Source organism: Clavelina lepadiformis, chromosome 1 (assembly GCF_947623445.1).
Source record: "Clavelina lepadiformis chromosome 1, kaClaLepa1.1, whole genome shotgun sequence".
Taxonomy (NCBI): domain Eukaryota; kingdom Metazoa; phylum Chordata; class Ascidiacea; order Aplousobranchia; family Clavelinidae; genus Clavelina; species Clavelina lepadiformis.
In genome coordinates, this window is record NC_135240.1 from 28,371,429 (window position 1) to 28,493,683 (window position 122,255).

At 41.4% G+C, this 122,255-nt stretch overlaps 19 protein-coding genes and 1 long non-coding RNA gene across 28 annotated transcripts; 8 read left to right on the forward strand and 12 right to left on the reverse strand.

Moving 5' to 3' along the window:
• Positions 1–438: 438 nt before the first annotated feature.
• Positions 439–8,367, reverse strand: LOC143466813 (calpain-15-like). 2 transcript variants are annotated; one of them, XM_076964991.1, is made up of 18 exons: positions 7,885–8,367; positions 6,506–7,242; positions 5,306–5,516; positions 5,017–5,138; positions 4,758–4,831; positions 4,239–4,361; positions 4,011–4,118; positions 3,844–3,935; positions 3,366–3,549; positions 3,063–3,213; positions 2,601–2,808; positions 2,305–2,463; positions 2,071–2,235; positions 1,853–1,973; positions 1,652–1,754; positions 1,327–1,481; positions 1,080–1,258; positions 439–939 (listed from the first exon to the last, which is right to left on the reverse strand). In XM_076964991.1, the coding sequence occupies exons 1-18, from the start codon at positions 7,908–7,910 to the stop codon at positions 753–755; spliced, it is 3,105 nt and encodes a 1,034-aa protein (XP_076821106.1). In that variant the 5' UTR covers positions 7,911–8,367; the 3' UTR covers positions 439–752. The 2 variants fall into 2 exon arrangements, with proteins under 2 accessions (XP_076821106.1, XP_076821105.1); XM_076964990.1 differs by lacking the exon at positions 7,885–8,367 and having other exon boundaries at positions 6,506–7,399.
• Positions 8,368–10,073: 1,706 nt separating this feature from the next.
• LOC143470949 (prenylcysteine oxidase 1-like) lies at positions 10,074–13,844 on the forward strand. 2 transcript variants are annotated; one of them, XM_076969354.1, is made up of 10 exons: positions 10,074–10,316; positions 10,522–10,731; positions 10,846–11,026; positions 11,957–12,050; positions 12,140–12,257; positions 12,322–12,499; positions 12,585–12,707; positions 12,772–12,885; positions 13,179–13,349; positions 13,435–13,844. In XM_076969354.1, the coding sequence occupies exons 1-10, from the start codon at positions 10,124–10,126 to the stop codon at positions 13,640–13,642; spliced, it is 1,590 nt and encodes a 529-aa protein (XP_076825469.1). In that variant the 5' UTR covers positions 10,074–10,123; the 3' UTR covers positions 13,643–13,844. The 2 variants fall into 2 exon arrangements, with proteins under 2 accessions (XP_076825469.1, XP_076825393.1); XM_076969278.1 differs by having other exon boundaries at positions 10,077–10,316; positions 13,176–13,349; positions 13,435–13,841.
• A 70-nt stretch (positions 13,845–13,914) lies between these two features.
• LOC143471084 (uncharacterized) lies at positions 13,915–17,378 on the reverse strand. Its single transcript, XM_076969468.1, has 6 exons — positions 16,986–17,378; positions 16,697–16,813; positions 16,349–16,437; positions 16,043–16,210; positions 14,964–15,431; positions 13,915–14,830 (listed from the first exon to the last, which is right to left on the reverse strand). The coding sequence occupies exons 1-6, from the start codon at positions 17,131–17,133 to the stop codon at positions 14,582–14,584; spliced, it is 1,239 nt and encodes a 412-aa protein (XP_076825583.1). The 5' UTR covers positions 17,134–17,378; the 3' UTR covers positions 13,915–14,581.
• Positions 17,379–17,508: 130 nt separating this feature from the next.
• On the reverse strand, positions 17,509–19,758 carry LOC143471164 (uncharacterized). The gene is made up of 6 exons (XM_076969582.1): positions 19,633–19,758; positions 19,422–19,532; positions 18,919–19,007; positions 18,684–18,851; positions 17,939–18,406; positions 17,509–17,729 (listed from the first exon to the last, which is right to left on the reverse strand). The coding sequence occupies exons 1-6, from the start codon at positions 19,649–19,651 to the stop codon at positions 17,559–17,561; spliced, it is 1,026 nt and encodes a 341-aa protein (XP_076825697.1). The 5' UTR covers positions 19,652–19,758; the 3' UTR covers positions 17,509–17,558.
• A 98-nt stretch (positions 19,759–19,856) lies between these two features.
• Positions 19,857–28,222, reverse strand: LOC143470862 (uncharacterized). The gene is made up of 19 exons (XM_076969184.1): positions 27,615–28,222; positions 27,371–27,501; positions 27,006–27,167; positions 26,717–26,803; positions 26,422–26,631; positions 26,025–26,063; positions 25,792–25,916; positions 25,244–25,349; positions 24,296–24,646; positions 24,094–24,187; positions 23,752–23,924; positions 23,449–23,605; positions 23,212–23,365; positions 22,935–23,070; positions 21,893–22,018; positions 21,653–21,741; positions 21,225–21,404; positions 20,701–21,168; positions 19,857–20,510 (listed from the first exon to the last, which is right to left on the reverse strand). Exons 2-19 carry the CDS (start codon positions 27,429–27,431, stop codon positions 20,346–20,348), a joined length of 2,883 nt encoding a protein of 960 aa, XP_076825299.1. The 5' UTR covers positions 27,432–27,501; positions 27,615–28,222; the 3' UTR covers positions 19,857–20,345.
• Positions 28,223–28,945: 723 nt separating this feature from the next.
• LOC143453828 (DDB1- and CUL4-associated factor 10-like) lies at positions 28,946–33,106 on the forward strand. The gene is made up of 7 exons (XM_076954963.1): positions 28,946–29,346; positions 30,026–30,218; positions 30,286–30,404; positions 30,938–31,079; positions 31,727–31,860; positions 32,010–32,154; positions 32,255–33,106. Exons 1-7 carry the CDS (start codon positions 29,135–29,137, stop codon positions 32,729–32,731), a joined length of 1,422 nt encoding a protein of 473 aa, XP_076811078.1. The 5' UTR covers positions 28,946–29,134; the 3' UTR covers positions 32,732–33,106.
• LOC143453812 (putative tRNA (uracil-O(2)-)-methyltransferase) lies at positions 32,768–35,604 on the forward strand. The gene is made up of 7 exons (XM_076954962.1): positions 32,768–33,914; positions 34,025–34,201; positions 34,277–34,455; positions 34,555–34,738; positions 34,845–35,064; positions 35,140–35,270; positions 35,393–35,604. Exons 1-7 carry the CDS (start codon positions 33,051–33,053, stop codon positions 35,585–35,587), a joined length of 1,950 nt encoding a protein of 649 aa, XP_076811077.1. The 5' UTR covers positions 32,768–33,050; the 3' UTR covers positions 35,588–35,604.
• On the reverse strand, positions 35,585–41,976 carry LOC143453796 (uncharacterized). The gene is made up of 20 exons (XM_076954961.1): positions 41,683–41,976; positions 40,696–40,812; positions 40,516–40,617; positions 40,324–40,422; positions 40,097–40,226; positions 39,842–39,945; positions 39,531–39,677; positions 39,223–39,358; positions 39,076–39,132; positions 38,563–38,705; positions 38,286–38,440; positions 38,074–38,221; positions 37,810–37,990; positions 37,480–37,640; positions 37,240–37,374; positions 36,990–37,160; positions 36,756–36,880; positions 36,529–36,688; positions 36,372–36,463; positions 35,585–36,262 (listed from the first exon to the last, which is right to left on the reverse strand). The coding sequence occupies exons 1-20, from the start codon at positions 41,824–41,826 to the stop codon at positions 35,908–35,910; spliced, it is 2,862 nt and encodes a 953-aa protein (XP_076811076.1). The 5' UTR covers positions 41,827–41,976; the 3' UTR covers positions 35,585–35,907.
• A 2,317-nt stretch (positions 41,977–44,293) lies between these two features.
• On the forward strand, positions 44,294–50,080 carry LOC143461296 (uncharacterized). Its single transcript, XM_076959175.1, has 11 exons — positions 44,294–44,433; positions 46,160–46,242; positions 47,158–47,262; positions 47,477–47,570; positions 47,633–47,740; positions 47,820–47,984; positions 48,584–48,715; positions 49,036–49,158; positions 49,225–49,383; positions 49,523–49,667; positions 49,732–50,080. The coding sequence occupies exons 1-11, from the start codon at positions 44,421–44,423 to the stop codon at positions 49,901–49,903; spliced, it is 1,299 nt and encodes a 432-aa protein (XP_076815290.1). The 5' UTR covers positions 44,294–44,420; the 3' UTR covers positions 49,904–50,080.
• Positions 50,081–50,302: 222 nt separating this feature from the next.
• On the reverse strand, positions 50,303–53,111 carry LOC143461287 (histone acetyltransferase KAT7-like). Its single transcript, XM_076959164.1, has 6 exons — positions 52,185–53,111; positions 51,910–52,075; positions 51,600–51,730; positions 51,324–51,498; positions 51,004–51,233; positions 50,303–50,921 (listed from the first exon to the last, which is right to left on the reverse strand). Exons 1-6 carry the CDS (start codon positions 53,012–53,014, stop codon positions 50,525–50,527), a joined length of 1,929 nt encoding a protein of 642 aa, XP_076815279.1. The 5' UTR covers positions 53,015–53,111; the 3' UTR covers positions 50,303–50,524.
• Positions 53,112–55,394: 2,283 nt separating this feature from the next.
• Positions 55,395–56,950, reverse strand: LOC143459684 (uncharacterized). Of its 2 annotated transcripts, none has more exons than XM_076956929.1 (4): positions 56,749–56,950; positions 56,470–56,690; positions 56,154–56,345; positions 55,395–55,810 (listed from the first exon to the last, which is right to left on the reverse strand). In XM_076956929.1, exons 1-4 carry the CDS (start codon positions 56,834–56,836, stop codon positions 55,559–55,561), a joined length of 753 nt encoding a protein of 250 aa, XP_076813044.1. In that variant the 5' UTR covers positions 56,837–56,950; the 3' UTR covers positions 55,395–55,558. The 2 variants fall into 2 exon arrangements, with proteins under 2 accessions (XP_076813044.1, XP_076813035.1); XM_076956920.1 differs by having other exon boundaries at positions 55,395–55,909.
• Positions 56,951–59,632: 2,682 nt separating this feature from the next.
• On the forward strand, positions 59,633–60,970 carry LOC143471131 (uncharacterized). Of its 2 annotated transcripts, XR_013119492.1 has the most exons (4): positions 59,634–59,929; positions 60,006–60,531; positions 60,628–60,663; positions 60,742–60,970. It is a non-coding gene; the product is annotated as an uncharacterized LOC143471131 (long non-coding RNA). The 2 variants fall into 2 exon arrangements; XR_013119491.1 differs by having other exon boundaries at positions 59,633–60,531.
• A 507-nt stretch (positions 60,971–61,477) lies between these two features.
• Positions 61,478–67,832, forward strand: LOC143471119 (sodium-dependent neutral amino acid transporter SLC6A17-like). 2 transcript variants are annotated; one of them, XM_076969491.1, is made up of 12 exons: positions 61,478–61,649; positions 61,741–61,880; positions 63,736–63,979; positions 64,045–64,202; positions 64,390–64,594; positions 64,853–65,055; positions 65,611–65,739; positions 65,819–65,931; positions 66,084–66,240; positions 66,410–66,620; positions 66,683–66,827; positions 67,165–67,832. In XM_076969491.1, the coding sequence occupies exons 3-12, from the start codon at positions 63,751–63,753 to the stop codon at positions 67,541–67,543; spliced, it is 1,929 nt and encodes a 642-aa protein (XP_076825606.1). In that variant the 5' UTR covers positions 61,478–61,649; positions 61,741–61,880; positions 63,736–63,750; the 3' UTR covers positions 67,544–67,832. The 2 variants fall into 2 exon arrangements, with proteins under 2 accessions (XP_076825606.1, XP_076825597.1); XM_076969482.1 differs by having other exon boundaries at positions 61,478–61,880.
• Positions 67,833–68,155: 323 nt separating this feature from the next.
• On the reverse strand, positions 68,156–74,431 carry LOC143471109 (uncharacterized). The gene is made up of 6 exons (XM_076969469.1): positions 74,189–74,431; positions 73,916–74,017; positions 73,597–73,850; positions 71,297–71,583; positions 68,489–71,147; positions 68,156–68,423 (listed from the first exon to the last, which is right to left on the reverse strand). Exons 1-6 carry the CDS (start codon positions 74,296–74,298, stop codon positions 68,308–68,310), a joined length of 3,528 nt encoding a protein of 1,175 aa, XP_076825584.1. The 5' UTR covers positions 74,299–74,431; the 3' UTR covers positions 68,156–68,307.
• Positions 74,432–75,028: 597 nt separating this feature from the next.
• LOC143471125 (malonate--CoA ligase ACSF3, mitochondrial-like) lies at positions 75,029–79,143 on the forward strand. The gene is made up of 11 exons (XM_076969502.1): positions 75,029–75,370; positions 75,478–75,919; positions 76,505–76,710; positions 76,867–77,076; positions 77,139–77,294; positions 77,389–77,545; positions 77,646–77,777; positions 78,088–78,166; positions 78,230–78,375; positions 78,475–78,626; positions 78,797–79,143. The coding sequence occupies exons 2-11, from the start codon at positions 75,709–75,711 to the stop codon at positions 79,025–79,027; spliced, it is 1,680 nt and encodes a 559-aa protein (XP_076825617.1). The 5' UTR covers positions 75,029–75,370; positions 75,478–75,708; the 3' UTR covers positions 79,028–79,143.
• A 1,566-nt stretch (positions 79,144–80,709) lies between these two features.
• Positions 80,710–84,626, forward strand: LOC143464651 (dnaJ homolog subfamily B member 12-like). Of its 2 annotated transcripts, none has more exons than XM_076962556.1 (8): positions 80,710–80,951; positions 82,274–82,442; positions 82,596–82,741; positions 82,809–82,994; positions 83,106–83,188; positions 83,285–83,394; positions 83,545–83,717; positions 83,786–84,626. In XM_076962556.1, exons 1-8 carry the CDS (start codon positions 80,819–80,821, stop codon positions 83,902–83,904), a joined length of 1,119 nt encoding a protein of 372 aa, XP_076818671.1. In that variant the 5' UTR covers positions 80,710–80,818; the 3' UTR covers positions 83,905–84,626. The 2 variants fall into 2 exon arrangements, with proteins under 2 accessions (XP_076818671.1, XP_076818681.1); XM_076962566.1 differs by lacking the exon at positions 80,710–80,951 and adding an exon at positions 80,958–81,086.
• Positions 84,627–84,675: 49 nt separating this feature from the next.
• LOC143464644 (uncharacterized) lies at positions 84,676–88,622 on the reverse strand. The gene is made up of 3 exons (XM_076962544.1): positions 87,884–88,622; positions 86,629–86,863; positions 84,676–85,704 (listed from the first exon to the last, which is right to left on the reverse strand). Exons 1-3 carry the CDS (start codon positions 88,317–88,319, stop codon positions 84,816–84,818), a joined length of 1,560 nt encoding a protein of 519 aa, XP_076818659.1. The 5' UTR covers positions 88,320–88,622; the 3' UTR covers positions 84,676–84,815.
• Positions 88,623–91,298: 2,676 nt separating this feature from the next.
• Positions 91,299–93,802, reverse strand: LOC143470880 (carbohydrate sulfotransferase 11-like). 2 transcript variants are annotated; one of them, XM_076969175.1, is made up of 7 exons: positions 93,075–93,802; positions 92,830–92,942; positions 92,567–92,736; positions 92,353–92,474; positions 92,096–92,290; positions 91,827–91,970; positions 91,299–91,755 (listed from the first exon to the last, which is right to left on the reverse strand). In XM_076969175.1, the coding sequence occupies exons 2-7, from the start codon at positions 92,939–92,941 to the stop codon at positions 91,404–91,406; spliced, it is 1,095 nt and encodes a 364-aa protein (XP_076825290.1). In that variant the 5' UTR covers position 92,942; positions 93,075–93,802; the 3' UTR covers positions 91,299–91,403. The 2 variants fall into 2 exon arrangements, with proteins under 2 accessions (XP_076825290.1, XP_076825284.1); XM_076969169.1 differs by having other exon boundaries at positions 92,830–93,801.
• Positions 93,803–95,828: 2,026 nt separating this feature from the next.
• On the reverse strand, positions 95,829–99,236 carry LOC143470401 (uncharacterized). Its single transcript, XM_076968518.1, has 11 exons — positions 98,447–99,236; positions 98,202–98,389; positions 97,885–98,119; positions 97,651–97,771; positions 97,386–97,576; positions 97,204–97,321; positions 96,957–97,135; positions 96,723–96,893; positions 96,599–96,659; positions 96,317–96,529; positions 95,829–96,193 (listed from the first exon to the last, which is right to left on the reverse strand). Exons 1-11 carry the CDS (start codon positions 98,934–98,936, stop codon positions 95,974–95,976), a joined length of 2,187 nt encoding a protein of 728 aa, XP_076824633.1. The 5' UTR covers positions 98,937–99,236; the 3' UTR covers positions 95,829–95,973.
• A 2,353-nt stretch (positions 99,237–101,589) lies between these two features.
• Positions 101,590–117,381, reverse strand: LOC143470411 (uncharacterized). 2 transcript variants are annotated; one of them, XM_076968528.1, is made up of 17 exons: positions 115,637–117,381; positions 115,149–115,578; positions 112,615–112,705; positions 106,218–106,374; positions 106,055–106,141; positions 105,634–105,886; positions 105,385–105,553; positions 105,101–105,290; positions 104,964–105,019; positions 104,589–104,739; positions 104,372–104,520; positions 104,055–104,162; positions 103,901–103,987; positions 103,732–103,832; positions 103,401–103,667; positions 103,178–103,316; positions 101,590–103,110 (listed from the first exon to the last, which is right to left on the reverse strand). In XM_076968528.1, the coding sequence occupies exons 1-17, from the start codon at positions 117,087–117,089 to the stop codon at positions 101,785–101,787; spliced, it is 5,214 nt and encodes a 1,737-aa protein (XP_076824643.1). In that variant the 5' UTR covers positions 117,090–117,381; the 3' UTR covers positions 101,590–101,784. The 2 variants fall into 2 exon arrangements, with proteins under 2 accessions (XP_076824643.1, XP_076824652.1); XM_076968537.1 differs by lacking the exons at positions 112,615–112,705; positions 115,149–115,578; positions 115,637–117,381 and adding an exon at positions 110,153–112,564.
• Positions 117,382–122,255: the final 4,874 nt, after the last annotated feature.

Consider the following 122,255-nt stretch of genomic DNA (forward strand, 5'->3'; position numbering starts at 1 on the left):
CTAAACTCAACAATGATTTTTAAACCTTTGTTTTTCATTGGAAAGCGGAAAGTTTTGTATTTTACTTCGTCAACAACCATATCGGTGAATTAGCATTTGTTACGCAAACACTGGTTTGTAAATCTGAGAAAACTTCGCCCATGTAAAGTCTAGCGATATAGATCAAGGACCAACTAAAACGAAGGACCCGACTACCAGAGCTGCGCAGCCGAATTTTAACCAGTAGTAAAGTGACAGCAAACCATTGTCACTGAACGTCTACAAAAGCTTTTCAGTTTCTACACGGTTACCCAAACTGACGTCATGTGAAAGACGGGACTTTCCTTTTTGATCACCCGCTTAAAACCATGTTTATTTGTTAAAACCTAGAATCTCTGCCAGTCTAAAGCGTTGGTGTTTTTGCCTTGGATCTCCACAACTTTGATACAACGACACAAGTTTCTAATGCAATGGGTAGCTTTAATGATCAAAAGATTGAAAACATGGCATAGAAAATAATAGGTTGATGCGACTGCATGTTCATGTCAACAGTGCCAGCAGAGGTCAGCAAACACTTGAAAGTAACAAAAGTTGTAAGGACATTGCACAGTGGTTCAAGAGACGAAACTTAACGTGCACAGGTTATGTGATGCGTTCTCACTAAATTCAGGAGTTCAGACTTAGTTAGAAAAGGACAAGCATCGCGATCAGCTTGTAATAAAGATCGCATGACGGAACAATTGCATGCTGAGACACGCAGAAGGTAAAGGTCGCTATAAAGGCCGCGGTTTGTGGAGTCCTTTAACATTGGCGTCCAATTCTGGTTCGTGACTGACTTGACTAGGTGCCCAGTCCCCTAGATTGACATTCCTCTCCAACTTAGCGACGCGATGAGTCAGCTTGTGCTTGATCGTGAATCCGCTGTAAAAATCCAGCTGACTCAGCACCAACACAACTTGCCTGAAGAAAAAATGACGTCATTAACATCCGGTGTCGTCACTAATGTAGTAAAATAAAGAGAAAAATAACTCGATCCTCGGAGGTGTGCTTTGGAGAAGGAGTCGTGTAGTCAGCATGTCAGAGTCAGTGATACAACGAACCTGTGCAACGGCGGAACTGCGTCCTTGGTTTGAAGGCTCCCTCTGGTGGACACAACATTCGACGACTCGCTGCAATCACATTTCACCTGGAACACGTGATCAGGATGTCTGTTCTCGACGACGATAATGAGTCCGGCCCAGCCCCTGGTTAGTTGGTAGCACGCCACGCCCTCGCGGATCTGAAAATCAGCGACATCTTATAATGACGTCACCTTTTATGACACAACAATTTCATCGGAGATCTCACATTGTTCTCTTCTCCACGATTCAGTGCAAGTTGGATGACGGTGTCCGCCAGCAATCCTTCTATTTTGTCACAATACTCGAGCGCGATCGGCTTGCTGCTGTGGAGAGCAAGCACGTACTTCGGAAGGACCGGATCCTCTGAAGGAAACCTCGTCGCTGTTGAAGATTTATGGTTAAACGAAAGCATTCCTCAAAATGCAAACAAAACTAAGTAGCCACAACCCGGTAAATCACATCCACTACAGCAGTAGTTGAGCAGTTAACAATGCAAGCAAGCATCAAACAATAGACTTTCAATAAAGATTAAACTGTATGCAAGTTCCTACCCTGGGCTCCCATGAAGCCGGACAACCAGTGATTGAATGCGAGGCAAATGACCAGATAGTTGCCGGCGTCCAAGAAACAATTGCACGGCAGATGTTTCTTGGTCTGTCATGTTAAGATCGTTGGTTGTGAGAAAGATCGAAGTGAGGTGAGTGAGGCAAACACTTGATTAATTTTCTACGGCAATGTACAAATATCTCTACCTGTCTCCTGCCACAAGCCACCAGTCTGCCCAATGTACAGCTCCTGTTCGTTTCCGACTTATTTGAACGATAGACACATATGCAAGTGTCCACTGGATGGCGATCAGACCCTTCTTGTGTTCTAACCAATTGATTCAACGTTAAGAGCAAAGTTGTTGCAAAGCGCGGTAAGATTGTGATGGAGAGACAAAAACTTTTAACCTGATGAGTCAACCTACCTTGAGACCTGCTGGAAGAGGCTCAATTCCAGCTCGGTACGCTCGAATACCGTCAGGAAAAATCCTCGGAGGGGTTGCGCTGCAGAATTGGGGAATTCTCCTTTCACCCTGACCTCAATCCAGTCATTGCCGTATATTTTGCAGATGTCAACGCAGTCGAAGTATCTGTGACCAGATTGCAATATTAAACATTACATGAAAGTATAAAATATAAAATTGAACACAAATGCTTACTTCATCACGTCTTCCAGCGTCATCCAAAACGTTCCGTCTTGTGACCGATAAGGAAGAAGCCGATTGGTTAGTTCCGGATTTTCCCTCCATTGTTGAGATCCATCCGACCAATCACCTTTCCAGGAATACTGACCCCACGGATTTCTGAGCTGGATCAATCTAGGATGACGACGTGGTGATAAAATGGTTGAACTACGCCAAGCGCAATTTTATTAAAGTTTTAACGACTGTGAATCAAACAAACAGTCGAGAAGTTGTGTCAAGACAAGAACAAGTTCACTTTGAATGAAGCCGACCTCACAACCGATGTGTCCCGCAGATGCTCGTGAGTGACGCGAAGAACGCTGTACGCGTGCCGTGGCCGTAATCCTTTCTCGTGATATTCGGTTTCATTGATGTCCATGTTACCGCTGCCACAAGAGGCGCCCATGAGGAAGCCGGCCTCCATCGAACTGAGAAGTTTTGCCCAAATCATGTCGGGGTCCAACCCCTCCGTGTCACTTCCTGCTTAAACAGGAAGTGGTTTACATCTGGTATTTCGCAGCTTACTTCACACTTTCACAGTATACAGAGCAGTTGATTAATGCAGGAAACAGGCTCCAATAATAACTGAGCCAACACTGAAGAAACAAACTTATCTTTTAATTCACAATTTCAGACAAAAGTTAAAAAAAGAATCACAAAAACCCTCTTTATAATGAACTAATAAACAACATCAGCCGATGTACTTGATCAACTGATAAATTTACCAAACTTACTGCTTTTCTGAAGAGGTACGCTCTCACACGGGGCACCAGTGAGTGTCGCAAGGCCCTCTAGTGATCGACCAGCCTGCAACGCCTCGTAGCATCCGTGCAGCTTGGCCAGAGCTTTTTCTATCAGTGGAACCCACAATTGTTGTCTCCGAGACTAAAAATTGAGATTTTTCATTGGAATTATAATAAGTTCCATATTATTTGTTAACTGCACAAAGTTACTCCAGATCGGTGCAAAAAATTGATTCAACAGTCATTCATTTTAACGAAGATGAACAACAGACTAAGCACTCAAGGGTGAGTCACCTGAGAATAGAGCAGCTTCCCGCGGTCATTGCACGGCAGAAGGTCGTCGACAATGACGGTGTGCCAGACACCAGATTTACACAAACGCACCACGTAGACTCCTTCTTCGTTCGTTTCCTTGGTAACCATGACATGCTTGAGCAGATCTGGTCGTTCTGCGAGCACAGAGAGGCCGCTGAGGAACCTGATGAAGCAAAAATATTGCTGGGTTTGTGAGAATTCAATCTAAGTACGAAGTTTTGAGATAATAAATTTGAACATAACCGTTTGCGACCAGCTGAGGAAACTGAATAATGTTATGTGTCCAGCACCCTTCAAACTTTGGCCAATCCTGCATTAACTACTATATTGGTGCCGCATACTTGTCATTGATGAGTTCGTAATATTAGGTAGGGATACAAATAATAACTCAACTAACATCTTATTAATAAGTTAATCTAGTAATGATCTTTTGTGAAGTTGAACTGTCTTCACCTACCAGCAATTGCCAAGTATTCCTTGCTTTATGTCGGATGGTTGTGGATTGTCTTGAAAAACCTTCCATGGCGACGAATGTTCGCCTGTCATTATCTGAATTTATGAATTTGAAAAACATTTAGTACAGAAGTTGCACAAAGTTATCCTTTATGACGCAACAATCGTCACCTCGCTAGGTCGTAGCCATTGGCAGTTAGACAGAGCCGATGTGCTGGACGGAAAATTTAAAGAACTTTGATGAGGACGAAATTCATCATCAATAAAATCAATGTTATGCTGCAATAAAATACGCTGATATAAAGAAAGAAAGCGTCCGTGTATAGTAGACCAGTGTCAGGTTAAAACAAGACGACGGCACTACGATGCATGCAAGGACGTTGTTATCACAAACTGCACCTCACGACAAATTCTCTTGATGTCTTCAACGGTGCTCATAGCTTCTCTGTAAGCTTCACGACGCTGCTGGTCCATACTTACACTTCCTAGATATCCCTGAGGCTGCAAAGTGCTTTGAAGATTCTAGAAACAGATTGTTCCTGTCACAATATCACAGCTTGCTTCAGTGCATTTCACAATCATACAAACAGGAAAGGATTAACACAAGATATCATTACACGCTCACAGACAGAAGTAACCAAACAGGGAAGACTGACATTTATGATTTTATGCTCAAGCTATTAACATTATACTAATACAATATACATTATGTGTAACATAAATGTATTTATAAATATAATTGCATTAGATTTGGCCACTCACACCACCAGAACACAACAGATTCAATGAAACACAAAATGTGTCAATTTATTATCACAGCATCATATTAATAAAAATGCTTAAATTGAAACTAATTTCCACTCCAATCTAAACGAGCTCCGCAACAAACCTTCATGCAACGTGAAAATAAACACTTACAACAGAGCTTCCTGTGCTGGGCCCCGGTGAAATGTTTTGAAATAAAAGAGCAGGCTGTGAAGAAGGCGCAGGATCTTAACACAAATTTAATTGAGTGTGCATTAACACATAATATAATCATGTTGGGCAAAGCAGACTAGAATAATTAACGTATGTTATTAGGATGATTACAGAAGCAATGACCCATTTCCAACACAACTCTATACACCATTATCCTAATCATGGTATGGCTTATACACAAATAGAATAAAGAACTCACCTTGAGGCTGCGGCATTCTTGGCAAATCTGCTGCAATAAAACCTTGTGGACAGGCAGTGTTGCACGCTTCACATGACCTTGAAGTTGCAGGATTGGCGAGGGTGCAGACGGCACATTCCCAGCTTTGTCAAGTTTAAAAACACTTTGTTATATTGCAATTAAGTCAACGTGAAGACAAATTAAAAGTATGTCCAGTGCAACTGCAACTTGACAACAACAATCATATTGTAAGCTTGTATGTTACTGCACAATTAGCTACAGAAATTTTTGACAATACAAAGAAGCGTACTCCGGCAGGAAAGCTTTGGACTGAGATTCTAATCTAGATGATGTTCGTGTAGCATCACTCGCTGGCTGCATGGAAGAAGAGGCATCAGCGCCATGGGTAGGACTGTCGGGAAATCGCGAAGACATGCAAACACTGCAGTGTATAAACTCATGGTGGTTGGTGACTGTACATTGAACACACTGCCAACTGGTCTGCATGTCAGGGTCATTTTCTGTTCAAAAATACAAAACATACGTTCCATCTAAAACAAAACTTTTGATAGCTTCTGCTACTGGCTGGTAAGATCAAATGGTAAAATTAAGATAATATTAATACAGTAGAATTCGCCTATAGTGACACCTGAAGGGACCGCAGAAAAAGTGTCACTATAAGCGAAGTGTCACTATAGACGAAGTCAAAGTAAAATGGCCGCAGATGACTACAGTAGAACTCGCATATAACGGACCAGTCGGGACCAGCGAAATTCGTCCGTTATATATACAAGGTATTTTACATTGTTTTCCTCAAAGGGACTGGAGAATTAGTCGGTTGTATACGGTTATCCGTTATATACGTGTCCATTATATGCAAGTTCTACTGTACATAGCGATTGTTGAATCAGCTACTTCAGTATGGTACAATACAAAACTATACAATAGGCTACTGTCAGAGCTACTACTTTCTGCAGCTTTCACGACTTCATATCTTTCCTTCAACGAATACGCTCTTCTCTTTAGTGGCATTGTACAAACTTAGAAATTTGTGCTAGATCGACAAACTATACAATGACAATTAACCTGGCTTATGCGGAGAGAACTGAGATCACAACTCACAAAAACAAAAGAAGGGAACTAGCCTAGCAGCCACAGTAGCCTACGCTTTTATTACATCACAATTATGAAGCCTGCTCATGAACCTTTTCTATCATCTTGCTTGCGCATGGATAAAGTATATATTGTTGCATCACAAACTAACGAGTGTCCTTATATGGAAATTTTTGAGCCCAAGGGACAGAAATGTGGTGTCACTCTAAGCAAAGTGTTCTTATACACGAAGTCACTATAGGCGAAGTCATTTCTATGCAAAACATATGGTTTTCAAACGGGACTTTGCAACAGGTGTCATTATAGGCGAAGTGTCAATATAGCCAAAGTCACTATAGGCGAATTCTACTGTATAGAAAAATTGATCAAAATATCACCAAGTCGTCAATGATCAAACCTGTGCCAAAATGGTCATCGACAAGAATAATTTCTTCTTCATTGCCACCATTTGATGTTGCACCGTTGACTTCACTTTGTGCTATGGAGTTGTTGTGCAAGTCTTGGTGGCTGGGAGATATTTGCTCAGGGTCCGGCTGCATACTTGAGAAGAATCTGCTATGATTCATTTCAGAAAAAGTTCCGACAGAATGCTCATTCAAACTGTTATTCTGTTGATTCGATGATGTCATCATTCTTGTTCCATAGAGATCATCGTCACTGTCGGTGTCGACAGAGACTTGGCCGATTCGTTCCATTATTGTCTGGTTGCTGAGGTCTGATGTGTTGGCTGAAGTTGATGAAGTATTAATTTCTTCAGTATTTTGACCAATGCTGTTGTTTATGTTCATATTCTGCGAGGGACAGTCCGTGAAGGGCACGTTGTTGTCATTCGGCAACGAAGGTACCGGCATATCGAGCAGAGAAGTTTCGTTCTCCGTTCTTTTTCTCCTACTTCCACCACTTGGTGGTGTGTTTTGCAATGAATGAGACATATTGTTTCTTCCGTTCCATTGAAAATTGTTGTCGGGAGTAGATGAGGCAGCAAAGTCTCCACTGGGATTATCTTCGAAAGAAATCAAGTTGCCGACCGTCTGTTCATTTTGCGAAGACATCGATACTTGGCCAACCTCAGGCATGGGTAGAGCGGGTATTGTGGGGTAGGTGAAAACCTTTGGGGCTTCACACACCAAACATCTGTTTTGAACATTTGGATTTAGAAAAGTACATTTTGAGCATTCCCATTCGCCAGCAGCATTCATTTTTGCTCAAAAATCCGTTTTAAAATTTTCTTACAAAATTTCTTCTACAACTTATGAAACAATTTTCTACGCAGATCTTGAACCTTATAGCACAGGCTGAAGAAGAGAAACATGAAGGTTTATGATTGGGATTATTTCTAATACTTCCAAAGTTATATACATCAGCAAACTAGCAATGGTTTGCAGCAAGATTACTTTACTGTTAAATATTACAGAATAGTGTTAACATACATCCATAGACCAGGTTGGCTTCGAATGACAATGTATAAAGACATTTAATTACTTTTAGCTAAATTGTCAATATTGCCTGTTAGTTATCAACACATCGTGCATGTTGGTGACTAACGTCTTGCGTCTTTTTGTCATGTCTTTGCACGAAAACATAATCATGAGAACACAATCAATTATGATGTAACCATGTGGTGTTGCACAACAAATCATGTTTAATTTAAACTTTCACAATTGGTGAAATATTCAAGGACCAGACCATAAGTTCGCCGTTTACAAATCCCCGAAACAACACGTCTTAAAATCACATTCAATGCAGCCCAATTACAACAATAACGTGGCACTATACCTGATAATATCGAACACAAGATGCATTTAATTCCATCCAGACACACAGGTCGGTTCCATCTTGATGGTGACACAACGCTTATGTCCTGCCAAACTATCAGCCCAACTTTTGTTTTTTATTAAATGTGTTTAAATTACGTGTTTTTGTGTTAAATTATGTTTTAATAATGTGTTTATAATTTGGGATTGGTGGCCGTGCTGACGCTAATATCTTTTTTACATTCTCTGATTGGTCTGTAATGCATGTTTTTGCCCTCGAGGCCTTATTACATTTTTCCTGTTTAATAGTGGAAATTATTGTCTAATGCTACGAATATGTTTGCGACCACCTGCGTCAGCACAACTTTTTTCGTCCCCATGTTGAAGACGAAAAATAAAGTAAATGAATGAATAAAAATGTAATTGTGAGCCTGCTGTTGAGACTTTCAGGCTAGACATGACTTCTTATAGACCCTTTACGAGTTATGGAAGCCATTTTTTAAACGGCAAGATTTATTCAATTGTTTATACAATGGAAAGCATTAACCCATTTTGAATCTTTTCAAATTTTTTTGAAAGTGATCCAGGCATCGGATTTTAAATATTTCACTACAGCGAGCCGCATACGAATTACTTTACACGATAAAACAATAATGGGAAAAATTTTTCTCACTTGTTTTTTACCGTGGTTTGAATCCTATACGCACTGGATTTGTTCGATATGACGTCATGGTACGTGGTCAAAAAATTAAGAATCATTGGGTCTAGGCTAGTATACAAGCACACAGCCACAAGATGCCTTTATACACTAGACCCCAGCTACATAAACTATGTCGTCATCTGGTTGTGCACTTGTGTACCAGACCTGAATTATTTCCTCATAATTGCTTTTCTAGTTATTACCTCATAATTCCTTCGCACTCAGACCTTCAAGTCGGAGAGAAATACAGGGAGACACTTGTTCTGTCATTTAAGGCCACAATTTACCCAAAGTAAATTCACAAAGACATCCGCGGTTAGCCAAATCACCCAACTTAGTCAACACCTTCAAAAAAACTTGGGAGGCATTCTTTCCACGGTGATTTCCCCGGGCTAGTTTCAAAGCAGAAAGTTTTTGTATAAGAAAAAGCTGCAAACTGGAAAAACATTAACCGCCAGTAGCAAGTGACAAAAATGGTTATTATTGAAATTTTTCAATACTACCAATGCATCAAAATAAAACTTGAGTTGAACGAATTTTTGTATAATGTGACCATTTTACGGCGACATCGCTATGAGTCATTACCCTACAAGTGGTTCGATGAAGCGTATCCTTCCTGTTCAACTCAACTTGCTATGGTGAGTCGCTACTTTCTTGCTAACAGCTCACTACGGTTGTGTTGCTCGCCGCCTTACGCGCAAAGATTGCTGTAAGTTGAAGGCAAACTGCAGTTTTTTAAAACTTGATTACTGCGTGGTAAGTTGATTATTTCAAATTCATAGTTGATAGGTAGTTAGAGGCTTCACTACGGCGTACACCGTAAAAACAGGCTCTTAAAACAGCTGCTGCGAAACAGGTTTGCAACTTACATAGCTTGCAAGTTATCGCATCTGGACAAAGTTTCTGGCTAAAATGTGTATTCATTTAATTAAATAACTAAACTCGTTATTTTTCATTTTTCTCGTGCGGTAATTTAAAGGCGTTGACAACAAAAAGTCGAAATCATTGCCACCATTGATTTTCTTGCAGGCTTGCAGAAGAACTTGGAACTGAATGTAGTGAAACTCGTAGACTTATCCTAAATGTAATTGTTGATTACGCGTTATTGACTGAAAGACACGAAGTAGGTCTTCGTGAATAACACTCAATGTAAAATGGATTCTGTATAACTGGCAAAGCTTAACCCTAATGCATGTAAGAAGGTAGGAAGAAATATCCCAAGTACGTGCTGAAGAAGGCTTTAAAGAAAGATTAGCACCGCCAAAAAGTTGCTTGAAAAATGCTGTGAAATGCATGGCAGTATGTGAGGCTGGACGATGCGCCCATTTCTACTCGCCATAGGTTGTGTTTACCAGCCCTTTGGCTATAATTTGCAAATATATGTGATGTATAGGTAGTATCACTAAGGTACTGTCTCATATGCTTTATGATTGAGACGTGACTTCGCTCACGCCGCTTTGAAACACAAATTGGCGACAATATTAAATGTCACTTTGAGTGCGCATATCCGTCCAAGCTAGCAAACTTCTTCATATTTGCGTAGATTGCTCTTTATAGTTTGATGATGATTGGGAAATGGTTTAAGCTGAAATCGACAAAGGTTGGCGTCATCTCCTTGCTTCTGATTGGCGCTGGCTTCACGCGTTTTAGTGAGGCAGGTAGCACCGATGACGTTGATCTGAAAAGTACAAGTTTCATCGCGTCGCTTAAAAATGACGCAAGAATGAAAGCGCGGCGACCTCCGCAAAGAGTGGGTGAGGGTTTTTATCAGAATTCTACGTCACCAATGTCAATTCTCGTACAAGGTTGAATTTACCCCGAGATTTACGTTGGTTTAAGCTTTGACGTGAATTGAGGATGGATTCAGCTTCTGGTTAAGACCAGATGACGTCTAAAATATAATAAACATCTTAAGACTTCAGTTTTAAATTGATTTCAATCTGACTTCACTCTTTCCAGCCGTGGTGGGCGGAGGTATCGGTGGTTCATCGGCGACTTATTTCTTACGTCATTTATTTGGAAATGACGTCAAAGTGGATTTGTTTGAGCCGAGCGGAAGGTTATGTGGTCGCGTAGCAACGGTTGACGTAGCAGGGCGCAGTTACGAAAGTGGAGGAAGTGTTATTCACGACAAAAACTTCTACGCGAAGGCCATCGCGAAGAATTTTGGTAACAAATAATAAATTCCCTTCCAACTATTAAATAACTGATTCAACTTTCTCGCTTTTCCTGACCGATATATGCTCTTCGCTGCCTCTGGTGGATTGATAATTTTATTACCAGGGCTGAAGGAAGTGAATGACGACACCGGAAATGGAAGATTAGGATTCTTTGATGGGGAGGAGTACGTGCTTGAAACGAGTCCCTGGTATCTTATCACTCTTTTCCGGATGTTGTGGGCTTTTGGACTTGACCTGTTCCGCTTGAAATCGGTTGAGAGCGAATTCATGAACAAGTTTATCGGGTGATGTCTTAATAGTTACCTTGTAGTTTTAAATACAGACGAATTCAGTTAATTTTATGGTTCCACGACATATGGCCGCGGGAAAATGACCGCGAACAAACTCACCGGGGACAACTGAACGTGACGTAAGTTGACCGCGAACAAACTGACTGTGATGTAAATTGACCGCGAACAAACTAACCGGGAACAGACTTACCGGAATGAAAATTGACCGGGAGGTAAATTGACCGTGGGAGTCCTGACGTACAGCTTCAATCTGACAATTTACTTAACTAAAGTGTCCATTGTTATTGCAATGAGTCCATTGTTACTACATGAGATAGGCTACAACGCATTGTTTCATAATCTCATCAAACAACTCGTCTAGACCGGGAAAATGCATGTAACAATAGGAAATCTATGAATAAAGGTGAAAAACCCGTAGGGTCACCCTACACCCTACAAGGGGCCAAAAAACTCTACGAGTGGCAACCTTGACTGCAATACACATACTAAATTACTAAATTGGATAGTGACTAGATAGCGACTAGAATACTAGATAGTGAATTAGAATTTTGACCTTTTGACGGCCAATTTGTCGCCGGTTAATTTGATCGCCGGCCAATTTATCGACGGTTAATTTCATCGCCGGCCAGTTTACGTCACGGTTAATTTGATCGCCGGCCAATTTGTTGCCGGTCAGTTGTCCACTACCAGTTGTCGCCGGTGAGTTTGTTCACGGCCATATGTCGTGATCCCAATTTTATACCGTATAATGGCACAATGATTAAGTCCCAAACCATAGCCAACCATTTGTTAAGACAATACTGCGATTTATCACATAATCCGGTTAAATGCATAGAAACAAAATCGGTTTAACCGAAACCTTTATCGCTGATTCAAGTGACAGAAACAATTGAAGTAAATCTTGAACTCGCATATTTGCATCAGCATCTACAATCTTCACAAACAAGGACAAAGTTTTTCTTCAGTCAAAGACCTTCTGCATGCGACTGGCGGAGATACCTTTGTAAACTCCACGGAGGTAAGTTGGAGCAAATGCAACTCGCACTAAAATAGTAATTTTTAGCGGTTCCTTGCAGGACCCGGTCATAAACATCTAATATAACGCAGATAACGTCATGCGAGTTGTTCAGGGAAAAGGGCATCGGAGACAGAATGATTGATTGGTTGGTCAACGGTGGATTGAGAGCGAACTATGGACAGGATTGTCACGTCAACGGCTTTGTCGGTAAGTGACGTATGAATGACGTCATTGGCTCATAGTACTTGATAACTTCCAGATTTTCCGCTAGGTTGCGTTTCGATGGCCGGAATACAAAGTACTTTATGGGCGGTAGATGGCGGTAACAAGCAGTTGTGTGAAAAACTTGTGGAAAGTTCAAAATGTAACGTTTTGTCTGAAAGAGTTACCACGGTGAGAAAAACTTCAAGTGGTCGCTTCAGCGTTGACACTGAAAACACAACAAACAGGTTTGTCGAGTCGCTTTCATCAACTTCCTTTTCCACTTCAAATCAACGTCTAGCTTATGACGTAGAATATTGTCTTCAACGTCAGATTCTACGATTTAGTAGTCATAGCGACGCCGATCAACCGTGACAAGTCAAAGATTGACGTCAGCGGGGCTTGCGGGGAGGGGGTGGCGGTCCCATCAGCGACAGAAGATAAAAGACATTACCGGTAGGTCAGCTAAAGTGTTGAGTGTTACGTCGAGGTGAAGCTCACACTCACACTGTCATCGCAGTCGGACTGTGGCCACGTTTGTGAAGGGAAAACTCAACCGAACTCTTTTCAACTGCGATTCTCTGCAATCCTGCCCAGAATCTTCCCTCATGACGAATGGAAATTTATTTTACCGGTAGGTGGCGTTGTGGTTACGGTGAGGCTTAACTCTTTGATCATCGTCCAGATTATTTCTCATCTTTTTGGAAGTTGAATTTTTTCATTTTGTTTCAGATAAATTTTTTACATCATCGCATCTTTCAAACTTTTGTCTTCTTTATCTTTAATTTCCATCTCAAGCCAGTTTTGAATGGATTTTTCATCGGTCAACCTTTCTTCGATTTCTGCGTTTCACAAATTGTGGTTGAAAAACTTTTTTATCCCACGTTACCCCGGATCAATAAAACCCGATGCTTTCATTTTCAGGAGCGTGGGACTTCATGTGCCCGTTAACTTCGACCTCAAGAAGGGAGATACGATAGAGACAGGAGTCTACAAAGTATTTTCAACATCTTCGCTCAGCAATGAGCAGATTGCAACCTTGTTTGAAGGTCATAGCGAGGTCAAAGAAGTCGATTGGTTCGCTTACCCCCAATATCAGTGAGTGACGTCATTTGCACAAAATCGCCTGATTTCTGTTCAAACTGTGTAAGATTTTGTCGGCAGTGACTTTTGTTTGTTCCAGGCCACCTGATCGTTTGGAGACATTCGTTCTAAACAGGGAAGGTCTTTATTACGTCAGCCCCGTCGAATGGGCGGCGAGCGCGATTGAAATGTCTCTCATATCGGCCAAGAATGTTGCGCTCCTCGCCTTTAATAATTGGTATGGAATTGAAGAAAATATTTATGCGCGCGGAAAAAATCAAAAAAGCAAAGATAAATCAGAACTTTAATGGAGTAACACCATCTTATAGTTTCCAAATAATTAAGAAACGTTCTGAAATTTTTTGCCTGGACCGAAACTCTATTGGAAACCACGTGAACAACACTTTACATTTTACAACAACAAGTAGTTGCGTGCAAAGACAATCATCGTATATTGTTGCTATTAACTGCAGTTATACTGATGCGTTTGTTGCAGCCCGCCAATGAATCATATGATTGGAGATTTGATTTCTTTAAATAAAATTTCGATTCATTGTAAAATCTGAAATTTGCATTTTAACCAAAACTTGAAACCATGAAACAATTTCAGCTTTTCTGTATAAAACCAATGTTTCGTCATTACACGTCAATCAGCGTTTGAATGATATCGATTCTGCCTTATGTGACGTCATCGTGATGCGTCAAAGTTTAGAGCGTTCTCAGATGAATCCGGAATTGGTTTAAAGTGAGTTGACCTTGATCTTGGTCCATGAACTTGGGCCAGAATCCCGATAATCTGCTGCGTTCTGTTGTTCCTTTGAAATGGCGGGAGTCCAAGTGCGTGACGGTGCAGACTTGATGCATGACAAGGATTGTTGAGTAGCAAGAGAGAGGTCTTTGCGTCTCACTTTAACACAATTTTCCTGTTTTTTCTCCACAATTAACACTCTCTGGTAAATTTTAATAACGACCCGATGACACAACGAGCTCCGAATATTTTCATTGGTTGTGGTGATGTGAAATTTTATAAAAATTATCTTTCAACAGGAAATGGTGACGATCAAACAAACGAGTCTGACGGCGACCTCAGGCCTGATATAATGGTAAAAGAATTAAAAAAAACTCATTAAACAGTTAATTAAGGGCACATCAATACTGGACTATAGAGAAGTTACTTGTCGAGCAAAGATAGGTGAGCACTATCAAAAGTTTTCATGATAAAACCAGATGAAGAGATGAGTGAAATTCTAGAATCGTGCGTTGAAACTAAATGCAAACGTAAGGGCGGTCATCAAAGCTAAATATGGGAGTCGATGAGAGGAAATCGCGGAACCGCGTAGGGCGCGATATTCCATGTGGCGGGAGAGCGACCACGGGAAGTCGGTAAAGAGCCCATCGACACCGATCTCAATGAACACCTCGTATTCTCTGTAGGGGTCCGACCCGTAATCTCGGGCCAAGAACTGATCCTCGTTCCGAAAAGTGTAGGCATGGACCTGATGACGTACATAGACATCTTACAGACTATATTCTATTCCGTAGTTTTATCACTTGTGTGTAATTTAAGATATTATAGCTTCAAAGTAGGAAGGTAGTCTACATATCATTTGAGCTAAAAAACGAAATCACCTCAAGTTGGTAGAAATGAGCTCTGTCTATGAAGTCGCTCGTTTGAATGATTTTCATCGTGTTTGGGTTCACTTGAACGATCGTGTCCTTCGACGTGCCCAAGCCGGAACAAAAGGTCGAGATCTCCGCTAACTTTGTGTTTGTCAGCCCGACCGGAGTAAGATATATCAGCGGCAGTTCTGTTCGACCGGACATGAAGCGTAAACTATCCTCGTCAAATGATTGGACGAAACACGGTGACGTAGCTTCCGTATATCCGTGCCTCTGTAAAGATTCCAACAAAATTTCCTCCATCGTCGTGTTATGAGCGGCCAGGATCGAGTTGAAAAAATCAGGATTTTTTGTTTCCGGGTAAATCCCAATTGTTCTTCCGTTTGTGACGTTTTTCGCCACAGCCACGTATTCGTCGAAGCTCGCCATCGGGAATTCGCCGTTGTAAGTCTGGTCTCGGTAGGATCGATCTTGTTTCTGTGACGTAAGAATTGCTGATAATTTCTTCAAAGCAAATATTACTCTCGAAGCCAGAAAAATTGTGAAGCTTGAAAATATTGATTTTATTGTTTCTGAGGCCTCATGCCTCATGACGGCAATCCACGTTCAGTTCAACTTTATCAAGTTTTCAAAGCTCTGCGGTGTACAGTAGCAGTAAACATAGGTTGCTATCTCGAACATAAGAACCGCAAACAAATCGTCTCGAGTTTGAGTATCCAGCACACTTTCTCATACCGCGATTAAATGAACAGGAATTTAATGGAACGAACATCTCGCTGCGGATTGCACTGGTAAAAAATATTCGAGCTCATTCGAAAACTTAAAAATTTGATGCTTGAGGAAAGGACCTCACTCAGCAAAGCACAACTTTTGAACTAAGCGTGAATAATGACGTCACACACATGCTCACAGCGAAGAAATGCCGCCATTATGTTACATTATTAACTGCGGGGAGTTTAAATAATACAGCCAATAAACTTGTAAGATCGCAGCAACGTAGAGATAACTGAAGACCTTGGTTTGTGTTATATTCTCATATCTACACAATTAAAATTATGACGTAACAAGCATATCGATCACGTAATCACCTTTCTTAAAGTTTTCAGTTCGTCCAGGGTGAAGTCGATTGAGAAATAATCGGTGATTCTCCTGCCGTCGACCCTGTAAGTCTGGACCCGGTCCCGGAATTCAAGGTGTGACGCAACATCGGTCGTGTCGTTGAGCCAGGAGTCGTGAGTGCAAACCAGCAGCAGGTCCTTGACAAAAAGAAAGGAATTAAGTTACAAAGATTAAACAAATCGAGAAATTCAAACCCACAGCGTTTGTCACGATCAAGCAAAGTAAAACAAGACGTCCCAAAACATTATTAGGCTGATGTCTCGCTATGCACCAACCTTGGTGACCGCTAGGTCGCATTCAATGACATCAGCACCTTGTTGTACCGCTAGTTGGTAAGCTTCCACCGTGTGCTCTGGAAGCATACCTAGAGAAGCAATCAAAGCGATTGTATTAAGATGCACAATACTCAGCAACCATTGAGAGCAAGGTACAACGCAGTGATCATGGGAGGTTCGAAACAAGTTTTTCATTTCCTACAGGAAGTTGTCCAGGTCACATCGAAACAACTTAAAGCGAACAACAGTGGTGATACGTCGTGCTGTGATTTGCCCAACGAGGTTGGTGAAATGCATGAACGCATCAGCTCGACAAACACGACCATTGTTTACACAAAGATGACTCACCAGAACTGCCCCGATGCGCGATGTTAAGAGGCCGGTCTGCTGGTAAGCCATCAAGTGACCTCGATAAAGGGCTCAACGCGCTCAAAGAGGCCACACATGTTGCCACGAGTATGAACACTGGAACAAAAAGCGATATTTGCAATGCATCTGATATCAAATTGCTACCTTAAGCTGTACTATTGGTTTGATTCAGAATTTATAATTATTTAACTTTTCAGCCTTTTTAAAAACCTACAACTTTAAAGTAATGGCAAGATCAAGTACCACGGTGAGGTAAAATAAAAGCTACCTGCACTCTTCGCCATTTTGAAGCAATGCTCGACCTTCTCTTTGCCTGGAAATGCCTTGTTTGGTGTTTTCATCGTGTAACGTTTGTTTGCCGTGATGTCGTTATCAAGAAAAAAGAATCGGATAAAGAACGATATAAAAATAGACATCAAATAACTGTTGCACACATTTGAATCGGAACGGAGATTGCCGCCTAGCCCAGATCCTTAATCCAACGGAGTGGAGCCGAGATTAGCTTAATTTGGACAGCATTCGGACAAAGTATGTCTGGCATAAAACTTTCGCATTTTAAGTGGTCTATAGTTGTTGTTATTGGGACCCTTCCAAAACATGCTTTTTCTTCTCCAGCGCGCCCACACCAGCCCGCTTCACAACTTGCAGTTTTAACTTTTCCAAACTGACACCGTTGTACAATCATTACGAATGTGATCACTCATACGTCATCAATGTGATGTGATCTTGTGACGTAAGTCACGTGATCGACATGCCAAACAGTATATTTATCTAATAACAAAGCCTCAATGTGCGCACAATGTTAACTTTATTCTTCGCCAATGCAGAAGTCTTAATGCAATTAGTCATCGCACAAACATCTGGTTTTGAAATAATTGCTCAACGTCCACGGGTAGTCGGTGAAGAATCCATCGACTCCGAGTGGAACAAACTTGTCGTATTCGCGGTATGGGTCGGCACCGTACTGCCAGGCCAGGAACTGACCTTCGTTTTTGAATGTGAAGGAATGAACCTGCGGTGGAATGAAACCGGGTTAAACTTTCAGTCAGGCTGATGGTTAAAATTAGGCGGTGGTAAATACTGGATGATGAATATAGGACGACAGATACTTTATCGTCTTACTTCAAGCCCCGTAGACTAGAAAGGCTTTTATGAGACGATGCTTCTTTTCAATTCGCGTTAAGTTTGTTTTACGCAGTTTTGTAAAATTTCAAAATTTACCTTCAGGTTGTTCGAATGAGCTCTCACCACAAGATCAGTATCTCTGGCGACATCCATCGAGCTGGGATCAACTTCCACAATCAGGTTCTTTTTCACGCCAACACCGTAACAAAATTTTGATAACTCCAACATTTTTCCGTCAGAAATTTCGTCGTTTGTCAAAAACACCAGCGGCAGTTCTGTTCGACAGGACATGAAGCGTAAACTATCCTCGTCAAATGATTGGACGAAACACGGTGACGTAGCTTCCGTATATCCGTGCCTCTGTAAAGATTCCAACAAAATTTCCTCCATCGTCGTGTTATGAGCGGCCAGGATCGGGTTGAAAAATTTGGGAGCTTTCAATTCCGGGTAAATTCCAATTGTTCTCCCGTTTGTGACGTTTTTCGCCACAGCCACGTATTCGTCGAATGTAGCGATGGGGAATTCCCCGTTGTAGGCCTGGTTTCTAAATGAATTTTGTTGGACCTACAAACCAATTCAAGATAAAGAGAGTTAATGAAGCCAACTACAATTTAACCATTAACTATCAGACGTGTCACGTTAAAGGTCGATGGAGCGTAAGAAGGCGACCTGAAAGCAATCGGACTTTGCAATAAGTTACGAGATGTTATTATTAAATTCTCGCACAAGCTTCAAATGACAGCAAATAGATTTGTCTGCTGACGTAGTAGGCCAATACGAGTTGCCAATGCCAATGGAATAAATATTAGAAGATTCCTAACATACTATTTTCTAACAACACCTTTCTAAGAGTTTTAAGTTCTTCCAGAGTGAAGTCGAACGCGAAGTAATCCGTGATGGTGATCCCAAACATCGAAAAAGTCTTCAAACGATCCTGGAATTCCGGATGTGACGCAACATCGGTGGTTCCGTTCAACCAGGGCACGTGCAAGCAGACCAACTGGCGATCCTGGGAAAATAAGTCGGTTAAGCCGAGCAGTGTTATATTTGTGATTCTCTAGGCAGCATCCACCAACCTTGGTGACCGCTAGGTCGCATTCAATGACATCAGCACCTTGTTGTACCGCTAGTTGGTAAGCTTCCACTGTGTGCTCTGGAAGCAGACCTAGGGAAGCACAGGAACAATGCGCTATTAAATAAGTTTCTGAGCTGAAAAAGGAAATGTAAAGCGAAGTGAAGAACCACACAACAGGAAACGAATTTCTGGTTGTTTTAAGCGTTGAAATTCAAAATTTTAACGACGAGTTCTCCAATAACTTTCTTGAAGTAACAACGGTCATCATACAAGACAAATTCAACTACAAGCAAGAATTTAATAAGGCTTTGCTCGTCTCGGCAAACTCTTTCGGAAAACCTGCTGAATCAAATAATCGCTTAGCGTCGTTGTTTTGCTGCGGGCATTTTTTCTCCTACGATAAATATCGAAGTTGAAGGTGAACAGCTTAACTTGGTCAATCTATTCCGCATCGCGAAAGTGCTGAGAGGAAATCCAAGAGAAGTTGCTTTGAAGCTTACTCACCAGAGCTGCCACGGTGGGCGATGATTAGTGGTCGGTTGGTTGGCAAACCATCGATTGGTCGGTTCGGCTTCTGCCATTGCAGGCCGAGCGCGAGCAGAAAGCATCTGGCGACTGAACAGGGACGAGGTTACTCGAGCGTCGTAAATTTTGATGAACATAAATCTAACGTAACAGCATAAAGTTATTTATAACAAGCTGGATTAAACCGAACCTGCTGATTTGAACGTCATCTCTTTCTCCTCTCTGTCTCTTTAGAAATAAAACTTGGAACCGATAACGACCTTGGCAGACAACTGATCAGTAAACTGCTTCAGGCGTAGTACTAACTACTATTGCGTCATAAACGCCACCTCTCCTCACATAATACGACGATAATGACAGAAATAAATGACTTCGATCTTGATTAAAGCAAGCGGATAAAAACATTCAGCCGTGTGCGAGTCAACGTGAATTTATTAGGGGAACGGAACAATTTCTTTTTGTTTATATGATATTCATGGGCAGCGTGGTCCAACTTCTTTTCATCGCGGGCCAAAATCAAAAAAATTTTTTATCTTGCGGGCCAATGTTTTTAAATCAGAACTGAAGAACAATGTGACATTGATATTAGAACTGAAAAAAGTTCTCTTTTTTATTAAAACTGAAATTAGAATAGTTCAAAATTTATCTATTAAATGCTGATCAATGTGACATCTGCGGTCGAGGTTCTTCCTCGACAATAGCGACTATCAAAGCTGACTATCAGTTCACGGGCCAAAAAATCGGTGCTCGCGGGCCAAAGTTGGCCCGCGGGCCTGCAGTTGGACCACGCTGTTCATGGGCAAGCAAACCACGATTAATATTGCAAATATGAACGATCTCGTTTGTACAGAAGATAAACAAATGCTGTGATTTACAATTCAGCTAAATCAAAATCTTAAAATCTCAGAGTGAAGGTTCTCTTTTGAAATAATTGCTCAACGTCCACGGGTAGTCGGTGAAGAATCCATCGACCCTGAGTGGAACAAACTTGTCGTATTCGCGGTATGGGTCGGCACCGTACTGCCAGGCCAGGAACTGAAACTCGTTCTGGAATGTGAAGGAATGAACCTGCGGTGGAATGAAACCGGGTTATGACCAATCTTTACAAAGTGAAACGTTTCATACAGTTTAAAAAATATTTCAACTTTAGGTAAAATTAAGTTGAATTTTTAAGACAAATCACACGATATTAAATTTAATTCAAAATACGAATCTTTTCACAAAATATGCTGAAAATAATATATGGAACAATTCCCACCTTTAAGTTGTTCAAATGAGCTCTCTTGATGAGGTTTGTTGTTCCGATGACGTCATTTGTCTTATGATCAACTTCCACAATCAAACTTTTAAGAACTATCAGACCGTGACAGAACTTCGACAATTCCGCCATTTTTCCGTCAGAATAATTCAGTTTTGTTATTATCATGAGCGGCAGTTCCGTTCGACTGGACACGAAGCGTAAACTATCTTCGTCAAATGATTGGACGAAACACGGTGACGTAGCTTCCGTATATCCGTGCCTCTGTAAAGATTCCAACAAAATTTCCTCCATCGTCGTGTTATGAGCGGCCAGAATCGAGTTGAAAAATTTAGGGACTTTCAATTCCGGGTAAATCCCAATTGTTCTTCCGTTTGTGACGTTTTTCGCCACAGCCACATATTCGTCGAATGTCGCGATGGGGAATTCCCCGTTGTAGGCCTGGTCTCGGTAAGAAAACCTTTGAACCTGCACAAATTACGGCGATTACTTAGTGACGACACCTCAGAACATACCATCACAACCTTTCTCAGCGTTTTGAGCTCGTCGAGGGTGAAATCAACGGTGAAAAAATCGCGAACAATCCGGGTCCCGTCCCAGTCGGGCACCGCGTAAGTTCGAAGCCGGTCCTGGAATTCCGGGCGCGCAGCGACATCTGTTGTAAGATTGAGCCAGGGTTCGTGGGTGCAAACCAGCAGCAGGTCCTGAAAAGTAGAAGCTTGGAGTCAACTCGTCTCATTCAAGGCGAGGTTGGGGGCGGTTTGCAATTTCAAGTAGGTCAAGTACGTCTCCGGCAACGTATCTTCTTAAACGTAGTTTAACATTACAGACGTTTTGTGCCAAAATTCCGGAAAATTTACGGAGACAATTGGATTCATGTTGCTACAGCCTAGTAAATAAATATCACTTGGAAATCGTCATTAAGTGCAAGTATTTCGTCACAATCACTCACTTTTGTCACGGCGAGATCACATTCTATGACGTCAGCTCCTTGATCTATTGCCAGCTGATATGCTGCCACCGTGTGGCCGGGAAGCATTCCTGTAAAAATTTTCAACCGATGTGAAGATTACTTCGCAACTTCCAACCATGCCGGTTTTAATATTGATGACGTCATAAAATATCTCGAGCATAAATGAAGGCACGATATAGAACGTTTATTTAAAAATAACATTATTCATTGTGACGTCACCTGAGCTTCCACGATGTCCAATTATGATTGGTCGGTTTTCTGGCAACCGCTGGTCCTGCCACACCATAGAAATCTGACTGGTCCTGCCAAAGCAAGCGAAGTAGAAGAAGGCAGAGAGTTGGCGACCTGCAGAGAAGATGGAGATGAATTTGGGATGCGCAAAACATTGTGTCAGCCTGGTCGTTCACTTTTAAACTACATTTTACAAAATTTAAGAATCATTTGTTTCAAAAAAGTACAAAACACAGGAACATGAATCTGCCCACTGGTCCTCACCTATAAAAGATGAATCCATTTCAGACTGAGTCATAAGTGCTTTGGGACAAGTTGAAAACCAAAAGTTTTGTGAGAAAATAATCTTTTTATTGAATAGATTTTGACTCAATTAGTACAGAACTATCTAATTGACAAATTGTTAAGAACATTCCATAGAAAAATTAAGAGGAAAGTGCTTTTGATGCAAAACTAATGACGTTGATGAGAGAATAACGATCAGTTGATACGGGCCTGAGCTGAGTAGACAACAACGAAGTAATTTTCAAAATGGAAGAAAAAATGATTTGGTCACGAATTACCAGGCTGACACGTCATAAAAATGGACCACATTGAAGTTGAGAAAAATATCACAACAAAAACATGAACCTGTTTGTTTATGGAAAACCATTTCGATTTGGAAAATACCCATGAACCAAGAAAGGTTTTTTGCATGAAAAATACTGACAAAAACACAAAAATGTCAACAAAAACAACAGTAGAAATTAAATTTCGATTCAGCACATGCATAAAATCAGCAAGAAGAGCACAGTAGCTTTTGAACAAGTAGAAATAAAAATATTGCTTTAAATTAGAAGTAATTGTTATGGCTCCAAGACACCTTAACACAGGAAACTCACAAGATTTCAAGCAAATATGAACACCATGATAGCACAAAACCTTTCACGAGAATTAGAAATCTAAGTTGCATAACGCGACAACTAAGCATCAGGTGAACCACCGGTGTGGTCATCATACGAATGGCATCGGGGAGTGGCTTGCAACTGACCTAGTTCAACCAAGGATGCGAGAGATGAAAGTTGGTGAAGTGCGAACAGCAAAAGCAGCACGAGGATTATCTGCAATATCATCGAATATTGAAACTTTGTGCGGAGCCACCTTGTGTTGACCTCCGCCTGGGCAAGCTATAAAAATAGAAAAAGCTAAATATTGTTTACTGTGCAACTGACATCATATAAATAGCTAGCACAAGGCACGAATGAGAATCATGTCTATCCAAAACAGTGTGTGGATAAATGCGATACATGAAGTCGGCTGAGTGATACCTTGGTTTTAAGCAACGATATTTCCCTCGTCATCTGAGTCACTTCGGTCGATGTAAATGGAGCCTTTTTTGTCACTGGAGGCAGCATAGGCTTCTTAAGAACAGGTGTCACAATTTTCTCGACTTTAGTCGAGCGAATGAATCGGACCCGAAGTCTTTAAAAGGATTTCTCCATGAATTAACTGGTCACTAACGTACAAAGAATTTTCATAAATACTGCCCAAAGCAGGTGATCCACCTGTGAACGAATCGAGAATCCTTGGCTGTATGCTGGCTCCAAAACTCATGGACATCAGCGGCGGCATCGATTTTTTGATAAAGAACAAGAAATCTGTCACTAGAGGCACTCTCCTCATACCCTGGGCTCAGGTTGATGACAACTGTCGTTGTTTCTCCTGAATAATCGTCATCATTGATTTATGTTTCTTGTGAAATAATATGGCGGTTTATGATCAAATAAACGGAAGATAACACAAAAACACAGATTCATTGCTTTATCCTGGAATAAGACAACTTCAAACAAACACAAGATGCCACGTACCTGGTGCCACGACCCCATTGCTGGGCCGGACATGATACCTCTCTGGTGAGTTTGTTTTAAATTTGAACGCAACAAGTTGGTCCTGGTTCGGATTCCTCAACGTCACAATGCTCTGGCATCGACCACTCCCACCATCTCTACGATCTTCCCGGAATGAAAGCTCGGAAATTGGGCTGACGACAGAAATACAAATACTTGCTGATTATGTTTGATACAGATCCTGTCTTGTGTCTGCTTTCTACACTTTTGGATTCTTTCATTAATCATTGTTTTTACTAAATAATTACATTTCTAATTCATGGAGGTAATTCCCTTTATAAAACTAATAAGAACAACTATTACCTCATAAAGAGCAAGGAACCGAGTCTGACTTCACTCGTGACATCCCTCGCAGAAACCTTTGAATCCTGTTGCATATCCATTGAACCATCAAACCCTGTTTCAAAATTTAAATAAAAGTCTGCTTGTGACCACATTGGCAAGCAGCTGGGTCAAAAAACTTCAAAGTTTCCCTGAAGTCAAACCATTTTATATCGTCTTTCACCTGTGAAAGATTTGTAGCTTTCTTCACGATCAATTTCGCTTGTGAATGAAGAATGCCTGGATGGTGTATTCCTCCTCTTGCTCTCGGATTGGTCAAGTGACGCCTTCGAGCTGTTTGTTGTCGAGCTTGTGAGGATGGAATTTGAGGGGGCTCGATCTAACTCTTGCTCCGTTGCTAGGCGACCATTTGGAAGACTTTCTTCATCCTGGGGAGATTGGATGCTGGGGGTTGCTCTGAGATGAGATGTGGAGGCCTCATCTGACTTTGTAAAGATCTCATCTCTTGTGGAGGATACCTTATCACTTGGAGGCATCATTTTATCCTCCTCATTATTCGACACTTCATCATTTTCTGAAACTTTAAAAAATTGTCAATAAATATAATCCATGATATAGTGGTTCCAAACCAGTGGTTCTTAGCCGATGTGAAATCTTGCAAGATCAAATGGAAAGTACTTAACCTACATATCTTTTGTATGCAAAAATCACACTCACGAAAGAAGTTTTGTTGTAAATGAACATATATTATTACGCTACAGCTTACTGTTTAATACACATTTTGCAGTGTAGCCACTACACAATCGCCTCATACACACACAGAGGTGCGACCAACTTACATTTCTATTAATATAAAAAAGATTCAAGTATTATGTATTACTAAAATGCGTAGACTTTGTGTTTGTGCATGGTTCGTATCAGAAATATAATGAATTGATTGCAACAAATTCATTAAATTGAATTGTTTGGTTGTTTACATTCAAGTATGTTTAAAAGTTATTGAAGTCCTAGCCAAAAAACTAATCCAAGGGGGAGAAATTTGGGTTTGGTATTTGGCGTAAATGGGAAAACAGATGAAAAAATTTAGGAACTGCTGGTCGAAGCACTGCTAGAATGTGCCATATATTGCCTATACTGGGTTGATATTAATTATATGGAAATCAGCAGATACCATGAAGAGATTCCATGCTGTTGGTACTAGATTGGGCAGTTTGAGTCGTTTCTTTCAATTGCGGATAATCAGTTGGTCGTAATGGAAAGATGTATTCCCAAGTGTCCTGCAAATATAGATGAGCTCGGTGAAGAACTGCAGACTTGGTCATGCAGCATTAAGTTGTCATTGTAAGGGAACTTCTGTCATCAAGAAACATTTGCTGACTCGATATTTTGCGCTTACACAACACATTTCGTCAGAGCATTCTTGCTAGAATGCCAGGCTGGTATATTCCTTTATGACTTAACAATAATCTGCATTGACCTTCATCACAATGAGTTGATTGTTGATGCAGAAACACAGAAGATTGCAAGACAGGGGCGCCTTGCACTATATCACACAGTGACGAGTGTAACATATTTCAGCCAATGGGATAGCAGGAAACATAGGAAATGTAAAATGACAAACAGATATACAGGAAATGATACGAAAATTCACACAAAGCACACGATAAACAGCTTTCCATCCTTCACACGATGCTTGAGTGCAAGAGACACAAAACCTACCGTGCCACCCATGTATTGTGGAAGTTGGTCCTGGGAAATGTATTCCTTCAATTCTTTGAATTTACAGAAAACTGTTCTTCGCCGTTGCTCTTCAGTCATCCACTGCTTCACGACTTTCCAAATTGCTACAAAATAGCAACATGGTTGATCATTCACATGACCTCATCACGTGAACAACATCATGATGAAGTTGAACGTGAAGGAAATTTAAGCAAACTAAGTTCTCTAATCACCGTTCATGATCCAAGGCATCTCCAGGATGATGATTCTTTCTGAAATAAACAAACAAGCGTCGTTGACACAACTCGCCATTTCACATGCACAGATGAGAACTTGTCAAATAAGGAAAACAATTTAATGTTGTTAAAATCCATCAGAATCATCACAGAAGGTATATTATACAACATAACCTGGAGGAAATGGCCCAATGACAGAACAGCAACCTAATTACATCTTTCAGCAGAAAGCCGCAACAATGTGAACATTTTATGACATAATAAAACCATAATTCAAGGCAAAAACAAAGTTTCTATGATTATTTGAGCATAAACGGCCCAAGTTACACAAACACAAGCGGTTTCAACGTAAGATTGTGTCAATGACAGTAGTGGCATTGTGATGTCAACCTACCAAGCATATCGGGGAAGTAGGTGGTGAAGCATTCCAACAGGAACTTGATCCCACCAAGATCAACATTTGCCATCGATGCTTTGCTCACATCAAGTATGAACGTGACATGTTTTCCTGTCTCGAGTCGCTGCAATCTCTCCATCCATAGACACATAATTGCCTGAACCTGGGTTTTTATCTCTTTGGTTTGCAGTCGGCTTATGAAGTAGACTGAAGCAAATACAAATCACAATGGGTGTGAGTTAAAAGAGAAATACAACTTTTATTTCATGAATTAAAATCAAGACTGACTCACCTACTCGAGTGTCGTCCAATGCCCTGCCATGAACAAACATGATGCCACGTTTCATCAAAGGTTCTCCGATGTCTTCTGCTCTTAAGTCTGTCAACAACCAGGGCAATAATATTCTCATGACAAAATTCATAGCAAGCACTTAGCATTCTGTATAACAGCGCTATATAATGCACAGGCAGACGATGACAGACACATGCAAACTTTTTAGACAAAAAGAAAAGGTTCCTGAGAGCCAGAAAGCATAATTAAGGTAAATGTATGCTCATTCACACAATGCACTTAACACTACCATTAACTCGACGCTCCTTTCTCCACGTCAGAACTTGAGCAGCAAGTTTTGTTGCTTCTTCGATGTTTCCTTTCTTCCAATGGACAAAACACAGAACGTATTTGTCGTCTTCTCGCAACCTCTGCACGTCTCTTTCATCCACATTTGCCTGCAGGTCTGGGTCTAAATAATCCAACGCATATGGTCAGATGTACACATTGTTGTATAATAACCTCGTTCCATATTGGACAAGAGAATATTTACTGATTTATCATCTATTTCTTTTATGTTATTTGCAGCTTTTATCACTACAATGTACATTTCCGACACAAAACCTCATATTCCATTCGTATTTAATTGTACTCAGAGTGCATCTAAGCATCTACCTGTGGACAAGCCTTCAAATCTTTCCCGGAATTCTTCAATTTGTCCTGCTTCCAATGCCATGATGTTATTCTACACTATTTTGAAGTTATGCAAACAAAGTCCAGCAAAGCTTGGAAAGCCGAGGTACGAACTGTATGACAAGATCCGTCAGAATATTAAATGCCAATAAACCTAAAAGTATATCAAGGCCTACATTCTATACCTACACAACATCAGCACATAATATGATGCAGAAAAAATAACCTTTTCGAATATTTTTGCTGAGCGAAGATGTCTAATGGCCGACTTGTACGACTTCAGCTCTTTTCACCAACAGCGATTCTGTCTCTTATATCAGGATCGAATATTGACGAATCATTGTGTCATAATTTCTGACATATTAATTGATAACTCGTTCCAATTCAAGCCTTCAAGTCGGAGTGCAAAAGTAAAAGAGACCTGACAATTAAAGTCTACGCTGTGAATCACTGTTTTCAATCAATCAATCATTTTACTTCTCTTTAAAAGCGCGATGGGGACGAAAACTCCTGCCCTTTGTTACTAACACATGTCAATGAACAGGAAAAGTGACAAAGCCAAAAAGGCTTAAAACATGCTCAAAAATAATTGAGGTAATAATTGCTGGTAACAACTAGCACGACCACTAAACCCATAATTAAATCCATAAAACATAAGTTGAAAAAGCGAAAATTAAGCAAACGAGCAGGTGGTGTGTTCAAGCAATAGGTGAATGAAAATTGCTTCAATGCTGTACATCAGTGGATGCAAGGAAATTTTTATGCACCCTGGCTCGCAAAAAAATATTATCCACAAACGATGGCTCGTTGAAGGCAACATAAACCTGACTAGTTACGAGCGACTTAGAGATCTGGAAAGCGTTGTACAATCAACGCACAATTCGCGAATATAATTACCTATACTTCCCCCACACAGCTCCTGGAAATTTTGCTTTCAGTGCGTCCAATAAATATAATGCCACACTATGCGCCGTGTCAAACTAATAGGTATATACTTATAAAGAATATAGGATGAATGGGGAATTAAGAGCAGAAAATTGTTGCAAAGGCCAACTTTATGCGCCAAACAAATCGGGCGCAGTATGATTTACGAACTTTCCAATTAAATGCTTCTAAAGGCTGGTCAAGTCGCGCATATGCCAACGTTGTCTATCTAGTCTTCACTCTATTTGTAATCGCACTTTCATCTAAGCACTTGCTAAAATTTTCTTGTGACATCACCAATTGCAGCCAGAGGCTTTTGAGTACTACCGTGCACTTAGTGACGTTACGTGGTTGGTAATATTTGATGTTACGAACCTCGTATGTGCAGGTGCCACATTTTTAGTTACGGAACAGCTCATTGTTTGTTTACTTTAAATCAAGTGTGTTCAAAACGTGAACATGAATTGCAAGATCTCAAAATAAAATTCAAGCTTTTCGAAAAACAGTTCGTGAATCGTGACGGAAACGTCACAAAAATTCTTCCCACTTTTCTTTATTTAGGGTATTTCCCTTATTAAACCAAACTATAACACATGAAGAGAGCGGTCAACTGTGTAACTGTGTTATGCAATAAGCGTTGCCCACTAAAATTATTTTCTTTTTTGCGGCGATAAATGCCGTAGTTTAAGCCTCAAGTAATGGTAAGCTAGACTAAATTTGCAATTTGAACAGCAATTCAGTCCTTAAGATAATCTTTCCTGAATATTTTAGCTTTTAACGCAATACTGTTTCTCAAAACTGTGAGATTAGATTGGTTGTACAATGTCGGTTTATTCTTGGTTAAACCAAAGGAATTTAGGCTTGTGTACGTATAAGGCAGACATCCACAATGGTTTGAAGCCTTTTATACTTTCGGATCTTCTACGCAAACAACTCTGTCTGTGGAAGTTACTTTATCGAAAGCATGACGATGCAACATACGATTCTTATGTGGGCCATGGCGGAATTTTTGGACTCAAATATTCTCCTGATGGGTTAGTTCGCTTTTTTAACTAAAATTGGTTGCATACTTGGGCAAATTTACAATATAACTAAAATATTTTTAATTGGTAATTACATACATATACAGTCTGCTTGGTATTGGTTTGGCAGACTGCAGAGTAAGGCGGAAACACACCCAAGATTTTTTGATCGAAACAGTATTGCGCACTGATAGAGAAAAGCGATTTCTCTAAAAGAATCAGACTACTGTTTTCCTCTATTTTCTATGAAATAAGCCCCAACCTTGCATGACACAAATGTCGGACGTACTTCGGCCACGAGCCGTGGTACACACCGGCTACTTTCTTACACACCGGAATTTTGTTTCTACAACCTTGAAATCTTGACGAAAACTTTCATACTCAATAGCCTGATTGGTCCCGGTGCTCTGCACTCGCAACAGTGTTACCCAAGCAATGTGACCAGTTGCAATGTCATTGGGCAAGTCATGAACGATACTTGCCCCTGATCAGTAATTTTGGTGAATAGTTCCAAATTTCAGCAATATCATATACAAATTCAAAAAATAAAAAACTTTGTTTATCAGACAATAAACAGATAATTATAATGAGAAATCATTGCCGAGAAGTCGTTCAAAGACGTTCCTCAATCCGAGAATAAACATAACGATATCTCAATGTTGGTGCAAAAAGTAAAATTTCATGTCTGTAGACGGATGGTTGTTGCTGCCTGTGAGAAGAATGCAGTTGTGGTGATTGATCCGCTAACCAGTAAAACAGTCCTGACACGTGAGAGGGTCCATACAAAGAGATGCAACACTGTCACCTTCATCGATGACCGATTATTCGCAACCTGCTCTGATGACAGCAACATCTGCATCTGGGACATCAGGAGTATGAAAGAGGTATAGAAAGGTGAAAAGTTGCAGTCGAGTCAATGGTTCTTAAATTGTTTATCTTGTTGATTCGCAGGAGGTTCAGATGCTTAGAGGCCACCAAGGATGGGTGAAAAATATTGAATATCACAGACCAACAAAGAAACTGGTCTCATCCGGGTTCGACGATCAGATCATGGCTTGGGATATTAACAAGTATATTTACTTTTAAATATTGACAAGTACTCCGCTGCAAAAATGATTCAAACATGTCGTTCAGAGGTGGCCGTGATAATAAAGTTGAGTGCAAGGATAATTCAGGTGACTGCTTCATAAGGCCCAAGAACGGAACAAAAGTAAATATCACACTTATAATTCTCTCGTTTATTCGGGCAAACCTCCGCTTAACTAGCACAGTCATAACAACACTGAATTACCCACTATTCAGAGTGTGAAGGAAATGGTGTCTACATTCTGATATGCTCCAGTGAATTTAAATTTTAGCACGGATTTTCACCCAATTATAATAAACTTTGATGCCAGGTTTAAGAAGATATATCGTTATTGTATGGACAAATAGGAATTTGTTTTATTGTCCATGCCCTTCCCCTATAAAAAATCTTTCTGGAGTAATAGTGCAGTACTGTGATTAAATAATGCCACAAGTAACTTGTGACATCACAAATGCTTCTCACCTGAACCAGCTTTGAAAAAGCCGATATATGTTATGATTGTTTTGAAAATTTTAGCCTTTTACCGAATGGAGAATGTGACCCAGAGCTTCTTTTATATTGCCACCACTTAATGAGAATGAAGCTGTCTCCTGATGGGCAGAGCATGTACATAAGTGCCATACAAACGGCAGACCTCATCGCCATCCACAATCTTAACGTCAGTTCCTGTTGTCTTCAACTTTATTTGAAGTATTTCTTCTGATGAATTTTACACCTTTTTCTACTTTTAACAATTGTGCGTTGTGTGGCATGACGTCAATGTACGTTGTGTGGCATGACGTCAATGTACGTTGTGTGGCATGACGTCAATGTACGTTGTGTGGCAAGTCACGGTCAGTCATTAGCGTTACCATTCCTTTAAAATTTTGCTCAATAACAAAATAATTCATGGTATAATGTGGAGATCATTTGAAATGGTTTTATCACCAAGTCATTTGCCGCCGTGTTTAACAGCATTGTAAATTACAACTTGTAATGACTCGAGTCACGAGTTTTAAATGACTTGACTTGACTTGACTCGAGTCTCGGAAAGTAACTTGACACAAGTCATTGAATCTTTGTTGTTAATTTATTGACCAACTGAATTACAGACATCTGATTTTGCTGCAAGCGACCAGTTAAAAGTACAGCCAATGACATGACTTCATTTCACTTGCATAATATTTTAACTTGACTTGATCCAATTAGTAATTTGATTCGACTTGACTTAAGTCAACTTCCCAAATGACTTGACATGACTCGAGTCTTAAAAATATGACTTGGATACAGCGTTGGAGCGATTAAAGACATCTCATTCTTCTGCAGCTCGATAAATTGTCCGATGATGTGGAGAAAATTGAGTGGGATGAAGGCATCAGCGACGTTCTTCAGCTCAAGAGCCACCAGTTAGCAGTGGACAGGGATAATTGTTTTGACGAGCAAAGCCAACCCATATCCAGGTGACTAATTACTTATCACCATAAATTCCCGTCAACCATGGTCGGATGGTCTTCTAGCTTTCCCAGCATTTTATGTAACTTGAGTGGAATGTGCAAATTATTATAATTATAACTCCAATCCCATCAGCTGTTATCTGGTGTGTTTACAGACAGAACCAGGTTGAATTGTATTACGGTTATGCGGGTAATGAACGAAATCTGAACACTGTCGTATTTTGCCAATCAATTGACGTTCACCCCGACAACATGGCGGTTGTCATGAGATACGACTGGCTGCCATATAGAGATTTTAAGGTACAGCTTCAAGCGCTCTTGAAATTCTTCGTACTAGAAATATCACATTACACAGATGGTTTATGTTTTGCCACTTTATCATCATTTGGTGTCTTTTCAGTTTGTTTCTCTCCACAACACGTGGTCATTTTATGATGGACCAAATTGTGGAAATAATTTGTGGGTGTCACACGGGAAGGACAATTGCTTGCCGTTGCCACGGGGACAAACAACCAACTTCACACCAATCATCGGCATAGAAAGTGCTGAATATATCCATGAAGTAACGTTCTCTCAATGCGGTCGCTTGATTGCGGCGCCGGCCGGTTATGGAGTTGGCGTCTTCACTTACAATGAGCGCTTGGACGATTATCAAACCCACATCACATCAAGACTCGCTGGAACCCACCAGTGGCCAGAAGGTGGCGACAGAGTGATGCCATCTCATGCTGACGTTGAAGCCAAGCAACTTTTTGAACTTGTTTATTGCTGCGGTCACAAAAGCGTCGTTCTGTCTGCCGCGTTCTCCCCAAACCACATGCAGATCGCGACGGGCTCAAAGCACGGACAGATTATATTGTTTGAACCGGTTTTATGACGTCAAGAATGAGGATTTGCAGCAGAAGATCGTGCAAGTTTTAGACTGAAAAGGATCAATGCACAAGCTATTCGCATTCTTTGTTTGTGTTTTTTCTATAAACCTCAACAACATTTGTGTGGTGTTTGGTTTTGTGAGATTAATATTTAATGAAACAGTTCCCTTTCAACCTCCTACTTTGTTTCAAAGTAAACATCAGAATTTTTCAATGAAATCTCCCAGTTTTGTGAATACGTATTTTGTTTAATTTTCTGTTCATGTTAAATTGTCAGAAATTAACTGTTTTACATTTTTATAATTTAGAACTTTAAAATTATTTATGTATTTACCCCCTTTTTACTTAAATTTATTTCAAATGAAATGTTTTGTTTTAGATGTCTGTGTAAGTGGTGTAGGAATGTACTGGAACAAGCTTTCGTCGCTTCCCACTGCAGGTGAAGCTGCTCATTTCCAAAATGCGCTGCGTGTCTGGATCGATCGACCCAACGTGTGCAACAAGATGATCAGCTGCAGCAAGACGGAAGATATTGCCATGACAACCATCGATGTAGAGGCTGGAAAAGGCCTGATGACGTCAGATTTAAAGGAGTTTGTCCAAAGTTTACCACAACTCACTCCACGTTGCTCGAAATGTGGAGCTTTAACGAGTTGTGTGAATTTTGTCCACTCTTCAGAGAAATCATATTTTGTTAGGAAACTTGTTCCAAGAAGGCCAGATTGTTATCTGAGCAACTATGAATTAGTGCTCTCTTCAAGGAATTCTTTTCTTTTCGTACCACTGCAGACAGAAACTTTTTATCCAGATCTTGTATATGATATCTATGTGGTGATTTATGGTGATTGTGATGTGGACCATGTCAAGGATAATTCCAACGATGAAAGAAAACAATCGGGAAATTCAAATTTTTTATCAGCTTACAGTTTAGTCCTGGACAAGCAAATTGTTGACTCCAACAAGACTGACAATGCGTCGCAAGGTGCTATGAAGAGAGCATGTTATGTGACATCACAATGGGTTTCCCAGAAACTGCTTCCCACTCTGTCAAAGTGGTGCGATGAAGAAAGCGCGAAGTTGGGTGAAAACAAGTCAACCTTTCCACCGTCGCTTTCCCTCATAGACAAAGAAAAATACACTTTGCTGTATAACTCACTCAAGTTCAAGTACGGCAGAGAGATATCCAAGGTATCATTCGAGGAAACATTCCATTGTCGTTCTTCGCTGTCGCATATTCTCTATGATGTAACAAACATGTGACTATGGGATTATTTTTCTTTGACACATTTCTGATTTAGATCTGGCCAGAGGTCACCGATCCACAAAAATATGTTTACGAAGATGTTGCCATCGCCGCCTACCTCCTCGTCCTCTGGGAGCAGGAGAGGGAGGGGAGCGGGAAGGAAGAAAAACAATCGTTCATCGACCTCGGTTGCGGGAATGGACTGCTCGTTCATTTACTGACATCTGAAGGGGTCGGGATGAGTTCCACGACTCGATGACTTCAAGTTTTTTCTCGAAGAAGTAACAAATTATTTCATTGTTTGCAGCATCCTGGTAAAGGTGTTGACATTCGTCGTAGAAAAATCTGGAGCATCTATGGCAGCGAGACAGACTTAGAAGAAGCAACCGTCACACCAGATAACATAACATTGGTTAGCGGTTACGATTGGTTGCTTGGCAACCACTCCGATGAGTTAACGCCGTGGATACCAGTGATGGCAATGAGGTGCGCATTCATGTCCTGAAGTATATTGTTGCCAAATCAATTAGTTTCATTTAGCCAAGTCCTTAAAATTCAAACCAATCAATTTTTTGTTTAATAAAGGTCGAATTATGACACGAGATACTGGGTCCTGCCTTGCTGCTTCTTTGATTTCTATGGCAAGTACGAACGAACGCAATCCACTGTCGGACAATACGAGGATTATTTGATGTTTGTGGCTTCAGTAGGAAAGAAATGCGGCTTTGACATTCGGGAAGACGTGATGAGAATCCCATCAACGAAGAGGGTGAGTTTACCATGGTCCACCTACAAGCAGGTTTCATTGTGATTTGCAGAACCTCGACCACCTTCCAACTCGTGTTGTGCTGCATAAAGTCTCTCAAACGTTTCAGGTTTGCATGGTGGGCATGGGCAGGTCGTACCGGGAGCGTGAACACTCGGCGTGGATGGACAGGGTCAATGAGTTCACAACAGGGAGGCGCGATGACGAGTTTGCTGCCAGGCCCAGGGAGGAGCGAGTGAGGAACTGCACAAAGATCGATCGAGGGATTCAACACACGGTTGTCATGACGATATCGAACCACCTCCTGAAGACAAGTCGTGCCGGTGAAGGTCACTACCAATATTTAATAGTACAATACTACTTCATATCAAGCACATGACCCTGTTGTTGTTATTTCATGGAAGCTTGCAGAACTTGGAACCGAGGTGGGGAGTTGAAACTCTCAGATGCGGTTGAGTTATTGAGCGATTCGTTGAGATCCAACCTCAAGAACGAGTGCGGTGGATTGCAAACTCTTCTTCGGAATTATAACCAGGTAGCTTTTGTGTAGGTGAGAAAGCGTTGATGTACTGCTTAGGTGGACGCTTCTATCAATCAAGCCGCTAGTTGTTGATGCAGCTTTGTTGAACAAGAATATTTACTTTCTCTTGTGTTTAGGTTTTTGAAATATCTGCCGGTTCTGTGCAGCTGCGTGATTGGTCGGTGGAGGAACGCGCACCTCGCAAAAGAAAACGTTTGAATTCGATGAAATGCCTGAGAACGAAGCCGTGTTGGTTTGAAGCGAATCACCCAGACGGGTGTCCTCGTTCTGCGCAATCTTGCACATTTTTACATCATAATGAAACGAAATAAATTCAGTTTTCTTTTCACGGAAACTACTCAAAAACACAGTGTTACGCAAATAAAGCCTAAAAATATTTGGGCACAATTAATGGAACACAAGGCAAGCGCGATACAAACGCACTGAAGGCAAATCAAGGCACGATTGTGCAAATTGAAGTTACGATATTTGCTAAGTTGACAGATAGAAGCGTGGAATTAACAAAATAATTTCAAGGCGTGGTAGTGTTAGGTAAATTTAATCTTACGCAATTGTCTAATCTCAAATTTGGGTCAATGGTGAAGTCACACCGGGTCATCTCGAAGCTAGGACAGAGTCACGTAAATCACCTTCAGAAGAAGCTGCTCGCACTGGTGAGGTAAATGCTCTCCCCGGTCCCTGCTCTTCCCATATTAGGCGAGGAAAACTTTGGTCGTCGCACCGATGTTGAAACGATCTCGTACTGTGGCGAGCTGAACATGCTGGAGGACATCCTCGATCCGGGAGTGAACCTAAACTCATTACGAGAGGTGGGATGATTTCTCCTCCTTGATTCCCTTGTCTCGCGACCTTCAAATGAGGAGAACCACGACGATGCGGTCGTCAGCCTCCCGGCAGCTGTGTTCTGGTTTCCTCTCCTCTGTGTCGCAGTGGATGCAGCCGTCGTGATCCGAACATCCAACGATGCCAACGTCTTCGAAGCTTCCCTGGGATGAACGAGAGGAAGAAGAACAGGCTCGTTATCGAAGAAATTGTAAATTTGTCTTAACGCGAAACGGAACAAAACTTTTACGGAAGTTAAAAATTTTTAGTCACCTTCCTAAAGGACCTCCCGCCTTCTCCCGTTCCCTCAACGCCCTGACGACTCTGACGTCAGTTATTCTGAGCGCATTGAACGTCCTCATGATCTGATGATTTTGATCATGTCGTGAAATATCAACGAGTTATCGCAAATCATGACAAGAGCCCCCACCTGTAGCCTGACATAGTCGCTGGAGTCAAGTCCGAGCATTTCGACGAGGAATCGCAGAGATTTGTCGCTCTTGATACCGACCGCAGATATCGCCATGACAGCGCGGGATCTTATCTCTGCACTCGCATCCCGGATCTGTTCATCCAGATCTTCCATCAATCTGCGAGGATCAAGATCGTCAAAAATCTCTAGTCCCAGCTGCACCAACAGCCTTCATCGATTTAAACCTGTTCCTGAGCCCCAGAGCAGTGAACGCCTGTGACACCCCCAACCTGACGTCACGTCTGGCGTCATCCCACAGCTTGTCAAATAACAGATGGTAGACTCTCTCATCTGACACGATCCTCAACACCTACAGATGCAAAGGTCACGTCATCAATTATATTGACCGAACTGCCCATATTTGGTGGTTGTGCTTTCTCACGTCACAACTTGAATTGTTTTCACACAATTCTTGGTACCTGGGCCGGCCCACAATGCGCGATCAACAAAGCAGCCGCAAGCCTGTCTTGCCACTTGGTGGCGTGTTGGAGTTGTGAGAAGATCGCGTTTAAAATATTTTCGTCCACATGGTGGAGCTGGCGGACTAGGACCTCGAGTGCTTGGGAATGTCGTTCCCAGTTGATCGAGCCCTGATTATTTTACAATTGTTACGTCATTGTTAGATTTTTCACCTAATCTTAGAGGCATGTTTAGAGCCGGCCATCTTACTTTCAAAACCTCCATAAGCTTGGTTGCGGCCATCTTTGCTGAGTTGTCGTTGGAGATGCCACAGATCTCACCGAGGCACACGGCGGCTTGGAAGGAAATCTCGTCTTCATCACTGGCTGCGAAGGATCGAAGAATCTGCAGAAGTCTGGACTATAAAGTTTGCGTCCAAAGTAACCTGCTTCTACAGGCGTATATCTCCTTCTATGACTCATCGACTTACTGCTGACGTAGCGAGCTTACCTCGAGGAGTGCTCGTAATTCTGCCACTTCGTTGATTTGCAGATGTTCGGTTTTTGCTGCTTCACTGCATGCGAGATGCTCCAGGACGTCCAAAGTAACTTCACGCCTCCCAGTGAGCAGAAAGTGATTCAGTTCGTTCAATGCAGAAGGATGCCATTCACCTGGTTGTACCAACATTACTGTGGTTCAGATTAAATCATTATAACACTGCATTTGTCATATTGCTTTCATAACCTGATACTGATAATCATATTATGGAAACATGCATTGTGCAAGACATGGGTGCTTTAATATTTGCGTGGCGTGTTCATTGCCCAGATTTCGATTTACCGAGCTTCACCAGGGCTTTGGATATTTCAAATCGAACATTTGAACTTCGCTCCTTGCTCAAGCTCTCAATGAGAGCGGGAATGGTCTCATCTAACGCAGTGACACCTAGTGACGATAACGATCGTGCAGCGTAGATTCTGTCATCAATCCTCGGTGATGACGAAAGAGTTTTGATTAATTCCTGAGCGGAGTAGTAAAAATCAATAAATTTCTCAACAGTAAGATAATTAAAATTATGATGCACAAAACATATTTGGGTCTTACATTGAGTCTTTCCCTCTGCAAATCAGACAAGGCACTGCCTTTGGATGACTTGAGATTCTCTATAAATCTTACGGTGTTCGGGATTTTACGGAAAGATCTGTTTGACGCCACACTTGATGGTGTTATGAGATCTCGAACAACGTCGGTTCTATAGAAAAAAATAATTTCAAAAATTAACTCATTACTTTTGGAAGCGTCCTGTGAGACCTCACCTTGGTTTGTTTCTTTTTGGGATAAAAAGTCTCAGCCTGGTTCGACTGAGGAGGCCTCGTTGGTCTACGATGGTCGGTTGCTTGTCAGGACCATCCTCAGTTGGCTCGGCGTTGCACCAATGATCACTTCTATGTGGAAAACTCTTTGCCATGTTCTTCAAGAACAATTCAGGTCAAAGATTTACGGAAGAAATATTCCAAGCACCAGCAGTAAAACATAATCGAACCAAACGTTGAACGATTTTCACCATAAACCAACTAATAATCTACAACTTACCGTTTTTGTCAGCGGCATGACGTTATCAAGTGCAGTTAAAGCATTGGGTGGAGGCAGATCTGATGTAACACTGACAGAACTTGTGGCTGGCGTGGCAGAACTTGACATTTTTGCCAGACTACGAGCAGTGATGGAGCGCGCATCTGATTTGGCAAAACGAGATTCAAGTAACACGCCATAAGCACTAGGTGGCAGCACCAAGTGATCCAGTAACGATAACTATGATGACCTTCTTGCTATGATACCTGGAATCGTTTTTTCTCAATCCACTTCACACTTTCTTTGCTTAAACCTCAGACTGTCTGCCTACAAAAGCCTGTCTGTGATGCATCCTGAGTTGCAGATTCTTAACAAATCATTGCGCATGCCTTGTAGCTTGCAGCAGGGAGTCTCCATTAAACACACACCACAGTTCTAGTGCTGATATTAACTGCAGTGTCCATAATAACTGTCTGAGTAGTTTGTTTGTCTAATGATTCTTTGTATAAAATCTCTTGAAAATTTTGAGATTACCTTTTGTTGATCGCTTTCTGGTCGATTCAGCTGTTCCTGGCATTTGCAGGATTTCATCTAAAACAAAATAACTTTTCAGCAACCCATTAAAACAACAAACTGGCAACACGGTGTAACTTGGTTAAAGTTGATGTTGTCCTCGCTTACATTTTAATGTCTCCTGCTGAGCAACATTCCCAGATGAGATTGAAGACGCTTCTTCATTTAACGAGAGGTTTGAGGCAGCATAAATCTTCTCGTGAATTCGATGGATTCGCTTTCGAATGCGCTCAAGATCATCTCGCTGCGCAAAAACCAATTTTAAAACTTTTATGAAATCAAACACAACAAAAACAGGTCAAAAATTTACAGCTGAAATGTCATGAAATTATAAGAAACTTATCAACATTCATGCACTCATGAAATATTGCTTTTTAGCAAAACTTTCATTCATAAATATATGTCAAAATCTTCACCAGGATATCAAAATTTCCCTTCATTGGGTCCTGCTCGTTCATCCATGGCAGAGATGGTGATTCCCCACTGTCAGATGCGAAGATATTTTTGTTGACATAACTTGCAGGAATTGCGAGACCGATGTTGTGGTACGAGAGTGGATTGCCCTAAACCATAATGATGATAATTAACAAGACACAGGCAATTTATTAAGATTGCAAGATCAAATTTATCAAGACATTTAACAAGAACAGTTTATCACGCACATTAGCTGCATGAGACTGATATTATGTTAATCTCACAACACTCAAAACCAAAATTGTCTTCTCACTTCGAGCAGTTGCCCCATATTTGGCGTGTAAGAGAAGCGATGGTGACCGGTCAGCCAGTACTTAGCCGCTTCATCTGGGATTTCTAAGATAGTACTTCCAACATCTGAGCAAATTTTACAAGTACGTAACGTTATGGTTTGTGCCAAAGAGCTACTTCACACCAGTCACATAAGCCCAAGTCTGTATATCGCATTAAAACAATCTGTAAATATGAAAAATTCTAATTGAAACATTGGAAGATGAAACGAACAAACCATTTTCTCGTTGATGGTAAGGATCTAGTATGACAGATTTTTTGGCAGAAGAACCTGGTTTTGACAAGAGAGAATCTTCTTTGAGAACAAACTTGGATGGTTGTGTTATTTCCTGAAGTCTTTGCGGTGTCTATAGTGGACATAGTTGAGATTAAAAATGAAGATTGCAACATATCAGCAGCAAAGATTCCTAAATTCTGCCACAAGTGAAAAGGTTGCAGACAAACTTTAAAAATGTTGTAAAGTGATTTAGTTGAGTTTGATTTGACGATTGTCTCAAGTTTCCTTTCCAACCAATTTATCCTTTCTCTTATCAACTCTGCTTCCTACAAAGGATCAAGAAATAAATTAATATCACAAACTCTTCATGGCTTGGTAGATAATTTGTATAAAATCAGTTTATTATTTGCATGAGTCACCTCATTTTGTTCTGCAACTGCAGCAACAAGTTTTCTACGACAAAATTTTATTTCAAGATTTAACTTGTACAACATTTCCATGACAAGTTTCAGATGCTGGATCTGCAGTAAAACAAAGGTAGCATGAGGTCTGTGTGCTCAAGAACCATTTAAATTACATGACTCAGCAATAATACCGACCATTCTACTGAAAACCAAGATTTGTTGAAGTAATTGTCGATCATTTTGACCATCAGATTTTTCAAATTTTGCGACAACTTCTTGAAGGGAACTTGTGACTTGGGATGTGAAGTTCAACTGTAAAATCAAAATTTTGGTCTTATTCAGTCATCTAGAATTCTAGATTCTATGCCAAGATTACAAAATTTATCAAATTTAGCTGAGCATACTGTGAATGGAGACAAAAAAATGATCACCAAATATAATAAAGTCGTTCTGTGATGAGGACAGCTCTGGTTTGAATTTTTTATTTAGGTTAATTTGATTTAGTCAATCTTGAACCATTTTTTTATGTCAAGATATTTGCTTTACTTAAACAATGTGTTATAAAATTCCTTTTAAAATTCCTGGTGAAAGATTTTGTCTTTAGTGAACTCGAAACCCTAACCCTGGATAAAAATCCAACACTTTGCACCAAACTAATGGTGAGAAAAAAATATCATCCGTAACAACAATTATGGACATTCCACATATTGTCCAGTTTTTTATTTAGCCTATTTTGCTTTTACAAAATTTTCTTCATTTTTCGATTTTACTGTTTTATTGGTGTAGGCTATGATGGCTCTAACATCTAAATAGAAATAAATAAAGAGCCAGACTGCAGAGTATGGCAAGAGCACACCTGAGAGTTTTTTTCCAAAACGGCATCACACACCAGGACGGTGTCTCCAAAAAGACACTAATTTTAGCTCCGATTTCATTTGCAAAATAAGCATTTCAAAACAATATCTCAAAAAAAGGGGAAACACTAATTTTTCCCCCGAAATCTAAAGGCGAAAAGCCGCACCCTTGCCTGCACTGGATGCACAAACGCCAGGCAGTATTTGGTGACGAGTCGCAGTGCACACCAGCCGCTTCCTTGCACACCGGAATTTTCCTCCTGCACACCCAAGATCACGGCGACAACTGCCATACTCTGCAGTCTAGACAGGGTTAGGAATAACTGACCTGCTTTCGAAATAGCATATCTGAGCGATGACGTAATTTCCCGGAGTGTTTCCTGACATCTGAAGGCATTCCAGAACCCCATAACTTCCCGACGGATTCCAGGTCTTTCGCACTTCGCCGAATTTTTATCCCTTGTTTTGCCATACTTGAGATCCAGCAATTCTACGTCTATTTATAAGCTTTAAACTGTGGTCTAGTTTACATATTTATTCGGAATTCATTGAATTTCTGTTGATTTCCGCCTAATCCTGACCTAGCCATTGCTACCATCACCGAGAGGCAACTGGCGTCAAATGTAACCTATAGTTACTGCTCAGATGATCTCAGAGAAATTTACTGCAATGACATCATCGACATCGAAATAATAAAAACCTTATATTTGGTTGGTAATAGCTTGTAAAGTTAAATAAACTATATTTTACAACCAATTGTACAGATTATTTTCTTAGTAAAACTTTATGTGTATTGAATATCTAAAAAAAAGTTTTATTATCGACTCAATGGTGAAGGAGTAATAAAGATATTTTTATGTTTATTTAAAGATCTTGTAATGAAATGATTGTTTATCGTTCCTTAGCCTGTAAGGACGATCACTTCAATTACAAAGTCTGTCTGTAGAATTGCTGTCTGTCCTCGATGATAAATGAGTCTCCGGTCGTTGTTTCGCTTCTCTTAATCTTAGAATCAATTGTATACCATGACAACTGTATAAACTGGTTATATTGAAGTTTCATTGAACGAATAAATCAAGATAGAACATTGTGACAGCAACAGCACAAAGACATGTTGCGGCGTTGAACGTAGAAACCAAAAAAGGACTGAATAAATCAAAATGCACGCACAGGGGAACAATCGATTACGTCACGCAGTGTTATGCTTCGCTGATTCGATAGACGAGAATTCTATGTCGTACACAATTTTATATTATATTAAGTGATATATTTATCACAATCTAAATAAACCTTTGGTTGAAACCAGAAATCCAACTGTACAACGATTTGCATTTCCCGATTCCAACGAATTCTTCTTACATCGTACAGCGGTGGCAGCTTACGGCAGTTATGAATGATATAACTTAATTGCACAACATTACAGCGAAAGGGAGACGGGAATGTAGTTTGTGCGCCACTGTCTTATATGCTCATCGCTTAAGCATTTGCGCAACCAATCCATAACGTTCCGTTTTAGCCAAATTGGCCCTTAGCCTTTCTGCGGTTGTCTTTCACAGTGCAGTTTACAAATACCTGTATAAACTCTATTAGAAAACATGTGTTTCTGCGATTCTAAGCTAGTATGTAAGGAATTACAGTATTAAATTTTAAAATCCATCCTAGAAAGTACTTGTAGTGATGTCAGGCGCCATTTACTTGAGAGCTTGCGAAGAGACGGGGTCGTAACCAAAAGTGCAGGTGCTATTGTTGAATATTAGCCTGCTGTTTTTCAATAGCACCCTGCTTTTGCTTGCTGCTCGGTGACTAACAGGTTACTATTCTTGACGTAATCATTAGCAGTTAAGTTTTCAACTAAGTGAACGACTGATGTGGATTTTTACTACAACAAATTTACAGTTAATTTTCCAAAAGATTATATTTGAAGATTGGTTCTGTGAGTGAGAAAAACGTAACCAGTTATCAAACTCAGTTGCAACAGCATTTAACTGAAGACATGTTAAAATTCTCACCAGACGTCACCGATTGCAGCCTGCTATATTTGAGCACTTTGTAATTGGTGACGTCACGTAGTTGGTGATTAGTGATTTTGAGAAGCAATATTGAATAGGGTATTGCATTGTTTATTCTTTGTCATTTTCTGTGAGAGAACGAACAATAAAATGTTAACAGTTATAACGTAATAAAATGACAATTCCACCATCAAACGAAGGGCGGGAAAAAGCAGCAAAGCTCGAAAGGCATAAAACGTGCAAGAATAATGTAACCAAATGATATAAATGAATAACAGCTAGCACGGCCACAAAACACACAAAAAAACATACAACAAAAAAGTTTTAAAAAATTTCAACTTGAAAACAATGCTCACAAACACAAGTATGTAGGTATAATAAGTTACTGTATATCAGAGTTTTTATGTAAAGACATGAGTAAAATTATAGAGAACCAGAGCTCAGATTACTCTTGACAGAATAATACAATGTGGATACTTTTTTGAACTATTGTTACGAGTTTCAAATTTTTGACGCATTTTCAAGTAATCTGAGTGTTACATGTACTTGATGTTTATGCCAAAGTATTGCAAACGCAGTTACTAACGCTGATTAAGTTCTATTTTACATTTTGTGGTGTTCAAAAAACAGAGTAATACACTTTGTTTGTGTCGAGAATTTTAGGAAGCAGGTTATTAAAGACAAATATGGCTGATAAGGACTTTTGCCCAAACAGGCCGTGGTTGATTCACTTCTGGAAATAGATTGCGATTTTGTTTTTGTCTTCCCGTTTCCTACCCTTTGACCTTGTTTCAAAGTGTTTTGCTTTTCGGTTTCCAATCTTCTTTTTATTTCAAAAGTACGCTTTTAATAATTAAAAACAAAACGATATTCAACCTACATTTTCTTTTTAATTGCTAGGTGGTAGTAGAGCGTTTCTTGGTAGAAATATGAATCGGTGTAAAGATAAAGGTTACCACGGAGAAGTCAAGCTTCAAAACAGATTCAAAAATCGTTTTGAGATGATTCGAGTCATGCCAGCTAGCCTTGGATATATTTTGAATAAAATACATATACCATGGCATTGTCAGGTTAGTCGATATTTGGATTGAATTATTATGTGATTGTCTAATAGGCTGTTGGGCTGCCAGTTTAAAGTTTGTTTGCTAACCCAGGCTAAAGGGCTGCAGTAAGTTGGCTTAAGCCCTTTGATCTTGTATTTACTCAATCATTTCATTTTTCGCCAAAAGCACGATGGGGACGAAAAATTAAGCCAGTTGTTACCAAAACGCGCCAATGAGCAGGAAAAAGTGACAAAGCCGAAAAGACTTAAAACGTACTTAAGAGAAATAACGTTCCAATTTGCTGGTAACAACTAGCACGGCCACTAACCCAATAATTAGTTATATCCATAAAACGTAAGTTGAAAAAGCGAAAATTAAGCAAGCAAGCAGGTGGTGTGCTCAAGCAACTGATAAATGAAAACTGTTTCAGTTCTGTACATGTGTGGATGGACTCTGCTGATTGGTTGAAATTCTTTGCTGCTCACTTATTCCAATGGGATTATGCATCATGTCACATCACTATTCATAGATTTTACACACTGTATAGTCGGCTTGCATTAAATTGTTCTGTTAGGCCCATTGCGTCGTTTTTTGTTTACATTTGTGTTACAGCTGACAGAAATGTTGTGTCTTTTGTTTATTGTAAAGCGGCGTGCACGTTGACAAGTTTTAAGCACGATACATTTGCCCGAAAAATTCAGACAATATGTCTTGTCTTTATTTCTCTTGTCTTTATCCGCAAAACCGTTAAGTTGTTGGACTTCAATGACGTAATAAAGAGAGTGCGTGGTTGTGTCCGATATTAAACTAGAGTATATTTCATGTGAGTTGTGCCAAAGAATTTTGGAGTGGACCATGGTCAAGTGGCGTAAACTTGGCTTGACCTGGGCGTGACACGGAGCAAATTCACGCCTTGGTGCAACCATGGCAACGCGAAATTCACTTTTCACTTCCATTTTTCTGTTTTTACACGAAAAATAGCACAGTGTCGGTGAATGGAATGCATCCTGGACAACTCAGAGATTCTCAACCGGGGGCCACGAGCAGATGCCTCAGTAGTAAGCTATAGTGTGGTAGTAGGGGACGACGAGGCAAAGAGCGACACAAGTTTCTCACGTTTTGTGCTTCTTGTGCAAAATTACTGATGTGAACGCTACTGCACATGCAGTAATGAAATGAAAAATGTTTTGCACTCAACGATCTACAGTTTTTATTGATGAGCAGGGGTGTTGTTGGTTATTTCATTCATTGGACAATGTGTAACTTCTCTTTTAAGAGTCAATGGTTTGCACACATATAACAGAACACTGCAGACGTTGTATTTCGAGACAAAAATCCCGGTGTCAATATTTATTTTCTCAGTGCCAAGAGAGTGTGATATCTTATTATGTTGAAGGTGGCTGTTGCTTGATCTGTGCCAAATTTAATGAGCTGAGATGTTAAAATTTATTCCACTGTTTGATTAGTTTATGAGAGATTGAAAAATTTTACATTGCACAACTTTTGCCTTCCTGCTAATCCACGAATACTTTGTGTGCATAAACATAGACATATCTACATATACATTTCACTTTGTGTGCCTGCTTTCGTGACCATTCCCATCTACACTTTTGTCCTTTCCAATGTCAGGATCTCAACATATCGCAACAAGAATATGGCATTTACATGCTTCTAATTGTTGAATTAATATTATATGTGCTATAGAGTTATAGACGATGATTTGCACAACTAAATATGATGTTTATGGTTGCAGATGATGGTGGAGCTAAAGAGCTCATTGAAGCAGTAGAAAGTGGAAACATTGATGTAGTTCTTCAACTTCTCAACACACAAAGGGTGAGATGAAATTTAATTGTTAATTGAAAGTTCACACATATAATGTAGCAATTAAATTTATGAAAAAGAACGTTTTGTACACTTCATGATAAAAGCACCAAATTTTCATGAGTGTTGACATGAAATTTGTTACTTTTCTCACGTTGTGCATTTAATCATTTTGCTTATTCGCTGTATTAGAAATGTGTTTAACTGTATCTGCCAATAAACAGCCAATTATTAGTTTAATACGTAATTCTTTTCCTTAGTCAATTCAACAGTTTAGATAAAACCAGTTTCGTAGATTACAATGTCGATTTGCCAGTTTTTTATGCATTTAACTGAATTAGCTCTATGTAATTTAAGTAGCATCTACTATTAACTAACATACCCCGCTATAATTTGACCCAATTCATGGTAATTGTTAATTGTCATGTACAAGTTTTTTATGTGAACTTGCCAAGTACATAGGATAAATTGATTGTTGTAATTGTCTGGCATCAACATGCTCGCGAAATGCAACTTTGTTGTTCCTGCAATAGTGTGAATGCTTTCTGTTCAAAACCCTTCATCTCGATAAAGTTTTAATGTGAGTTTTTCTGAAGTTTGCTTAAATACAGCTTCTATCTAAATTTTCTAACCGAGAAAGGTATCATCTTGCATGGACTGGTTATTTTTTTACATTTGCCACAATTCTTTGTTAGAGAACTATTTGTTTCGACATTTTCATTGCAAATTGCTCCACAACAATATACACCTTCCGCTTCAGTGATTGCAAGTATAAGCACAGCAAGTTGTAGATTGTCTCATTCAAGATTGGTTGATGAAGTAGTAGCCTATACAGATATTACGTTGATTTTGAAACAAGAAAGCTTTGTATGCACCTTGTACAAGTTATTTTTGAGCATCACCAGTAAAATTTCAATTCAACTTCAGGTTAATCCCAATGTGAGTAGTCGTGGGACCGGCGGAGAACTCCGATCTGCTTTGCATAGAGCTGCTGCTTATGGCCAAGTTTCAAGCATCAAAGCACTTTTGAAGGTGTGTTTTAGAAATGAGATGAACCATCACCTCGCATTAAGAATGGGGATAGTTATTACTTGAAACGTACGCGCAGTTAAATAGTTTCCATCTATTCTGACTCGAATGTTTTCACTTTGAATGATCTGATTCAACATTTTGCTCCTAAATTGTAATCAGTCTCTAAAGCACACCTGTGTTGTGAGAAATACTTTTGAACATCATTCTATTATAGGCTGGAGCCAATCCTAACCTGAGAAGTTCTTCGAATCGTATCCCTTTGCATGAAGCCTGCATTGGCGGCCACCCTCAAGCCGTGAAGGAATTGGGTAATTAACAATGAGTACAACCAACCAATATGTTGCTCTCATGCTGGGCTGTCCCTGTTTAGTGAAGCGTGTCGGCAACATTGATGAACAGGACGTGAATGGACAGACCCCTGCCTACCTCGCTGCACTCAACGGAGAGGAGGATTGCCTCAGGACCCTGATGGAAGAAGGCAAGTCTCTACGCTTTGAGACAAAACAAGATTAAAATTGAGGAAACAAAATTAAAATTTCAAAGAAATTCCTTTGTAGGATGTGATCCAGTAGTTGGCGATAGGGAGGGAAAATCAGCTGTCCATGCGGCCTGTATAAAGGATCATGCGAACGTGTTGAAGTTGGTGTTCAACTTTGGTGTCGACTTACACCTTGTTGATGACAGAGGAAGATTTCCAATGCACATTGCTGCTACAAATGGAAGTGAGATATCTTTGTTATATGATATCTATATTAGGAGCAGATAAATTTTATGTCGTTCCAATTCTATGAAACACATTTAATCAGTTATACAATTACATCTTCATTAATCCTAATGTAGTTTTTTTCGTCGATTGATAATAACGCTTGATGCAGTAGAAGTGGTGGAATATAACTCCACAAAGTACGACCAGCTGCTTGTAATGACTATTTTGGTCCCAAATTGTTCCAAACGTCCCAAATTTTTCTTCCAGCTTTGCACTGCTTTGTGGCATAAATACCATCTAGTTTCATGGTTGTTACCCTTCAATCTTCACTTCCCATTTCTGCTTGGGTGCTTTTGGGTTTATGACGGTTGGGGTCAAACTGTTAAGCATTCAAATACTTTTTATTTACTTTTTGATGCGATATAGAACCATTGATTGAGTTTCATCAGAATTAAATGCATGTTGGTCAACCCAGACCTTTATACAGTTGCTTTGGGTTTTGTGACCAAGATACCTTGGATCTAATTTCGTTCTCATCAAGTGGCTTCTACTGCAATAATTTTATTTTAAGACCAATTGTTGTGAAATCCCAGTGAAACCAGCAATGACTTTCAGGCTTGCAGAGTGTCAAGGAGCTTGTGGCATGTGATGGTGACGTAAACGCGAAAGATTTTAACGGCTGCCAGCCAAGTCACCTTGCAGCGGCTCATAACCAGCTACAGTGTCTACAATTCCTGGCAAAGCAAGGTGCTTGTGTTATACGGATGAATTGGGTAATATGGGTGAATTGGGTAATATGGGCAATGTTGATATATCTGGCTACAATAGTGCAATACAATAGATCTAGTTACAATGCATTGACCCTAATATTTTATAAAGCGAATGTTATCAGTCATCCCGACCTTGTTGGCATCAGTTTGAAACATTTTCGAAGTAGTTCATTTGTGACTTGCCTAAGAGCATTAACATGAACATGTCAACCTTGTTTTTCACCCACTTCGCAAATCACGATTAGATTGTGAGGTCCCCTGCAGTACGGAACCGACTAAGTTTTTAATCTTTTAAAGGTGCAAAACTGCAAGCTTTGGACAGAAGTGGAAAATCCCCGATGCATTATGCAGCGAAACAGGGATCGGTTGCTGTTTTACACTGGCTCCTTGAAACCCGAGCTGATATGAGTTCATCAGATGGTAAGGTTGGAATTATTACCTCATAATCCCACACCTGCAGCTCATCAATCTTTGTATTATTACAAGACAATGGTGACACCGCTTTGCACTTTGCAATAAGAAACGGCCAAGGCCAGTGCGCCAACTGCCTGCTTCAGCATGGAGCGGAAGTTGAAGTTGAGAATAATGCTGATGAGAACGTGACGCAATGCGCTCGCAACTCGGGACGACCTAAACTACTGCAAGGTGTGGGCATTTATTTGTTGTTGTCACTTACTGTCATAATGACATTTGATTGTTTCATTTCTTTCGCATTGTCAAGTTTTTCCATCAATCTTGGTTAATGAGCTTAAATTTGCCGTCTGCTGTTGACCAACTTTTCCAGACGTAATTGACAACAAAGTTAAATGCCCTTTGTGTAAGAAGCAATGCCAAGTGGTGACATGGGAGACCAGGAACCAGCCAAACAAGGTCAAACGATACCTGGGGGACACCTGTGCCGAGTACACGTTGCCACAGACCCAGCTCAAGTGAGTGGCGCGATCAACTTCACTTTGCATTTCTCTCTTTCATTTGTGCTTATTTTCATTTAAGGACTTCAAGGGGTCCAACATTTCTGGAAAAAAACCGACAAAAACGCGACCAAATCCTCTCGCAGAAAGCAAAACGCGAACAGAAATTCGTCCCCAAGGAACGAGATTTGTCCGCAAAATATTTCGGAAGTTTTCCTTCAAAACTTGAAAAGAGGAGCCCTGACCACCTCTGAGCAGAACTTACTAGCCCCATTTGCTGGTCTTATTTTTTATTGCTTCTGTGTTTGTAGATTTTTACATATATGCAAGTATTACAGAGTCTGTGAAGTATCTCACACTTTATACGATATGCCGACAGCTGTCATTATTGAAAAGTTGCGCAGATATAATCAGTGACTGTGTGGAGTTGTTCCCTGAGTGAAACTGTATGATGTCAGAATCACTTCATCACCACAAGTTGGTGTTGATAGGCCACTATGAGCTGAAACCGTTTTTTGCTTGTCCCAGTATGCTTTCTGGTATCAGATGAATTTGGTCACCTTGACCAGGGCTTTCACAGTTGTGAGCTGGTTCTCTTATCACCCTAAACAACGACAGGTTCCAATGTACCGGCCACCTGTGAGCTCAGACAATATTTTTTTGAAGTTTAATCACCTTTCAAGGCGTGATACAGAAACTTTGTTTAAACATAAACTTTTAAATCTTTATACAAATGGTTACAAAATACAATAATTGATTGTTGCGCAGTTGCACGAGCGCACATCTTCACTATTTCAACTTTAAATGCACAATAACACTGTCAATTTCCTCAAAAACCAAGCTTGTGATATTGAACATGCAGAAAATCATTTAAATCATTCCTTGTTTGTGGTCGGTGGGCTCCACTTTAGTGAGGTTGGGTCGATCACCCGCCGTGCGTAATCACCAGCGCGTTGTCTTCTCTTCAACGACCAATCATCGATCAGCTCCTGCCTCTTCAGTATGATATGCTTGCCCTTCCAGTACTTAAGCATCTGCAGGGCTTGGAGGGTACTGACTATGTCAGACGGGTTTACCGCCGTTTCTTGGCTTATGTCTCGTATCGATAACTCCGCAGCGGAATTGCGTTCAGCGAGATAGTTCAGAATGACATCTGTCCAATAGCTGCGGTACGAAAGCAAGCCCAAATCAGACAACGGCCGCTCGGGAGATCCGACCTTGCCTTCATGCCTCGACAGAAGATAACTGAAGTCGATCAGCATCTTGCCGTACCTTACACAACAAAGTGAAAGAGTCGCAATTTAAGACTAGGAAGGGTCACCTCGTGCTACAGATCAAAACGAGAGCACCTTACCCCTTCCTCATGTACTGAGGCATTGTGAGGATGCACGACACGTTGTAGTTGAGGAAGGAATTCTTCTCTTTTGAGAAATATCCCACCATGTGACAGCCAGTGAGGTCTGCCTCTGTCATCACATAGAAGAGAAAAGGTTCCACGTCGTAATATAAAGTCTTATGGTCAAGGAAGAGCTTGGCCAGCAGGCAGAGGTTCTGGCAGTAAATCTTATTCTTCTTCCCGTCAACCTGCCGTTTTAGTTGAACATGAAACCTCATTACTCGCCTTGAAGGGAACAAATAAATTGGACAAGTTGAATAAATAAAAAATCCATCAACCTCAAACACCGATATTGTTCCCTTCCTGTAGATTTCGTCACCTGGCGGGTGGCGCCAGACGCATTTAGCCATGTGCCGTCGAAGTATTGTCGAGCTCTTCGTGTACTTTAGGCAAAATTCACAAATAAAAAGCTTGGGCATTCTTATGTATTCTTCAGGGTATGGAGATGAATACCTTGGAGATGACATTGCTCGTAAAAATGAAAGCTCACACATTTGTGCCAGTTGCTTGTCAAAATTAACTACAAACAGTATAACATGCACAGAATTTCGTACCACGTGTCCATTTCATATTGTCCTATTTCGATGACCTTTAACCTTCTTTCCTGGTTGCTGCCAGGGTTCTGGGTAATCCCAGATTCATGAAGTCGTTCCAGCTCATGCTCCAAACCTTCTGAGGCCAGAGCCTATCACACAAAAATCTTAATAGGATCTCTATTACTTCTATCCAACCATTGACATTAACACTTGCAATGGATTTCACAGTTGATATACCTAAGCACAGAGTCCTATAATTTTGAGCTTAAGTCATTTTGTGCGACTTCTAATTATGTAAATAATGTAAGTGTTTCAAAACTGCTGTGACCTGCGCACGACGAAACAAATCGAGGTCATAATCGGAAGCAATCCCTCCCAGCAGCGGCTCTCGTGTCGTTCCATGTTTGTTCTTATGATTTCCGTTCAAACGCTTCGTTTCAGCTGCCAGCTTTGTTCCGTTAACATTTCGCATTTGCTGCACTTTCTTTCTGTACCTAAAGCAAAAACCAATCGGGATTTTTTGCATCTCTCTGTTAAAGTGACAACTTCCATTAAACATAGAAACCTTTTAAACAAAAAAGCAATGAAGACAAAAATGCTTACTTCATTTGAGCTGGCGTTGGTCCGGAGTCAGCTTGCTTCCTCGTGTTATGGGGAGCATTCGACTTCTCCATCTCGTGAGCTTCCTCCTCCTGCTCCTTCTTCAACCTCTCGTACGCTTCGTGGTTCTCTCGACATCTTTCAGGAGTTAGATTGTGATAAATGGGGCAGGCAGCGAGTGTGAAATGTCTTTCAAAACGTCCCAGTAAATGTCCGCGTGAATTACAACCAGAAATAGGGCATTTCTTCAAGTCATCCTGGTAGGAATGAGCAAATTTTCTTTTACGCAAGCGCCCCCCGCTCTCGTCGAGAGCAAGAAGAAGTTCGTGCTCTGTCATGCCGAGTGGGTTCGATCTTTTTGAAGATTTCAGTTTCTTTGGTGTTTCACCTTCGCTCTTTAGCTCCTTAGTGCTGAGCTGTTGCTTTGAAGTCTCAGCAGTAGTCATTTCAGACAAACCATCCAGTTTACCGAGCGTACGCGTTCGTGTGCGTGGTCGAGATTTCGAGCTTGCACTTGTTGATGTTTGTTCAGAGTCTGTGCTCTGAGCTGGTTCATTTAAACTTGATCGGAGCTTCAGTTTCTTTGAGTGTGGCTCGGAGCCAGGAAGTGACTTCAGCGAAGATTTTGTCCGTCCTCTGCCGCCACAGCCATCCTGAGCAGCCTGGTTCTTGACGGACTCTTGCTTTTGAGCAGCAAGAGTCAGCGACGATCTTCGAGTGACTCGACTTTTGTGAGCATTCGTCGTGTCATCGGAGCAGCTGTTTCCAGCTGACGACTCTGAATCATTACGAAATTTTATACCAGACTGACATTGATTCCGGCGTTTGCGCATTATTTTTAAAATAGAAAACTGCTTAATCAAGACATAGGAAAAAACTTTAACAAACTTCTAGTAGCAAGCTGACTCCCTGGAACAAGAAACGCAAAAGTTAAAATAACAAAGATTTTAAAACAAAACGCTACATAACTGTATTTGGTACGATATCATAATCCTGGAAAGTGCAGATTGAAACGTAGTCATAATTACATTTTTTATTCGACGAGAAAATATGTGGTGTAAATGCAATGTCTAAAAGGTTGAAGTGCTCAGCAGGCTGGCTGGTAGAAGTAAGTCTCTTTTAGCTTTGAAATACATCAACAACTTACAATAAATCAAGCAAGAAACTCGAGCTAACAGCCTAGCCAGCTTTCATGCAAATAATCTAAAGTCATTCATGCTTATGCAGCTCTGGTTCAGAGGCATGGATCTGTAAGATATAATTTCAGGGAAACTAACAAGAAAGAAATGCAATTGACCGTTTATTAGTCGCAAACTGCATTTTAGTGAACTATGGGACACAATTTCAGTGAAAAAGTTTGGTCTTTTTTAAAAGCAAGGAGCACTGCAGCACATAAAGTACGTGAATGGTGGTGATATACTGTAAGCCAACATAGACGTGGTTTTTTGTCATTTTAGCAGCTCCTGTATCGGTGCACCTACTTGAAGATTCGTCAAAACATAAACGCCAATACATTCGGTCATGTTGCTTTCGTGCAATGCAGTCAATCACAAGCCTGCAATGAATAGACTCAACATAAGGAAAGAGAATTTATTTTCAGCATCAAAATTATAAATAGATACACAACTTTGCGAAAATTAACAGATGCTTGGCGTGTCATGATTTTGTGCAGGATAGCTGAGGAGTGTGAATTCCCAACATCTTATTAATGACATGTTCGGCCTATCATGCAATGTTGTGATATTCAATAAGTTTAGTGCACCAAAGGGCTCTGCTATCGTGCTCTTACATCGGCCACAGAGACAGGATTTCGATCTGTGGGATGAGATTTCACCATTCAAATGCACAATGACTCGATCAATTTAGTCAAGTATTTTCACCATGTCGACAACTGTATCTCTATAGGCTAGCTATACATACTGACATTTCGTTTTTATCAACATATTGGTAGCCTAGCTTAGTTAGGCTATTGCAGTGCCTCTGTGTATCACACACAACTTACAGCGTATGTTTGTGGGGTCTAGTGTAAAAGGGCACACCCAAATGACATCACAATTCTGCAATTATGGGTCGCAGGTGTCTAGTATACAAATGCATCGCGTGGTTGTGCACTTCTGCACTAGACTTTATTTGTGTTTGTAAGAATTTTTTGTGGTTGTAAATGTTGTGTGTTGGGTTCAGTGGCCGTGCTAACCACTTCTCCTCTTTATCATTTGGTTACATCATTCTTGCACGTTTAAAGCCTTTGGGCTTATCTGCGTTTTCCCGCTCATTGTTCGCACAAGTATTAATTTATCACGCTATAATTGTTAGCATTTTATTTTACGTTTCCCTCTAAGACGGGAAACGAAACAACAGGGTTATGATTAAATCCCGTAAAGTCGTAAACGATGCTAAGGTTAGGCTGGCCGCTATTTTGAGATCGGAGCGTTGTAAAAGGCGGATCAAATAGAAGGGCAAACCGAGGAGAGAATAAAAATGGAAAATGTGCTTGAAACTTTTCCATAATACATGAAATTTTTTGCCTTTTTTAAGTGACTATTGTAGCTTATAAGATTTGGAGAAAAAAAAATTGAAAAGTGCTAAGTGTTCATTTCAGCTAATAAAACGATAAAGTTTTTGTTTGGACTGTGTTGTCTACAGGGAGTCGAACCGCAGTGAAAAATTATTAAACTCCGGTTAAGGTTTTAGAAGATGTTATTTTAACGGTTCTACTCCGGTTCATGTTTTTATCAGGTGCACAGATTCATTCCGCTCTGGGTTTAGGTTCAGCAAGCATGCGATTCGCTCCTAGTTCGCATGGCATTATCCAGCTAACTACTTTTAAAAATGTATTCAGCTACATTGTCCAAGCAATGGTCCAAGTAGCAACTCGTTAATTCGAGAAATTTCATCATCACTGGGCATTTCTTAGTTTAGGTTTTCTTCGGTTTAAAATATGTAAAGGAAACACGTTTTCTGAAATTCTTGTGCTAAAAAGTGGTTACAATAGAAAATGTTTCGACTCCTGTTCGTCTTTTTTTATCTAAAGCTTTAATCATTGAAGTTCATTGGGTTCAGACGAATTTAACATATTACGTGCTGTTTTCAAAAAACATCCGCTCAAAACGGTTTAAAGGTTCAGGTTCAACACGCTGGTAGTCTACATCTGCAAGAACCTAGCCTGATACCGGGGTTTGGGTGATAGGCTACTGCTGTACACAAAAGATGGCATAGGCCTACTTGGCTTTTATTGGTAGGAGCAATTCGTCGCAATAATGAGCAGTTTTTAATCAACCGAAAATTTCCAAAGAAAACCAATTAACAAATAAAATTGCATGGATGGATTGTGATTTGAAGCGAGAGTCTTGAACCAGCTTGCTTGCAGAGGTCTGGTTTTAAATTGGCAGGTAAGTTTTGACGGTTGGAATGGACGATCCTTCTTTAGCCATAGCTTCACGCCACAGTCCAGTGACGTCTTGAATGATGCCACCAGTTTCAAATAGCATGAGGTAGTAGGTGCTGATTCGTCGTAGTCTGCCGTAGACCTTCGCACCGCGTCTGTACTTCTCAGACTTTTCGGTCAGTTTTAGTTTCATTTGTAATCCTGCCACCAGCCCAGTAAGCGCGACCATCAAGCATCGCATTGCCTGAATGGAAGAATTCAAATTGAATGAATGACTGGGCTTGTCTAAATCTCTGTACAGACCAATGCGTGGAAGTCCAAGTTTTCCGTACGTCTCTGGGGCCTAAACGGTAAAATTCGAGAAGAAGCTAAAACTTTATTAACGGTATCATTTGCAGATAAACTTTGATTTCACTTCAGTTATACGGAATAGCCTACTCTTAAACAAATAGAGTTTTTTCTCTGCGCCTCACACCGGAAAAAATTGCCCTTAAAAGTAATTCTACGAAAGAACGTCGTCAATAAAATAAATAAATGTCTAATTTATAGCAACTACCACAAGGAAACTAATTTATATGAGCGCCCACATTAGCACGATGAGACTTGATCCCGAACAGGTCGGTAAGCTGGTCGAACATCATCTGGATCATCTGCATTAGAAGAATGGAGAAGTTGAGACCGAACGAGCACCTAGCGTACCATGCAGCCTGGTACTCCCACTTCACTGCTTTCTTCTCAAAACGATCGTGCATTCGTTTTATTAAAGCAGCGTGGTCGATCTGAAAACTTAAACTTTTCAGAGAATATTTTGCAAGAAAAATTCCCGTTGTCAGGAATCATTTGGCCGATAGATCATATCGATACTGGCACAAAAAGTAAAATGAAGCCCAACATTTAGGCTACCTTATCGATGTTGTTGATCTGGATGGTTTTGGTGAATAGATCCAAATCATCTTCGACTTCCTCGGGGTCTTCAACTAACGTTCTATGCAATGGGTTTTCAATAATGTCAACTTTTTTCTTTAACAAACCATGACGTGGCTTGAGGTGGGTACTGCTGGATCTATCAACTGATGTACTGGCAACCCCAAAATCGCTTTCGTCGTCGCTGAACAGATCTATACCTAGATTTTCGAGCAAGTTGACATTTTGTTTAAAAAACCACTAAGCATTCTATCTCACCTTTTTCGACCCTGTCTCTCTCCTTCCGATCCAGTTTCTTCCTGTTAAAAGCAGTGTCAGACTTTCTGGCGCGCAGTTCAAGCACCATTACACATTTCTTATGCCTTCACCTTTTAAACAGCATCATCAGTCCAAGCCTAGCTGCAGGTACAGGCAGGCCTGATAAAATTTGCGGCAAAACTTCTTACTTGTAGAATCAAAAGTTGTTTTCCCCTTGATTGAACAAAGGTTAACTATAATTTTTTCGTAATAAAGCGCTACTTGTTAAATCACAAAGAGACTAAACTGCAAACAAATTTAAAGAAGAAAGTTAAGTTTTTCTAATCTGCCCTTACCATGAGTGTGTAATACAATTAGAATTAACATACTTAGAACCTGTTTATACGTTTTAAAGATTAAAATATTTGATTTTGTGCATTCACAACAGCATTATCGAACAGCAGGCCAACCGTACCTTTGCTTGATACAAAACATAGGCTATAAGTCCAATTGTCTTTTTTACAATTGCCACCATGGTTGTGACGTAGGCTATATTTTGACAAGTTGAAATTGATAATTTATTAATTAATAACAATTATGCAATGGGTCATGACCGCACTTGTTCATTTCATTTTCAGTACGTGTTATAGGCTATCTATTACAAAGGCCTGCTTTTCTTTAAGTGTGCACATTAAACAGCAGCTATGTCAAATTTGTTTTAAATGCTGTCTTTCCTGACGTTTACGACGTTCACATACTTAACGCATTTGACACTTTTTCAATTAACCCATTCAATGGAAGCAATATTAAAGATGAACGTATGCTTTGCACACAGGTCAACATTTTTTCGCTTCATTAGTAGTTTTGAATTTAAGCACAACTGTTGGTGTTGGTTTGGTAAAATAGGCTCTCGCTTCGGTTCTCGGCATCACTCATCTGCCTGTCAAAAGTCACCCGCGTAGTTTATGAATATAAGGGTAGGTAGAGCTTGCGTTGTGCTGGATGTATTGAATGAGTCTCACATCTATCGTCCGTGAAATCTTCCGTAGCCAGGACCTTTAATATTATCGCTCTTGACTTGACAAGATTTGTCCACACATTTTTATTGTATGATTTATTTTTCGCCATTGACTGTGAGAAGGGAAGGTACGGTGATACAATGACATGGAAGAAATAAACGAACAAGGCAAAATTGGTTGTTTAAATGCCAATTTGCCAAGGCTAATACAAGAATTACGCTCGCAAACAATCTATGGGCGGGAAAAAGCGGCGAAGTCCTGAAGGCTTAAAACGCGCAATATGTGAATCACAGTGGTGTTACAATGATAAAAAGTTAGCATGACCACCAAACCCCGAATTCGTTTAAATTAAAAGAACACGCAATGTACGAACGTTTACTGTACACACAAGCCTAAATATTCGTTTTACTGACATCGCTATAATCCATTTACAAGTGAATTTAAGAAACATTGAACACAACGTTGAAACACAGGATGCGATGGTTTCTTAGAACAATATGACTTTACTACTAAAGAGATTACGATCACTGCTTATCTTCCCATAGTGATGTTTTTATCTCCACATAGTATTTTCATATTATCTACAGAATTACATATTATCTGCAAATACAAGGTAGTGGCATCGCCGATTTTGTTAACATTTCTATGATTTGATTCATAAGATGATGTAACAATCGATAATCCTTGCGCGTAGTAATTGTTCAGGCAGCGATCGTCGATGGAGGCGTGTGGTGTTGGTTGTACGTCACTGGTTGACAAAGGGAGGCAAAGTCGGCAATAGGAGTTCTAACTGAGCACATTCTGAAATGTTTTTGTGACGTCACGAATGGCAGCCTACTGTTTTTCATCAGCAATCTGCTATCAGTGACGTCACATGGTTGCCTATCGGACTTAGGGTTGCCATACCGTCCAGAAAATTCCGGACATGTCCGGAATGTAGGGTTAAATTTTGCGTCCGGGAGGAATTTTAAAAAATGCTCAAATGTCCGGAATTTTATGATGGGCGTTTTGGGGGAATTAGAATTGCGGGAATAATCCTGTAAATCAGGGGTGTCCAACACGTGGCACGCGACGTGTCTGACCTAGACCCTAGCCTAGAGATCACCATAGCCTAACCCTAGCCTAGAGATCACCAGAGGTCAAATCAGAAATAGCCCAATAGCCTAGTGAATTCACGACACTATGTTCAAAAATCCACTCCGGTATACAATGGATAGGCAAAGCATTGCTAGTGTGACGTCATATTGACAGACAATGTGTTCATACCTCATTTTTAAAAACCGCTAGTGGGCACTAAAGAGGAGGCGGGGAAGTGATCCATTTATGACTCGCAAGCCAGGCTTGAAATTTAGAAGCCTGGATCGAGATTACAGAGGTCATGGCTCGTATAAAATGAAGCCTGGGTCGAGAATAGTGTGGCGTCTTTTCAAATTTTCATGACCTGGGTTCGAAGTCATTAAATAATCACTTCCCCTATTGCTAAAGAGTGTCCGGATTTTAGGCCACGAAAATATGGTAACCCTACTATCGGTATAGGCTACCACCCTGCTATTGGTGACGTCAGGAAGTTGGTGGTTCATGGTTGGTTTAGAGAGGCAGGGTCGTAATGAAAAGAACAATTCGTTTTCAAATAATACCCAGCTATTGGGTTGTGCTAAACAGGAAAGAATGCGGCAACTTTTATTTTTTATATTGTTTGCTTTTCGCCGTTGACTGTTGGGAGCGAAAAATATGGTTTCTTGAATAGGCCTAGGCTTAAATGAGGATGTTGTTAGAAGCTGCCTATACAGCTATGCTGTTGCTGAGGCTGCAAATTTCGGAATATCTGGTATGTAGCTGTGATGCAGAGACATATTTAGTTAGTACTTACAATACTTAGTACATAGTACAGTATAGTACTGTACAATACAGTAATAAGTACAATACTTTTTGAGTAACATGGCAAAAATTAGTCATGTTTATAATGAGGTTTGGAATGGTGGGGTCACTGGGGTACAGTAGGTGTGATCATTTCTTTTAAGGTATTCATTCGGTGGCATGGATATGGTTAATTTCATATTTATCAGCCGATTATCCATTCATTTGGAGAATGAAGAAATTAATGCAAGTTACATAAAAAATTAGGACATCTTTTTCTGACATATATTATGACCAACATGGAAGGGTCATAACCTCAATGACAGGTATCAAAAGGATATAGTTACTTTGTTGTTGTTGTTATAGACATACAGAATGCTGACATAATTGTTTATCTTTTAGATTGAAAAATAATCAGTGATCCTGATCTTTCAAACAAATCTGCTAAACACTCGATCTTCCATGGCTTTGCATGTTATAAACCCTAGTTCAGGTGTGCCAGTATTTACAGCAAAGACGACAACTTTGACTACTACTGGGTCCCTTTCCAGTCAATCCAGGCACCTCAGTGGTCACAAGCTCTTGTTTTTACTTCCACCATTGAGAATCAGCATGTTTCCAGTCAAGTCCAAAAAGAATATGTTAGCCTCAAGAAATGTTTATCTGGGAAACTTACTCCATCAAAATTTAGTGGTACGTCATTATTATTGCAAACATACTTTGAATGAAACGCTTGAATAAGTACAATTAAATAGGTAATTCACTCCATCACTTTACATATCCAGGATTTAATTTTTTTTTTTTTTATGCCGACATTAAACGTTTGTGGGAATCCAAACACTGAGACAGAGTTGAATTTGTCATCGGAAATGTGGCAATAAAAACACATTCAATGAAACGCTTGCAATCTGCTTGGCTTGATGACGATGTTAGTTTGGCGGTTTTTTTGTAAATTATGCTGAAAAACTTGAACATATTGCTATTCTGTTCAATTTTAAAATTTCTATGACAACTTTGTTTTTAGGTTATGGAAGGAGTATTGAAAGCCTTGATTTTAAAGGTAATCTTTATTGGGTTTGGAATAAACTTACATTGTTGGTAGGGTAAACACAGTGCTCAACTTTTTTGGCGTTTACAGGCAAAGAAGAAGATTGTTGTATTGTCACCCGTCTAATTCTACAATGTGATACAATTCTACAATCGTCGGTGAAATCTTCCGTAGCCAGGACCTTTAATATTATCGCTCTTGACTTGACAAGATTTGTCCACACATTTTTATTGTATGATTTATTTTTCGCCATTGACTGTGAGAAGGGAAGGTACGGTGATACAATGACATGGAAGAAATAAACGAACAAGGCAAAATTGGTTGTTTAAATGCCAATTTGCCAAGGCTAATACAAGAATTACGCTCGCAAACAATCTATAGGCGGGAAAAAGCGGCAAAGTCCTGAAGGCTTAAAACGCGCAATATGTGAATCACAGTGGTGTTACAATGATGGAAAGTTAGCATGACCACCAAACCAGAACACGCAATGTACGAACGTTTACTGTACACACAAGCCTAAATATTCGTTTTACTGACATCGCTATAATTCATTTACAAGTGAATTCAAGAAACAGTGAACACAACGTTGAAACACAGGATGCGATGGTTTCTCAGAACTGTATGACTTTACTGTAAACACTAAAGAGTTTACGATCACTGCTTATCTTCCCATAGTGATGTTATTATCTCCACATAGTATCTTCATATTATCTATAGAATTACATATTACTGTATCTGCAAATACAAGGTAGTGCCATTACCGATTTTGTTAACATTTCTATGATTTGATTCATAAGATGATGTAACAATCGATAATCCTTGCGCGTAGTAATTGTTCCGGCAACGATCGTCGATGGAGGCGTGTGCTGTTGGTTGTACGTGACTGGTTGACGAAGGGAGGCAAAGCCGTACAGTGATTACTTGGAAGTGGGCGGCTTATGCAAGAAAAGGAACCATGTCACTTCTTCTGTGAACCTTGAGGGAAGGATAACAACTCAGTAGGTGGCATTAACTTGCCTGGAGTATATAGGCCTATACCGCCATAGTAGTAGCAAGAACTGAAGAAGTTAATTCGCTTGGCTGGTACAGGTGGATCACTTTGAGCTGCGATCATTTTTGCTCTCATTCAAGAAAAGTGACCAACTTGTGCAACTGGTTGAATATAATTGAAGGACGAACGAAGTCAACTTTCTGGCGTTTGAAGCAAATTCGAAATTAGTCTACTACAGGTAAGCTTGAGCATAGTGACCCTGTATACCCTAAGTTTGTATGATACGCCGACTTTTTTCCGGCGCAGGAAGTCGGCTTCTGCGCAGAAGTGCGGTTTCACCTTATATTCTACATTACACTGTCACAATAAGCATTATGTTGGCGTGATGGTACAAGTTTTATTGTTGCATTTATTAGTTTATTTATCGAACATGAACCAGAATACTACCAATCCATAGTGGAAAGTGTGGTATATACTATACACGTGCACAAGACTTATCAATGTGAACGTTGAATTACAAAAAAACAACAGACTACTTTGTTTTTTTGAATGCATTTGTAATGAATGAATTAACTAGGAGTTGTTGTGTCAGTGCTGTCGCACCACAATTTCTGTCTTTGTACGCACAGTTTATCAGAAGTTGCTAAACAGGCTACTTTCCCTGTTGGCTACCGAGTTTGTGTGTGTTTCAAAGATTTTTCAAGACAACACTAATCTGTGGAAATTACAATACTAATTTAAGCGTCAATTAGAGCAGTCTGCAAATTAAAATATGTAATACCCCATTTTCAATTTGGAACGTCATAATCCTTTTTCCAAACTTTAAATTAGTCTAAAACTAATCCACATGGACGTTAACTCTCATCTTCCTGGATTATCTTTCCAATACATTTCAACCAGTCGAAGGAAAATAATAACAACACTTTCGTATTTTCTATTTACTTTTTCACTTTTACTTTGTTTTGTTAATTTCCGCTGCTGGTATTTCCTGAATAATTCAGTTTTGATTATGGTGTTTACTTAAGCAAGTCTTCACACATACCACATACACATCACAAAGTCAACAGCTTGGAACATGAAATGGAACAATACACACATAACATTTTGGTTTATTTAACCAGGATTTGGCAGGTTTAGATCATCTTTCTAAGTTGATTCCTTAGTATCTTGAACACATTTGAATTAACTGATCCTGTTGTAGTACAGTTCTTTTCAACTTCGAAACGCCACAACAACTATTAAAAGGTTAACGAAATATGACACGAATCAAAAAACCTCTGCACAGTTTTCAATCTTTCATCTTAACAATAAATTTAAAGTCAGACCGGTTTATAATCAGTTGTCTTATTATTATGAAGTTGCTTGTATGACTGTGAGATGAGAATATATGAAATATCTTGATAAATAACAAACTTGGCAGATGCATGATGGAAACAAATCCACTGTAACAACACTTTTGTTTTGTTTGAAGTCGTGTGAACTCTGCGCAGCATAGATGCAAAGCTTACCTTGAGGAAAATGTTTGCACAGTTTGTTTTGTCAATGTTTGTGTAAATATAAGGATCAAAATAAAATTTGATGAAAAATCGGGTCCAAGTTCAAATTTATATTTTTTTGCCGATATCTATCATGGAAGGTTGCTTTTTCGCCGAGCTCGGCTAAATGGTGAGGTTTGTTGAGAATAAATTATCGTGATGTTGTTGCATCTCCTCAAAATTTGAACTTGCATCAATTGTTATAAAGTGCACATCAACATCACACATATTGTGCACATCCGGGTTGGTGTTTGCTTAAAGGCTTAAACGGCCACTCAATGATCAGTGAAAGTATGCAATTGAGATGATTCTTGTTTGTTTTGTCATTGAGGTTTTACTTTGAAAATCGACGTAGTAGCTATGTTAGTAGTTAGTTGTGTTCCATGGTCATTGTACTTAAAGCTTTACCAGGCACAGCGAGGAAGATTGTTTGACTTTACAATATTAGCTCAGCAATGGTGAGCTTGTTAACTTTGAGTTGCTTACGTAGTTTTCTGAGCCACAGACAGATAAAAAGTTTAAATTTCTTCACCTTCTTATTTTTATTCTCCTTTGCAGTTCAAGGAAAACTTTATGATGTCACCTGCTCCGAATCTTCCCGCGGAAGATGAACTGTGTGAGAAGGAGGAGAAAGTGGACGACTCGTACGAGGTCGATGGCAGCGGCGAAATATCTTCATCAGACAAGGAAGCTCGACCTGCTTGGGACAACAAGGTACAGTACATGATGGCTGCGCTTGGATTCGCGGTCGGCTTGGGCAATGTTTGGAGGTTCCCGTACTTATGCAAGAAGAATGGAGGAGGTGAGTTGGTTGGAGTTGACTTGTTGCCACAACAACCCCATTTGTGCTTATTGTCTTGTGTTCAGGAGCCTTTTTAATTCCTTACATTGTCATGCTCCTGATTGAGGGCTATCCTCTTTACTACCTGGAGCTTGCTCTCGGGCAGAAGATCAGGAAAGGAAGCATCGGGGTCTGGATCCACATCAACCCGTACCTGGGTGGAGTGGGATTTGCCAGCAACGTGGTGAGATCAAGATTCTATTTGTCGATCTGCCCAAGAACTCTGCAAAGTTCTGGATCGTCTTAATTTACCAACACAATTTGTTGTTGGCCTCTGAGTGTGAATTTTTATATTTAAAAAAATTTAGATTAGTTCTTAACCTACTGACTTATGTGCGTGGGACCATGTATTATGTTACAATTGTTTTTAGGTCTCACTCATCATTGGTTTATATTATAACATGATATTGGGATGGGCCATGTTCTATCTTTTCAATTCATTTCAAAGCCCACTGCCCTGGGCTACCTGTCCTACCTATTTAAATAGCACTGTCAGGGAATGTGCAATCAGCTCAACCACCAATTACTTCTGGTACAGAGAGACACTGGATATCTCTCACACTATTGCTGATGGAGGTATGTCTTTGACAACTTTATCAACATACTTGCTGCAGCTTTCTAAGAATTACGTCTTGAACGTGATGAAGAATTTGTATGATCATCAACTGCTGATGAATCTATCATTGCTTATGATCTCAACAGCTCGTTAACTCAACTTTAGTTAAATATTTCCGTTTAAATGTTTGTTAAAATGCATGCAAATGACTAAGTTTATGTTTATTAAATTGAAATTATATTTCAACGAAGCTCATTAATCTTTGCCTTGAATGACAGGTGAGCAGAATTGGAGGATGGTGTGTATGCTGCTGCTGGCCTGGATCCTCGTCTATCTCGGCATCAACAAGGGAATAAAGTCATCGGGGAAAGTGATGTATTTTGCCACGTCTTTTCCCTACCTTGTCCTCATTGCATTTTTCATTCGTGGACTGACACTAGATGGGGCAGTGGAGGGAGTGAAATACATGTTTTCACCAGATGTAAGTCAATCAAAACAACGACCGATTTAATGGCTTTCCGAAAAATCTGCTTCAAGGTCAAAGCAGCCAAATTGAACATCGCTGAGCCTGAATAGATCTAATTGTATCGAAGTGGCCTTTGCATATCCATGGCCACGTGCTGATTGTATGAAATTGGATTAATTGCCCGTTGCTTAAATGCCCATTTTTGCTTCAATGTGCTTGGCAGGAGGCACATTCAAGCATTTCACGGCATATTTTTCCTCCGAGGCAAGCGGATAATAATCACCTTCAAACCATGTTGGAGCGTTTGAAAATATAATGGGGCAGCAATGTTCTGTGGCTGCAGGAATCGAAAGTTATCACTAATTTTGACTCGCTTAAGTTTGCAAAACTCTGAAGCAAGCGAATGGGGGCAAAATGAAAGAACTTTTGACCTGCAGTTGTTCGGATATTTTTTAAGCAGTGAGCTGTTTCACTGAATAGGCCATGTCTGGTTCTCTTCTATACGCAAAGGAATCATTGTTCTTTCGGTTATGACATATCATTGACATAACAATTGCCTTGGGTTTCAAGATAACTCGTTTGAAGGACGCGGATGTGTGGAGGGAGGCTGCGACACAAATCTTCTTCAGCCTCGGTCTTGGCTACGGAAGCATCATTGCATATTCCAGCTACAACCCACCAAAGAATAATTGTTACAAGGTGCCGTGTGACTATGATGTGACTCTGATGTGGACTCGTGCTTCATTCTCCTTATTTTAATGAGCTAATTATGGTGCAGGACGCTGTCTTCATTGCAACTGCAAACTGTCTGACGTCGATATTTGCTTGCGTCACGGTTTTCTCTGTCCTTGGGTTTAAAGCAAAGAGCAGGACCCTGGAGTGCCTGGAAAGGTAATTCAGTTGCCATCATCAGTTCGCTTTTAAGTAGATTGCTTATTGCAACGGTTCCGTTATAATTGAGACATTTAAATCATTCATTGAGAGAGACAATAAATCATTGCGTCCACGATGTATTGATCCTGGTTAAATTTTGAATTCAACAGCAACAGGCTTCTTTTTAAAAACTTCCCGGAATACCAAATTTTTTCGAACATGACTTATCATGACATCAACAGTACGCTAAATCTGGATCCAACCAATGAAACGTCGACGTTTCTTCAAAGTTTAAAGCCATGCTCCATGCAACGGGAACTCGATCAGGTGTGATTGAGTTTAATCTTTGACGTGTCATTATGGTGGAACACGAAATTAGTTATCTTGTTATGTGAGGCATTTGCAATGAAATACTTCTGGAGAATACGCAACTGATAAACTTAATTTGTTATTCCGTCATCTCTGCTCTCCATCTCTGAGTTGAATTATCTTCCAGGATGTGCAGGGCACCGGTCTCGCTTTCATTGCATTCACCGAAGCTATTCTCAAGTTTCCTGCTGCTCCATTCTGGTCGGTCCTCTTCTTCTTCATGCTGCTCAACATTGGAATGAGCAGTGAGTTTGGGATTCTTCAGACGTTCGTCACCACTGTCCTCGATTCCGGACTCAAAATCTCAAAGAGCAAACTGACTGCTCTCATGTGTGTCGGTGAGTTGTTTTGTTCGCTTCTGGTAGAAGTTGACGGTTTTCAACAAATTTTGTCGTTGAAGGGATGTTCGTTGTTGGACTACTCTTCACTCAGCGATCTGGAAGTTACTTCCTTGATATTTTTGATGCTTACTCAGCCACTCTTTCCCTTATCACGATCGCTCTCTTCGAAGTGGTTGCTGTCTCCTACGTCTACGGGATAAAAAGGTTGAAGTTTGAATTATTTGAAAGTGATTAAATTTTCGATACGTTGGAGTGTTTCATGGATTAAGCTGCCCCACGCTTTCAACTGATCATATGACGACGCACACAAAGGGTCAAGTAGTTTAATAAATTGTTTGCTTTATTGAGTCCAGCACTGGTGAGACAAGGTAGCTAGCTGGTTTGTGTCATCCGAGAAAAGATGGGTTGATTTTACCTTTTATCGTAACACAGCCTCACTGGGCACCATCTTGCCAATGTTAACCAGAAACTGACGACTAATTATCATTTATTGTTAATTATAAATAAACCCTTCACCAACCACCAACGCATTCTTGCCCAGGTTTGAGAAAGACTTGCTTGAGATGACTGGAGTGAAACCGGGATTGTACTGGACCATCTCGTGGCGGTTCACCTGCCCGCTGGCACTCGCCGCCATCTTAGTTGCGAGCATCGTCGGGTTATTCCGCAAAGCCCCATCATACGGGGGCTGGAACCAAGCAACGGGGGAGAAGGATCTGCTCAACTTTCCACCGTGGGGGCTTGCCCTCATCGTGGCGCTCGTACTCGCGTCGGTGGCCTGCATCCCCATTGTCGCGTTTCTTTACCACCGCGGCATTTTTAAACCGGAGCGATTCGACCCGTCGCGAAAGGAAAGGTCAAAGCTGGAAGAGGAATTTACAGGAACCGAATCTGCCCAACCATTGACGAGGACTCTGTGACGTCATAATGCACTTGGTTATGCGTTATTCATCTCAGCAAGCTGGTCTTAATAACTTTCATCTTATTTATTATCGTGCTTATTCCAATGGAAATGTACAGGGACAGTGTATTAAAGGCGGTGTCTATTTTAGATTGTCACAGTCACATGTAAGTGGTTAAGGGTATTCTTTAAAGTTCCAAGTTTTTATTGAATTGTTAAATGAAGTGCACACAAGATGTTTCTTCTAAACACTGTGATCTTTTCTTCCTTGCCCGTTGATCGCTAAACTACACAATGTTTCATAACAACGTTCAACTACACAGTTTGCATATTGTTGTCTTGTTAGAGTTCGTTTTTGTTCCAGTTTTTTGAAGCATCTTTCTACACACAAAAATACTACTTATCTTTTGTTACCTCTTCCACGACACACACAAACGACTATTTAGAAATAACCATTTCAATTAAACTTCCCAAGTGCTTTTGTGTCTTTATTGTTATAACATGACGTTTTTTCACTGCTGCTGAATAAAAGCTTTGTTGTTGTTTTAAAAGAAATTATTATTTTTATTGCACGATGTTACATAGTTACATGACGTATAACCAGGCAGGTAGCGCACAACATACAGGCTGAAGCGCATAGAAGGTTTTATTAATCTATATTAAGAAAAAATATCAGTGCCATCAATTGTTGGCTTCAAACAGCATTTAATCAACAACAACGCGCTTTTGAAGCAGAAACGTTCATTGGACTCGCAAACGAGGAGGGTTGGGCTACTTTTATACTCAAGGTGGCGTAGCAGCGCACCGGTGTGAATCAGTGTGAAGTTGCACGAAACTGGCTGGAAATCTTCCGCTTCTTCCCCTGATCCTCCCTTCCAGCCAATCTTCGTCGACTCTTCCTGCCAAACAAGTCAGTTGTATGAGAAGAGAGATCTGGCTTCATCCACGCACCACATCTACTTACTTGTTACGTGGATTGTGTCGGTTGAGTTGAAGGAAAGTTCGTCCGGCCCATCACCTTCGAATGCAAAAAGTGCAGTTGCTGTGTTAACAGGCGGCGCTGATGTCATGGTTATGTCATAACTGCCTTTGTTCTTGTCCAAGCCGCTTGAAAGAGAAGTGGGAAGATCAGTGCCAGATTCCATGGGAAGGTCTGGTCTGACTTGGTCCACGAAACTTGACGGGAATATTCCGACTTTGCCGTTCCTCACCAGTCTCCCCTTCAACCACTCGGTGTCTACCCGACACATGACCTCCACCTCGTCCCCCTCACTCAGCGAGAGCTCGTTGGCATGGATACCATTGAAATCATATAATGTTTTGGAATGATTTGTCTTGATCGAGTTCATGTGAGGCACCATGTCCGATACATAAACTTTCGGAAATATTCCAAAATGACCTCTTAATCTTCCCTTGTACCACTCGCTGTCCAGGGATTGAATGATGTCTATGTGATCTCCTGCGACAAAACTCAAGTCGCTGGATGCGGTGCTCTGGTATTCGTACAGTGCTACAACCTGCCTGAGCACTCCGGAATGTTTTTGCTTCAGCTTGGCGCTCTTCGGGGGAAGAGGGGGTTTCACCCTTCCTTTAGGGGTCGCGCCTTGAACAGAATTATTATTGTTTGAATTGGCGTTCTTTGCTTGGCTTTCCTCCATTTCAAGACGAACATATTTTTCCGGAAATGGACCTTCCTCTCCATCCTCGTTCCTTCCAAACAGGAGTCCTTCATCGATTCGTTTAATGACGGTGATTCGGTCACCGGCAGAAAATGAAAGGTCTGTGAAGTTGGTGGGATCGTAATCCTCCAGAGCGACGCAGAGCATCTCCTCCGAGATAAACTGCATCATCTGCTCATCGGTTGTCTTCTTTGCATTCTTCACCCCTTTTGTGAGGAGATCAAACAAAGCCTCCTCTTTTTCCTCCTCCACTGGATGTGGGAGAACTGGCTTCCCACTTGAATCCGTCCTGAATGACTGCGTGGGTCTGACAGGGGGGGGCCTGGCAGGCCTGTTCATGCTCGCCGCTTTACCCACTTTGGGAGTGGGTCTTGGAGGAACATTCTTCATCTTCTCGCTGCTTGATTTCTTAACAGACGCTGTTCCAGATGGATCCTCGTGATCTTTCATCCTCGCTCTGGGTGTGGGGTGATGAGGGGGGTCCCCAGTTTCAATCCTGCGATGAGCAGGAGGGGCATCGGCCACGTCACGGGTTATATTTGATTTGGTCGACGGGGCTGGGTTGTGGCTCGGTGGAACCGGTTTATGCAGCTTATTTTGCAGCACCACGGGAAGGTTGGGGCGGGGTGGCGGAACCTTTTTGGATTTATCTTTGCCACTTGGGCCAGGTGTGGGGTTGTTTGTAGAAACAGTTGCAGTTGAGATGGGGTTACCATCAGTGTCAAGGGAAGTTTTTCTTTTATTGATCAAAGCAGTGTCGGTTTCTTCGATACTTGCTCGATGCCTGAACATTTTTAACGACTTCTCTTTTATTCTCAAACTTTTGCGCTTTATCACGTCTATTCCCTTCGATCCATTCTTCTCCCTTCTTGAAATCTCGGAGGGGCTTCTTGGAGGCGTGTTTGGGTGGGGCGGACCGACGGGGTGACTGCTTGGGAGGGGGGGACAAGTTTGTGACTTTGAACCCTGCTCTTTACGAGGAGGGGGAAGGGTAGGGGGGTGGCTGGAGGGCTTGGGGGGTGAAGCTTCTTTTTTCTTTCTTGTCGGCTTAAATACGACCTCCTCATATGGAGGCTCGAGATCGACAGAGTCAGTCTCGTTCGAAGTGTTTGACTGCATTGACGTGTTGTCACTGACTCTGCTGCCTGCGTGACCATTGTCATCGTGTGATGGTTTGTGTCTGGCTGTAGCTACAGGCTTGACCTGACTTGACGATTCTTGCCCGAACAAATCATTGATTTCTTGAGTTGCAGTGTGATTGCGATTGAACAAAATTCCTTCGTAATCCTCGAGTGGAGGACGAGTGTATGGGATGAGAGGAGGATCAATTCCATCATCCTCGTCACGTTGGTCTGTTGATGTTGAGGGAACTTCTGCAACATTTACTTGGATCATCGGAGATTCCAACTTCTCATTTTTGCTGGTCTTAGGTGTTTTGTTCATTCTATTAACCTGAGCATAAGTAGGTTCAGAAACCTCCCCATTCTCACCCGGACTTTGACCTCTACTCGATTCTGGCTCCAGAGTTTCAGGTTTAGGGGCTGGGGCTGGTTTCACTTTCCTGGGCTGGGGTTTTGCTTTGATGCTCGCGTATCCGAAATCTTCTTCAATGTCAGATGCCTGTCCGGAGCTGACAGGAGGAGGAGGAGGAGCTTTTGACGATGGTGGTCGAGGAGGAAGCTTCCTAGGAGTAGGCTTCTTCTGACTCATCCGTGGTGATGCAGTGGGCGCAGAAGAGGATCCTGCTCCAGGAGCAAGAACTCTCGTGCCGACTAAATCTTCAGAGTTATTCATGAGATCCAGAGAAGAGTTTGAACTGGTCAGTGACGAGGACTGGTTTGATTTCAGAATTGCCAATTCCGGCTTCTTAGGAGGAGGTTTGGGTTTCCACGGCAACGTCAGACTTTCACTGGAGCAAGGCTGGGTATTTCCCTCGTCTCTTGTCTGGCAAAACAAAGACGACTATTTAAAAAATTAACCTGCAGAATGTTTTACTGAGTAACATCTTTATAATCTCATGTTTGAAAAATATTTTACACATCCATCACACTTGTGATTGACAGCAGCATGAAGACTAAATATTGAGTATTTACCTGTATAGGATGGTGGTGGTGACTTGAAGATGTGTTGTACACTGGTGAAGATCTTGAAAGGTCTGGCGTTGTTACAATTTCATTGCTGAAGCGGTTTTCGTTTATTTCACAAGTTCTCGACGCCGGCAACTCTCTTTCTATGGATCGACGTAATCTTATTTCTGCGCTAGGTGGCGATGACGTGAAAATTGCTTCATGATTATTCCGATGCAACCTTCCACTTGAACTTGGCACAGTTTGATTTGTTTCTGTATTTGTGAGAACTCTCCTACTAGCAGAGCTAAGACCTGAAAAACAGCAAATAAGTAAAATCAATCCCAGCACAGCCATGAAGTCAGCCCTGTATATCTTTGTGATTGAAAATTTAGTTTGAACTAAGAGAATTAAAAGTCAAATATACACAACATTTCACAAATTTGACAATCACTTGTCATTCAGAGATTTCAACTTGAACAATTTCACAAACAGCTCAAAGAAATTAACTGTTCGTATTAAGAGTACAATAGGACTCCAGTCCCTCCCACCATCTGCAACTTAATAAGATAATACAAGAAGGTGGAGCTGAAAGCCTAGCAAGCTTATAACGACAATAATTTCATTCTTCACATCAACTTTATTACTTAAGTCTGTTCTGTAACTGACGCATCTGTAAATCCAAGACTTGGCAGACCTTCTACTTATCACAGTAAGTACTAGCCCCGAGCAAAATAAGCAACTGGTGCTCATTAAGAAGCCAGGCGCGTCACATTATTAATAGCCCACACGGAAGAGAATGGTTGCGTTCTATTACTTCCTCATATTACAACATCTCCATGTGTTGCTGACGTTATACAATATACAACCATCCATTTGCAATACACAATGGTCACATTATGATGCCACAACCGTCTTTCTCTTAACTGCTCTGTCTTCTAAACTGCCTACTGGCCATGTTAAATTATTCATGACTAAGTACGTGCGTTACTAACACTACAATATTATATGAACTATACATGTCTGTTGCATATTTACATATTACTCTTTCAATCTCTCTTTGAGAAGTTAAAACAGTGAACCCACATGACCTCATTTGATACAAATCACTTCACACCTGATTGTGCCATAAAACACCCTTACAAGGGCAAATTCATCTCTACGTCAACTAACAGATTTGGATAAAGCTGCTTGCTCTCAAGTGTAGTTCTACAGTTGAAGTAATAAGCAAACAACATAGAGAGAATAACGAAAGTTTATCGCTAAAATCAAACTTCAGTTAAAAGCAGGTAACATTCCGTTAATCATTTACAGATCAACGCTGTAAAAATCTAACACCGTCTGTAGAGATCATCATTCATCAGTGGTCAAAACGAACACTGAGTACAAAACCTTTCATAATGGATCTCACATTCAATTCATTTGTAAATACTTGACATACGTCTCAGCACTTGACTGGGGATATATCTGTACCTCCGTTACAAAGCTGTAAAACTTTCACTTTAATATTGATTAAAGGAGTCATACAACCAACCGCGCCAATGCCAAGTCCCAGATAAAGTAGGGAGATTTATTGCCACTAACAAGCCATAACTCACAGCAAAGGAAGTTGTTGCAAACACTAATTGCATCATTTAGTCATCAGTCAGTGTGAAAATTCTGATTGTAATGACCAATATTAACAGTGTTTGACTGCAGAAACTATGACTCATCATGAAAAAGCCATAATGATTTATCTGCTTCAAACAGTCGAAACTAGCGACCTGTTTACAATTCACCGTACGACATTCGCCACAAAATAAGCAAACCATTTAACATGATGTTATCATCGTTCATAACAAGTTTATTTCTACAAAACCAAATATTGTTACAAAACCTCTGCATCAACTAACTGCAATACTTGCACTCTCTCAACTCTGTAACTGGAAGTCACGTCATAAACATTAATCACAGGACAACTGACATTCCTATGATCATTTTGAATTCATAAAACACTTCAACATCGCCGAGCAGACAGGCAAGCAGCACAAGTATTGCTCAATACAAGGCACCATTCATTTCCTGTGGCTCCAATTACCGAATGTGTTACCAGCTTAAGAATATGCAAGCTATGAATGGTCTAATGTTTATGTGAAATTTGTGCTGACCTCTACGTTTTTCATATCGCAAAAGAAATTATATTGAAAAAAATGTGTATGGCGGCAACAATAGACCAGGCATCATATGTAATATGAGTCTATCAAAGTGGAAGGAAATGTCTTGCTAAGATTTTTACAAGAATCAACAAATGATATCTGCATGATTAAGACAAATGAGCAATATGGCACCTGGTGAAGATGAATTGTGGAAACTTGCATTGTCGGTAGATCCGTTTTGAATTGCTTCATCATAACTCGGGGGTGCCTCTGGTGGTACACAGCTTCCTTTTGAGCCGTCAGAAAATGCGGGGTGCTCACGCATCGGTTGTGATGCAACAATCGTGATTTGTGGACGAATTCTACGTTGTGACTTGCGTTGAGTACGTGATCTACGTGGGATCGGCCGACGTTCTAGCGACGGTTGGTTGTCTCCATCACTTCCTCTGTGTAATATGATGTCTGTGTCATGTCTACACATTATGTGTGTGTAGCAAAAACGACATATCACCTGCGTGGCCTGGATGGGCCGGGTACCACCTCATCGTACGACGGAAGCGAATGTGATGATGAAATGAGAGAAGGCGATGAATTTCGAAGAATTGATGACAACCTGCATGAAAAGACAATTAAAACACCAACCAATAACACTACATCGACCAATATAAATTTTAAATGATCTAATAGTATTAAGTGATTTAAAATGTTTGAATTAGCATATTACAACAACTCTAGGAAAACAAATTTCAGGAAATTATTTCAACGACGGAGTAAACAACCCCACCTGGTGTGTGGGCGAGTGGGCTGCGGGGGTCGCGGTGGCGGGGTTCGCTTGTTCCTGTTCGGGGATTCAGACATATTATGGAATGAAGATGAATTGTAATGAAGAGCCATTTAATTTTATGACATATTTCTGACAAGAAGATGACGTGTGACAGTCACTTACAGGAAAACTTGTTTATAATATAAAAGTGGTAACACATTGCATCCTACTTTAAGACAAAACCTGCAGAAATACATTTACACAATGGCATAAAATAATAACCATCCATGGACCTGGGTAAAACCAACGGAATTTGAATGAAACGCCAATTAATGATATATTTAATTAACATAACTTATGTCAAAGAAGCCTCAGCTTAACCAACGCACTGCAGAGGATAACTCCAGTATCATTTATTTTGACGTGATTCTTGAACTACAGACATAGCCAATAAAAGTAAAAACAAACTAAAAACACTTTAATCCCGATAATTGGACAGGACTGGATCTAGGCTGATACGGTGAACAACTACGGCATGCACTGAAACTACAACTCTACTCAATCGACATTACTTCCATCAGCTTAATGATTAAACGTTAATTCCTTCTTTCTGTCTGTAGTGTGTTCAGAATTCAACCTCCCTAGGAGAAAGTTTCTTTTCTCCTAACCTTCGCTGTAATTCAGCCTGCGCCGTCAAAGTATTCCCAGTGTTGTCTGTGCTACATATTCGTGGTTGGTTTTACGATCGGCTGAAAGGGCAAAGCTAACGAGTTTTCTCCCAAAAACAACAAAATCATCAACTCGGTCCATATAATAAAACTGAAATCTCTTTCAAATGAATGACACCAATGGCGCATTCCATAAAAACCAGCTTATTTGTGAACTTCACATACAGGCGCCAAAAAACAAATCCCATTTGGGATTTTGGGCCTAGTCGATTTAATTCGCTATAAATCAGAGCAACTTTAGCACTCAATACGCCAACTAAACAGTAGGCACCTATGCAACGAACAAGAAATTTAGGCCTAGGCTACTGCCTTAGAGGTTTAAACAGTTCAAGTCAGACGCTAATTAATTCCAAACTTATCTGTTAAAAACAGCTGAAAGTACTGAGTGGAACGCGGGTTGAAGGAACTTGAAGCAAACATTCCGAAGTTCAAATCATGGAAATGCAGTAGAAACTGGATATCTTTAAATCACAAGGTAAGATATTTGCCAATAATGGAATGGGAAAATTATGTCTGTCATATGAATTCACTCTGTTGTAAAAAATGCTTACCTGGCAATTATCAGAATCACTGACGTTATAGGTGGCCTATTGTGACATCACACGGTCTGGTGAGAAGCACGTGAACGTATTATAAACAAAGGTGACGTTTGCAAAGTAAACAGACTGGGTAAAGATCTATGCTGGCTCAGCGACGACCTGCATACATCGACTGAGGGCGATTATGTGAATTTAGTCGCTAACTAGACGTGACACTCCCAAAGTGAAGCCAGTAGCATGCGTGATGGTGAAATAATTCGGCGAAAGTGGTGAAATGATGAATTGGAGATGTTTCGCCAGGATTGCAAGTTTAAGAAATTTCAATTCCGCTTTTCAACCATATATGGAACTACATAGTGACGTAAGAAGTCTCCAAAAGTTTTTGCCGTTTGCAGCTGCTAAGTTCAAAGAGAAAACTGCGGTAATTGATTCAAACAGGAGCTACACATATTTGGAACTTCTTCATTTAAGCTTCACTGTGAAAGGTGAATGTGCTGTATTGTTGCAGTTGTTTGAGCATAACCTAGTTCATATTTCCCCCTTTTATAATTTTTCATGCCATCATATTTGGTTGCAAGCAAACATGTCTTCATGCAACGTAAATTTTTTCATTTTGTGAGCATCTGATTCTGAATGTCTGCCATTAGATGCCTGGATTCACTTCACTTTGTACCATTCCCACTTAAAACAGGTCAAGTTTAAGCTTGTGTTGAGGTTATGCACCACTATAGTCTATAACAACCTATACTCAGGTCTTCTAACAATAATGACCTTGTGATGGTTACGTCACGAGTTGTTTTCTAAATGCTTAGTGCTTATAGTAACTTACTAACAGTTAGCCACAGTGTGTTCATACTTACTAAGTTTAAGCTTTAGTGACAATCAGCATTCGGCGAATATTGTTTAACAATGTGGGGAATCTCAAACTAACGCCATGATTGAATATCTTGTACAAGAATTTTTGTGCAGAGCTGTGATGTCATCATCCACACAGACCGTAAATGTTGTTCACAATGTTAGCAACCACTCTGAGATTGCAGGAGCTAATTAATTTTGTAATTTTTTACAAGACCTCCTCGGAAAAGATGGCGGCGATGGGCAAAGAATCGCATTTCTTACTCCACATGACGCCTCATACATAGTTTGTCAGTGGGCATCTTGGCTCAATAAAGCAATTGCTGTACCTCTGCATTCTAAACATCCCCTGACGGAACTGGAATATGTTTTGTCGAACTGTCAGGCAAACACCATTCTCTCAGTTGATCCACATCAGGAGGTGAATAATCACAATCGTTAATTATTTGCTTCTACTTGAACTTGTTTAATGTGGTTTTGCTCGCACCAAATCAAAATGACAACTTCCACTCCACTGAATTGAATTCTAATTGTCATCATCGAATAAATAAGCTTGTTCCTTCTCACCGCGACTTAGATGGCAGACCAGCTCGCAAGGAAGTTAAACATCAACCATGTTCCTCTTCCAAAAGAACTTCTGCTGCATCCGAAACCTCCCCTCGGCATCAGCGTGGATGATATCGATGATGAGGAAGTTGCGAAAAATCCAGCGATGATTGTTTATACAAGCGGCACTACTGGACCTCCAAAAGGTGTCGTCCATAATCATTCTGCTCTGCATGCACAGGTACGATGACCTTGCTCTTCAACTTCAAAGTTAAAATTATTTTCATCTTTTTTTTCACTCAGACATCGTGCATGACGGAAGCATGGAAGTGGAGTGACGAGGATGTTGCTCTCCACGTGCTGCCTCTTCATCACGTCCATGGAATCATCAACATGCTCTTGTGTCCTCTATCTGTTGGAGCCACTGTGGTTATGGAGCCACAGTTTAACCCAAAGGAGGTTTGACTTATGCAGGGTTCATGATCAAGCCGTCAGTATTTGAAGCCACGAAGTTCAGTGGTTGTTTTAATATTTTTACTTCTCATATTTGTAGATTTGGGATTACTTCTTGCACAACAAAGATGCAGCCATCAATGTTTTTATGGCCGTACCAACAATATATGCAAAATTAATTGAATATTTTGAATCTAACAAAATGTGTGAAGAAGAAGCGAAATCAAAATGTCAAGATATTCGCCTCATGGTGTCAGGTAGTTTATTATTGTTCCAGTCATAATGTTTGACAGAACTTTGCATGTTGAGCTGATTGTGTGCTTCTGCGTCAAATGCCTTAAATGCTCTTCACTACAGGGTCTGCCTCTCTGCCCACACCCATCCTTGAAAGATGGAGGAACATCACCGGACACACTTTGCTTGAAAGATACGGGATGACCGAGTTTGGGATGGGCTTGACCAACTCATATGACGGCCGCCGTGTACCAGGTGACACATGTGCTTGATGAGTGTCTAGTCCGTCATTTTTTTAATATTTTATTTTCCAATAATTGTGAGGAGTGAAAGTGTGAAGATGTCAGCATCTTAGCATGATAAAAACCACCAATGAACAGAAAAAGCCAACAAAGTTGAATGAATTAAAACATGCAAGATGTTAAAATATGATTTTGTTATAGATAAGGTTGTTTAACACAGGCATCGAACCATGTAAGGATTCCTGTTTTTTTTCTATTTTAATTTAAGATATTTGTGATTTATCTCGGTTTGAAAATACACATTTTATACTTGTTGCTTTAAGGCGCGGTGGGATTGCCCTTCCCTGGAATTTCCGCAAAAATTCTCAGAACCGACGAACACGGAAGGATCGATGCGAATAAGTAATCGTGCTCTAGTAAGACTCCATGTTACCTGCAAGTCATCAACGTTTATTTTGACAACAGATGCATTGTCCGATTTGATGGGGGTCAAGTAGTGGATAAGATGCCGGGGCAGGAGGGGGTCGATGGGGAGCTCCTGATAAAAAGTCCCTCCATGTTTCAGGGGTATTGGGGCAACAAGGGGGCGACAGAGGAAAGTTTTCTTGACGGTAAGAAATGAAATCACAAACCTGCCCAGTTACGACTGTGGTTGACACGCAGACTGCTCTGTGTTGTAACGCTGGTGTGAGAAATATTTTTGACTGCAGATTGGTTTGTGACTGGCGACACCGCTTCATTTGCGGACGATGTTTTTCGGATATCTGGCCGATCTTCAGTGGATATCATCAAGAGTGGTGGCTACAAAATAAGCGCCCTGGACATTGAGAGGCTGCTGTTGCACCATCCCAGCATTTCAGAGGTGTACTTCGTGCACTGTTATGTCTTGTAATGACCAGTTCACAAATTGAGCTGTGATTGGTTGGGCCAGTTTGAGCAAACCAGTTCATAAAGTTTCATATTGTGTTGAAATGTTGAACACTGACATCATGAATCCAGATTTGTGGATAAAATTTGATTTTTTTGTCTCAGGTTGCCGTGGTTGGAATTCCTGATGAAATTTGGGGCCAGAAAATCGCTGCAATTTTGAAACTGAAAGCAGGTCTTGAAGTTAGTGAGAAGGATTTGCAAAATTGGTGTCGAGGGCGGATGGCAAACTATAAGATCCCAAGAGAAATGTTGTTTGTTGAAAATATACCAAGAAATGCGATGGGAAAAATCAACAAGAAACAACTTATTATAAAATATTTTTCTGATAAATGAAAGTTTTTTCACTTTTGACTCAATGGTTTGAGTGAATGTGAATGTGTGGAGTTTGTTTTTCATTTTTTAAGGGGCTTAGTTTTTAAACAAATAAAAGTTGCACTGAGCCGACAAAACAGTCGTAAGAAACCGGCAGGTGAGATGTGTGCGACCCGTTTTTGTATGCTCTTAGGAGAACAATTTAAAAACACATATAACATTAAGATATGTTGTAAAAGCGTATCTTGTTCATTGTCGTATTTTGTGCACCTGAGCCATCAGAAACGGGATTCCTATCCTTTGGATGGTGTTTCTTTTACTCGGATTTTATTGTAACCATCCCTGTGCACAACAACTTTAGCAAGCATGTGTGCATTCTTAGTTATGTTTGTATTTTTAGTTTTATTCTCAGACCAACGTAAACGGCTTCTGGGTTTGGAAACGGGGATAATAACTTAGTTTACGTGTATAAGATATCTATGGTTGCGAAACTTGTGATTAGTATAACGGAGAAGGTAAAAGACGGAAGTCATACGGAGTTTTTCAGATTCCGTAAAATGGGTAAGAGGCGGAATTGAAAGAATTTTGTCTCAAAACTTGGTAAAATATTCAAATGCATTTATTTCGTACTTTTTACCAGCTTAGCTATACAGACTTTTTTTGTTGAAACGTTTACTATAAGGACGATTGGTTAATAAAACACTTACAAAAGTAGGTGTACATTTTGCAGTTGTACGTACAGTCACAAATAACCAGGGTTTGTTATAGCTACGGACTAAATTATTGTCAGAAAAATGTTTTTTAAGTCCATATTTGTCCGTAGAACACCGCATTTTATCCAACTTAAAAAGTCTCTAAAAATTTCTTGTTTTCCTTTCTACTTTCTTTTACTACTTACTTTCTTCCTATTATAACGACTTAAATTTTGTTCTTTGTCGGAATTCATTCTTTCGTTTAATTTTTTGCCTAAAATGTGGGGCACGAAAAATTGTGCTGACTCAGTCTCAGTTGGTCGCAAATTTATTATCAACAGTGATGATTTTACCACAAATAACTGCGCCAGGTCGAAGGGTTAGGAAAATGTGGCACAGCCTCGAAGACAAAAACGTGCGTTTCGATCAGACGATAACATAAAGTGAAAGAATAAAATTTTTAGCGTCAGCTCAGCCACAGAACAACATTACAAAAGTACATTAAAATAACACTAAACTTAAGCTGATAATTTGGCAGGATATAAGCGTCGTGTCACTGTCAAGATCTGGGTTGTCAGGTAATCTGGGAGCATCTCGGACAGTATTACGCCCTAGTCTGAAATTCGGACATTTTAGGATAAATAATAAAAAATGTCTTCTTTAGGCTAAGCACTTCACTGATGTCATAAGCAATTAAACATTAACTCATAACGGTCAAACTTACACAAAATGTAACAGAGCAGAGACAGAAAGCAAATAAAAACCAAAAAAGCATCGAGCCAAAAGCAATTGCCTACAATTAGCCTAAAACTAAATGTCCGAATGACTACTTAGCCGTTGGACACAGTATATGAAATTAAGCGGAGTCCCGTTTAAGCTGTCAAGTGACTTGTCAGGACCCTTATAGACTATGTCAACTATAAGTTATAATTTAGTAGTTTGAGAAACACTGCTTTACCGTTTCTAGCCTACCATGTACTCCACTCGGGTTATTATATGAATCTTTTTGTGCTTCTTTCTTTTACCACAGGTGAAACAAAGTAGTAACTTCGTTCACTTTTGGTAGGAATTTATAGAATAAAGTAATCGAGGAGAACTTTTAATTAAATTTGCTTTCGTCATGGAAAGCAACAAAGACGAAGCCTTGAAATGTCTCGGCATCGCTCAAACTGCTTTGTCTGGAGGTGACGTTGAAAAAGCGACTCGTTTTGTGAAGAAATCTCTCAAGTTGTTTCCCACTGACCAGGCTACAAGTAAGAAGTTTAAATTCCATGAAACATTTCACGACGTGCACATTGAAATTAGTTGTGAAAAGTCAGTCTGAATCATAATAACCATATTGCCCGGTGATTGGCTGTTTCCATTGCGCCAACAAAGCTCAATCGAAGGTTTGATTTGATGAAGGTCTTAATTATTCTTATGAATTGGTAAAATTGCACCATAACATCACCATCATAATAAGTGATTAGTAAGTATTCTTCAATCACATACTATGATGGCACTGCAGTTGTGTCCTACATACAATGTGGTCCATAGTGCAAAGTGTGGCAACTGCATGTGCACACGAGATTCATCAACGTGAACGCTGAATTTCTTTGTCTTTACGCCCTTTTATAATAAACAAACAAAGAAAAGCTGGTCATTTGAACACCTCTTTATAATAAAAAAACAAAGAATTGAGGCTTCGGTACACACCACCACAACAAAAATACATCTTTGGATGCACAATGTAAGCACAAGTGTTAATTTGTCTCGTCTCAATTTGCATTTTCTCATTTTCCAAGTTGAAATTGCACCATGGATTGCGTAATAATTGTTATTGGTATAATTATTGCAAACGGGAAAAAAAGAGGTACAAAAACAATCCCAAGCAGGAGCTACCACAGAAATCAAACTGCACTAACTATAGCCATAGACATCTGTAAAGCTATTAAAATTATTATGAGCGTGTCATGGCAAGTGAAAAAGCTCAGTGACAGACCATGACCCTGGCGTTTGGCAAACTTTGACTTTAAATGAACGATCTTTCGTGAGTACATTAACTTAATCTCAGTTTATCTGGGATTAGGAATCTGGTAGTAAAGTGGAAGGTTTTAACCTTGGGTCACTCCTTGATGAACCTTGACTTCAATGACTGAGCAGTGTGAACTTTGAGTTTGTGTTATTCTTCAGAAATGCAGCGGCAAGCGAGTTGCTACAGCAATACCCCAAAGATCGCGCAAGTTATTTAAAACTGCTGTAATTAAGAGGAGTAATATTGTTTTCTCTGATACTTAGTGTTAAACTTTTAAAATCAAGTGTGAGAAGTTATTCAATGTGTCGGCCACATCTGAAAATGTCGACATTTTTGTCCTATAAAAGCGTTTTGGTTGAACATTGCTGTATTAGTGTAATTACTTGGGAAGGGCATTCCAGAGAACAACCAAACTCTGTTCATTTTAATTAAATTTATAAGTAAATAAAACACAATGTGTAGATTATATATTTGTTGTTATGGGTTGATGAGTAGTGTCCAAGTTTGTCCTGAGTTAATCAGTTGTGGCTGTTTATCAATAATATGTTGTCATGCCGACAGATCTCATGGATAAGATTAAATCTGCGAAGAAGGAGAATGAGCCTCCCACCATGAATGGAACGCAGTCATCACGACGCGGGGAGTCAGTTCCTGACCTCTCAACTTTGCACGGGAGCAGCAAAGAGTCGCAACCATCGTACACACCAGCACAGAAGAATCTGGTCGACAGGTTGAAATTGTTCATAAATTTATTTTCAATCATTGATTAATGGTTTTCACATGTCGTGTTTAACAAGATTCCATTTAAGTTATTATAAACATTTCTTTAAGAACAAACAAAAAAGAATCTGTTTCCGGTAATGAAATTTTGTTTGTGCTGCAGAGTAAACAGATGTAAAGATTTTTATGAAATTCTCGGGGTTTCGAAGAGTGCCAGTGAAAATGAACTGAAGAAAGCGTACAGGAAAATGGCGCTACAGCTTCATCCCGACAAGAACCTCGCTCCAGCAGCAACTGAAGCATTCAAAGGTTTCAAACCTCCTCTACTTCATGTCCTGTGTTGTGTGGACTCATGTGTTTATGCTTTTACATGAAGCTGTTGGCAAGGCATATTCCGTTCTGAGTGACGCTGAAAAAAGGGAGCGATATGATCTCTATGGCCATGAAGGAGTTAATACAACTCAAAGAAGACGTAGAGACAGCTCAGATGACGAGTTTGAGCAACAGGATTTTGATCCTCAGGAATTATTTAACATGTTTTTTGGTGGAGGATATCCATCAGGTTTGGCTCCAGTACTTTATCATTGCGTAGCTTGTGGTCTTTAGATTGTGTTGATGCAGACTGCATCAGCGTGTCGGTTCTTATGTTTCAATCATAACATGTATAATGCAGGTAATGTTCGGGTGTTTCGACGAGGAAACACTTACTACTACGACCAACGACCGCGAAGACATCGCAACGAACGCGAGCCTCAGGTTTGAACAAATTTCTTAATGATTGATCTTGCATTTATTTTCCTCAACCACAAACACTGCTCTCACTGCCGGCCATTTGTGGATTATGTTTTCTAGGATCAGGTTCGAGTTTGGATCCAACTTTTACCATTCCTGGTTTTAGTTTTTGTCACAATTATGGGGAACTACCTCTCAACTGACCCCGCCTACTCGTTAATGAGGAAGGGGTGTGTGATGGTGTTTTTGAATAAGTTGTACTTCACAATGCTCTCTGTTCCTTATTGTGGGGTTTGTTTGTATTTGAACAAGCCCTTCTGCACCATCACATTGTTCTGTTTGACTCATATCTTGTTGTGATTTGCTGAATGAATGCACAGGGACTACGCATACAGGAAGAGCACGGCCAATCTTCGTGTTCAGTTCTACGTGAAAGCTGATTTCGATGCTCAATATAAATCAGGAAGTGCTTCTCGTAGGAGGTTGGAAGAGATGGTGGAATCAGACCACCTTGATCATCTTCGCAATCGCTGCTATCAGGAAAGAGTTGAAAGTAGGTTCATGGTGTTAAGTTGATGATCTCATATTTTCCACGTTGTTTCATCCCTGATCCCTTTGCAGAGGAAAATCTTCGTAGAAGAGGTTTATATTTTGGAAGCACAGACATGGTCAAGCGCTCTGAAGCCATGAAAACGCCTTCGTGTGATGACTTGGAGAAGTTATTCAGCCGAGCATCTTAGGACGTGTAGAACAAAGAAATTTTAGGCCAATTGTGACGTGTTTTGAGATAGTGTGTCGTTTCACTCAAAACATACCTCATCTTGCAAATGAAAGTACACAATCATTTCAGAGTTGCTTAAAGTTACATTACATAAATGATCGAGTCGTTTCTCTTCTTCTCCTGGGGTTTGTATTTAAGCAAAAACTTCACTTTCCCACCGCTCCTAATCATTGACAAATCTTCTTGCAACAACGCAAGTTGCATTTGCTTGGCCTCACACCATGCACGGGATATTTTCAACCCTTAAATTGTGTTTGGAAAATAATTTCCACTTTTGTCGCACCAGCCGGTAACTTCAAGAAATGCAACCTTAGATAATATCCAGCTTTGCACGATCATCCTCCACTTGGTGGTTGTTTGCTCAGGTTTGCCGCTGTCATTCCTCAACAACACAAATTCGTCCCAAGTGGAAGTCGAGTCTTCTCATCGTTGAAATCTTTACAGTCTGTCATTGGCTCGATGCCAGTAATATGCGAAGTGTGCAATCTCTGACTGGTTTGTGATTTTTGGTCGTTCTATGATGTCATATACTGTGAATTGTATAGTTTGACGTCATCAATGTTGATGCAGTTGTGTGTTTGATAGATGTTTTTATTCCTTCTATGAGTTTATTCGATGAAATTCTAATGTCCGGTCCTTATTTAACGTTGTGCTTGTTGTCAATTAAAAGCTCCTACTGTTGCAAGTGGTTCCAAGTCATATGAAAGATTATTCTGTTCAAGCAACGTCTGAACTAGGTCCTGCTTGCTTGTCCATGCCACCAACGCACAAACAATCATTTCATAATTTTATTCCAAAATAGATCGATCTTTTACTAAAACAAGGAACTTTGGCAAAATGAAGCGAAACAAAGCGACTGGGAGCATCGGGTCATCTGCACCCGCACTCGGCCACCGTCATGTCCTCGTGGTCCCGCTGCTTGACGTAGCCGTCCTCGTAGTACAAGATCGACAGGCTCTTCAGCGCGGTCGGCACGCAGCAGGGCTGGGGAATCCCCAGAGTGGGGTCGTGGGAGGAGAGAAGGCTCTGCATGTAGGCGTGGTTGCTCGGTCGGCCCTGCTCCTGGCTGACCGGATGCTTGCACTGTCCCTCGCACCTGAACGCGTTGTAACGCTTCGGGTAGACGATCCAATCCCCCCACCCGATCGCCTCGAAGTCGATTTCAAAGTCCACTCTCCGACAGTGAGGAGGTATCGACGGGTTCGCGCGCGCTGGACTATAACTGGACGGCTTGGGTGTGACAGGCGACTTATTTGGAACCACAATGACATCATCTTTGCGCGTGCTTCCAACGCTTTTCTCCTGTTCCTTGCGCCAAATCGCGGTGTCGTCGCGACCGCCCGACCTGCTGGTCGTTTTCAATTTGCCAAATTCAAGTTCATTGCTCACCGGGATGTTGTTCTCCTGGCCCCAGCGATCCTCCACTTCGTTCGTCTGCATCTCGTCGAAGGCTGTTTGCTGCCGCTCGGTCTTGTTACGTAGCCTGTAGCGATTTCGCCGCTTTGTCGATTTATGCTTCTTGCCACGTCGATGCTTCGCTTGGTGGCGCCTCGACGAACGGCGGCTGCGATCCTGCCGCGCAAGGGCGACTTCTAGCAGATCGATATTTTTATTTGTCGAATAAACGAAAAGAATTTCTTCCCTTGTTGAAAGATCTCGTTTGGTTCGGGTCGAATGCTTGTGGGGCGTCATCTCGCGGTCGTCTTTATTTTGAAAAGTATGCCATCGACGGTACTCGCGGGTCACTTCGAGTGTAGCGCTGCGAAAACAACAAAACTTGTCAACTTGTTGGAACCGCGGATTGTTCAAAAATAAATATGACTTTAATCTACTGGCAAGGACTTTATCTGCTGACACTCAAAGTTATACAGAGTTATACTATGCTTAGTCATGCTTAGGCAAGTCCGCCAACAGGCTTTGAATCAGAGAATAGAAATAATTTTGCAATAATATCTAGTGGTTTAGCAATCACCGCCGAGCATGTAAATTGCTGTTATTTCTGACATACGTGGGAGCAATTATAACGTCACAATGTGAAATCATCAAGCTAGATGGTGGCTAGCTAACGCGTTTTGGATGGAACACGTCTCGGCGTCTCCACCCAGTGTTGTAATGAGTCGAGTCATCGACGTAACTGGCGTCGATTGAGGTCAATTTGACATGAGTCAAAGTCAAAATCATTGACTCGACTTAAAGTCAGAAAAAAGTGACTTAGTTACAACCTTAATCCATTGGCAGGTGAATGGTAGCAGGTGATGTTTATTGTCAGCGTAGAAGCATCATAAAATACATAAACCGGTCAAGCGATCGCGTCTTTGCGATAGACACCGCGGCACTAGACTAGGTTAGCGCCAACTGTTAAGTCTGAGCTCAGCAAAAGCACTTTTATGCTTTTAAGGTCAGGTTAAGGTGTGTCCACTCACTTCATGCCAACGTCATTCACATGAATTCCTCACTGTGACGTCATAAATGCCCCCACGTATGTAATAATTCGCGCCAAATTAGCGATTCCTTACCACACTACGCCTGCCAAACCCTTATAGTTATTGAAAAGTTTATGCCAGACAGACTTATTGACAATTATCTTTGAATTGAGGCCAGCAGGTTTAAGCATTGCCGCTCACACCGGCTACAAGCCTTGCCTCCATTGATTATAATGAGCTAAAGATAACTTGGATCTTACCTTTCCCCACTTGGGGTCCGTCTCCCTGGCAACGGAACTTCCCCTATGAGGGTTCTTTGCAGAATTATTTTTCCTTCGACCATCGACTTCCGCTCATCCCATAATTCCAATGACGTCACATCCTGGTCATCAGGCCTGAGCTGAAGTTGGATTTCAGCCAATCGGATCCTTTCTTGCTCGAACACGGCCGAAGTATCGAAAATCAGGACAAATTTCTTCGAGTCTTTGAAAGAATCTGGGAGAAGGATCGAAAAGTTTAGCTATCATTTCCGGATTGTTACGTCACAATGTAAAAGTTCGATTATCAGGAAACACCGCGATTTGGTTAGCTGATATCGCTTCTTGTCGTGAAGAAGCGTGACTTAGTGACGTCATAATGTTTTACGAGTGAGTTTGAAACAGACTAAACAACGGTGGGTCATAGAATGAATTGTTTTATAACAAAGGGTGATTGTTTGTAACAATATGAGCTGACAAATGACGTGTTAGATCACTTTCAAGCTCCGGTCCAAATACACAAATTTGTCGTCTCGCTTCAAATACGCAAATTCTAAATTATGACGTAATCAACATGTTTTGTAAAAATGATCTTGTGACATATTGAACCAATGTTCTATTGTGTGTCGTCACAATTGCCCCTTTGTTGCATGACAAGGTAGCTACTGTATTTTCGATTTATTTGTGTTTTGTTAAGAAGCTCTATAAATCGCGGAAGGGAGCGATATGGCGATCGATGGTCCGTGTGAACGAGAAGCGAATACACATTTCTGTCTGGTTCGTCCCATCCCCTATGTATGCTGTCAACAGGATCTTCCTGCAGCGACCAACTAACAACATACTTAATTGATTAAGATTAAACGATTGCCATGTAATAATCACATATTATCACGTCACAATTGGGCGGAAAATGCGTAATGCCTTTCATAATTTTTTGTTCAAATAAGTTACTTTTTGAATTTTTACTGAATTTTTGGTAAATACCTGTTACTAATAGTATGTTATCAATAGTAAGTTATTAGTATTACCAATTAATAGTTATCTTAGAACAGGGGTAGGCAAACTTATTCGATGAAAGAGTCACTTGCGGAAGACTACAAACAGTAGCGATCTGCAAGATCAGTAGTTTCAAAGCAAATACGGTAAAAAATGCATGGAAATTGAACAATAATGGATATTACTATTCAGCTAGAAGAGCCACAAAACACATGTCGCGAGCCGCAAGTTGCCCAACTTTGTCATAGAAGCTTAAACTCACCGATAACTTGAAAGCTCCTGACCACGTCCGATCTCGCCAGAGCGTGATTCTGTTTCCTGTTCAAAACTTGTGCGTTGCGCTTCGATGGCTTTTTGTTATGATAGAGCCTCAGCATGTGCTGGGGGGACTTTTCCAGATATTCATCTCCGCTTGTTTCGGACGCTGAAGAGTGAATTTGTTCTAGAACGCGCTGATGAAACTTCCTCATATGCTCCGGGACGATTTCTGAGCCACCTATGATGTATTTGCTGCCAATCACGGGCGAAGATGGCGCTTGCGGCTGGATTTCGTGCCTCTGAAGTCGGCGAGCTCCAACAACTTCTTCCGATACTTCCGACTGCTCTGTTGACCTCTCCGGTTGATAACAATTGGCGCTGGTTATCAAAATGGCGACGAATATTAGCGGTGCGATGTTTGTTGAAACACCATCAGCCATTTTTTAGCAATTTTATATAGTTTTAAAATATTTGATCCAGCAGATCCTATTTCTTTCTGAAAACTAAACTGCTTTGTTGCATCGACTTGAAACAATATTTAGGAAATAATTTATCATTACAAACCAATAAGAAATTCTAAGCCCGATATTTCGAAGTTCTGGTAAAAGCAATAAAATTGTTCATCCTATGTCACTTAACCTGTCCCTAAGACTGCTCAGTTTAATACAATTTAAAGCTGCGCTTGCTTGGAGCTGGAAAATCTCTGTTTAAAAAATTTGAATGAAATTTAAATGAAACCTGCCCCAACAATCTCGTCACTCAGTAGTTGAATTGCATTTCAATTTCGCCCTCCCCCTCGCTCTTATATCGCGGCTCGTCGCGATTTTTTTTTTCCGATGCATTCTCCGATCAGACGACGGCGACACCTGATCGCTTTTTTCTCGCGGTTTGAGTCGCACGTTTCGCACTCTGCAACTTGAATGCGTCGCCTGATGCGGACCGCGTCTGATGCGATCATAAGCAAACATAAGCGCTCATCGGGCAAGAAAAGTTTCTTTTGGTTTGATATGTTTGTTTACTTTTAGCTCATTTATGACAAAATTAAAGAGTCGCCGCCAATGACGTTCACAATGGGCTTAAATTAACCGACGAAAATCAAAGCAACAACTGATTTCGCAGAACTAACGCGATCAAATATCACAATTAAAACGAAACATGTCTCAGCAAACACTCTTCACACTTCAAATATTGACAATAAAATTTTATTGCAAAATCTGATGCTTCGCCGCGTGGCCACGCTGCTGCTGTTCTACACATCCCGGTTGAATGATTTGCAACCGTTCAAGTATTTTCAATATTTCAAATAATTTACTGGAATTTATATGAATACAACAATTTGACATTCTACTCTTGGTGTTAAATCGTTAGTTTTGTGACCAAATTATCTCATTGACGTAATATTCTAGAACTTGGACGAACTTTGCTGGCGCGAGAGTTTATCATCGCTCATGTTCCCGGAAACTCTTTATCGCGAAGTCTTTAAAATTTTGTAAATTCCGCATCCTCTGCCGCAGACTACAAGATTGGGACGTCACAATTAAGATAAGTTACGTTGCAACAATTACCATTGTTTCGTCGCATGACCGAACAATGGGCCGAACAATGGAACCCTATCCATAAATTTTGAGGTGTCTGTGACGATTAATAACAAAGTAACAAATCGTATAATAGACTGCTCATGATCTCCTTGGCTATTGTGAGCGAATAATCGAAGCTTTTTGATAAAACAATCGACCTTTATTGCTGCTGTCTTGTGAGAAATGTCAGAAGCGCAGGAGATTTAAAATGGCCAGACTTGCTGGACATGCAATGAATGAAGCTCCTATTGGGGCAGTCCGATTATGCGGCCTAATCTGTTTTAATGATGTCACAAATAAGCGAATATTTGGAAAAAAACAAGAAATTATAACGTCACAAACCCCAGACTTCCCTGCATTTGAATCTCAATGAAAAGGTTCAGGTTGGACAAAATTTTCTTTCCCAATTTTTTTGATAAGTTTTCAACAAATAATTCTTGATTTATTGATTCAATTATTTTCACACCTAAATGTCCATATATGGTTGCGACATGAGGTAAGTATATTGACGTCACATCCGATCTAACAAGGTTGCTGAAACTTTTGAACTTTTTTATCACGTGATAAGAAATAAACTGCTTCCTTTGATATGATTGGTTGGATCTTTCCGATAACTTCCGACACTGGTCGTTATCTCGGTGGAGTCTAAGTTATATGATATAGTGTTATATTATATATTTTATAACAAGGACAATTTTATTCGAAAGTTGGAAAAACATTTTCGAAATGGTTCCGTTTAAATGTAATTATTTCCATGCAAAAAGTTTTCTTCAGAATTTAAATCTGTAAAAAATTTCATGAAACCCTGGAAACTTGGCGCTGTGTGAAAATCATCTCCATTAATGACAACATGAAAAACGCCGCCTTTCATTTCATCTGAAACTTTCTTCAAACAGTTTTTGTTACGTCACACTTCGAGCAATTAAGTGGCATTGTCCACTGTTATAAGAATGTTTGTTCATTGGTCGGGATTCTTTGAACTTGAAGGCACGTGACCCTTGATCGGAAGTCCGCGATTTTCGCTCGTAGCGTGACGTAATGAAAGCAAACAAACTTTGAACCGGCTTGAGCATGAGGGGGAGGTGGCGGGTGCATTTCATCGTCGCGATTTCTTCATTATTTGGTTGATCTGAGTCTTTTATTTAAACGGTTAATTGAAAAATTAAAAAAAGGTGAAAATTTTCGCTAAAACGCGATGACCAGCCCCCCCCCATAATCTCGCGTTTTCAAAACTTGACTTGATCAACCAACCAACCGAGACGGTTTAAAAATTTATAAATTCCACTTCAATATCGACTCGTAGAATTTTTCAAAAATATTTTTTTTGCCTACTTAGAAATATCTCGTTGTTGGAATTTGATTGAGCTGGTTTCAAGGAATGTCACCTCACAATGAGGACTTCAACTGGTAACAATCATTGTTTATGACATAATAAACGTATTTCTGTTTAATTGGCTGTTTGTTGGAGAGAGGGATTAGAGACTAACGCAAAATGGTCGATCGCTAGTCTGAATAATATTTTATTATCATTCTATTGTTGCATTTACAATGCTTAATTGTGACGTCTTTGAAATCTTTTGTGTGCTGTTGTTTCCAAACACGCGATTTAAAACACATTCCGACTGATCTGCGTCACGTGACAGACAAGTCTGCCATCTAAATTTCGTCTTAGAAATTGCAAACTTTGTCAAAACATTGTCAATCAAAAACAGCTGCGTCACCTAAGAGGTATTGCTACGTCACGGCAACTCCATAAACAGCTGTCACATCTCCCGGTAGTTGACGCTGTGAGTTACCGTTTTAACGACCCTTAGTGTTTAAGTTTGACTTTTTAAATTGTCACTAGAGAGCAGTATTTTATTCATCCGTGGTTTGTTGAGACTCGGTTAAGTCGACTTGGTTTGAATTGGCTACGTCACATGCGAGCAACTAGGAAAGCAAGAACCGCTATAAGCGGTCTCCGTGGTACAAGTACGGGTCGTAATTTAAAATATAAAAGTCGTCCGCGTATATTCTGCGCAGTGTTTCCACGTCTGTTTCAGAAATTTGATCAAACGCCTGTTGAGTTCTAGAATTCTGTACAAGCGACGAGTGTCCGGTTGGAAAAGTTATTTTCTCCTTCAGTGGGACATGAGAACCATTATCTTGGATGTAATCCAACAATCGATTCGAATCTTCGGCGATATTCTCGAATTTCATGACGTAGCTGTAGTCGAAGTGACACGGCATGCACATTGACACTTGGGGGCGCCAGTGGACATCCATGAGGGATCCATCTCGGTGGCGATCGATGATGAACCTGGAGAAGCAGAAAACAGTCGCAAGTGGGAGCCGGTGCGCTCAGTTGAAAGGCTTAATCCAAACTGTTACTTGATGAATTGAGGAAAACTTATTTCTCCGCTTCTTAAAACTTCCCAGTAGCGGAGAACTTCCGCCTGTTGCGACTTTGAAAGCTTCCGGAAAGTCGGAGTCCGCTTCACGAGATCGAGTCGCAGGTTGGTGCGAAACATTCTCCTATTTGCAAACAGGACTAACTATGACGTCATTAAGTACTCTAATTTGTGAAAACATAATTGCAACAAAATAACTGCGTTGGAGCCCAAGAATTTCTCCGCAATAGCGGACCCGGGTTGACATACTCGAGTCCGTGCAGATGATCGGTCGCTTGCTCCGCCGCAATTTGAACCCCGTACTTGTCCCTGTAAACGCGCAGGTCGCTGTGGTTGGTGAATTTATCGGTGTAGCACGAGACCAATCTCTCGAATGGATGCCGGGTTATAAAGAAGGTCGTGAACTCCCGTAACCTCACTTTCGCTTCCGCTTCCGTTGTTAACCTGGTGATTATGACGTAAAAGGTTAGGAGGTCATCGGACAAAGTCAAAAAACTTTGACTCACTCCTTGAAATCTTTGTTCGGGATTTTGCTCAAGAGCCACGATCTGCGCTTTTCCTCGGTGATATTTTCCGCCGGAAATCCTCCGAGGCGGAGAAATAAATACTGCCACGTGGTGCTTGCCACCTTTTATAATGACGTCATAATTGCAAACGAAAAGAAGCAAAAACAGAAACAACCCGAATTCTGCAAACTGACGTAAGATCTCGTTGACTTGCCTTTGGCGTTTTACAAAACACGAGTTTTAGTCGGTCGTTGAACTTGAACCAACCTCTCAATAGCGTCTTGTTCTTCTCACCTCCGCCCTCTCTGCAGCGACCGCGGATTCCGCGAATCCTGCTCCTGTAAGGTTCCTCTGTCGACAGTGGATGAATCCGGAAGTGGGGATCTGTAAATGGTGTCGAAGATCGATTATTTATTTGTTCTAGAATTATGTCTGATTGTTTAAAAACTTGAACAAGTTTATCAGGTTTCGACTCACTTCTGGACATTCTCCATTTTATTTTTGCCAAGTAGAAATATTGCAAATACAAAAGCAAGAAAGTTGCAAATATTGCCAAAGACAAAGCCTTGTAACTGGCTAGTTGTGGCATTCTGGGTTTTCAATGGGAAAGAGAAAAAAGTCGTGAAAACTCAACTTTGACTCAACCTCTATATAACTGAACCGAGGCCAAATCTTTTTACTTAAATTAATTCTTTAATGGATTCAAAAAAGCAAGAACCTACAGCTCATGTACTTGTGGCCATGTTTGCAGAAAACTTCAGCCTGGGAAGTCTTATGTGATTAGCCCCTGTCTTCGAAGCTATTAAAATGCTTTATATGGACCCTGCACAGCTTACAGAGTTACTCAGCATAACTTTGCTTTACTCAAATTCACTGATCAAGATTGGAATTGGCCGTTCTACTGTTTAGAGAATGAAGAGGAAACGCAAACTGCAGCTGACAAAAATCATTTTCAAATATTATTTGTAACACACAATTTCTTAACATCCACAAACGTCCTCCACAGGTATTTGCAAGGGCTTCTTATACAAATTACTATGAATATCTCTCTTCATCCTAGCTATGAGCGACTTGTTGTGTTTGTTGAGGCATCGTTCAAAATTGTTGATGCAAACACACACGGCCGTCACACTTTGCTTGTCATTTCACCGAAACAAATTCATCAGCCAACCTCGATTCCTACGTCATCATACATCGCCCAGCCTGACAAACTGAAGCTTTTAATTTAAGCAAAGCCGATATTGTTACGTCACGAAAACAGCCGGAACCCGTTTATTAATTTTCTGGCTAATCTTGCCTCGGGATATGCTGTGAATTACAAGGCTAAAGTATTAAACTTTGATGTAATCGCTAATTTCGAGTCTGAATGTTTAGGCTGAACGATTTCTGTGGAGATTACACAAACAACACACCCGGATTCATCAAACACGCCCAGCTCATAACTTCATACTCGCCACTCATTTAGTTACTTCGCGTTTTTAAGGATTTCAATTTTGTCTCAAACGTTGTTGTTTTTCTCAGAAAATCTTTTTTTGAGTTAATTTTAAACCAACCTCGCAATAATAATCGGTTCGTGGCTGCAACTCAGTTCGGATAAATCACACAAAGAACTAAAGTTTTGTTTTTCTTTTGAGTATTTTTGTTTTGTTTAAATTTTCTCCCACTTGTCGTTGCTTAGACCCTATAGCAGTTTGCAATTATCACCATCTATTTAAGCCAAAGTTTTCGTCCGATTCCCCACATAGATATAATATAAATACGTTTATATTATATTTATGATTCTCCATCCAGCACCAACTGCACTGCAATGTTACTCTGAGGTAATCGCGTCTGTTTGGAGCTTCATGACGCAAAGAATTTGCAGCATCTGCGATGATTACTCGAAGCTTATAGATCTATGCATTCCAGTTTCCGGACTGCTTGGAATTTTAATGTAATCTGTCTCGAAGGACAAGTTGAACTATTAGAGAATGAATTAGACTGATCCGCCGTTGGAAGAAGCTTCTATCGCCGCTGTTTGACTTCTGTTTATTTATATCCGTATTTGCTTATTCCACATTTGTGAGCAATAACAGTGGCACTGAACACCTTGCCATGCCATGTCAAGCCAAGCCACGCCATGTACACTGTGAGCTCTTGTCGGTTCCTACGTCACGCTCGTCTGGGTCAAGAGCGACCCCAAGCGGATGCAAGAGACTTGAAATGCTCAGATGAGTTTGAGGTCGAGCTGCACTGAGCTCATAAAACAAAGAAACATTATGAACCGCGCTACAATTCCTAACAGCAACAAAATCTCCAACACAACGACCAATGTTTCGCGTCATCGCGAGTACAGCGACAATTTCGATCACAAAACCAAGCCTATCTGACGTCATACATATGTTTCGTCTTGCCTTGTCCCATCAAGTGAATTGGCGTATTGGAAACAAAATCGTCAAAATCTGGAAACATGTTAACTTGCTGGATTTCAGCCAAACATTTAAGTGTCCGCTGTATCGTGTACAGCAGCAATGTATAAATGACGTCATTTATTTCACGGAAAACTGTTGATAAAATGATTTTGCTCAATTAACCTTGCTCATACAAGCAATCAACTTCAGATTTTCCTCCATAACTTAACTTTAACTCTAACCCAGGAACTGTCAACAAAATTCAGTCTATAATTTCCCTTAAATTAGCCGATACCTTGAAACACGCGGCCTAGTTGGTAGTTTCTGCGAAGTTATAGCTTCTCTACGTTTAGAGAATTTGAAAGTGAACTCACAGAAGCTCATCTTATCTCGCCCTTGATATTTCGAGCTTTTTAACCATTCCAAATGAGTAGACTTTGCTCCTTTTCTAAACTTGATAAAGTTTTCCTGGCTCGTTCTGCAAAATCTGAAGCGAGCAACAGTGAGTTTAATTTGACGCCCCAGGACCAAAGATAAAGAAAATTGAACATGTTTCGGCAAATTTTAAATTCTTAAGCAAACAAGACCGGCTTTGTGCAAGACGTTTGGTTCTGGATCGTCATGGCAACATAAGCGTCACAATTCACCTTCTACCACCGAGGTGGACCCGATGGATGCAAAGCTCATGGTGACGTCATAATCGATCGCGACTTTTCTTCTTATGAAGCGAAAACCTTTTTGTCTCAAAACGCGAATCTCGTCTTCACCGTCTGCACAATTTTAACGAGATCGTGAGCTAGAAGATGTTCTCAAGATCTTGGAGCTCGTCCAACTGACCCCAGATGAAAGACAAGTTCAGAGTCAAGTCAAGTTCAAATATTCTTTGTTCGCGCCGCCATGTTTAGACACGTGGTCTATGGTCAATATTTCTCTAAATTCATCATCTACTTTGATACGCTTTAAAATGAACCTTGATTGTTGCGGCCGCTCATGTTCGTTGCAACAACTTTGCCAGGTTGTGATTCAACGAATATCTGCTTCTCTCGATTCACGGTTTGTTGCGTCCTTTGCTCTGTCTTTTCACAATTTCTCACAATTAAGAACTTTTTTTATTTTAATAAAATACGCGACAAAGTGCAGCAGCCGTTAAAATAACCCCATACAGTGCTTTGAAATTATTTTGGAAACGATAAATTTAATAAATAAAATTAAAACGCAGAATAAACATTCTCTAAGTTCCCTCCGCAGAAGCTTTGACGTAGCTCGGTGCTGGATATCCGAACAACTCGTAGTCAGCTTTATAGACTTGATAAAGTTTCTTTATTTTCTCTTCGCTCAATTGAGAAAAATATGAGTCGACCGCGTCCTGTGACGTCGAACTTTGCCCAGTCTGGTCATAACCTTTCGGGAATTTCAGGTCCGGGGGAGCCCCAATGCGCTTTAAGAGATATCTGGGAAAGAAAATATGTTCTGAGTTCATGCAAACGTACTGTACCTAAGGAAGTGATAGATGTATAGGATATCTTAATTTTCATTTGCTTTGAACGGAACATCCTTGAGCTATTACGTCATACCGCGCGTCTTCTTCGATAGTTTCCATGTGAGCGATGACGTCATAATGAATATGGCAAGGCAAACACAGGGAGTGATAGTTCTGCCAGTGACGTACGCTGGTCATTTTCATCGTCGGACTGCCGTGATCCATTACGTCATTGACTACGTCAGCATTAGCAGGGTCAGCGAGGTAGGAGGCGAAGTCGTCGGGGGTCGCCTGGACGTCGAAGTATCTGCGAGGGATGCGACATGGTTAGGTCAGATGAGTGACAGCTTATAGCAAACTGAGGGATGAGACTCGCCTGTGCAAATAACTGGGATTCTTGTAAACTCTGCCCGGAGCATCTGGCGGCTTGGGCGGCTCTGAAAGTTTCCTCGGTTAAAAAAACTGAATCATTGAACGAAGCCGGTAACAAATTTGCTCACTTGTTTGTGATCTGCGTGGGGGAAGCCCCTGCTCACTTCGCTCATTTGTTCCCCTTTCCATTTCTCCCACCTCCAACGAGCGAATGTTTCGCGAATGATTTGCGGCTTCTCGGTAAACCCTTTCACTCACCATCGACATCTTAACGACTGCTGGTTTAACATCGAGCGATCCTGTGGTGCAAGGAAGTTGAACTCTGTCTCCGTCTCAGCCCCAATGCAACATCATGAGCTCACCTGTACACGAATACCAGACTTGTAGGTATTTTCTTGTGGAGGGGCAGCTGCTACTTTGTATCCAGTATGGCGTGGCCTCAATAGTGCATGACTCCTTGCCATTGCAGGCGCCACTAACAGCTTGTGTGGCGGTGGGCTCGTCACATTTTAAATTTAACATTCTGCCAGGGTAGGGACATCTGAAAACATCGAGGCGCATATAATCCGGCGTGTGGCGCTATTTTACGCTTATACTTTACATGCTTACGTCACATTGTTTGTGCGGCCATAGAATGCTTTTCCTATTGACAGGGCGCCACCAGGCGGGCATTGCAAGGTGAGAGTCCTGGGCTGGCAGACTGTCGCATTGTCCAGATGCTCGGTGGCTGCAAGAGATTGACAAGATAAGAAAGCGCAAAAGTGCAGCAGCTTCGATCTACTTCGACTCACACACGCATTTGTAGATGAGGGAGAGGTACTTTGTGACGCCGACGCATTCCCTGAGTGCCCCGAACTGATATTCTGAAGCCACTACGTCACACTTCTGCTTTCCATTGCACAATGCTGACGTAATCATGAAAGCAGACTGCGACATGCAGGGGATTCCCCGCCATTTCGACGTTGCGTTTTTGGTCAAGCACCTTGATAAAAACTTTATTTGTGACGTAGTAATTCCCCTAGGAGTAAATGTTTATCACCTAACAATAGCACTTACGTCGAGCCATCCATTCGTCCGAAGCTTGCGTTGATGACGTAGATTGCTTGGTGAGATCGCGGGCATTGTAGCACGGCTTCTCGGTGTTCACACACTGTGACCATCCTGAGTTGGTTCCCATCTACAAGATATAAGGTTCAACTCGTTAAAAAAATACATTTTATCGAAAACAAAAAGTGGAAAGGTTATAGGTTAAATTGGGTCATTGTTGCCGAATAATCGAGCACAACTCACAAATTGTCGGATCCTTCCATCTTTTGCTGTACGTTTTGGCGACCTCTGCCGAAAATTTGGGGAAGATCGCTTGTCCTCTGGGTGGCTTTGGAAGAACTTTGTCCATATAAGCGGACACCATCCTCTCAAATGGTTCTCTAACCACGAGCAGCTTGGTCGAGTTCTCATAGATCTTTTGCTTCCACGGTGGCGGTCTGAACCCGACCGTGTCCAGTTTGGCTACATGCACCTTCGCCTGTGACGTCATAGTTGAAACATCTCTCGGAATTTTTTGATGTTTGCGTCATCAAGTCAAATCGAACTAAGCCAGAACCTACTTGTGTGATGTCATCAGTGTTGTTTATGACGCCATTAAGGACCAAGATTATCTTCTTCCAGTTGGTGCATCCGGACTTGGGGATCTCGCAGTACATGAGTCGATAGTTCTCCGAGAAGAAGGTCCATGGCCGGGGTCGTGGGTGCGGCCAGCGCCACAAAATCAACTCCTCGTTGCCAGGGTTGAGCCCTAAGAAGCAAAATTGGGTGAAAACCATAGACATCACAACCGGTTGCATCTTCTTACCAAGTTCATTGCATTTGTCTCTCAGCAGCGCCCTCCTGTGTTTCATCCGGTCTTCCATCCTGCTCATAAATTCCTCTTCTGTTTCGTTTTCTTTCATCTCCGAGTTCCTTTCCAAACTCATCCTCCCAGATGGATTTTCGCCTCCCTGCTCTCCTACTCCTCTTATGGTGTCTATGGAGATTGAATGATCCACCGAACTCAGTTGATCGCCGTTGACGTCAGTTTTGCTCCGATCAACTTTGACTTTCTTTGATCCTGCCGTCGTCGATCCCCCAAGCTCATCACGTGACACTGTCCGCCATTTCTCTTTGTCAGCTGTGACGTCATCTTGTTTTGCAAGGTCATGCTTACTCAGTGATTTCCAGGTGACGTTGTCAGTGGAAAAGAGGTGCTTGAGATAAAAGAGAGAGAAGAGGAGGAAAATGAGGAGGAGGAGCGATCTCTTCCACCGCATCAGACGTTTCAAGGTCAGGGCGAGTTTTCGAAACATCTCTTCCGGCAGTTACCGTCAACTTAGATCGGTCACTTAATCCACCAATAACAATGCAACACGTCACGCTGACATAAATCAATCCAACGTTGGCCGCTTTGCTGAGAGAGTTTATTTATCAGGACATGACGTATTTGGCGGTAACCTGAGAATAAAAAAGCACATCACGTCATCTCAATCGCACTTCGAATTGTTGCTTCCTTCCTACACAGCTGGTAACCAGAAGCCTGTAGCAGCTCGACAGCACTGAGGCATCGAACACAAAATTAAGCGCTTGGCAACTTGGAACGGACTGATCTGATGTTTTAGGCTAAATCTAGGCCAAAAGGTTTTATTTGAATTACCTTCCCTGCGACCTATTTTCCGTGATTTAGTGCTAATTTCTGTTTCTATATTAACAGGTTTTTGAATTGTTTGTTGACACCTTGCCCTCAGCAAGACGATGATTTTGCAAAGTTTAATAACCTGGTAATTACCACTACCTGCTCTCTACAAAGTATGAGCTTTGTCAGCCACGTTTGCGCTTATCTCTGCGCGTTGCCTCGAGCACAATGGCTTGACAAATAATCTTCAAATAATCGTGTGAATATCGGGCAGCAGCGCACATGTCACCACGCGCTTACGTCACATAGGTTCTTGTTGCTGGGTGCTGGCTCAGTGAAATTTCACGCCAGGGCGAGTAGGACAAAATCCTGGTCATGCTTGCTTCAACATTACCTTGCTATGACCTTGTTTGACCCCTGTGGTGTTCCTTGCTGGAATATTTCTCAATTACTTTTTTCACCGAGCATTCGAAACACATCCTTCGTGCTACACAAGCTACATCGAGTCATGCTGTGTGTTTAGGTGCCTGCGAATATGTCGGCTTGTCACTGAACAGCAGCAACAAATCACGGAAATGAGTAAAATAATCCCCTATCCCTGGCATTATGCTCATCCTCTGACGTAACATTGTTTGCTATTGTGTTTCAAGCGAAAAGTTTTTTAAATATTTCAACGCGCACTCGAGTAGCAGAGAAGTTCTCGCGGCGCAGGCGCGAACATCAGCCCGCTTCGGTTTAAATTTCTTCACGCTTTGTGGCTTTACCCTGAGCTTTCTAGTCTGAGGTTAAAGTTACGTTTCTACCCGCATTTGTCATAAACTGAGCACATCTCTTAACAGTGGTTAGTGTAAACGCCATCATCGCCAGCCGGTGAAAGTGTAACCAAACTTTCTTTACCAGGAACCTTCCCGCTTTACAGCTAGTCAATTAGCTCTGTCTTCTTTATTCACATTTAATGGCATATCTCTTAGGTAAAAACATCCGTCTTTCTGCTATATCAACCAAACGTTACTGAAACACCACTCTATACCCGAGCGAAACACCATACCAAAACAAATTCCACGCAATCATAGAATCAGCGTGGGACGCTAAACACCAATTAGGCCCTAGGGGTCACAATCACTCACAAAAGATCGACTAAAAACGCGTGTACAAATAAATAAGTAAAATACAGCATCACGTGAGCAAACCTAAAACCTGACAAGCATGCATAAAAAAGACACAACGCGAATAAAAATAAGAGCTGACCCACACATTTAACTAGACTAAAATATAGGAGTGGTGCGAACAAACGATACGGTGGCTATAAAACGGGTGCATAAAATAATCCCGTCACAAAAGTGTCTAGTTTGCGTCGCCCCAAGCTGCTGCGTTTGTCGTCTTCTATCAGTTGATTATAATTCTCAATCTCAATCGACTTCTGCTGAGAAGTTCCCCGGATATGGGACTTTGTTCACCGCTGAGCTCAACACTGGCCCCGCGCATATGGGCTTAGTGAAATACCACTTTCCACTCATGCGAGACCTGCGCGTGAAACGAGTTGTTTAATTGTGACTTGAGCCACGTTCGTACCGAGCTTAAGCGCTGGCCTGCAGCCTCGCAGTGAAGCTTAAGACGTGCTCGAATGTCGTGTCTGTTCAAATGATTTAATGAAAAGCGTGATTCGGTGTTTCACACAAACCCGTATCATGAAGAATTATTGGGCTGAGGTTTCGTTTCATTTCACTTTGTGTCTGTAGAGATCTACTGCGGTTCATTCACGCCACCATACATACCCTTCAGTTATCAACCACTTCAACCACTCAGTTATGTGTTGTATGTGATAGGGACAACTAGTACTGCTGCTCCGTTATTTCCTGTCGCAGTCCACACGATACTTCATTTGTTATCTCAAAGACGAGTGCGTTAAAGTTACGATAGAAGTTGAACAAACGCACAAACCAACGACGTGGGAGAAATACATGAAACGTTCCAGACCCCTTCTAGCTAGTAAAGGCCGCGAAACGTTTCCCTCCACAGAAAGCGGGTGGTGGGCTAAGATATCTATGGTGGTGGGTTGCTCAGGAGTGACCCTGGAATGGGTCAGGATATAAACCGAGAAATTTGTTTCGATGCTTCGTGCGTATTCGTGGTCCGTGTGAATAAATTGCTGACTGCTGATGGAGGTTTTGCGACGGACATGGCCGCTTTCCGACTCTTACATACTCATTCCGGGCAAGTTTTGAAATTAATTATATCAAGTCCTTGATGAAAAAATTGAACAGTGTGAACGCATCGCTGACCATACCGCTGACTTTCTAGCATCGGTTTCAATAAATTAACCAGAAAAGAACGTTTTTTCTTGTATTTATTGACTTGTCCAGCAATGTAAACACGGCGCGGAGATAGCACAGCTAAACCAACAGAGTGACGATGGAAAGTATGAATGAAATACGACATAGTTTTGGTACAAGTTGCTTCAGGTTAAAACGACGAGAAAAGAAGCAATATCAGACTTTACATCAGTGCACAGTGATCAGAATAATTTATACCAGAGTCTCGGGGAGTTGTGGTCGGTCTTTCACGGTCGTCTGCCACGGAACCCGGCCATCATTAGCCTGCATGGCTTTTCTACCACGTTCAGATCGAGCCCCATAAGGTTTTTGCGCCTCCTTTGTAGCGATTTTGTCCGGTCGTTGAGTGATGAAACCGGCCGATGTCCATCGTGATCCACTAGGAGGGTTGTCTTTGGTCACGTTCAAGTCGTCCTTGCTGTACCGCCTCGTTGCGTTCCTAGCAGGCTCGTTGTGAAAAGCTTCATTGGTTCTATGGCTCGGGTAGAAGTTTCGATTCGGGGAGGTCGGGGTTTTGCTGCCCGACGTTCTCCGAATAAAAGGGTCCTGTTTGTGCCGGTACCCGAGCAGGGGGTCGTTGATGTACTGATCACGCCCCCGCATTATGTTGTTGACGGGCAGGGTTAAATTTCTTTCCCTTTTACCTTCGTCTTCTTTCCTTTCAGCTATCTTGATGGGCACCGAAGTTGACCCGCCATAGTGACGGTGCAGTTTTGGACTTAACCCACTCGCCAAGTGTTTTCTCGACACAGGGGGTTCACCTCGAACCCACTGCTGCTTATCGGTGTTTTCTTCCAGGCCTTGATTTAGAGCAACGTTTAATTTGGAGACAGTCTCAGGACACAGTCGGAGCACTTGGCTCGCGCGTCGTCTCGTCGTTCTGTTGTTGTTGTTGTTGTTGTTGAAATCGCTCTTGTTGATTCGAGCAGACGGATTGTTGGTGACGCGCATGCGCGCCTGAGACACGTACATTGTGCGCTCTGACGTAGCTCGCTTCTCTATCCTCATTTCGTCATCACTGACGTCATGCTTGTCGTACGATTGTTGTGCTACGTCATCGCCGTGTTTTTCAGGCCAGACTTCGTGAGAGGGGGTCGCTTCTATGACGGTTGCTTCGGTGGTTTCGGAGGAAGCATCATCTGTGCTTGCTCCAGAAGCTGCGCCCTGGAGAGCCAGGCTAAATCCTCCTCGTCTCTTGACAAAGTCCGGGAAGGAATTATCCAGTTTCTTCGAAAAATCGAGCGACACGCCGGAGTCCGACGAGTTAGTCGCTTGCACTTCGTCGAGTGTGACGTCATTATTACGTAAATCTCTAAAGCTATTTTCAAAACTTGTTTCCCGGCTTTTCCAGTTGCTTCGGTTGGAATTGCTAACGTCACAATCGTTTGCTTCTTCCGTGTTTGGGCCGAGAATTTCTTGCAAGTCATCATCTGTAAACGACATCGATCGATCTTGAACATGACTCAACGAAAACATCGATGACGTGGAAACTCGCCTCTTGTCTTTGGTGACGTCATTCTGAAGTAAGCAAGAACTATTAAATCACGTGAGGAACAGAGAGCATGAAAAAATTACGAATACTTACGTCATTGGTTGCTTGAAGACTATCTTCATTCAAAACGTCATCGGAGGTCTCATCCAAGCCACTGCTGTTGGCGCTCTCATATTTCTCATCTAAGTCCGATGAATCGGTGTTCGATTGATAAATCTTCTTCAGAAGTGGCCTGAGATTACAAGTTCAAGGTTACCTAAGGTCATGGCCATCTGTGATTGCGGCGATGGTAGAACAAGAATATCAAAGAAATTACTTGAACTTGAGCTTGGCTGCTTTGTCTCTCCTCCCCTCCATAAAGGGGAGGTGCCCAGTAGCCTGCTGGTAGCTCAGCCTCATAGACGAGTGCACTCTCTCTTCTTCGTTTGGGGTATTCACCGATTCATCTGACGTCGAGTCGTGATGTCCGTTTATTTTGACGCCATCAGTTTGTGACGGATGAATGTCGGAAGTGTGACGTTGGTTTGATTTTCTCGATGCAGGAGGCGTGGCCGAATTGTTGGTTAACAATTTGGATTTTTCTCTAACAACGAAGAAGATTTAAAATTTTAACCAAAAACTTCCTTAGTTGGAGCAAGATCACTCACCTCATGTGGTTTGCCGCTTTCCTCCGCAAGAGAAAGTCCACCGCTTCCGGATCCGTTTCTTTCAAGACACGGAGCATTTGATCATGTTCATCTTTCGGGATCTGATCATATGAAGCATGATGTGAACATGATTCGCGTGATATGACGCATGTTTATGTGAGATAATCACCTGGAAGAGCTGTGTTTGATTGTTGATGAGATCCTCCACAACTTTGATCACCGCTGAGCTGTCTTCCGCTTTCTCCAAGCTCTGCACCTGATCAATGAACAAAGATTGAGACTCCCGCGGTAAGGAGCAAGAATAGAAAAGTCGCTCAACTCACCTGGTACTGGTTTTCGTTGCTGGACTGAGTCGACTTCTTGTGTCTGTGCAGGATATTGGGGCCGAATATGGTCGCCAAGTTTGCGGTTCCCATTTTGTTTCCCTGCACCTGTGACGAAAGCAGCTTCAATTAATAAGAACTGACGTCATTAACATGATTAAAGCCTCGTTTGCATGACGTAATATTTATTGTCTTGACTTAGCAAAGCCAACAACGTTCACGATTGTTTTCGTGATTATTATCGATCTGTGCATTCCGCCAGTGACGCATAGTTCTAAAAATTTCAAGAATCGATTCGAATTCCGTGACGCCATTACCTTGTTTCCCGCGTCGTCAGTGGTGACGTCAGCGTGAGAGGCGACGAGAGCGAGAAAGTTGAGGAGTGTGAGCAGGGTGTCGCGGTTTGTGAGCGGGAGGAGCCAGATGAGGGATCGAAGCGACGACATCCGTTCGCTCTTTGCAAGTTCTGGAATATGACATCATAATCAATTCTCTTTTCCAAAACGCGCTTTCACCGGCAGAAGGAGTACTCACTCGATGTTTGGATGAAGGCTGGATAGAGCTCCCGCGTGAGAAGTGCTTCCGGTAAATCCCGGAAAAATTCCTTTAGAAGCGCAGCGACATCGTGCGGATTGTAGTCCTCATCGATGGAGACATCGACGCCGAGGTCAAATTCTTCGCGAAGCTGAAAGACAAGTTCAAATATTTACGCCGCGTCCCGTATTTGTCACAAATTTGGAAAGTGACACATGTTTGTTACCTAATAGTGAGGTCACAATCGGTCACAAACAAGTTGTGAATTTTACAAGTGTTATGAGAAAGTTAAAACTCTTTGAATTATTCGCAAAAATTCACCAAAAACAAAATTTTTAAAGCGGTGGAACAAAATAAAAAACAAGTTGTCGTCACCTGCTTCACTCTCTTTCGTGACCCCGCGATGCGGAAAATACCGGTCACGGCCAGTCCTGCGAAGAAACAAGCATTAAGGAACCAGGTCAGGACCACAAACGCTATTAACTCTATATGCCATGACGTCAAGGTCTTACCATATTTGGTGATGTGGTCGCAGCACTTCTGGACAACGTAGGGCACCTGCGCCATGGTAGGTGGCAGCAGAGAGCGTTTTTTCTCCCGTCGTTGGCTGTGAGTGGTCCCTGATACGGACAGGGACAAGGCTTCTAGCAGCTGGGACTGATAGGGATCAATCTCGTTTATTGAGTCGGCAGCAATTGCACCCTGCGCATCAGAAAGTTTGAGATGAGCAAGTTCGTGACCTCGTTGTGTACATCGTTATATCATAGCGAGCATAGTAACAAAGTCTGTTTCGTACCCGCCGTTTTAGAGGTCGAGCCGCAGTCGAAGCGGCCGAGGTAGGAGCGGAACCCGGCGAGCCGTGTTGACCGTGTTCCAGTGGCAGGGTGGGACTGAACACGTTGTCGCCTTCAGTCATGCGTGACGATGACGTATAATCTACGTTGATGCTCTCCGCTGATGACGATCTGCTTGAAAGCAACCCAGGTTAGCTTGGTCTCAATGCTGCCACCATTGCTTCGAAGGAAGGCAAAGTTCGATAATTTACCTAACAAGAGGGCGCCTCACTCTCATCTGCTCGTTGCCATGGTGATTGTTGATGCTCGAACAACTTCCGGTGCAGCTGCTCGTTTCGCTCGACGCTTTGTTGGCCGTTTGTGACGTCATTTCTTGGTTGGCGGCGATCTCCTTAGTGGACGAATAATCGAGGGAGGCGGCGAACGAGGCGGACTTCTGTAGGCGGAGAAGTTGGTCGTTTTCCACGACGTTGAGCAGCGGAATTCCGAAGACGTGGTCGGCGCCTTTAAAAGAGCAACAACGTCACAATGACACTCTATTTATCGCGAATTACTTGGACACGGTCGCGATCTACAAAGTCAGCGAAGTATTTAAATCGGGGAGGACCCAAAGTAGCATTTGGCGGAAGACCAAAGCGAAATCGATTAAAATTATTGGAACCGAGGTTTCACCTTTCTCTTTGTTCTTGTCCCTCAAGGTCAAGGTGACGCCGTATTTCTTCTTCATAGAAATCTTACGGTTGAGCACCTTGGACTCGTCTGAATAAAAATGAGTCACTTCAAATTTAGTTCAGTTTTAACGTCATCAACTTTATCTTATTTCTATTGAAATTACCTTTGGGGGCGACGATGGCGACTCCAAGGTCAAGGTTATTGAGTCGTTGGACCGAGACCTTCTGGAGGGCGTCGCACTCAAGCTCTGACAGACTCAGAAGCCTCGTGCTTCCCAACTCCACTCTTCTTCCGCTCATGTTGCTCCAGCTGCAGTTGCCCTGGCAACAGAAGAGAATCTCATTAAAATTATGTCAGGCCGCGGAACGAATCAATTCCTGGCTATGACAGAAAATCGATGCGTGCCGTTGTTTTCAAACAATGCGTGCTCTTTATCATGTTACAATACTTGTTAGCAATAGTTGTCGAAATCTTTATATTACAGAGTATAGTTACGTCATAAGCAAAAGTATCAAACGCAATAATTCAAAAAGTGCGCACTGCTGCTGAGAGCCGATACGAGCAAACCAGCTCAAAGACGAAAACAAACAAGAGCTTGCACATTTCCTTTGTCCTCGCCTATTAGCAAATATTCAGCTACTTAACAAACCATGAGCCCTTATATGACGTCATAATGATAGGATTAGAGCAACTCTTACCGCCAACTGACTAGTCCCAATGACTGGTTTATGGATCCAGTCTAAACTACTGAGCAGATGAGCCTTTAACATTTCGCGGGTGAAATCAAACCGTGGCACTTGTTTGAAAGAAAAGCGATTTATGCGGCCTCGCAATCTCAAACTTAAAGGATTTTGCGTCGTATCAATGAACTTTTCTAAGAAATCACTGAATGTAAATGGCGCCTGAAAATCTGATCAAAGAAGTAGCGCGGTTAGCCACTTCGTTGCCGTTTGCTAATTAAATTAGACTTTTTCTTGAGATTTCGAGAATCGATAGTCTGTTGTTGCCGTTCTCTGCGTTTGAATGAAGTTGCTTATTGCGAAAACACGTAATAGAGGCAGATTGTTACACAATAATATGAGAAACAAGGAAAATTGCTTGGTGCCGTTTGAGTGGCGAAATATTCAAACCTTCCCGACAGCAGGCACCACTCTGCCAGCGGAGAAAGGAAATTACTTTATTAAATTTCACGATTGATTTATGACGCAGACTTCAAACGCAACCGAGTGCAGATGACGTCAAGTTGGAACTTACCAACAACAACAAATGCTCTAGTTCATGTCGATGCTTGTTACGTCATAATATCACACGCGATTTTTCGTCAGTTTCGTCTCTCCAAATAAGTTGTCATTTTAAGTTTGTACGAAATAAAACTTGATCAATATTTAGTCTGTCATTTAGTGAGTTGTCCTTATTCGTATAAATTATTTCGAGAGATAATTTTACGTCATAATACCGATTGCTGTCTTTTGTTTGAAACTTTTTGCTTGTTTTCTATTGGTCCGCCAGTGCATAATTTCTTTATGACGTCAGAAGCTGACTTCCGCTGAATTGCGCCTTTAATCTTAGAAACGATCACGTGATCGGCCAGCCGCTCCCGGCTGCTCTTGATCCAGGCGAGTGGACGGTTCCAGGCGATATCCAAGGTCCCGTCGCTCGAATATCGGGGCCGGAACTGACCTCTCCCGACCCTGCACGACCCCGATGAGCTTCTCACGTGCGACATGAACTTGACCTTCAACTTCCATTCCTGGCAACTTTTATACTTGTCAGCTGAACTTGAGACGGATGAAGGAAGGAAGGGTTCGAGATCGGCGCGCTTTGGTTTTCTATAGAACTCGAGCTGATCATCAGAGATCCAGGGAAGTTGGAAGACCAAGTCTTCATCTTTTCCTGCCATCTCCTTGGCTCAGTGCACTCAACTACCGCTATTCGTTGTCCAGGCTTCATCTGAGTGCAGGGCGCGTTTGCATTGTGACATCATAGTCACCATTCAGAGCTCGATCACTGCAACGCCATCCATACAACCCGTGCAAATATCAAAAGAACTTGCCCAAGATATTAAGCCAGCTGCCCTGGCACGAATCTATCACCTATTTTGTGACGTAACAAACTACCGCGCGCGACCTCGGGCAAGGATATCCACTGGAGCCTGAGCAAGCGATGGCGGTTGTGCGGAAATATTCCACTTAATTAATAAAAGAAGCAGAAATCCTTCGCCATGGCGCGGGTTTGAACGACAAAAGCTTTGTGACGTCAAGTACCATTATCGCGTCATTTCAGGCACTTGGCAATCCAAGATTTTCGCTTCAACGGCCCAAAGCGGATTTACGACTTCGCAAAACGGTTTGTTTTGTGTTGGACGACAAACAACCATTTGTGACGTAACACATCAGCGAGAGCGGCGACAAAGCTTTTACACCGAGTAACAGCCTTTTACACGCTAAAATATTTCAACCGCGAAAAGTTCAAAGCTAGTTTCCTAACTTTCCTGCCGCCTTTCACGTCGTTTTTTCACTAATCACGTGATTTTTATATACTTCCTGCCGCAGTGGTGCGGAACATGACGTCAAAAGTATGAATAGAAAGAAACTTTCAAACAAATATCGACTTACTTGCGTGTGAGCGAAGAATGCGAGGGTTCGATTTTGGTCGAACCAACTTCCGGAAGTAATCACTAGAAAATAAAATCTGCGCAACTAGGATCGCATTTCCAGTCGCCCCTGACTCACAACAGACCGCTCAAGAGTGAAAATAAACTGCACATAAAATAGTCGCACATACTCGCTCATCTTTCAACGCTTTAATTCACTTCAAATGTTGAGTTTTCGTTGAAGAAATCTATAAAAATCACTAAGACACTGTGTTTGTTTTCATGACCAATCGCGTTGGCATTGTGACGTTTCGTTTGTTTAGCGATCGGGGCGTCGATCGTCAAACGGAGAAATTCTAATTCCATTTTATCTGAGATCTCACGTCAATGCGCGCAGAGGAATTGGAAGAAAGTGAACAAACAAGGAGTTTCGGGAAATATTAAGTTTGTTGTTCGAGCTCCTGGAACTATGCGGGCGCCTAATCCCTGACTTCTCGACTCCGGCTGATTAACTGGCAGCCAACGCCTTCGTGATATGGTGACCAGGACAGCCCATATTTAGCTCAAGTATGTCATGAGCAATAAACAATCGGTTGATTAATATTCATCTTCGATGCTGCCATTTCCCTTAGGTTCGTATCAGTGCAAAATAATTGGGAGGAAATTTTTTACCGAGTCACTGGGCGTCCAGCTCTTCTCATCAGATAATTGCTCTGAACTCTTCCCTGATCTCTTGCGCAATTTATCTTTTGTTTTACATCGCGCTCTCTCTGTGACGTCACTATTCCAGCGCATCAAGACGGAGACGATGACCTTGACCTTTCTCCACCTCTTCTTCTCAACCTGGGAGGAGGGAGCGATCTGAAGACGCCGATCGGTCGCATCTCGCATCTTTCCGCCTTCCACCATTCTTGTTTCACTGCCTGTGGTTGCACTTTCGAGCACTTTCTAGTTGTAGAAGCCGCTTTGTACGAGCTCGCGTTTTATTGCTTCTCTGCTTCCTTCTGCTGCTTAAATATTTGAACTATTTTGGTCAAGGGCGAGCCCTGGTACCCGGCAACCAGCTGCGATGAGCCTAACTTCATCGAGAAGTAATTTTGACCCTTTTAAGAGCCCATGGCAACTCACGTAGCGACAAATCGCTCCAAAACTTATCTTTAGAACAAGTAATAATCCCTTTTTGACATTTACCCGCCACTGGCAACCTTACTTAATAAATTGTCGACCTGGCGCTGCTCCGAGCCACGCACCGGAAGTGAATGACAATTCGTGTCCCGTGAGAAAGTGGAGCGCGCCAGACCCGGAATCTCGGCAAATAAAAAAAGAGATTTTCAAGAGACCAAGCAAAATTCTGCCCGAAAACAATTTCACTCGAGTGAATTAATGCTGTTAAAGTTCTTACAACTTTCGACCGCAAAAAATCTCTTTGTTACGTAACGAACGCACTGAAGCATGTTACAGCTAGCTTTCTCGCAACTTATTGGACCTTTAAAACATTCACTTACGTCATAATAGGCCCATTCTCTATCGTCATCATCATCGTCTGTGCTCTGACTCTTCTGCAATTTCTTCTTCATCCGCTCACTTCTCCGCAAATTGCGTCGCGTGAACTTTCTGGAACCGCCGCGTGGTTCGCTCTCCAATTTCTTGGGGAGTTGATTCTCGATCTGACCCGAATCTGGAGCGAGATGTCTTCTTCTGAAAACGACTCGTTTCGCGTCTTTTACTGCTGGATCTTGATTGGTCAAGTCCTGTCCGGGACGCGAAATCGCGATTCCTTGGCGCCACAGATTGTAGTCTCGGGACAAATCTTCCGATTCTTCGGAGGAAAAAGAACTCCGGATCGGAGGAGAATTTTCAAAGTTCTTGGGGGCAATGTCCGCTGCATTGGGGGCCGCCTTGAAATATTTTTCCATAGCGTTTGATTGGGTCGAATATCCGCTGACGTGTCGCACCTCCATTGGCCCACTTATGGAAATGCAGGCGGGGTTCGAGCCTTTGCTTGAAGTTGAATCTGCGTCGGACACAGCTTCGTCTCTTTGCTGAGAAATAAATTTGCAAATTTTTCGAAGGTTGTGCATTGACACTGATCGATGATGCGACTTCTTTCTGCGAATCGGCGGGGATTGGATGCCTCCATTTGAGGCCGGCTGCAACTTTATCTCTCCTTGCTGCATTTTTCAAATTAATCTCTGAACAGAATTCCAACTCTTTGCTAAGTTGGTTGTTAAGTTCGTTCTCTTTTGCGCGAACAAGTTCAACGTCGACTTTCCAAACTTTGAATGACTCCGATATCAAGCTTGCAGAGAATTTATAGCGGCAGCGGCATGAATTTGAAAACAAAATACTTAAGACTTATAATTAGTGATCATGGAAACCAGACTGACGTTGACAGACCTCGTGATCTTCAAATCAAAACATTTGTTAGAAATGCGGTGCTGATACGAATTCCAACAGAACTATGTAATGACACGATGTTACATCGTGTAACAACACTTTTTTAGACAAAAATGTAAGCAAATTTCTCAAAAACTTTCCATAACATCGACACGTGAGCTCTGAGGTGACTTAATATGGAATTTATCGCCGAAAACTTGACCAATAACAAGAGCTAAGCGAAAATTTCGACGTCTAAATCTAATTTGATGACAATATTTCGAGGACGATTCTGATTCTAGTTTACGTCAAGAACATACCAACTACATTTGCCACGCTATTTTCCTTCATATACGTCACCGCATAATCACACACAACGTGATAATTTGCAGGAAATTAATTGGTAAGATTCGGGGCCGAACCTTCTCCTACTTGGACTCAACCTCAAACGCAAGAAAACTTCAGGGCTCGGCGCTTAAAAGCTCGCTGTGTTGTTTTTTGCGCCCAGCATGTCGCCCCTCACCCTGTCTGGAGAAAGTATTTTAGGGTCGCAATGACCCGTTCTGCCCTGGAATGTGTTGGGGCTGAAAACAAGATTTCGTTGAACTTGTTGATTTGAAACCGAGCCCAGGACAGTTGTATCGCGTTTCTGCAATGACGTAATAATACATGTTTGTTCGCAGAGAAGATTATTCCATCTCATCTTTGAAGAATGTGAGGTTGACAGAAATATTCTTCGTTGAGTTGATGCGAGTGCAGAATTGATGCGACGACTGGGAATGTTCTCGCGTGTTTTGACTTTTGACGTCACAAACAAGCTCGGAGCAACAACAGATCCAAGATGCCAAATCGAGCAGAAAATTTTCTCCCACTTTTGCATTCGTCCCAGAAGTTCGTGAATATCTTCCACTTCCCGAGGAATTTGTGTTCTAAGAGGATTCCAGCCACTGCATCATACGGAGCAGGAAACAAGAGAAGATCTCATTCTGGGGAGGACATACCCTCCCCTTTTGCTTTCATCATCAGACTCATTCAGGAGGAATTCTCAAGAAAAGCCGGATGAAAAGCCTTCCAAGATCATCTTATAGGTGATGCTTTCATGATGCTGCCTGCATCCACTAGGACAGACGCCACGCCAGAAATGTAGCTGACCGATAGGCGAGAGCCAAACAACGTTCGATGACGTAATCCTTGATCAAATGAAAATCAAACCAAACATGCTGCGTCATGTCACGTGATGTTATATCGGATCGTGCCATCCGCCTTCTGCTATGCACTGGCGCACATTTTCAGCTTCTGCTATGCACTGGCGCACATATTCAGCATCTGTAGCTAGTCATTGTCACTAGCACCCCACTTTAAAACCTCAAACAGTCAAAAACATGGCCCGTCAAGTGAAAACGCATACTGTCATTTTCTGAACCCAATGAATGAGTCATGAGCTACTAAACTATTTAAACTTATGCAACTATCAGCAGATTATGAAACACATTTAACGCTGGAGATATGTCGGCTTGATAAGCTTAACTATGTATTTATGTAATTATTTCGGATTATTCGCTCAACGCAAAGTAGAAACATTTCAACTTACATCCGGGCTCCAGGTTCGTTCCGCCATTTCATCGGCGTCATATACCGGAAGTGAAGGTGATTTTCCCACAGATTTCAGCGTCTTCCGCAACCTGGGAATCAAATAGACAACACTGAGTGTAAGTTGGTTAGACCAGATCTGCTAACTATGCTGTAAGCTTGTTCATGGCATGAAAACCACAACAGGCTCGCAAGCAATCTTTAGCTTGAAACGAGCACGGATTTGGACTAATTGCATTAACCACGTCACGTTTGGATGACGTAATTTAGTAATCCGTCTCCTGCGCAAGTTAAATTTGATTGTTACGTCACTTCCTTATGTTCTTTGATGCCACCTAACGTTTAAACCTCTTGCTGCTCGCCGCTGGCTTAAAGCTTCTTTAACGTCACGATGACCACATGGGCCGCGCTGCTTCGTGATTTTAAGCAGGAAAATGTAGCATAGTGACGTCATAATAATTAACTTGCCAAAACAGGAAATGGTGTGAGCAGGAAAATATTCGGTCATGTTTCTCGTCGCATAATCTGGGGAATTTGCATTTCAGCACGACACCATCACCGCCATTTATGACGTTATGAAATTGATAATAATTGAAGTAATAATTAATTATGACGCACTTTTCAATCAAAATTTTTCGAAAATCGAAAGAGATTTTTTGAACAATGACAAGCCTATAGTGACGTCATTAAACTTTTTTACTTTTGCTCCAAGTTCAAGACGAAAACACGCGCGAAGTTTCTCTCCGCGAGGCCTAAGTAGCCACGTAACAATGTCCTTTACCTGAAGGTGAAGTTGATTTGAACGGACCAGCATTCTATTTGGGGAGGCTGGGTCAGGGGGGATTCCCGCCGCATTTTTCAAGTTCATAAACTTTCAACCTTCTACCTCCACCTGGTGACTAATCCAGTCATTTTGGTCTCAGATTTATCATAGACATCTTATACAAACAAGTTGAACTGAAAAATTCTAAATTTCTTATCTCAAGATTTTCTTTCTAATCCTTCATTTGATTCAATTAATTGATCTCTTCTCTATGACTCAACAATGGTCTCAATATTGGGCCTTATCAGCCTGTCACATGTCATAAAGAGACTATCGCTTCATCTCCCAAACAAACTAAAATTATTTCGACGAAAGTTTCTTATCTCCGGCAAACGAAATCTTAAGCTCATGTTTGGTCTGTGAGCTCACAGAAGGTATTGTTGCGACGTCTACGCTTGTTAACGCGCGCGCATTGCAGTTAATCGTGTATTGGAGGAATCTGGCTTAAGCGAACACGCATTTGTGCGCAATAGAGGATCGATTGTTTCCGAATAATAACAATTGAACTTACACGCTCGAATTTTTACAAAATTTTCCCTCCAACCGACGCCTTATATGGAGACAGTAACCGTTTGTGCTTCTCACGTGACTGATGACGTCAGAGCTTAATGCAGCTGATACAGGCGAAGTGAGTTTGCAACATTCCGCTGTGTTCTGATTCTGATTCTGATTCACATTCTGATTCCGCTGTGTTGCAAATTCCTTCAAACTGCACTATTTGCCGCTGCCAATACGCGGGCGGACTAATGGGCCTGTGGCTATGGCGGTGACTTCAAATAATTTCATCTCAGGTGACAATTTTGCGATTAATGAAGCGTGAAGCAGCAAGGTTGTTATTAAGACAATCAGCCGCGAGATGGAGTCAGTATCGTGCATCTGTGGTTACCCGCATATCCGCGCAATCCATGCTCTTTATTGCGTAATTGGCGGTGGTGGATTTTGGCGGCGATAATTACGACATAGCATCCCAGTTGAAGTTGCTTAGAAGCGAAGTTTCATTCGAAAACATTTCGAAATACTGAGGTCGCGAGCGCGAGCGCGATCGGCATCGAGCGCATCTCAACAAAGTTCGTTGTCACAAACGATCCATCCCGACACGTCATCGAACGCTGATTTGAGTTATTCTCGCGTCACTTATAATAGCTGGCGTGTGTGTCTGGGGGAGTTACATCGCTTCTGATTATTTTCATCGCCACAATCAAATCCATTATCGACTACTATGACGTAGTTAGCAGTGGGTTCGTTTCGTTGCATCAACTACAGCGGGTTATGGGGTCGTTGGAGTTGAAAGGAAATTCCTAGGAACGAATTTCGAGCGTGAAATGGGGAATTTCTGCAGACAGCGGAAACAACAACTTGCTGTCGTCGTTATGAATATAACCAGCGTTATAGACGATTTCACGCCATCACGTGACACACCTGGCTATTATTCTGTCTCGTTCAAGTTTCAAATTAGGACTGAGAGACTGCATCTTGTGAAAACAGGGTTTCAGATTACCGCGCAAACAGTTTCACTTCGCAGAATATTGAGAAATACAGTAATTTCAACAACGTCATGGCGTGGTTATGACGTGACAATGCATTCTTCGCATTCGCGCCGTTGCAAATTTCCAAATTGTTAAAATAAAACTTCAAATTAGCTGAATTTTCTTTTTTCTACTCAACTAAATAACACGTCGCAAATGACGTCATAGAATCACATCGCGACTTACTTGTTTTTCTTTTCCTTCTTCGATGATCGCGCTCCGTCGATTCCCTGATAATCCGCGCTTTTTCCGCGTCGCGACGGCGAGAAAGGCGACCTCGCTTCCTCGGGCTCATCCAGACTATCTTGAGATCCTCTGGTAGAGTTATCCGAGTCCATCTCGACCCAGGTTTGAGCGAGGGAGTACGCCTCCCTCACCGCGGCCCGAACCCGGTTCGTGCTCTTCGCGTTCCACTTGCTCGACGCCTCTGGAAAGAATCCGCTCGTGTCGCCTTCGTGGCCTGGTTTGCTCCACTTCCAGAACTGCTGCGATGCTTCGGGTTGTTGCTTTCGGCTTAAGTAGGCCACACGGCCCGGGGCGGAGTCCATTGTTGCCCGGCGTCGACGCGATCCTGCTTCGGGCAAAGAAAATTCGTTTCTCGAGGATGGAAGGACTTCTAAAACAAAAATCCAGTTGAACTCATTTTCATGGATGCGGCACTCATCGCCACCTACCTGATATTTTCCTCCGTAAAGTCTTTTCCTGGGGGGCGCTCTCTTCACTTGCTACCCGACCGAAAGTTGTGGAACTATTTACTCTTAAAATCTTTGCGGAAGAATCCTCCGATATCTTCGGTTGTCGCGCGAGCTTTGGGGTTATATTCCTACGTGGCGAGTCTGTTGATTTCGTCGGATGATTTCTGCCCGATCCTAGCTCCGAGGATAGATTGCTCTCTTCCACCGATTCCGCGAGAGGAAGCACTTTCACTTTCCTTCCGGAATGAAGCTTTCCTTGCTCCTGGTCTTCCTCCTGGTCGTGGGTGGAAGATCTTCTGTGCTCGAAGCTTTGAGCGCGACGAAAATAGGAGCCGAACTTTTTCTGTCTTGAGAGGAAATTCTTTCTTCCAGATGTCGACGGAGATTTTATAATTTTCTTGGAAGTTTTTTTGGAAGAAGATTGAGAAGGACCAGCCGTAAAAGCGGAGCTACTTTTCCTCTCTTCGTGCACCGGAGAAAAACAAGAGAAACTTGATCCGTTAACGGAAAGTTCCGACAATTCTGGGCCCTTTCCACGACTGGTTTTTCGTTTCGGCAAAATTGCTTTCAGGACCTGGTTTTCGAGTTGACCTACTTTGGCTGGAAGGCTCAGGCTGAGGTGAACTTTTTGCTTTTCCTTGCTCGGTCTAATTTCCTCAGCGGGTTGCGGCGATTTAAAAGTTTTAGAGTTTTCTTTAATTTCTGTGTCTTGTGACTGGGCTTGTTCGACGAAAGACGAACTTTGCTGTGAGTTCTTCAACTCCTTAAGCTCTGTGCTCTCTGTGACGCCGCTCTTAAAAAGCTGGCCTTCGTTGAATGAGATCGAAACGATTTTGGAAAGAACTTTATTGCTTTCTGGAGGGCCAATCGTGGAAGATTGCGTCACGGGTTGTTGATCTAGTAAATTGGAATTTGTGTCGTCATTCTCTTTCATTTTCCTCGGTGAGATTTCTTCGTCTTGATCAGACGAGAACTCTTCAACTTTGTTATCTTTGCCCGCGCTCTCACGTGACACGTCCCCTCCCAAGCCCCCCCTCATATCGCGCCGGCGTCGATGTTTACCCGCACCTGTCCCCCATCTATCCCCTCTTGAACGAGTATTTATGACGTCACACTTTATCGTGCTACCGGTCACGTGGTTTTGTCGGTTAGCTTTTATATGAGTTGCCCTGGAAACGGCGTCTTGATGCGATGCGTCGTCAGCAAGTTCATTGTTAAGACATTCGATCAGCTGATTTACGTTTTCCAAAACTTCGTCCAGTTTCGCTTGCTCCTCTGGACCATACGTCATACTGATAATGTCATTTGTCGGTGGCGACTGGGCGGAATAATATATTCCGCTAGATGGTGCACAGGCGACGGTCAGGTTGAAATTTTCTTCAAATTCGTTGCAACTGGTTGCTTTAAAATTCCACTGGTCGTCCGTATCCATTACGTCATAATCATGGTACAATGGCAGCTATTATTACGTTTCAATGCATATTTGTCCTATCGCTGTGAACAAAGATTGCATGGTTAGGCTCAACTCGAAATATACGTGTCCTGCCTTTTCTGCCTGTTTGCTCAGTTACAATGATTCAGCTTATTGCCAGTATTTGATTAAATATACCTAAGTTTGCTTCTTAAATTTTGTTTGTCGACCTACAAAGCGTCCAAGTCGCGCGCGGTATTTCCGCAAACAACATTTTCGTGAAGTGTTCAAGGACCTCACGCGGTGTGGTCGCCCACGCCACCAAGATGTCGATACCGGGTCACTTTTGCAGATTCTAAACAAACTCCTTGTGGTAGGAATGCGAAGAACAGCGGATGACTTCACCACAACACCACATGTCCTCACTTCTACCGATGCAATGACGTTGCACGTTGCACAAATATACACAACGACCTCAACTGACCTTAGCAACGGCATAAAATCATCTGATTTTACTGATTGTAGTCGATTATTGACAATATGACTGCAATCAAAGCCAAATTGTCTTCGATTATGACGCAGTTGAACAACTCTCTGCGTCCAACAACAATCACTTTTCATTTGCAAGCTGCCAAGTAGCGAGTCTGGCTTTCGCAGTTGGCGGTAAGAGTCATAACTTTCTCTAAATCTTTAAAAGAAATTGTTAAAAAAAATCAATTTGCCGTCACGTGGTGTGAGGCTCTTAAATTTAATTGGTTGCTTCAAGCACTTTATTTAACAACTGAAGGTCTTGTGACGACTGAACCTCACACGGATTGGTGATATGAATGTCAATTTTAACTGTTTGTTGAAAGATGTCACTTTACTGGACTCTCCTCGTCTAAAAATAACTCGCTCTGAAAATATCTGCACAGTTAAAATGAAACGTAAATAGCAAATCTCCACCCGTTCATCAAACACGCTTCGATGGTTTAATCCCAGATATCTGCTACAACCAGGCGCAGAGGCGCTCAAACAAGACGAAGCAGCGCTTAATAACTCCGCAAGAAATACATAAAGCTGGTGGCCTGCTGAGTGATTTGAGCAGAGTGCTGCGCTGTTTGGGCCCGAGTTGCTGTCTGGCCGGGACCGAACTTATCCGAACGCGGTTGCCGCCGCCTGAAACCAAGTTAAGCCGAAACCGCAAATCTACGTGAGTCGGGAAAGTTGTAATCCGCGCAATCACCACGAATGAAACTTCCGCGCAAATCACTCAAAGATCAAAGCAAACGACATCTATGACGTCATTACTTCCTACCATATGCCTCGCCGTTCAGTCTTCAATAATGTGACGTGACAATACAATTCACGATCTGCCAGAACCCGCTGGATTATTCGAATTTCGCTGAACATCTCATGAAATTCTGTTCCTGTCTTTGCTGGAACGAGCGTTAAAACATGAAGATCGCGGCTTGGTCTGCTTTTACAGGTGAAAGATTCTTATTTAATAATGGAAACAAAAATAGCGATTATTGCGTCATGCAATCGTCAATGCTCTCCCCACTTTACATCGCCCTCCATTAAATTATGCATGATCGGCCACATCAATGAATCACGCGAAGTCTTCCGCGATCTAACACAGCGATTAAAAGCTTTTTGCCGACAAATTACCATGTTTTGTCATAAGGTTGGTTTGTGATGTCACAAAATCTTCCCTAACGACCTCTTTGTTGCAAAACCAGGCAAATGTTATGGAAAATTTGATAAACCTTCCATTAGATTAATAATTATCTATGTATTAAGTCTTTTGCTTTTGAGCCGGTGGTCAGACTGCGGTTGTAAACAAGAGAAAACTCTCCACAGCAGATGCGCGAAGGTTTCACAACATCGCAATTATGAGATTACCGAAAGATATCTTGAGCGATTTTACACTTCAAATCACCATTTTCAATAATCGTGACGAAAATAAGTTTGAAGCTGTCTCCTGTTCGAAGATTGCCACAAAAGTAGAAAAGAATTGAAGTTTTGAAGCTTTGCGCGCAATCTATCAACGCGGCAGCATGTTAACGACAGGTCGTAGTTTCCACGAGTTGCATCAGATGAAGCGATGCTGATAGTTCAGCCAATATGCCGAACACAAAATAGCAGCTTTTAGCGCTAAACCACGGTAACAATGAAACTGGAGCACTAAGATATTCATCCGACATTTCCTTCTGACCTGCTGGCAATATCACCTGATGCTCTCGTCAGCTCATCTATGACGTCACACTGATTGATTGTGAGGTGCTGCGTTGCCAACTAAACAGAGTTTCTTCCTTCTAGTTTAATGTTATTCATGTTTTGCTATGATATCACCATGGCAACACTGTCACTCACTTCTTAGGGGATCTCCCCACTTTGATACTAGCAGTTAAACTCATTGAACTGACTAATTTACGTTGATCATAGTGACGTAACAAAAATCATCGCCAAGCGCCTCGTTTTGTCCCAGTTAAGCGCTTCACCATCAACGCTGCACCACTTTGAGGAATTTTATCGGCTTTCCGCGTCGCTTAATCGCGATTTAAAGTCAAGATTCGAGATCTCATTCGAGATAGGATTGTGTTCATCGACACCAAGTCACGTGCTATTTATAACAAATAAGAAACTTTCCCGAGAATTTGTTGAACGCTAAAGACTCGGGGTCGGTCGAAAGAAGATCGATGAAGCGACCACGATACTGGTGGGAATATGTTCAAGTTGAAGGTCGACTTTTGCTCGGGTCCAAGCAGCAAATCGTTAAATATCTTCCAACATTGCGAGAATGGGAATTTTCTAAGAAATTTTAAAAGAAAGAATAATATGAGTTATAATTGTCAACTCGCTTAGATTATTCGAGAAAGAATCATCTTGTGTTTGCAAACAATCCAGGTAAGTCATTGATTTGTGACTGCATTGTGACGCACAGACGCCTTTGTTTTAGTCGAACAATGAAATAAACAACCGATTAAAAATATCGGCAAATCTTTGAAAAGTTGCCCAAGACTGTGATACCGTGCTGGGTCCTGTATATTTATCACGAAAACATGTTTTCCGAGTTTTCTTAAATTCAAAAATCGACCTGATTATGACACCGGGCACTTAATTATGCGGCAATAAATGAGTCATTATTACAAGGAGGCACAAACACAAAGATTATTAAAAAATCAATAATTTGCTCGATTGAGCAAAAGAGACAACTTTAGACCGGACCACTTGCAAAAACATGTTTTCTCAACAATGATAAACGACCATTGTGACGCAGCGAGAAACGATAAAGTGAAAGTTTCTTTTAAGCAGGCGTGAGCAAGTTATATTGTTTCTATGTGAGGTCGGGTGGGCCTCTTCTAGAATAAATTGCTCGTGACCAATTATTTGACGGAGTTTTTCCATTTTCCTGTGACCTTTCTGCAAATAACAAAGCTTTCAAAAAATTTTGCCAAACAGGTGAGAACATTAAGCGCTACTTGAAACCTCTATGACGTAGATGAAAGAAGCCGCAAATAGTTCACGTTCTATTATGATGCAACAAACACCTGAAACACCTGGCTGCTGCTGGGCGCGAAAATAGGATTTGTTTCACTCAACACTTTCACATCATTGACATCTTATAACCGTGACCTTGACCACATTGATATTGACTTTGCTCGTTCGATCGCGGGTCGAGGTTTAAGTCTCTAAACCGCTAAACTGCGAGAATCTTCCAACTTTGGTGGAAATTTTCCACCGACTCGCTGTAACCGGAGAGCTCACGGTCGACTTTCCATCTTTATAAAGAAGCTTCTGCAAATTGCGCGATCCAGCGCCGATTTCTCTTTCTTTTATAACGAAGCGATTTGTCGACGTTGACCGCGATTCGACAATGAACGTGATAAACGAAATCTCCAAGATTTCGGATTTAAGCAGAATCGCGGTTTCAGCAATCGCTATATTTAGATGCAAGTTTAATTTATGCGGCCAAGTTGGACAAAACGAGACAGAAAGTTTTAAATTTAAGTGGCGGCTGAGGTCATTCAACGAATGATTAAAACAACGATCTCATTTTCTTTCTCATTGATCGAACGTTCTCTCTCTCTAATTGTCCATCGCGTGGTCACCTTCGCGTTGCAATAAATTAGAAATTCAAAAGTCCCCGATATAAATTCTAATTGTCGTTCATGAATGACGTCATCGTCGCTTAAACTGATTGACTTGAACCAACAAACCTACTTCAAATATTTGTCATAAACACCCCACTATGACCTCACAAACAAGACCATAACTCACACTGAAGCAATGGTTTACAATGCTGGTCGCTCTGTGCAGGATAGGCAGTGAAGCGTAAAACACGTGACAGGTAGCAGAATGATAAATTTGTTTTTGTTTGCTGACCTCTCCCTCCACTTATTCCAGAGAACCCCTGACACACTGAACGAGGTCCACAGCCTCCACCTCCAAACTCATCTTCACCTCGAAATCTGCTCGCTCTGGTCCTTTTATCCTCATCTCTGATGCCTAGTCTGGTCCCCTTCGTCATCATCTTTATAATTTGTCATTCTCTTCCGCTCACGTCGTAACGAAATGACGTGGTTTGTTTTGATTTAATTTAAACCGAACTTCCGCCATTGTGACGTAGTTGTTGCGAACAAAGCAGCAGAAGCCTGGCAGCGTGAAAAAATCGAAAAAGGCAGAATTGATAAACCGCGATACCTCGTTATTTCTTAGTCGGGGCTTCGTATTACCAACAGCTTCTGCCCATGCGGTTGAAGGATCAGCTCAAGTTTTCTTTCTAAATAAAAGTTGGCGCATTTCTTAGCGCGGCCTCGATCGCGTTCGTGTTTGTTTTGCAATTTTATTGATCAAGTTTTTGCTGAAGATGAATCGCAGCTAATTCGATTAAAGACGATCCATCTTCGATCAATGTTTCACTTTTGAGGGCGTGCCCGAAAAACTAAGCGTTGAGCAATCCATACTATCACGATTATATCACGATCATATCACGATTATATCATGATCATATCATATGACCCGGTTTTATCAAATTAGGCCAAACATAGCAACTGTGGTCGAGTCTTTATATAACTTCGCATGAATCAGCGGACGGCCTTAAACTGAAGGATGACGACTGGACTTGGACGCAAATAATCACAGGCGCGGAAACTGCGGCGCGGTCGCTATTTGCGCTCGAGCTCCAGGTTTGTTGGAATAAAA

Bases quoted from the DNA above. Each gene is read 5' to 3' on its own strand.
- LOC143470862 (XM_076969184.1), bottom strand. From the start codon at position 27,431: ATGGCATTGGAAGCAGGACAAATTGAAGAATTCCGGGAAAGATTTGAA. The intron at 25,350-25,791 runs GTAGGTTTTGTG...CTATATTTGCAG, and splicing joins CACAATACATGGGTGGCACG to GACACTTGGGAATACATCTT. The intron at 21,169-21,224 runs GTTGTGATGGTA...TAATTTGTGCAG, and splicing joins AGCTCAAAACGCTGAGAAAG to GTTCAAAGGTTTTCTTACCG.
- LOC143464651 (XM_076962556.1), top strand. From the start codon at position 80,819: ATGGAAAGCAACAAAGACGAAGCCTTGAAATGTCTCGGCATCGCTCAA. The intron at 82,742-82,808 runs GTTTCAAACCTC...TTTTACATGAAG, and splicing joins AGCAACTGAAGCATTCAAAG to CTGTTGGCAAGGCATATTCC. The intron at 83,718-83,785 runs GTAGGTTCATGG...ATCCCTTTGCAG, and splicing joins CTATCAGGAAAGAGTTGAAA to AGGAAAATCTTCGTAGAAGA.
- LOC143471125 (XM_076969502.1), top strand. From the start codon at position 75,709: ATGATGAATTGGAGATGTTTCGCCAGGATTGCAAGTTTAAGAAATTTC. The intron at 77,295-77,388 runs GTTTGACTTATG...TCATATTTGTAG, and splicing joins CACAGTTTAACCCAAAGGAG to ATTTGGGATTACTTCTTGCA. The intron at 78,376-78,474 runs GTAAGAAATGAA...TTTTGACTGCAG, and splicing joins AGAGGAAAGTTTTCTTGACG to ATTGGTTTGTGACTGGCGAC.
- LOC143470880 (XM_076969175.1), bottom strand. From the start codon at position 92,941: ATGCCACAACTAGCCAGTTACAAGGCTTTGTCTTTGGCAATATTTGCA. The intron at 92,475-92,566 runs GCAAGTCAACGA...TCATTATAAAAG, and splicing joins TGTTTTGTAAAACGCCAAAG to GTGGCAAGCACCACGTGGCA. The intron at 91,756-91,826 runs GTAACAGTTTGG...CTGCTTCTCCAG, and splicing joins AGTTTTCCTCAATTCATCAA to GTTCATCATCGATCGCCACC.
- LOC143471164 (XM_076969582.1), bottom strand. The intron at 18,852-18,918 runs GTTGGTGGATGC...TTATTTTCCCAG, and splicing joins GCGACCTAGCGGTCACCAAG to GATCGCCAGTTGGTCTGCTT. The intron at 18,407-18,683 runs GTGTTGTTAGAA...ATTGGTTTGTAG, and splicing joins AACTTAAAACTCTTAGAAAG to GTCCAACAAAATTCATTTAG.
- LOC143470949 (XM_076969278.1), top strand. From the start codon at position 10,124: ATGATGATTGGGAAATGGTTTAAGCTGAAATCGACAAAGGTTGGCGTC. The intron at 10,317-10,521 runs GTGAGGGTTTTT...CACTCTTTCCAG, and splicing joins GCGACCTCCGCAAAGAGTGG to CCGTGGTGGGCGGAGGTATC. The intron at 12,051-12,139 runs GTAAGTTGGAGC...AATATAACGCAG, and splicing joins CCTTTGTAAACTCCACGGAG to ATAACGTCATGCGAGTTGTT.
- LOC143461296 (XM_076959175.1), top strand. The intron at 48,716-49,035 runs GTGCTTGTGTTA...AATCTTTTAAAG, and splicing joins ACAATTCCTGGCAAAGCAAG to GTGCAAAACTGCAAGCTTTG. The intron at 49,668-49,731 runs GTGAGTGGCGCG...TTTTCATTTAAG, and splicing joins TTGCCACAGACCCAGCTCAA to GACTTCAAGGGGTCCAACAT.
- LOC143471109 (XM_076969469.1), bottom strand. From the start codon at position 74,298: ATGGCTCTTCATTACAATTCATCTTCATTCCATAATATGTCTGAATCC. The intron at 71,148-71,296 runs GTAAATACTCAA...TTGTTTTGCCAG, and splicing joins ACCACCACCATCCTATACAG to ACAAGAGACGAGGGAAATAC. The intron at 68,424-68,488 runs GTAAGTAGATGT...CTTGTTTGGCAG, and splicing joins CGACACAATCCACGTAACAA to GAAGAGTCGACGAAGATTGG.
- LOC143453796 (XM_076954961.1), bottom strand. From the start codon at position 41,826: ATGGCAAAACAAGGGATAAAAATTCGGCGAAGTGCGAAAGACCTGGAA. The intron at 38,706-39,075 runs GTAATCTCAAAA...TTGCCAAATCAG, and splicing joins CAGAAAGCGATCAACAAAAG to ATGCGCGCTCCATCACTGCT. The intron at 38,222-38,285 runs GTGAGGTCTCAC...TTTTTTCTATAG, and splicing joins CCAAAAAGAAACAAACCAAG to AACCGACGTTGTTCGAGATC.
- LOC143470401 (XM_076968518.1), bottom strand. From the start codon at position 98,936: ATGTTTCGAAAACTCGCCCTGACCTTGAAACGTCTGATGCGGTGGAAG. The intron at 97,322-97,385 runs GTGAGTCGAAGT...AATCTCTTGCAG, and splicing joins CCTCATCTACAAATGCGTGT to CCACCGAGCATCTGGACAAT. The intron at 96,660-96,722 runs GTGAGCAAATTT...GGAAACTTTCAG, and splicing joins CCCACGCAGATCACAAACAA to AGCCGCCCAAGCCGCCAGAT.
- LOC143471084 (XM_076969468.1), bottom strand. From the start codon at position 17,133: ATGTCTATTTTTATATCGTTCTTTATCCGATTCTTTTTTCTTGATAAC. The intron at 16,211-16,348 runs GTTGGTGCATAG...CTTTTTGTCAAG, and splicing joins GCGACCTAGCGGTCACCAAG to GACCTGCTGCTGGTTTGCAC. The intron at 14,831-14,963 runs GTGATTTCGTTT...GTACGTCATCAG, and splicing joins CTCATTTCTACCAACTTGAG to GTCCATGCCTACACTTTTCG.
- LOC143466813 (XM_076964990.1), bottom strand. From the start codon at position 7,307: ATGAATGCTGCTGGCGAATGGGAATGCTCAAAATGTACTTTTCTAAAT. The intron at 2,809-3,062 runs GTAAGTTTGGTA...CTGTTTAAGCAG, and splicing joins CGTACCTCTTCAGAAAAGCA to GAAGTGACACGGAGGGGTTG. The intron at 2,236-2,304 runs GTAAGCATTTGT...ATCTGGTCACAG, and splicing joins ACGCTGGAAGACGTGATGAA to ATACTTCGACTGCGTTGACA.
- LOC143459684 (XM_076956920.1), bottom strand. From the start codon at position 56,836: ATGGTGCTTGAACTGCGCGCCAGAAAGTCTGACACTGCTTTTAACAGG. The intron at 56,691-56,748 runs GTGAGATAGAAT...TCGAAAATCTAG, and splicing joins GAGAGACAGGGTCGAAAAAG to GTATAGATCTGTTCAGCGAC. The intron at 56,346-56,469 runs GTAGCCTAAATG...TTAAGTTTTCAG, and splicing joins AGATCAACAACATCGATAAG to ATCGACCACGCTGCTTTAAT.
- LOC143470411 (XM_076968528.1), bottom strand. From the start codon at position 117,089: ATGGATACGGACGACCAGTGGAATTTTAAAGCAACCAGTTGCAACGAA. The intron at 112,706-115,148 runs GTAAGTCGCGAT...TTTGATTCCCAG, and splicing joins AAGAAGGAAAAGAAAAACAA to GTTGCGGAAGACGCTGAAAT. The intron at 103,317-103,400 runs GTAATTTCTTTG...TTGTAATCTCAG, and splicing joins GCAGCCAAGCTCAAGTTCAA to GCCACTTCTGAAGAAGATTT.
- LOC143453828 (XM_076954963.1), top strand. From the start codon at position 29,135: ATGTCGGTTTATTCTTGGTTAAACCAAAGGAATTTAGGCTTGTGTACG. The intron at 29,347-30,025 runs GTTAGTTCGCTT...TCATGTCTGTAG, and splicing joins CTCAAATATTCTCCTGATGG to ACGGATGGTTGTTGCTGCCT. The intron at 32,155-32,254 runs GTACAGCTTCAA...GTGTCTTTTCAG, and splicing joins TGCCATATAGAGATTTTAAG to TTTGTTTCTCTCCACAACAC.
- LOC143453812 (XM_076954962.1), top strand. From the start codon at position 33,051: ATGTATTTACCCCCTTTTTACTTAAATTTATTTCAAATGAAATGTTTT. The intron at 33,915-34,024 runs GTATCATTCGAG...TTTCTGATTTAG, and splicing joins ACGGCAGAGAGATATCCAAG to ATCTGGCCAGAGGTCACCGA. The intron at 35,065-35,139 runs GTCACTACCAAT...ATTTCATGGAAG, and splicing joins GACAAGTCGTGCCGGTGAAG to CTTGCAGAACTTGGAACCGA.
- LOC143471119 (XM_076969482.1), top strand. From the start codon at position 63,751: ATGATGTCACCTGCTCCGAATCTTCCCGCGGAAGATGAACTGTGTGAG. The intron at 66,241-66,409 runs GTGTGATTGAGT...ATTATCTTCCAG, and splicing joins TGCAACGGGAACTCGATCAG to GATGTGCAGGGCACCGGTCT. The intron at 66,828-67,164 runs GTTGAAGTTTGA...ATTCTTGCCCAG, and splicing joins TACGTCTACGGGATAAAAAG to GTTTGAGAAAGACTTGCTTG.
- LOC143464644 (XM_076962544.1), bottom strand. From the start codon at position 88,319: ATGGCTGATGGTGTTTCAACAAACATCGCACCGCTAATATTCGTCGCC. The intron at 86,864-87,883 runs GTGAGTTTAAGC...TCCTTCTCCCAG, and splicing joins CAGGAGCTTTCAAGTTATCG to ATTCTTTCAAAGACTCGAAG. The intron at 85,705-86,628 runs GTAAGATCCAAG...TTGTTTTCGCAG, and splicing joins CGGACCCCAAGTGGGGAAAG to CGCTACACTCGAAGTGACCC.
- LOC143461287 (XM_076959164.1), bottom strand. From the start codon at position 53,014: ATGCGCAAACGCCGGAATCAATGTCAGTCTGGTATAAAATTTCGTAAT. The intron at 51,499-51,599 runs GTACGAAATTCT...GTCATCTCCAAG, and splicing joins CAATATGAAATGGACACGTG to GTATTCATCTCCATACCCTG. The intron at 51,234-51,323 runs GTTGATGGATTT...CTAAAACGGCAG, and splicing joins GAACAATATCGGTGTTTGAG to GTTGACGGGAAGAAGAATAA.